The sequence below is a fragment of the Haemaphysalis longicornis genome, unplaced genomic scaffold (genome assembly GCF_048455015.1).
Source record: "Haemaphysalis longicornis isolate Haplotype H1 unplaced genomic scaffold, Haemaphysalis longicornis Haplotype H1 scaffold_12, whole genome shotgun sequence".
Classification (NCBI taxonomy): domain Eukaryota; kingdom Metazoa; phylum Arthropoda; class Arachnida; order Ixodida; family Ixodidae; genus Haemaphysalis; species Haemaphysalis longicornis.
Window position 1 is genome coordinate 73,651,105 of NW_027526225.1, and position 144,179 is coordinate 73,795,283.

The 144,179-nt window shown below is 47.9% G+C and overlaps 1 protein-coding gene and 1 long non-coding RNA gene across 2 annotated transcripts; one reads left to right on the plus strand and one right to left on the minus strand.

Annotated features, from left to right (window-relative positions):
• The first annotated feature begins 35,009 nt into the window (after positions 1-35,009).
• On the plus strand, positions 35,010-108,394 carry LOC144162025 (uncharacterized). The gene is made up of 5 exons (XR_013320578.1): positions 35,010-35,193; positions 73,927-74,132; positions 90,352-90,434; positions 106,444-106,545; positions 108,131-108,394. It is a non-coding gene; the product is annotated as an uncharacterized LOC144162025 (long non-coding RNA).
• A 23,510-nt stretch (positions 108,395-131,904) lies between these two features.
• LOC144161673 (uncharacterized) lies at positions 131,905-139,070 on the minus strand. The gene is made up of 2 exons (XM_077692298.1): positions 138,747-139,070; positions 131,905-132,194 (listed from the first exon to the last, which is right to left on the minus strand). The coding sequence occupies exons 1-2, from the start codon at positions 139,060-139,062 to the stop codon at positions 131,905-131,907; spliced, it is 606 nt and encodes a 201-aa protein (XP_077548424.1). The 5' UTR covers positions 139,063-139,070.
• Between the last annotated feature and the right edge of the window lie 5,109 nt (positions 139,071-144,179).

Genomic DNA, 144,179 nt, shown 5'->3' on the forward strand with positions numbered 1-144,179 from the left:
GTTAAGTATACCATCGGGCTACAAGACGCTTTGGTTTCTCGTTTTAACAGTGTAGACAACACAGCAGGATAAGATATGAAAACAGTGTCATGTGGATCAAACACTTGAATGACGTAGTCACAACAAGAAGAAAACGCTTTGAAAATACAAATTCGAATTGTCAGCAATAATTTTCTGGTCTGTCAAATTGAACAATCAATTTTTATCTCAGTGATAGGTTTCCTTTTTGTCGCCGAGAAACTTCCCAGATTTGTTTGGGTCAGTCTTTATCAATTCAGTAACACTCCTTTAAAATAACAGCCGTTAGACTTACGAACGGCCTGGGCTAGGCTGGCCTTGACGTCGTTTATAAGTTATAACACCACAATGCGCATGATTCTTCGGTAACCGTTTCAGTTTTCTTTTAGGCAGGATAATGTCGCGTGTCATCCAAGGTGTTTGTTTATCAATAATCTTTCGCTTCTTTGGGATGAATTTCTCAATACGGTGAAGGCAAATGGCTCTAAACTGTTTCCATAACCCGCAGATATTGTTATTTCCAAACGCAGCAAATCACGTTTCCATGTAGTCAATCATAGCTATGTCGTTGGCTCTCGAATAGATTTTGATGGTATGTAGGGATGACTTTTTCTCACTAGAAAACTTTTTCTTACTAGAAAACAGCTGTTGTGAAATATTACCTGTTTCAGAAGAAGAAGACATCGAAGCCACAGTAAGGTCAGCGAGGCTCGGGACATCATCATCATCATCATCATCTTCATCAATCGAATTATTCTAGCCACCAGAAGGTCAGCAATAAAGCGGTACTCTTCTAACCGTGTCTGCTTCCTGGTCTTCAACATTTGGCTCCGTCACAAGGATGGAAAGATTATACAGTTGAAGACCCCTACCGATGAGACAAGAATATTCAAAAGGATGCCCCTGCCTCGAACGGTGCATCGAATCAACTCCGCCAGAGGGACATCAACGTACCGGGCATCGCCATGGACCATCTGAAACGGAATTGTGGAACGCTCCGCGCATCGACGACAAAGATCATCAGAGATGAAGTCCATGATGGATGGTAACCCACTATGTATCGGTAAGCTGAATGAGCCTCCTCAATATGCTCAAACAGGAAAAGGCTGCTTTATCCGACTTGGGAAAAGAGATAGAGCAGCATGTGACAGATGAGGAACTAAATGAGGAATTTGCCACAGCAGGACACTACCACGTCTCATTCAATCACATGGTCTATCGCTAGGAGAAACAACTTGCAGCCGCGTGCCCTTCAGTGATTAGTACAAGACAGGAGGTCGCGTCATCCCGCGAAAGAGTTCAGGTTCGGTTACCGAAGCTGGAGATAGAGCCTTTCAAAGGAAAATGTATTCACTGGCGGGAATTTTGGCACCAATTGGAATCTACAATACATAAAAGCCAAAGATAGACAATGTGGACAAATTTAAGTAGCTGCGCAGTTACCTTAAGAAGGCACAATAAGCGGCTTATCAACAACCAATGAGAGCTACTCTACAGCCATCGAATCGCTGCAGCAGCGTTAGGAAGATAAAACACTGATAATAAGTGAACATATAAGCAAACTGCTGAACCTGCCTAAAGTGACCCCCTGCGACGACCTGAAAGGCCTTCAGGCACTCCACGAAGAGACACTTACCCACGTGAAATGATTTGCGAATCTCGATGTGCAAGTCGCGGCCTACGGAGTAATGTTGAAGGCTTCGCTTCAAAGGTACTGACCGAGGGGCAGATGACGATGTCTGGCTTGGGGAACTCGTCCTTTCATAGCAAGAAGTACAGAAGATTACAACTGACCCTCTACAGCCAGTATGACCATCGTAGTTTTCAAATTGAGCTTGTTGAAGCTCCCGCGATATGCAACGACCTACCTCGTTTCACGGAACCAATGACTCTACAGGAACTTATAGCCAAAGCGATGCTCTTCGCCGACGTCTCCATCTTCAATATTCACACAGAACCAGGCATCAGCCGAGCTTTCGGAACGGACTGCTATTGGTCATTGTCGACAGGGTACATTCATCGCCTTAACAAAAACCTCACTGCTATGGAAACAGTCTTCGCATGAACAGTGCAAGGCGATGCCACATCCATCTCTCCGATCATCGATTCAGGAATAGTGAAAAGCTTTAACGTGACCACGGAAGACCATGTGTTGGTAGAGAAGAATGCCTTTCTGGGAGTTGACCACCTAGGAGTTAAACACAGTCGAGAACTCTCCCAAGAAAACGTTGAAGTCTTAAAAGTGTTTGAACACGACGAAGATATTTACAACTCAGTCGGGGAAAGTGAGTCTACATCAGAAAGAGCAAACTTTTGTTGCGCAGGTGCTGAAATCGACTTTTATAGATCACACAACCATATCGCACGATTGACCGCTTGGCAGAAGACGTTCACTGATTCCTGCAAGAAAGTAGAACATAAATTCGATGGCTATCTCAAGAAAAAGCAGCGCGAATATTGGAATCGATTTGGACCGCATGGACGCAGGAAATGCAAGGTTGTTTTCTGAACAACTTCGGATACTTGAAATATATAGCTGCGGAAGCGCCCTGGTGGGGAGGCACTTGGGAAAGATTCATTCGGGAAATCGTGTAAGAAAGTGTGAATCGACACGTTCGCTCATGCGTGGTACCTTGATGTTCAGGCGGGGCTTCGGGACGGCCAATTCATTTAGCTACTTCACCACCTTGAGCTACCGACGTAACTGCACAGCGTATTCCCATTTTTTTGAGCTAAGCCATATAAAGCCAACCAGATGCATAATATTTGGCCGGCTGGAGCCTGTTGGAAAATATGATCTGGTTGAAAAGAAGAAGACATCGAAGCCACCACACAAGCAGCGAGGCTCGTGACATCATCATCTTCATGAAACGAATTGCGCTAGCAACCAGAAGGACGCCGATAACGCGGGGCTCTTATAGCCGCGTCTTCTTTCTGGGCCTCAATAACAGCTACTTCACCACCATTTGAGGTCATGTCTTTTCGAAATACAGTATATCAGGGAGGCAATACATCATCATCACTTATAACGGGACGCAGCCACGTCTCTGTAAGAAACATGATAGGGGCGGTCGTGTTGCAGCAAGGCTATTTCTAAGAGCTCAGTTTTGTACAGACATTCCGGGCATTTATATTACCAATCTTAAACCTTTATTACTTTAGCTTTGTTTGTGGTCGATAAGAAGGAGAGTACGTTTCAATCCCGCATTATCTGTGGGAGGGTAAGCTGATTTAGGAGAATTTTTCACCTTTTGTGGATGGGTCTGACTTCTTGTCATGGTAGCAGCACTGGTAGTAGAACTTTTGGTAGCAGCACTGGCTTTTCTATTCGTTTTATATATCTTGCATCGTTGTCCCGGACGCACGCTTGACCGTTAAAGTACAGCTTATCAAAAGCCATGTACACCTTATCGCCTTTATCGCGGTGAATTTTTTATCTTTGCCACAGATGTTTTCTAGCCTCACGGATCCAACGAGAAAAGTCTTCGCGTATGGATAGTACCGTGTCTTTCGGTTTGAACCTTTTTTTTTTAATATTAGTGACTTGTCCCTCAAATCAACCAGCTTAAATAATAATGGTGGAATTGCACCTGCTTTTGGTCTGCCCAATAGGTGTATACGCTCAATAGCGATGAGTTCCTTCAGTTCATGATGTTCTGGATAATTTCGTTGTTTGCGTTTTGTTCAAGCGCTTAGCTTGTCTCATTTTCAGCTTCTACAAGACCGTACACGATTAAATTGGACCGCCTGCTCTGATTTTCCAGGTGGTCAATCGTGTTTTCAAGGACGGCGATTAATGTATTCATCGCAAAGCTGGTCCTGGCATGTGGTCACTTTCGCTTCAAGAGCGGATAAAGCATCTATTTCTTATAGATGTCCGATAATGGCTTCTCCTGGATCTCTTTGATGTCTGTAGCAATAGCACAAACCTGCATGCATATTTTCTGTAAGTCAGGACCCTGATTGGTTTCGATGTCACCACGTAGTAAGAACCACTTTCTTAATATACTCTAAACGCCTGTACGAGAAACAAGAAAGGATTCGGGGTGATCCGCATGCTAGTGCTGCCGATTTGCCCAGTGGCCGAGAGGTATGTAAGGCTTCTTCTTATAGCCGCGTAGCATGGTGTGTCCACCTGCCGGTTCGGGTAGCAGCAAACAGCGCATGGGGCCACCGAGAGATCACGCAGGCTGTTCCATCGGGACGACATACGGACATCAGGCATGAAGCTGATAGGAGCATCGCAGATGTGCGCAGAATTCGTTGGAATAGAGCGGCTCGAGCATCCAGCGAGTGTGGACGACAGAAGCGTGGCGATCTGTACGAGAAACAGGAAAGGACTTTCGTTGATCCGCATGCTGCTGCTGCCAATTTGCCCAGTGGCCCAGAAGTCTGACGGGCTTCTTCTTATAGCCGCATAGCATGGTGTCTCCACGTGCCGGTCCGGCCGCGCTGGTAGCAGCAAACAGATCATGCGGTCACTGAGTGATGAGGCAGGCTGTTCCATCGAGACGACATCCGGTCATCAGGCATGAAAGTGATAGGGGCATCGCAGATGTGCGCAGCATTCGTTGGAATACCGCGGCTCGAGCGTCAGGTGAGTGTGGACGATAGAAGCGTGGTGACCGGTACGAGAAATAGGAAAGGATTCTGGGTGATCCGCAAGCTGGTGCTGCCGATTTGCCCGCATATATATTAACAACTACGCGGTGCAATGTATGAGTAGGCCTTATTGGCAATCTTTTTTTTCCTGCTCTTTGGCTTGATAAAAATTACCTTTGCCGATGGTAGTGCGTTTGCTGAGAGCTGGTCTTCGGATTTGGTGGGCATTGCAAGGAAATGCTACGGCCTCTTTGCGCTGTGCCCAAGTGGTTCTGTTCCGCCAACGTCAGGCTCTTGCACTATTAGCAGAAACATGATGTAACTTCTCATGTCAGACACCATGATTGTAAAAATGTTCAGGGTACCTCTCTTTCTCAAGAGGGGTGCCCCGGCTTCTCTAAGAAAACGCCGAGAGCAATTTTTGCCGTTGCGCAGGAGTAATGGTTAGTGAAAGCTAACGTTAGAATTTGACGCGATAGCGTTATCATGCTCATTTTGCGATTCTCCCGTTGCTCCTAGCCGTCCGCTATCTGCCATGCTCATCAGGTGTCCACGGAAATACGTCACCGCTTCCACCCATCAGCCACAATTGTGGCAGAAAGATTCGAGGGCTCCGCTGAACCTACAATGTGGCGCTACGGCGACAGAAGTTTCAAAAGGAGGACAATGATACAACGTCGGATACGAAGGAAAGGACTCGCGCTTTCATCAGGTGCTGCGCCTGCGCGGTGAAGTTTTTTATATGGCCAGTAGGTGGTAGCATGCCCAACAGATACGGTCGCCAGCCGTATCCGCAACTGACATCACACTACGCGCGTTTCCATCAGATGATCAAAAAATATAAATTTACCGAAATTCATTAGCGAAGCTAATTGTGTGCTACGAGGGATGTCGTAGTGGAATCCTCGAGAATTTTGACCCCTTTCGGATCTTTACGTGCTATGAAATATTGATACACAGGTGTTTTTGTTTTCCGCATCCATCAGAAAAAGGGCCGCAGCGAACGAGAAGTGAACCAACGTTCGTTGGCTCACCAACACAATGCCTTACCCACTGAGCCACCACTCTGTGCATTCCACCAGGAATATGCCGGCACCAACTGTGGGTGACCAAAATAAAACTGCCGACAAATGATTAACACTGCTATTTACGAAATCGGGGAAGGCAAAGATTATAAGCCGAAATGAGCTGAAATAGATCCCACTTCATAGGCATCTAATAACATATTCTCAAAATGCTTTTTAATAGGCCTACAGTTATGTCTCCGCTTCAAGCTCGGTTTGGCAAACGGCAGATGGCGCCATATGGCCAAGTTCACCCTTAGCATAGGTCATGGAGACATAGGTACGAATATCCTCGCAGAGAAGATTGATTGATTGTAGGGTTTAACGCGCCGACGCAACGCAGGCGATGAGGCACGCCGTAGTGGAGGGCTCCGGATTAATTTTGACCACCTGGGGATCTTTAACGTGCGCCGAAATATCGTACACACGGGCATTTTTGCTTTTCGCCTCCATCGGAAAAGCAACCGCCGCGGCCGGGAATCGAACCCGCGACCTCGTGCTCAGCAGCGCAACGCCTTAGCCACTGAGCCACCGCGGCGGGTATCCTCGCAGAGAACAGCCACTTAAAATGCTCGGCGGGGTTATACACGAGAGGCTAGTTCCCGACTCACCACCACCAAAAACAAACTTTTTAACCAGTTACTGCCCACAAGAAAAACGTCCAACCAAAAGAAGAGGAAGAAGAAGAGAAAAACGATAAGACTTTTGCAAGCACTCATAATGACCAGAATATTGCAGAGCCTGCCATACCAAAAATTTACCCGCACAAAGGCATTGAAAGAAACTCCATCATTAGGACACCACATAAGGCAGTTGTCAACCTCGCAATTTTCAATGTGAGGTGAACTAACAAAGGGTGGAACACCATGGTAACAGAATAAACATGCATATACGGGTCTAGAAGAAGGGGACGGCCATTTATTCGATCGAAGGCTGGACCAACCATATTCCGAGCAAAACGTAAACTCGAGAAGCGCAGTACAACGGGGGGTAAAGGTAACTAGGGTGGCCTTCAGGCTGCAGTCATCCTAAATAGAATGGTGGTGATAATAACGACGCTTAGATCCTCACCTTCTGTCTTCCGAACGCATTTCGAGACATTGAAGGTGCACTCCTAGCACCCACAAATGTATGTAAAAACAAAATCGGGAGGGGCCATCATACCTCCTTTGAAATGAAATAGGCACCTACAAACAGAAAAAAAGGGGCAGGCACCTATCCCCCCCCTGAAAGGAAACCACTGCACGCCATGATAGACATGGCACCGATCCTGCGACCCCGTATTAACGCTCTACTCTACAAAAATATGGATACAATGCTACACACGATGGTGTGGTATGGCAGGCTCAAGCTCATTCGGGGAAAGTTTCAATATCATGAGACCACAGTATGCACCGACTCCGGGATGTACGAACGCATCAGGCCCGAATTGTCGTAGTTGACCATTCTGGAAATCTGTATGACGGTATGTCTCCAACTTACAGGAACAAAGTAGTGGAAGTTAGAGCCATTCTCTTGACAATCCGAATAGCGGAAGTGTAATAGAAGAGTAACATCATTGCAGACACTCAAAGGATATTACACCGTTTTCTGGAGGCAGAATACGAATCGCCTCGGTAAGATATTCCCATATTGAAGAAAGTTAAAAAGGTCATTTGGACAGCCGGATCCATTGGTTTGGAAAGAAACGACGAACTATTCAGGAGGCACACCCACTCGCATACCGGGCTCCTTGTAACCACGACTACCAGACTGCCATACTGAAAAATTTTGAAAACTAATGCTCATCCTATGCCCAGGAACAAAATCCCCGCCCCCTTTCTACAACGAGGTCTCCATTCCGAAGGATCACAAACTCTGTAGATGAAAAACCAATACAGCTATCTAAAAATTCCTGTGCGTTAAGTGGTTAGGTGGTAGAATCCTACTAAAATAGGGGAAACATGCGCACTCTTGCGCGCAACCTAGCCATGTCCTAAGGTATGGCAAGAGAACAACTGAAACACAGCATATTCCACTTGTTCGAGGCATTGGAGGCAGATTTGACCAGCTTGTTGCCTCAACATCAGCGCGAGCAAACTGGCAGGGCAAGGGAAGGAACTGCAGCATCTGGTGTCGCAAACTCAGGTTGCACCTTTGACTTCTCTGCCATCTATTTACCCCATTTTCCTATACCACAATTATTTCTTCTCTTCCTCTCTCTCTCTCTTTCCCTCTCTCTCCCATTGAAAAAAGCAAACTTGTTCAGCCCGTCCTAGACTTCACCGAATAAACAATTTAATACACTGACATTGACTCCTCCTCGCTTAAACTGACCGACACGTTGCATTTGCAACAATTCTCGGCCACATTTTAAGACGCAGAAGCGCAGAGAGCATTCGTCTCTCTCGGACATGGCGATTAAAAGCCTAGTTGCTAGGCTTTAGCTTTTAGAAAACATTTCCTGATCTTGAAACCTAGATCGGAAATGCAGCAGCTGGGTACGAACACGCTGCATGGGAGTCGAAATATCGCTATCGTTTCTTACGTCTTCTAATAAAAACGCTGTCTCTGCAACTTTTCTTTATTAATCAAACGCCAAAATAAGGATTTCGTTATCTTTAAAAGTAAAAAATAGGTATTCTGTTGGAGCTTTTCAATTCTAAGAAATGCCTGGCCTTTTGGTAATGTCGCATACATTATGCGGTGAAAAATGGCGAGAAACATACCATAAAATGATGTCAATGACATTTCAAACAGCGCTCTCCGCTGCGCACTACTATCCAAGGAAACAAACAAGGAAATTATGATTGAATACCGCCTGCTAACCTCTACCATTATGGCCAATACGGACCCCTGCGACAATCCTCGGAGTTAGAAATACTTTTGGGAGGCCCTTGATACTTGCTGCGGCAAACAGAGATCTCGCCTATGGTGACTCGTAAGGATTTCTATTAAAGCCATCTGCATAGCATTTAAACATCAAATATGTATATTTGCACAGCCAATTCCCAACACTCGATACCTGCCGCGCTTAAGAGTTGCGTCCGCAGTGCTCCTTTTTCTCTTCTAAACATGGCATAATTTTTAAGGGGTTATTAAACTGTGTGTTAATTGCATTTGGAGCGTTTGTTGAAGAATTTATGTGCAGTTTACTACAGCAGGTAAACCTTACTATTCCTTCATAAAGATAAACGAGAGAAGCGCAAAAGCTTTCTCTCACCCAAAGTTGCTTTTAAAGTGTCTCCAACCTTCGCTGAAATGGGCCCGAAGGATCGTCAAACGTGCGAAGACCCAAATCGCACACGAGGAGCGAACACATGCGAAATTTTTTCGCAATAATTACGAGTACCTACGGGCGATATAAATGTGTTCCGACACGTGGTTTTCCAGCTGACGCTATACTATTGTACTGTGTCTTCATGACCGATATGTAGACTGTCTCCTGTAGAAATTTTCCCTTTTCGCGATTTTGACACAATGGAAGCCCGGTTTCACGCCCGCGCCTTGCGTCTAGATGTCTCACGAGAGGTTTTCGTTCGAAGAACCGGTAATGGGCAAATGTATTAGTTTTTGGATAGGATGCCAACGGTGCCAATAATGAAGCTTTCGCTTTTAAAAAATTTGTATACAATGATGATGATAGTTACGTTTTTTGGCGCAAGGCCGACTATGGGCAAAAAGCGCCAAAGTTATTTAATAGTTCATGAGACTAAATACTAAAACCTGTGAGTAGAAGTAATAGTCACGCAATGCTAAACACAATGGAGATGGCTGGTGTATAGGCCAGGATGATTACACGTGATATGACAAGAGCTGCAGAAATTTTACTTCCGCGAAAATCTTAAGACCATGGTGACTAGAAAACATTGGTTCGTCGGCTAAGAAGTATGATGGGTGCGAAGTAATGTGTCGTCTGTATTATTCAGTGAAATGTTTGTGCCGTGTTTTGTCAAGTGCCTTGCATGTGATTAGTGTGTGGACTACTGATAGGTCCCTTCTATGCCTGCTACACGAGGGTCCCGAAGTTCCAGTGAGCAGGTGGGTGTGCGTTACATGCGTGTGGCCTATCCGCAGCTTAGCCAACGCGACTTCAGTGCATCTGTAGTATGAGTAAGTTGTGTTGCGTCCCAATTGTGCTTTTATTACATGTAGGTTGTTGTCTGTTTGTTGACGTCAGTGTAGTTGCCATGTGTTACGCTGACTCTGATATGTGTCTTTAGGTCGGTGTAAGGTACTGTTGTAATGTAAACTGAAATCATGAGAGCAGCATCACCAGTCATTTGATCGGCGGCCTCATTGCCAGGGATTCCACAGTGCCCTGGTACCCAGAATATAGTTATTTGTAGATTTGAGGCATGTTCAGTTATTAGTACCTTGAAAAAAGCTTTGATCACGTTGTTTTTAGAGACCTTCCTAATGACAGTGCCTGTACAATGCTTAGAGAGTCTGATTACGCTTTGGACTTGGGAATTTTACGTTTGATGATGCGGTTTTAAACGAGTAAAATGCCATACGCTTGTGCCGTGTAAATGCTGTTAGAAAAATTTATTGTTTTGCTAACTCTAAAATTTGGTCCGTACGCTGCAGAAGAGACATTAGAACCAGTTTTCGACACGTCGCCATAGAATTCTGGCACCTGTACTTGTCCTGCAGGAACAGGAAGTGCTGCCCAATCACACTCGTGGGTACCCTATTTTTTTCTACTAGTCTCAATAATAAGTCGCAGGATATCGGATGTAGATGCCATGGTGGAAATAAATAATGAATGGGCACCTTGTGCGTGTCTGAAAGAAGGACCGCGAGTGCAGAATCCTCCTCCCTAATTCTGAGAGAGAAATGTAAGGAAATAGATGGCCGGTTTAAAAAGAGTTGCTAATTTGATGTCTTGTTTATATTGGGATTATAAGGATGGTTTGTGAGAGACACGATCTTAGATGCATACAGCAGGTCAACATACTCCCCCTGATGCCCTAGGCACCATCTGTCGCACTCGACATAAAGACTTTCGACAGGGCTAGTGCGCAAAGCGCCCGCATAAGGGGGGAAGGCCAAGATGCAGCACTGGGCCGAGGATTTTCAGTGCTGTCTTTGTTGTTTGTCGGCCCCATAGTTTATTGTTTTTAGCATTTGCATCTGAGCTGTTTGTTATGAGGAATGAATGTAAGCTTTTCATAGAGTAAAATACCTAAGAACTTGTGCTCCTTGATAACAGGAATCGGCACGTTCTCAAAAGTGATGTCTGAGTCCGGGTGGACTCCACGCTTTCTGGAGAACACAACACAAGCGCTCTTTCCGGGATTAATTTTAAAACCATTCTTGTCAGCCCAGCTGGAAAGTTTGTTGACACCAAGCTGGACTTGACGTTCGCAGATGGACATGTTACACCAGTTAAATGGTATCTGCACGTCGTCTACATACACAGAAAAAGATACTGTAGGTGAGTTTTTCACACAAAATAAGCTTCAAGGAGCCCTGCAAGCACTCACTACTGACTATTTGCAATACATTATGGAATAAAGTGTAATGTCCCAGCAATCTGCTCAGGCAAGAAGTATAAAAGCTGTTCTCTATCACCAAAGCTGCCAGCGATGACAAATTGTACGCAATAGTTCTCTCGCGAAAAAATATCGATGTTTTTCTCCGCAACGTCTAGTGGCCTACTTGCGATGTGGTGCAAAAAAACGTATTCATTGCTGTCTGCCCGCAAGTGGGCGCTAAAGCTGGTAGGACGTTTCTAAAGCAATAGACGTTGGTTGTTGAGTGGTATGGTTGAAAAAAAAATTAGGTTTCACTCAAACTCTGCGTGCACTGAAAACACAAAAGAGACGCCAAAACTTCGCACAGGTTCAAGCATAAAAACGTTTGGTGCACAGCGCCGACGACGGCAAATAGTCACAGGAAATTTGAAAAATTAACCGTAAAGTTGACGAACAAAAGCCAATACAACCACCACAGCTGTTATGGCCTAATAACAGCGGTGTCAGTGGTTCCTAACGAGGGCATTTGAAGAAAGCGCGGTTGGTTTTTCCGAGTCTTTCACAGCGATTTGAGTGCTTACCGCTTGATGTCGACGTCTAATATTGTCACCGGTGAGGCGACTGATTCCAGTGATCGAGGGGTAGCACAGTTGGCTTTATTCCCAAGAGCTCGTTAAGTGAAGATAGCAGCGTTGACGTGCTTGCTTGGTTGGTTGACACCAAAGGAATGGCTCAGGCCCACTAAAGGGGATTGGCCAGAAAATGGGTGCTAACTCAGAGAGAAATAAAGTTCTTTTCAAGATGAAAATAATCATAATGAATGCACTTCAGATACACGTTCAGTAAAAAAGAGTAAATAAACGTTATTCAAAAAGATACGTAGAGGGCCATAAATTGAGGTACGACATGTGAGAGGACCCACCAAGTATGAAATTAACATTAATGAATAAGGAAAGTATAGAAAGAAGGACAACCGGGAAAAGTCCGTAAGAAAACAAATCAACAAGACACGCCAGTCTAGGAGAGGCAGTGAGCAGGAAGAAAGTGAATACAGGTGCTGGCATATTTTGTAGAGAAGCCCGATATCTTTATGGGGCGGCTACGACGGTAGACGGCGAGATTGATAAATGAATGAGCGTACAGCGCGGCAAAGGTACCCACGACAGAAGCCGAGGACTTTCGCCCGAATAATATTAGAGGAACAAACATTGTGGTGGCCAATTTATTTAAAGTGTTTTCCACATTTCGTTTTCGTATAGAGGTGAACCGTCAGCAGAAGAGAAAAAAATTGTTCTATTGTTTCTATCTCATTACAAAATGCCCAAAGGAGTGAGTTAAATGTCGCCTTTGCATCTTCTTGGCGAACGGATGGAGACGAAATAGTGATGTTCTTTTGATGCGCGAGCCAGAGGACGATCTCGACTCGCTCCGATGACCGACGACCGATGCTTGAAGCGGGTGAGGGATGAGGACTGCCTTCCTTGCTGGATATTAGGTTAATTTACACTATTTACATTACTCCAAGTTTACATCAGGTGAGAATGAAGGATACATTGTCACTCTGCCAGCAGCAGCCTGCTCGGCCGAGATCTATACTGCTAGATCCATCTCGACCGATCCTGGACCAAACCCAACACTCTGGTTTTGATACCAAAAACCCCGCATCCAAAAAAGGGCCTTCAAGAAAGAGAAAAAAACCTTTCAAAACAATTAACACAAACCATTGATTGGCCACAGGAACCAGCCAATCCCACACATGTCCCCACCTGTGGTCCCGTGACCGAACACTTTCTCTTATGCACTCATAGTGCGTTTCCCACGCACGCTGTTGCACCCGACAAGCAAATACAGGACGTCTGCGGCCTAAAGTCATTGACCGCGCGGAGTGCACACACCATTACGTTCAGCGGGCGGCCTCAGCTCAAAGGCCACGCCGAAGGCCGCGTCTGCCTTGCCCTGTCGTCTGCGCGCGCGTCGGGACAACGCGGGAGTCACCGCTAATCCCCTCCCAGACTGAGGACGCCGCCGCCTGCCGTCTGTACCCCGGGAAGAGGCACTTTAGGCCCAAGCGATCGTCTTCGAGGCGAACGACCCGTCAACGACCAGCGCCTCCACCGACGTCGCAGATTCTCCAAACTTACACCGCGCGCCCTTTCGACACTAAGAGACACGATCATTTGGCTTCCCGTGAGCTCGTCATGACGAATCACCCAGCCACCTCTGACACGACAGAGGTACTCAGGCTAAGCGCCCCCGTATTTTGACAGACAAAAGGACGGGCACAAAACACGCTCTCCGCGGCTCCGATCTTGGCGTCCGTGCGGCTGCATGAAAGGGAGACAGGATAGCAGCTGCCAGCGGAGGCGACGCCGATACATGAGCCACCGACGGCTTTCATTAATTAAAGAGGAGCCCGAACTTAACACCTCCGCACTAGGAATGTTGTCCGTACACTAGCTGTACGTACAACATTAACTCTCACTGCACGTTCTGTCTTACTGGAGAACAAGAACTAAACAAAACCCACTCAAGCCGTTACGCGAGTACAATACAAAATACAACACAATACAACAATACAAAATTACCGCGGCACACACCAACGCAACCAACCCTAACAGCCGGCCAACTACACCAACAAGAGATACCACACGACACACTTAGTGCCTTGGCCTAGCCGTCGCTTGCGCAACATCAAACAATAAACGATTGCGCTCGACTACAGGGCACGTGAGAACAACTCGTGGCACCCTCTACCATTATAAAGGCAACCAACCTCCCGAATGGTATAAATGTTCAAACTTGACAACTGAATGAATGACACCATCCACTCTTAAACGTTACGCGCATGGAGAAGCATTGTTTCACTCTTAGGAAAGGAACAGACACCCAAACAAACCCAAACGCACAAAATGAGGCTAGTCCTGTACCAAAAAAAAACGTTTAAGGAAGTTCAGCATCTCTTCACACACTCGCGGACGCCGGTTCTTTCAGAATGCACCACAGATTGTTCATCCCGGTTGCGGTTCACTTGCTGTCCACATGCGATGTACTGAAAGTTCCCTTTTCAGTACTTCAGACACTAGTTGGCACACAAGCGCCACAAGGGGGCCCTACTTGCACATTCCATGGCCCGCCACGACCACATGCCAAAGAGCGCAAATAAAGGAAGGCACTCGCCATTGTACCCAGAGTTAAACTCCCTACCATGCTATAACAGCGGCTCTACTCCTCAAGAAGACAGCGTTAAAACCACCCAGCTGCGCTACTAGCAAATCACACGCCTTACGACAGCTAAACGCAACCAACATACGCACACACAAAAGAATAACAAGGGCAAGAACGACAGTACAGATAAAACTAACAGTAATCCTCATCTGAGCGATGCCTACACACCTAGAGAAAAAAAACGCTAACAATTAAGTGTGCGGGAAACAACACTGAACCGTTCCTGTCTAGCACTGCACACTATTCAGCGCAACCCCCCTTTCCGCGGCGGCACACACACCGGCCGTCGCACGGAAGCAGATTCCGTTTCATTCGCCTCCAGCTGATTCTACACAAACCCTAGTTTGGCTCGCGGTGTCCTGTGCCTTCGGGAGAAATGAAACACCCTATCCGGCGGTAGCGCGTACGACGATGTCGCACGTGCGCCGCCACACCTGCCCGCGCCTTCCGCGTTCTTGGACCCGTCGGAATCGACCCACGCGCAAGACGCCGCGGACCACCTGCGCATTCATGCTTCGCGCATGTAAGCTCCACAATTAGGCGCGCCGTTCCGCTGCCCTTGCATGACTCCCGTGCTTCATCTGCCTCCTCTGAGATGACCATGCCTTCTACAGATTCGCTCGATCTCTGCATTAGCTCATCCACGAGGGGCTCCTCGCGGTCATCCGCGTACTCTATGTCGGCGCATGGGGCGATGCTACTCTGAACACTTCCTTGTGCTGCCTCGGCGGCGGACAGCTGTTCATTGTCCGGCTCCCCAGAAAGAATTTCGGCAGGTAAGACACCTGTCTCGCGAGATTCCACGATCTCATCTGTAGCGGTGGGAACGATAACGGGTTGCTCAACAACTTAAGTGGCTTCGGCCACCTCAACTGCATTACCACTCTCCTTATCCTGTGGCATTCAAAACGCCCATGAGGGAAAGAACACTGTGAAAACATTGGTATCTTCTTACGAGTTTACCAATCCTGCGAAGCTTTGCTTTTTCATAAAAGATCTCCGCTCTTCCTTGGGCTAATTGTGCACTGAGCTCATCAGCCGTCCATTCGGACGGGCTACCCACGCCCTGGTTACTCGCTAGCCTGGCTTTTCGTAAAGCGTGCTGAGCCTTTTTGAGAGCTAATTCAGCTCTCAACTCCTCGATCTCGAGCACAATGGCACTAAACTTCCGGCCGGTGCCGCGACATCCCGTTAGCATAGTGGCCATGGTGAACCCGGAAAAAACAAATCAGGGCCCACCTGTTCTCGCTCCAGGTTCGGCCGGGTCGCAGTGTCGCTGGTGCAGCAGCAACTCGTGGACCCGATGCGCCGCTCTCGCCGCTGGGATGGGGCCGTGCTTCCTGAGCCAGAGCTCACGAGGCCTCCCACGGAGGTGTCGCCTCGTTTAACCGCGGCTTCCGCCGCCCTGGGCGGAAGCCCACGAGGCCTCCCGCTGAGGTGCCGCCTCGTCAAACCGCGGCTTCCGCCACTCTGAGCTTGAGCTCTCGAGGCCTCCTGCTGAGGTGCTGCCACATCAAACCGCGGCTTCCGCCGCCCTGGGCCGGAGCCCACCAGGCCTCCCGCTGAAGTGTCGCCCCGTTCCCATTGAATCGCGGCTGTTGCCGAACTGAGCCGGAGCTCACGAGGACTCCCGCTGAGGTGTCGCCCCGTCAATGCTTGGAGTCTGGCTCGTCGATAGTCGGAGCCAAACCTTGTGTTGAAGGAGTCTCTCCGCAATGCCCCACCAGCTCCAGCACATGGTCGTGGTCATTCTGTCGACCGCGCCAGTTAAATGTCGCCTCTGCATCTTCTTAGCGAGGTTATGGAGACAAAATAGTGATGTTCCTTTGATGCGCGATCCCAGAGAACGATCTCGACTCGCTCCGATGACCGATGACCGATGCTTGAAGCGGGTGAGGGATGAGGACTGCCTTCCTTGCTGGATATTTAGGTTAATTTACACTATTTACATTACTCCAAGTTTACATCAGGTAAGAATGACGGTTACATTGTCACTCTGCCAGCGGCAATCTGCTCGGCCGAGATCTATACTGCTAGATCCATCTCGACCGATCCTGGGCCAAACCCAATACTCCGGTTTTGATACCAAAAACCCCGCCTCCAAAAAGGGGGCGTTCAAGAAAGAGAGAAAAACCTTTCAAAACAACACAAACCATTGATTGGCCACAGGAACCAGCCAATCCCACACATGTCCCCACCTGCGGTCCCGTGACCCAACACTCTCTCTTATGCACTCATAATGCGTTTCCCACGCACGCTTTTGCACCGGACAAGCAAATACAGGACGTTTGCGGCCTAAAGTCATTGACCGCGCGGAGTGGACACACCATTACGTTCACGGGCGGCCTCTGCTCAAAGGCCAAGCCGAAGGCCGCGTCTGCTTTGCCCCCTCGCCTGCGCGCGCGTCGGGGCAACGCGGGAGTCACCGCTAATCCCCTCCCAGACTGAGGACGCCGCCGCCTGCCGTCTGTACCCCGGGAAGAGGCACTTTAGGCCCAAGCGATCGTCTTCGAGGCGAACGACCCGTGAACGACCAGCGCCTCCGCCGGCGTCGCAGATTCTCCAAACTTACACCGCGTGCCCTTTCGACACTAAGAGACACGATCATTTGGCTTCCCGTGAGCTCGTCTTGACGAATGACCCAGCCACCTCTGATGCGACAGAGGTACTCAGGCTAAGCGCCCCGTCTTTTGACACACAAAAGGACGGGCACAAAACACGCTCTCCGCGGCTCCGAACTTGGCGTCCGTGCGGCTGCATGAAAGGCAGACAGGATAGCAGCTACCAGCGGAGGCGACGCAGATACATGTGCCACCGGCGGCAGATTCTCCAAACGTACACCGCGCGCCCTTTCGACACTAAGAGACACGATCATTTGGCTTCCCGTGAGCTCGCATTGACGAATGACCCAGCCACCTCTGACGCGACAGAGGTACTCAGGCTAAGCGCCCAGTCTTTTGACACACAAAAGGACGGGCACAAAACACGCTCTCCGCGGCTACGAACTTGGCGTCCGTGCGGCTGCATGAAAGGCCGACAGGATAGCAGCTACCAGCGGAGGCGACGCAGATACATGTGCCACCGGCGGCAGATTCTCCAAACGTACACCGCGCGCCCTTTCGACACTAAGAGACACGATCATTTGCCTTCCCGTGAGCTCGCATTGACGAATGACCCAGCCACCTCTGACGCGACAGAGGTACTCAGGCTAAGCGCCCAGTCTTTTGACACACAAAAGGACGGGCGCAAAACACGCTCTCCGCGGCTACGAACTTGGCGTCCGTGCGGCTGCATGAAAGGGAGACAGGATAGCAGCTACCAGTGGAGGCGACGCCGATACATGTGCCACCGGCGGCAGATTCTCCAAACGTACACCACACGCCCTTTCGACACTAAGAGACACGATCATTTGGCTTCCCGTGAGCTCGTCTTGACGAATGACCCAGCCACCTCTGACGCGACAGAGGTACTCAGGCTAAGCGCCCCGTCTTTTGACACACAAAAGGACGGGCACAAAACACGCTCTGCGCCGCTCCGAACTTGGCGTCCGTGCGGCTGCATGAAAGGCAGACAGGATAGCAGCTACCAGCGGAAGCGACGCCGATACATGTGCCACCGGCGGCTTTCATTAATTAAATGAGGAGCCCGAACTTAACAGGGTGAAGGAGCCACATCAGAGTGGTGCAAATAATAATTTTACATTGGTACGCCGAAGCAAAAGTTAGTCATGATAATTTGACATTCTCGTGATTGACTTATCCTCCACTTCTATTAGTACTGGAAGTGCCCAGGCTCTGAACTTACGCACCAAGTTTCCGCCGTGCGTTGTAGGAGGCCTAATTTACGAAAACGGGGCGAGGTTAGGAAATGTATGGGCGCCAGGATTTCCACCGCTGAGCCATCCACTGCAAGACCTGCCAGAGTGTCTGCCGAAATGTTAATCCAGATGCCAGCGTGTCCTGGCACCCACACCAAATAAAGTTTTCGCAATGATGTATTCAGTAAAGAACTTAGGGCTCGACGTTGCGATGTATTCGGATACGAACGAGCAGTGCGAACCCAGAGAGTCAGTAATCACTATTACATGTTTAGCAGAATTTAACTTTTGTCGGGCTAGGATAATTGCCAAGTATTCTGCATGAAAATAACTGGTGAAATCAGGTACTCGGAGAGAAAAGGCCTTATCTAGATCTGGAGAAAAAATGCCACGCCTGCCTTCTTATTACGGACGGAGGCATCAGTTGGAATGATATCATGACAGGGAAAACCTGTAAGGTGATCCGGCAAAAGGCCGGATAACAGATTCGACAAGAGAAATTTAGCATTCCTAGGGAAAATGTCATCAAAAGCTACATCTAAGGATGGGACATAACGATTAGGTACGGTAACAGGCAATAGGAACACATGTAATGGGTCTATTATGAATTGTACAAATATCTCTTATGGGCATATGGTTCGGGGCCTTCGGCTGCTGAAAACAACGACAGCCATGTTACAAAGGCAGTCTGCGGTCTAGATATGACTGATGCCATTACTCTTAGGACTGCATCAAGAGTGAAGGCGTGCAGGCGGGGACCTAGTGGGGGAATTCGAGCTTCCATGTATAAAACGTTTATTGGCACGCATCGTTGAAGAACCAGACAGTCGTATGGCTCGCCGTCCTAGCGTTTCCAGCGCCCAAAGTTTGTAATGTGGGCTTTGTGGAAGAACCACATCCAAATTCTAGGATTGGCCGGACATACATTCGGCAAGTCATTTTTAAAGTGTAAGGGCGCATACCAAATCTTTTGTGGTTAATGCTTCTCAATACCGGAACAGACCGCGCACTCGTAGCAGCAATGTAGTCAGTGTGGGGGCGGCAATTCAAAGTGTATTCGTATATTATTTCTAGGTATTTTGGCGAATTGACCTGGGAAATGAATTTTGATGGTAAATAAGAGAAATAGAGTCTAGGCCACCCGCGGGAAAGACAAGGAGATCACATTTGTTCGCATTTAAGTTCAAACATAGAAAATCAAGCCAAGCCTCGATAGGGGCATAGATTTTTCTGACGACGTTGGTACAATGTGTGATGTATTTGGCTGGTGCGAAAACCCGATGTCGTCGGCATAAACGTACAGCGGAACGTCTGGGTGTATTGGAATGAAACTTATCAGAATGGTACAAAGCGCGGGGGACAAAACACTTTTCCGAGAAGCACCGCGAGTTTGTATGTATAATAAAGATGACAGACCCGGCTGTGAACAAAAACAATTTATATTAGACGGGAAATTGATAACCCATTAGATAATGTATTTCGGGAAAGGATAACGCTTAACCCTTTCGGCCATAATTTTTATTTCAAGCAAAACAGTTTTTTCTGTGTATTGTCCTAAATTTTAGGGTGCCATAAGCCCACAAACGAAAAACAGAGGTGGAAGTAAACGTAATAACAGATTTATTAACGAGGCAATTAATTAAGGCACCTTGCAATTAAAACTTTTGTGTAGATCAATGACATCACTTTCGCTCATTTTCCTGGGCGATATTACTACATGAACCCAGAAACAAAAATTCAGCTTCGTAGTGCACGTATTTATAGATTTACAAGCTTAGAACAAACCGAGACCGCCATTTTTTTATAACTTTAGTGTCGTAATTTTTAATTAACCGGGCATTTTTATTTTATGTCGCGAGTAACTCTACTAAATGAAGCAACAGTGATATCTATCGCTATAAGCATCATTGAAGGACAATTCTCCAAAATACTAGCAGTTTTGCTTTCGTTCTCTATGCGCTAGAGGAACTACAATGTGATGGCGTCAATTCACGCCACCAGGGCCGAAAGCTTTAGGCGTCATAAAAAGAATTTGGTACTCAACGCGTCGTAAGCCTTGGCGACATACAATGTGACTAGGACGGACATTTCTCTTCGTGAGCGGGCCAAATGAATACGGTTCCCCAAATCAATGTGGGCAGACTATATTGAACGGCCAGGCCTGATGCCTACCTGATTGGGGTTTAATATGTTGTGAGATCCAAGGATATTTTTAATTCGAGTGAGTAAGTAAAATTCTTTCTACCAATTTACTAAACTGGACATCAGGGCAATGGTTTTAAAATTATCAATTAAAATCCCAAACCTTGTTTTTTTAAGGAGGGGAACATTCTTAGCCAGCCGCCACCCAGGTGGCACCCACAAATGCCGTAAAGAGTGGTTAGCCATGTGTAGTATAGAGGCGGGGGGACTCGCTGAAGAAGAGTTTTAGCATGCTGGCTGTAATGTTATCAGGTCCTGTAGCCGAGTCAGTGGCTGGATGCAATCCCTTCTCGAGATATTCTAGGGTGGTTTGCTCAAAGTCATCTTGACCATGTCCCGTGGAAATGGATGGCACCACTGATGTAAAACGCTTATGCAATTCTTGAGCAATGCGGCTGAGAAAATCTTGTGTTTCATCGGAAGAATTGATAACCGAATCACCATTTTGGTCCGGATGAGCCCCTTTCCAAATACGTAACTATTTCAAGATGGTACGTTTTTTCCGCGGATCTGATAGAAGAGTAAACCGGTGCTTCTTATATTCCTCCATACTCTTTGAGATAGTTCGCTTAAAAATTGGGCGACTAAATTTGAAAGTATTCCACTTCTGAGGGCTTCGATTGCGAAGCAGCCTTTTCCACGCAAAATTTGTGCGTCTGTACTCTCGCGTGCACTCGTCATTCCACCAGAAACTGCAAGAACCATTCCTATCTGGCGAGGCTGTGAATTTGAATCGTACTGGTGCATAGGTAATCAAATTTAACACCTCCATTGCCAGAGGTTCTTCGTTAACGTGGGCCATTGAAAAAAGCGCAGTGCGGAATGCTTTACCGAACCGAGCCATGTTCTGTAGTGTGGAGTTCAGTCAGGCATACGACAGCGATAAAACCGGTGACGTGATCACATTTGGGTGAGTCAGGGACCGTATCCCACCCCGTTTCCAGACCATGTGTATAAAGCGTACAACCGAGCGGGACGTACCCCTAACACACGTTTTCACTCCAGACTTGTCGCAAAACAGGTTATTGCCCCAAGTCTACTCGGATAAACGTCGGCCCCAAGCATCCATGCGGAAGCCCTAGGATATGTGGTGGGAGTTAAAATCACCTGCTAAGACACTGTGGGGTTTGCGGGATGTCAGAGCAGCGTCCAATGCTCTAGTAGAGGTTACACCAGAGAGAAAGTACGCGTTAATCACCGGAAAGGGAGCAGCATTAAGAAAAAAAAGGTTGACTCCAAGGCTTTCACACTCACTGATCGACGACATGAACAAAACTCTGCCGCATGGTCTGCCGCAAAATGCGGCTGAAATTATTATGAGCAAACCTCCGAACCTGCCTGGGAATCTAACCGAAATGAGCGAAAGTTGCGTACAGCAAATGATTTTGAGCGAGATAGCCACGTTTCCTGAAACGGAAATATACCCGGGTATACATTAGAAATTTGGCAGGGAAGATCAGGAGACGCAGAGGACGCAGACCGACAATTCCACTGCAGGACTCGGATCCGCCATATGACGACTCGAGCTCTGCCGGAGCAATTGCATCTTTCAAGATGTCTTCTGACTTTTTGGCCCGAGTTATGCCTTTTTTATCTTTTGATTTAAGTCCAATGTCTGTTTTGGCATCAGCGGGGGAGAGAGTACTCTGGTTTTTGTGTGTGGATGTGGCAGGACGAAGATCCATTTCAGAAGAGGTATCGTCGCAGGAAAGTTGAATGTGAGGAGCGTACGCGGTGGCAAACGACTGGGCGGGATGATTAGTCTCGGCCACTAGAGGCAATCCAGCGTTAAAGGAAGGGCGTGCTCCTGAAGAATTCATATCCTGACGACAGTGACCTGAAGGTGTAGTGGCTATAGGGAAAAGAGTAACTGAATTTACGTCCGGAACATGGGAGTTGGGAGAAGCAGGAAGGAGAGAAGAAGCCTGTGTAAACTCCGAAAGTTTAGCGGTCACTAACTGCATTCGGGCCAAACACTGAGGCATATTTAAAACGAGCGGCTCTACATGCTTCGCTACTGCGTTCGCTGCAGCCGCGTTCATCAGGCAAGTCGGAGTTGTCTCCTTGAGAGTGTCGGTTTAGAAGTGAGAACTGCTTAGCAGACTGTGTTCTTTGAGAATAGCTACAGCTTCCCCGCGCAGCATCTGCGCGTTTCAATAGTTTCTAGGATTCTCTCCTCGTTTGCACATGCCACACAGCTTAGAGAGTCTTCCAGAGGAGCGTCCCCACAAAGACAGTATTTCAGATCTCGAGAGCAGTCTGACTCCACGTTCTCATCTCCACACCTACGGCATCGAGCTGTTGATTTGCAGCCTACCTGACTGCCCCCATGACACTAGCACTTATCGCACTGGAATGGTAGAGGTCTTAGGGGTTCAACTCGAAACAGAAACGCCCTCGCTTTGATTTCCAAAAGGCATGACCGTCCCGCTAAGGTGTCCATCGCAGATTCAGTGGAAACCCTGGTTGCGTTCACTACCCAATTCCACCATTAGACTGAAACGGCGCCAGCCACAGAAAATTGCTCGGGCACCTCCGGAAGGGTCAGGGAAATGCTGACAGCACGAGGCAAACCTTTTGTTCAAGCGAGACGTGGGGAGATGAAGGTGCTTACCGGGACCGATGCAAACATCGATGCAATCTTTATCAGAGGACTGACACAATATTCCTGCACTGCCAAACGGCCTCATTTCTGGTGATTTTCTTGAAATGCGTGGGGGCCTCCCTTAGGTCGTTTTTGATGGACTGCGGGTTGTTACGGTGAATGAAGTCACCATTGGAAGGAACCAATTGCACAGGGATGCCCGGGGAGTTGCCACTCATGAACACCTCCATGAGGAGTTCCTGCGTAGGAAGAGATGCCTTTCAAGGCAATGATCCCCGGACAGTAGACTTGAAATTCAATCCTCTGCCGGAATCACTGCCTCGCCGACGATAGACCAAAGATATAAGAAAAACAAAACCAAGCGGAGATCACCACCATCACCAGCCTGTCTACGCCCACTGCAGGGCAAAGGCCTCTCCCATTATTCTCGAACTACCCCGGTCTTGCGCTAACTGCGACCAATTTATCCCTGCAAACTTCTTGATCTCATCTACCTAACTTTCTGCCGCCCCCTGCTGCGCTGGCCTTCGCTAGGTATACACTCTGTTGCCCTTAATGACCAACGGCTATCTTACCTTCGCATTACATGCCCTGCCCACGTCCATTTCGTATTATTAATTTCTACTAATATGTCCTCGACACGCGTTTGTCCCCTCACCCACTCCGCTCTCTTTTTGTCCCTTACTGCTACTACTATCAGCTTCTGTTCCAATTCCCGCTGAGTCGATCTCAATTTAAGTTGAACCCTCTTAGTGAGCCCCCAAGTTTCTACCCCGTTGGTGAGTACCGGTAATATGCAGCTGTCATAAACTTTCTTCTTCAGGGACAATGATAGGGTGCCAGTCATTCTATGAGAATATCTCCCGCATGCACTCCACCCCGTTCTTATCCTTTAAATATCTGTGCCTCATGGTTGGGATCAGAGGTCACAATTTGACCTAAGTAGTGAAGGAACTAGCCTTCTTGTAAAGTGGGTACGCGAGCCGCGTTTCACGTGATGAGGAAACACCAAGACATGGCAGTAATAAATGAACAAGATTTATTCACAAAATTATAAACACAAAATTAGCCGGCCCTTCTCCAGGCCAGTGAACATAACAGAACGCAACCCTAGGATAACAAGCCGACAGACACCATCTCGTGATAACAGGTGGCTGGGCGGAGCAGTGGAACAGTGATCACCAGCAAAGAACGCTCTATCCTGAACTCACTTGTCGGGGAGCTTCGACAATTCAACCAGCCGTGGTCAAGCGAAGCGGACACTTACTCGTTTTCCTCGGCGACCTTGCGTCGTGCTGTTGTCCTTCCGTCCGAGTAGGTACGGGCCTCTCGTCACTCACTTCCACGGGTCAGACACCACCGCTCGACTACGCGCGACTGACCGCCCCCTCGGCTTGTCTGGCCCCCTCTTATAGGCGCGACTATCTGCCTATGCTGCGCGCGCATTCTGCGTAGAATATTGGTATCTCCTGCCGGCTGTGAACTATCAGGGCTTCGTCGTGTGTAATGCTCTGTGCACTGCGGGCATCCTGCGGGCATGCGCACCACCCCCTGCACCGAGGTGGCGCACACTCCCTCCCCCCCTCGAAGACCACACGCCGTGTGGCTTTTGGGTATGGCTTTTATTCCCGAGAACGGAAGAAGAAAAAATTACATTCGAGGATAACGAAGGAAAATAAAGAAGAAAAATGAGAAGGGGCACATGCAATTGGGAATTCTTTAGGTGGTCTACACTTCGTCCTCCATATCGATTAAGTCTTCCCCTTGCAAGGCGTTTTCCCGAGGCTGTAGCGGGATCTGTTGCCCCATTCTCGCGTCACCGGGGCCCTGTAGTGCCGCAGCGAGTTCCTGCAGGAGGCGGCGGGTGGCTTCCTGCTGTAGTCCGGGGGCCAACGCTTGTTGTAGAGTTGCCTGTAGGCGAAGCCGTTCCCGGTGCGTTTCGGAGGACTCGTGCGCGGATTCCGACACCACGCATTGTGCGCACAGAGCGCACCATTGCACGAAGGCTTCCTCTGGTATTGGTCTCAGGAGATCTATGCGGTTCAGGTCGTCCAGGCTTCTTCCCGTGAAGCGTGCAGGAGCGGGTAGGGCGCCTCTGGCGGGTCGAGGCTGCGTGTCCCAACCGGAACTGGAGGTGTATGAAGCCTCTGCACCACCGCCGATGTGGCACCAGGTCGCCACATCCCTGGTTGCCCGGGCGCCGTGTGTTGGTCTGTGGTATCTCGGCGGTGGCCTGCTCGTGCGTGCAATCTCGTGTTGGTGCCTTGGCGCGTGATACCGGCACCTCCCAGCGTGAAATCCACGCCCATGGTATCGACGTGGGGGTGGCGGAGACCGCCGAACACCGGATCCATGACGGTTGTACCACGGCATCCTGCGGGGAGAAGTGTTGGAGTGAACATGTGTGCATGCTCTGCTGTTTAAAAATACAGGGATGATTTCCGGACCAAAATCAATGATCCTAGGTATTCCAATGGATGTGCCCGAGCGCCGAACTGTATTGCGTTAGTCCTGAAAATCATGATGTGTGTGGTATGACTTGAGGTCATTAACGCTGATGGGTCCGATTTGCCGGCCGCCGGGCTTATGGATCATATATGATAAGGGGGAAATACGCTTAGTTACACTTTACGGTCCCTCCCAACGCTTGGCGAGGGAAGCCGCAAATGTCTTAGCGGTGCTGCTAAGAGGGTGTATTTTCCGCAGCACCTTGTCGCCCTCTGAAAATTGCAGTGATCGTCGTGTCTTGTCGTACTGAAGACGCTGTTCTAGCCGTGCCAGATCCAAATGTTCTCTGGCCTCACGCAATGTCTCGTACAGGAGGGTGCGTAGGTGTTGCGCGTACTTGTTGTAGTTAAGGGGTGTTGATTCGGGTACACACTGGAGTGAATTCTCGATGGGGAATTGTATGTCTCGCCCGAAAAGCAAAGTGGCTGGCGTGAAATTTGTGGACCTGTTGACGGTCGTGTGTGTAGCAAAAGCCATCTCCGCGAGACGGCTGTCCCAGTCTTTTTGCTTTTCCGTAAACGCCACCAGCATGGTCTTCAGGTTTCTGTTCACGCGCTCCGTGATGTTGGCTTGGGGGTGGTACGGGGTGGTCTTGTGTTTCACGCCTAAAGCACTGCAAGTGTCAGTGAATGTTTTGCTCGTGAAGTAGGTGGCATTATCCGTTATAAGCTGCGCTGGAAATCCGAATCGGGCAAACGTTTCGAGCAGTTTCTCCCACATGATCTGTGAATTGAGCCTACGTAGTGCGTACATTTCAACCCACTTAGAAAAGTGGTCCGTGATAACGAGTAGGTAGCAATTGCCCTTTCCTGATCTAGGATAAGGGCCCATCACATCACACGCAGCGATCTGCCACGGGTAATAGCTCTCCACCGACGGCATGAATCCCGGAGGTTTTCCTCCTCTTGGCTTTGCTGACTGGCAGATTGAGCAGGTTTGCGGGTTTGCGCATACTTCATGACGTCTCGACGCATCCGAGGCCAGGTTGCAAAGCGGGCCAGTTTTTCGTAGGTTTTCTGGCCATCGCTATGTCCTGCCAGGGCAGAGTTGTGGTAGTATTCAAGGAACGCTCTGCGCAGGTTTGCAGGCACGAAAACTCCGAAGGCTGATTCCCCGCCGTCGTTGTCGCAAGGAGGGATGTAGCGGAGAAGTAAACCCTCCTTCCTCCGTACGTAGCAGTCATGAGGCTTGTTTGCAGCTGTATCGTCTGCTGCATCGTCGTTGGCAATCGAGAGGAAAATGCGCCTGCACTCCTCGTCACTCAGCTGTTCTTGTAACAGTTGTTCATGGGTGATTACGCTTCCCCATGTTTCGCTGTGGAGTGTAATAGCGTGCACTTCTGGGGTTGCCTGCTCTCTGCCTGGCAACGGGGCGCGGGACAGGGCATCCGCCACCTGGTTGCTGGTGCCTTTCTTGTACTGCTCCGTATAGTCATACTTCTGTAAAGTTAGCGCCCATCGGGCTAAACGACCCGCGGGGTTTTGCAAGCGTGATAGCCATGCCAAAGCCCAATGGTTGGTCTGTATTGTGAATTTCGCTCCGTCTAGGTACGTACATGTCAAACTTCTTCGGGGCGAATAGGATAGCGAGGCACTGTTTTTCTGTAACGCAGTACTTCCGCTCTGCTCCCGAGAGGGTGTTACTTGCAAATGCCAGAGGGCATAGTATGCCCTGGTGCTCTTGGAGCAAAACTGCGCCCACTCCGTAATCACTTGCGTCTGTTTGAACGACGAAGGGACGGTAGAGATCCGGCAGACGTAGTGTAGCGGTGTCCGCGACCGCTTTGGAAAGTGTGCGGAACGCCTGTTCCTCTTCGTTTGTCCAGGACCAGCCGACGCCTTTTCGAAGTAGCTGGTGGAGTGGCCTGGATAGGTCGGAGCAATTAGGGATGAAGTGTCTGTAGAAGCCAACCATTCCCAAATAGCGTTGCAAGCTCTTCACGTCGATGGGGCGCGGGAATTGCAGTATGGCCTGTAGTTTGTCTTCATTGGGTTTCACCGTGCCATGCTCGACAACGAAACCCAGGAGGTCAATCTTGTCCTTGGTGAGCTGTGCTTTTCGAGGGTTCACTGTCAGTCCTGCATTCTGCATGCACTGAAGAACCGTTTGAAGGTGTCCCAGGTGATCTTCCATGTTATCTGAAAACACAACCACGTCGTCCATGTATGCCATGGAGTAGTATAACTTGGCATCGCCAAGTATGATATCCATTGCACGCTGAAATGTTGGTGGGGAATTTGACAACCCGAAAGGCAATCTGACGAATTTGAAAAGTCCTCTGCTGCAGGTAAAAGCAGTTCTCTCTATCCGCTTTCTCTAGGTGGATCTGTAGAAAGCCCCTGCTGCAATCGAGCGTCGTGAAGACTTTCACCGAGCCGAGCGAGTACATGACTGCATCGATCGAAGGGAACGGGTACGTGTCTCTCGTAGTGGTTGCGTTTAAGCGCCGATAGTCGACGCAAACGCGAGTGCTTCCATCCTTTGTCTCGGCTAGGACGACGGGAAATGCCCACGGGCTTTTTGAAGGTTGTACCGCTCCGGTGTTCAACATTTCTTGTAGGGCCCCGTCTAAGCGTCCCTGCTTGTGTACGCTCAAGGGCCTCGGATTAAACCGGATGGGGCGAGCGTTACCCGTGTCGATGCGATGCTTTAACACGTTGACGGTTCCGGGGGTCTCCGTAAACATTGGTGCAAACGGTTCGAGTACAGTCGCCAGTTTTACGTGTTGGTCTGCTGGTCCTTCGAACGTCTTCAACACCGTCTCTAAGCCCTCTGCTTGTCTGGGTGGCCCGGAAGGGGTGACTTCCGTGCCATGTTGGAGCAACGATTCCGGCGAACTTGCTCTAAATTTGATCGGTGTGTGGTTGGTCTGGTAGCGGTAGTTAGCGGCTCTGAGGTCAATTATAATCCCTGCCTTCACGATAAAATTCCGTCCTAGGATTGCTGGGCAAGAAAGACCGGGGATGTGCAAAAATCGCTGCCTGTGCTTCCGTGCATCTGCGGTTACGGTGACCCTCGCCGCCAATGGTGCCGACACGGCTTGGTTGGCGGCCATGCGCACGGGTGTGTTTACTTGGCGCAGAGTCAAGTTTTTTCCTTTGCAACCATTCTTAATGTCGTCTCCAAACACGGAAATTGTGGCCTCCGTATCGAAAAGTGCAGATACGTCCATTCCTGCCACCCGGGTGTTTATACAGGGCATCTTTTCTGGCTCGTTGCCCGGCAGTCTGAATTCCGAAGGCAGGTTGCTCATTGAATTGGTGCTCCTATGCGTCGCCTGCAGGGTTTGAAACGTTGGAAGGTCGCCCGTCGGGCTCGTTTCAGCGACCACTTTGTTCGCTAGCCATGTCTTTGTATTTGCCAGCGGCCCTCCAGTGGCGTTACTACTGAACGGCGACTGTTCCTCGAAGTCTTGTAGTTTCAGACCTTCTGTGTCTGGCTGTGTTGTCGTGGGCCAGAAAGCTGTCAGGCCCATGACCGGAATCGCCATCGGTTCGGGTGCTGCTGAGGTCTCGGGCCTTTGAAGTTGCTGATTTACGATGGACGCATGCTGACGACTGTTTCTGAGACCATTCTGATGGGTTTTCTTGGGGTGTGCAAGAGCTGAAACGGGAACGCCGCTTGACTCTGTTAGTGTTGCATACCGGGATAACCAAAAAATGCGGGTTTTCCTGGGTAACGGCCTGTTATACAATGGTTGAGCAGCCCATGTAGGTACCGTGGGTCCATTTCTGTTCCGACGGAGGTTCGTCGACGGCTGTGGTGACATAAATGCACCTGGTGGCTTAGTTGGTATCCTTCGCCTCGTACCGAGCGTATTTGTAGTCTCCTGCTGCGGCCGTTGTATGAGCGTTTGGAAGGACGTGCGGTTCCTCTATTCTCTCTTCCGCTCATGTTCCACCGTTCCTTGGGGTCCGTAAGCTCGGCCCGACGCATGCTGCGGTATCCCGTAGACTCTGGATGACGGCCGGCAACGGTTGCTCACCACTGCCGGCTTCTTTGGTTTCCCGGCCGGCGCTCCGAATCAGGTGGGCTGGGGCATTGTCTCTGAAAGGGCCTCCGCCGGAACGATTGGGCCGTACGTGCTCGGTGCGGTTTCGCGCGCTGTTCGGGTAAGGGCAGCCGTCTGGCCATATTGGTCCGCCGGCTGCGGGGCCATGCTTGTTGGTCCCATTGCCGAGCTTCTGAGAGCTCCCGCCGATGTGCCCCAAGACGCCATTTCGGCCTGAATGACCGATGCCTTTTTTGCCAGAGGGTCCATGGTGTGGAAGCTGTGGCTACCCAGAAAAGGCCGGAAGCGAGGGTGGCATTGCCGTATTGCCCTCATGACTTTTTCCGACCCCGGAACGTTTGGGTCCGCGCGTTCATGCAGCTCTTGGAAAGAGCGAATGTACTCTATGAGCGTTTCGTCCTCTCTTTGAGCCCTGTATACCAGTTCGTCCTTCATACGGATGGCATAATCTGGGGGCAGAAACTCTTCCCGGAACTGTTCCTTGAAGTTCGCCCAACTTGCAAATGTTTGATGGCGGCGCCACCGAGCCGCCGAGCCCGTCAGGGCAACGGGTAAGACGCGCTGTAGCAAGAACTCTTCAGTGAGCGCCTCGGCGCTGCGGTAGTTTTCCATCGCTTACAGGAAATCGACCGCCGATTTTGAGTCCGTGTGACCTTCGTACGCCGGGACTGCAATGTGAAGCCTGGGGTTTAGTCTGGCCAGTTCCATGGCGGCCGCAGTGGGCGTATCCACCGCCGGAGTCCCTGCATGGCCGATATGGGCGTGCATGACGTCCGACAGCCGCTGTAAAGAGGCTTCCTCGATCTTTTCCGTTTCATTCGTTTGCTCGGTCAACCGAGTTTGCAGTGAGCCGATGAAATGGGTTTGCTGTGTAAGCAGTGCGGATAATTGCCCCATCATTGCCACCAATTGGGTTTCCTCTGTGGGGTTTTCCGTTTTGGTCTCACTGCCATGGGATTGGTTGACCCCTGCGTTGGCCGTCGCCATTGGGTACTTCAAGATATCCTGTGAGGATATTGGTGAGGGGTCGTCCTTGGTAGCTTCCGTCTTTGCCGTCTCCTTAGCAGCACTCCTAGTGCCTGGCATACCTTATGATCGCTGTTAGAACGGGAACGACGAGATAAGGCCACAGTACCCCCCCCCCCACCACTGAAGCCGAGTTACCCCAGGCACTACCCGCAAGTCGAGATAACTACGAGTCCCCTAACAGACCGATGATCCTCACAAAACGAACCGAGGTTCGACACAAAAAAACCACGTTGGGCGCTAGTGAAGGAACTAGCCTTCTGGTAAAGTGAGTACGCGAGCCGCGTTTCGCGAGATGAGGAAACACCAAGACAATGCAGTAATAAATGAACAAGTTTTATTCTACGCGCCGAGAATAAAAACACAAAATTAGCCGGCCCTTCTCCAAGCCAGTGAACATAACAGAACGCAACCCTAGGATAACAAGCCGACAGACACCATCTCGTGATAGCAGGTGGCTGAGCGGAGCAGTGGAACAGTGATCACCAGCAAAGAACGCTCTATCCTGAACTCACTTGTCGGAGAGCTTCGACAAGTCAACCAGCCGTGGTCAAGCGAAGCGGACACTTACTCGTTTTCATAGGCGACCTTGCGTCGTGCTGTTGTCCTTCCGTCCGAGTAGGTACGGGCCTCTCCTCACTCACTTCCATGGGTCAGACACCACCGCTCGACTACGCGCCTGACCGCCCCCTCGGCTTGTCTGACCCCCTCTTATAGGCGCCACTATCTGCCTATGCTGCGTGCGCATTCTGTGTAGATTGGTATCTCCTGCCGGCTGTGAACTATCAGGGCTTCGTCGTGTGGAATGCTCTGTGCCCTGCCGGCGTCCTGCGCGCATGCGCACCACCCCCTGCGCCGAGGTGGCCCACAGTAGATATTTTCGCTTACCGCTTCCACGGCCTCGCTACCTATCTCAAATCACTTTGCTGTCCCGAGGTTGTTGTCACTACTTTGGTTTTCTGCATATTATTGTTCAGGCCCAAGGTTCTCATCTGTTTGTCCAGTTCGTGAAGCATGCTCTGCAATTCGTCCCCCGAGTTACTTAGCAAGGCAACTTAGTCAGCAAATCTGAGGCTACTGAGGTATTCTCCATTACCTGTTAGTCCCACCTGTTCCCAATCCAATGTTCTAAATACTTTTTGTGAACATGCTGTGAATAACAATGGAGAGATTGTGTCTCCTTGCCTCACGCTTTTTCTTATAGGTGTTTTACTGTTCTACTTATGGATCATGATGGTAGCTGTGGACCCATTGTAGATATCCTCGAGTATTATTACATGATGCTCATCTACACCCTGGTTCGGTAATGCCTCAATGACTGCTGAGGTTTCGACCGAGTCAAAAGCTTTCTCATAATCGATGAAGGCTGCATATGAGGAATCAGTATAGTAAGCGCACTTCTCTATCACGTGATTGGTTGTGTGAATATGGTACATTGTTGAATAGCCTTTACGGAACACTGCTTGTTCTTTAGGTTTACTGAAATTTAAGGTTGCAGAAATTCTGTTAGCTATTACCTTGGTAATAGCTAATAGCTAATTGGTAATAGCTAATAGCTAATAGCTAATAGCTAATTGGTAAATACGTTGTAGACAATTGACAGTAAGCTCATCCGCCTGTAATTTTTCAAGTCCTTCATTTCACCTTTCTTATGGATAATTATGTTCGCGATCTTACAAGATTTCGGCAGACTTGCGGTCATTACGCATTGCGTATGCAGGTTCGCCAGTTTTTCAAGTACAATTTCTCCGCCATCCTTCAAGAGGTCTGCTGTTATCTAATCCTTACCAGGTGCTTTGTCCTCTTTCATTTCTCTCAAAGTCTTCCTTACTTCCTCTGTCGTTACTTGTGGGATTCACCGGCCCCTAAAATCGTATAGAAATAAAGCTAGAACGGCTCCACCCTGGTAGAAAGTTGTTGAAGTCATCCAGAAGTGAAGTAATATGCCAAGATACTTATACGCTGAGCACTGTAGTTACGTTCGGAGTTTGGCAGTTTCTACCTGCATTGCTTTGACTGTAGAAGTGTTTCGTGTTAAAAATGTGCATCAAGATTTTTGTACGTAAATATTTTTCGCCACATTGACAGGAGTTGGGAAACAGTGAAAACGTTCTGTGCTATGGGAACCACCTTTAAAACTTCCCATTGAGTTAACATGCTTGAAATCATAAGCGTGTGTATTTACGACGTGCTTTTTTATTAGCGGGCCTGCCCCATCAGTGTTGCTTGTGAACAATGTACCTGCTGTACAGCACTGTCTAGTATTTAAAACAGATACTCCTAAGAAATTGCGGCGGAATGTAGGTCATTTAACACAGCAGCCTTGCAAGAACTCCCGACGGGAGAGGGGATTGTCTAGGGCAACGAAATGGCTCATTAGATAAATTAAAACGACAAGTCATAGCAGGGAACGAAAGGGATTACAATGAAATCTTTTTGATGTGTTTTTTCACGGGAACCGGCAAATAGAACGTATATACGGAAATTGTGATACCCAAATAAGTAAAAAGGAGGAAAATAGGCATGCTCCGCCAGCAACTTGCTTGGAAAACATTGACGTAGCTGGGTACTTTCTGCTTCACTTTGTTTTCATTGTCCACAAGTAAATTTCTGGAACGCAAAACAAAAGCGCGGGTTGTTTTGTCTTTGCTGGATCGTCCAAGCCAGCAACTGGACGTTAGGAGACTTCAATGTCCAAAAGAGCACGATGTTAAGTTTTCTTCGCGAAACCACCCCGCCGATCTTCTCTCCTGCTGTCCTATTTTGCTACAACCACGTAAGCAGGACGTCATTCATTTGCTATTGCTTCACCGCACGCGTTTGTTTTACACAGGGGCCGAAAACGTCAAGCTTCTTTTAAAGTTCCTCTTTGATACTGGTAAACCCAGCTCACGTACCAAGTCCACGTCCTTCTTCTTCAGGTGTTCTTCGAATTTCCGTACTATTTTCACGTTTACTTCTAAACTGTGCGCCTTGCGTTTCTCGACTTTGCTGCAAACATAGAAAAAACATCAAGCGCAGCAGCAAGGGAGCCAGAGCAAAGTAAAAAAGCTGCATTGATGAATTGTACGGTTTAACGCGCCGACATAACGCAGGCGATGAAGCGCGCCGCAGTGCAGGGCTCCGTAATAATTCTGACCACCTGGGTGTCGCCTCTATCTTAAAAACCGTCGCCGGGGCCAGGAATCGCAAAAAGCCTCGGATCCACATAAGAACCACCGTACACAGCAAAAAGTTGGATATAGAGCAAAGAACAGAGTTGGGAAGCAGAGAGAATGCTGAGAAGTCGGACAGGGAAGTCGCTGCATCGAGCGTTGCCCACTTTCCTTGATCATGATGACATGGTGCCGTGCATCGCCGCCGTCTCATCATTGGACGGAGCGACCATGTCTGTTAGACTGGCCTTTTCAACAACACAAGCCCTGCATCAGCCTCAACGACTCTGTAGACTGTGGTTTGTCGGAACGCAGTGTTGGCTACTATAGCGAAGAATAAACGTAAGATATCTAGAAATGTCGGTCAAGATCTAATTTCCTGGTTGTATCATTCGAATTTCGGCATAAAATGTCATTCTAATATAAACGCACGGAAATGTCTTATTTTTAAGGGACGCTGGTCCGGAATGAAAATAAAAACGTATTAAGGCGAAAAACGTGTTATCTCGAATCGTATGAACGAGGTTTCCCTCCAATGAGGCAACGCAAAGTCTCTGCGCAAAAGCGGAGAACTATTTGTTAAGTTGCCGAGTGTTGATTGCAGCCCGCTGACCATGATGCAGAAAACGCTTTTTATCAATTAGGTTATTAATAAGTAAACTCCACAATACGCTTTTAATATTTGGTGCCTTATTTGCATTTTATAGTCAAACTCTGTGTCGGTATCTGTGCACAATAAACAACTCATTATGTATATCAAATACAGAAGCAGCCCGAAATGACAGATGTGGCGTTCCCAATTATCTCGGAATCCAAATATGTCAAATGTCAGTTATATCCTACGTCATTCGTTGCAAAACTGCAATCACAGGTCTCTCGACTATGATTATCGAAAAACGTTATTTAATTGGTGGGAAGTTTTGTTTTCTGGATTATTTCGATTGCGCCGACAGTTGCTAGAAGAAAACATTCCTTCCGTCGTTCGGAATCGGCTTATATAAAAAATAAAGCCAGAAACTTTGCGGTAGCTTTAACTGCGAAAATTCGTGTTTCTCAGTGAAGACGTCTACACAAAGCCGACAGTATAAACATCTCGCCATTATTTGGGTGTAAATATCATAGGATGACTTAGTGTAAATGATGTGATGCCGACATCCTGCCTAATGAGGGAGGAGTGTTCAATTCTTTGAGGTCATTTGTTTGTAGCTCAGAATGCAACCTGACTAATCATGAATGTGGAAGTTGGCCAATGACCTGTCTACTTTCTTATTTAAATGCACAAGTCGAGGGGAGCATTAAAATCGTTCAAAGCTGCCTTCGCCTTCAGATATGCTGGCAGAAATTCATTCTTACTTGGTGTTACTAGTATATGTGGCATCGGTCGCAATAAGGGGACGTGCTAATTTGTATTTTACACCTAGGAGAATGACATTACCCAAGGTGGAACGAAACCCGAGTGGCAAGGAGTATGCCTTTATATCTGACTTAGATGGTTTTACGGTAAGTACTCTAATTAAGTGACTATTTTAGACAGGTTAAAAATAATGCTGAAAGCAGGACACATAGAGGAAGCGAGACTACAGTTGCTACTACCAACTATTTATCAATAGAAAAACTTGGCCGTTTAAGCAGGTTTAAGTGGGTCGTCGTTCTTACTCCCTGTTCCCTGCTTTTAGCGCAAGTTACTTCTCTGTTTAATGTGCCAATAGGCTAAACCCGCTTTATTTAGGAGAGTGTCTGAAAATGATATCTTTCAGAATAATAGCCTCTTGTCTTTCCCAGAATAGCTAACCTCTTATTTTTTTATCGTATCAAGGTGTAATTTCTTCTTAAATACATTGTTTCATTTTTTGTGTGATGCACACTTATATTACAATGAAAATGTCTTGAAGCCATTTTATTTGGAGCAAACGGCCACAGCAGCAATGAAGGGGTTTCTGAAGAACTTTAAAGAAAAATATAACGCAATATACCCAATGAAGATTTCGCAATCAGTTATGATACGAGCTTTCGGGAGCATACCTGATTGGTTCAAAAGTTTTTTTTTTGTTCGGGCTTGGTTTTTATTTTCCAGCTAATATGCCTTCCATTTTCGTCCTTTCTTGAGGTTCCTCTGTCCGGAACTTCGATTGATTCTCTCATTGAAGTGTTCGCTGTTACGGCTCGGTAGATTGCAGTATTTCTCACCGTGTTCGTATCACTCTTAAAACACATCAAGAGTGCTGACCGGCTTATTTAAAATCAACTGTTGTACTGGTTCGTTCATGTGAACATGGTGACGTGCCCAGGACACATCGCAAATTGATTGTCGGTGGTCATGGTACACACAAAGTCACGGAAACACCAATGCGGATTACAGCTGTCGTTCGGTATGTTTGCACCGTCATTATTGTTTGTATGACTTTGAGTCTTCTTTTAAGACCCTTCTTTCGAACTTACTTCACGGCTACTTCTTAAAAGTCCCGCTTCGACCACACTCTTCCCCAGGCAAATACCAAGGAGTGCTGGACTGAGAACCCCAGCGTTCTGTGCTGATTATATCAAAGTGAAAATTTAAAGCGCAACAAATTTAGACAAAATACGAATGAACACAAGGACAAGCGCTATGGAGTACCAACTAGCTCGAACCCTAATGTTGTTAGATTATATCAAAGGTTTATTCTCTCTCTCTCTTTCTTTCTCTATCTCTCTCTCTTTCTCTCTCTCTCTCTCTCTCTCTCTCTCTCTCTCTCTCTCTCTCTCTCTCTCTCTCTCTCTCTCTCTCTCTCTCTCTCTCTCTCTCTCTCTCTCTCTCTCTCTCTCTCTCTTTCTCTCGAAAATGCGTTACGGAGCAGTAATCCGGGAAGTGATTCCAGACAAGCAGCTGAAATTTTCCCAAAAGGCTAAAGGGACTACTCTTACTTCAAGTAAACGATAAATTTAAAAGCCCGAACATTATGAGGCAAAAAACCCCGCGTTGTGAGTGCGGGATGGTCGGAACATTCCACGTAAGAGCATGGAAACAAGGCTTTCTAACAAAACTGCACCAACAAAAGAAAGCAACAAAAATGAAATAAACTTCAGAGTATTCCCTACCTTTTCATAGCATTTCTATGCCTTTTGTGTAGAGTGTCAGTTCTTTACAAGAAAATGTATTGGTGTTCAAAATTATAAGGTATGATTATTTATTTATTTATTTATTTAATACATTCTGCTCACCACACTTCGGCCCAAGCAGGAGGGCATGGTACAATTTAAGGAGCAATACAATAAAAGATACAGAAAAACAATGCACAGTTAGCCATTATCGGAAGGACTTCATTGGGTTACCTGGTTCAAGTCTGAAATGGTGCGAGGGAAGAACGAAAATTCGAACGTCTGCGTTCTCACGAAGTACGGAGTTAGTCCGTTGGATTGGTGATGTCTTGTCGGTCTTGTGTTTAAGGTAGAAAGAAAAGGGGTTGGATCAAGGGCAAGCTTGCAATTATATAAGAGACAGAAGATCAAGGCGGGACTTCTTTCTACGATCCTGAAGGGAAGGAATATTATTAGTTAGCATTACGTCTGAGGGGGAGTCCAGTCCCATAAACATCAGACCCTAGCATCCCCGCGGATGCCCCAGGCTATCTGCTGGGAGTTAAAATCACCTGCAAAGATACTGGGGGGTTTCCAAGATGTCAGAGCAGCGTCAAATGCTCTAGTAGACATTACACCAGATGGAAATTATGCGTTTGTCACCGAAAAGGGAGCAGCATTCGGAAGAAAAAGGTTGACTCGAAGGATCTAGCACTCACTGGTCACCGACGTGAACAAAACAGATGCCCTGCGGCAAAGTGCGGCTGAAATTAATATGACAAAACCTCTGCTCCTGCCATGGCAATCTAAGCAAAATGAGCAAAAGTTGCGTGCAGCAAATGATTTTGAGGGAGAGAGAGACACGTTTCCTGAAACAGAATTGTATCCGGGTATAACTTAGAAATTTGGTAGGAAATATCAGGAGACTCTGAGAACGTAGAGCGACCATTCCACTTCAGGACTCGGATCTGCCATATGGCGACCGGAGCTCTGCGGAAGCAATTGCCTTTCTCCTGACTTTTGGGCCCGAGTTATGCCTTCTAAGAGAGAGAGTCCTCTTACTTTTGTTCGTGGAAGTGGCGGGACCAAGATCAATTTCAGAAGAGGTATCGCAGGAGGAAAGTGGAACATGAGGAGCGTACGCGGTGGCAGAAGACTGGGTGGGGTGACTAATGTCAGCCCCTCGAGGCAATCCAGCGTTCAAAGAAGTGCTTGCCCCTGAAGATTTCATATCCTGACGACCGTAAACTGAAGTTGTAGTGGCTGTAGGAAGAGAATTAACGGAATTTATCTCCTGAATATGGAAGTTGGGAGAATCAGGGAGGAGAGGAAAAGCCTGTATAAACTCCGAAAGTTTACAGGTGAAAAACTGCATTCAGGCCAAACACTCAGACATATTTAAAACAAGCGGCTAAACATGCTTCACTACTGCCTTGAAGCCGCCTTCATCATGCCAGTCAGAGTTGTCTCCGTGAGAGGGGTTCGTTTAGAAGTGAGTCCTGCATAGCTAGCCTTGCGTTCTTTCAGAATTGGCGGTGAGCGCGAACACGGGCGGCGCTGCGAAGCGCGCTTCCGTGACGTCGGCTTAGGGATTCTCGCATTTGTCGTCTGCTTTACTCAGGCTCGCTCTCCCTGCTGTTTCTTGGCACTCGGCCGGCGTCTGATGCTTGTCCGCACCATAATTTGCGTGTGCGTAACTTTTTGTCATAATAATAGGCCTAAAATCGCATACTAGCTGAAGGTGTGAGTTAGTATTATTAGTTTTCGATATTGTTTCGGAAGAAACGCTGCCGGCGTCGCCCCATTACTTACGAAGCCTGTCCTGTGCGGAGCGGGAAGGTTCGGAGCTAGGCGTCAGCTTTCGTATTAAGTAATCTTTCGAACAAAGGGAATTGCCAGCTGCTAGTAAGCGACAACAGCGAAAATACAAGGGCAAAACAAATTGTAGGCCTTCAGGGCTGTCGGCTTTGACAGAAGGCATTACGATTCATGGTAATCATGTGTAAGGTATAACAGTTCTTGCAACGTTGCCGAGCGCTCGAAAGTATTGTATCACATCTCTTTACGTTGTCATGGTATGACAGTATGCCGACATGCACTATGAACTGCAAAACCTGTAGGCTGAGATCCAAATAACCCAGTGTGTGTATAGGCTGGTTTTATACTAGGCTTCTAACCAGTATGGAGGTTTATTGAGCAAAACGAGTTACGTCTACGGTAAAGATAAAATAACAATATGTTTGTTTAGACCTGGAGGGATATTTCCGTACATTTCCCACAGCTATATCTTCCCAAAATTCAGATATGCGTTATAGGAAAGCTCCACTGAAGGGGAGGGGGAGTATAAGGAGGAGGAGAAACTCTACTTAACAATGAAATCGAACTGGTTAGTGGGCCGGGTCCTCAGTCGAGGGCAAGAGAGCACGAGTAATTTTCTTCAATTCATAGAAGGCCATCCTCAGTAGAACAGGATTTGTTCTTTGCGCCTCGAATGGTTGGAAACCAATAAAGAGCTGCTTGGAAATATTCATCAGTTTCGATTCTTGTAATATATGCCCGTATACTATTTAGTGCGTTAGTTAGCGAGTATATCATGCCTTCAACACAGTAATCATGTCAGCATTGTTCGGGTTGAGAGTCAGTTCGTTATGATAACGATGGTTACGATAGAAATCCGGAGCACAGAAACCTCCTTCGAGTACTCTGGACAACGTTGTCTGGGGCGCGGTCTCGGTGGCGTAGCGCAAACATTCTCATTGTATTTGCATATGAATAAACAACGCACGCTTTGGATATGCACCTTCTTGCACGCGGCCATAACAAATAAAAATTCGTGAAGAAGGAATGTGTGCCATAGAGCCTGAAGGAAATATCCACACGATTTTTGTGAGCCTCCACATAACCAAACCTCCCAATAAGTGTTTGTGACGTTGCAGAAAAATTACTGCGTTGGGCGCAAAAAAAACATTCATCTGATAGAAGTCAACAACAACTAAAGAAATAGAAGACAGCTGCTCTGTTTCCTGCTGTGCGATGCCGACTGCTTGGTGCGTAGGATTACACGGTTGAGTCTTCATAAGAGCATCTCAAAAATACGGTACTGAAGCCTACGCATTTTGAATGCTTATCAAGGAACTGTTGAGCACTGAACCGCGCAAATAAGCTAGAAAGGACGGGTTGAACACGAGCTTCTGACCGATGCTCTGAAGAAAGTTGTTCTCTATCTCCTCGTGTGTTGCAAACTTTTGGGAGATGCATCTTAAATTATTTAGATGTGTCAGAAACTGGCAAAAATAACTGAATTACTAGAACTATGATTTTAATGCACTAAGCAAAAAGCGGGCGATTTCTAGCGCAGACGCCGTTACACAATTAAGCGGAGTGTAGCAGACCACAGCGGCGCGAGTCCCTAAGCCGACGTCAGAGCCAGGGGGCGCCACTCAAACATCTCACCGCCAATAACTACTACGATGGTTTCTACGATACTCTCTTTCTGTGCACGTGCCACGCAGCTGAGAGAGGCTGCGAGGTGAGTGTTCCCGCAAAGACAATATCTAAGATCTCCAGAGCCGTCTGAATCCATGCGCTCATCCTCACACCTACGGCATCGAATCACTGATTTGCAGCCTCCCTCACTGCGCCCGTAGCGCCAGCACTTGTGGCACTGTAATGGTGAGGTCTTAGGGGTTCAACTAGAAACATAAACGGCCACGCTTTGATTTTACAAAGCCATAATCGTCCCGCAAACGACGCAATCACAGATTCAGTGGAAACCCTGGTTGCGTTCACTACCCGATTGCACTGGTGGAATAAATTGGCGGCATCCACAGAAAATTGCTCGAGCACCTCCGGAGGGGTCATGGAAGTGCTGACACCATGAATCAAACATTTAATGCAGGCAAGATGTTGCGGGATGAAGGCGCTTACCGGTACCGATGAAAAATTGATGCAATATTTATCAGAGGACCTTCGCAAGTTTCTTCCCCTCTGAACGACCTAACTTTTGTGATTTTTCTTGAAATGTCCGGTGGCCTCCCTCAGGTCGTTTTGGATGGACTGCGGGTTGTGCTGGTGATTGAAGCCATCGTTGGAAGCGACCAATGCCACAGGGATGGCCGGGGCGTTGCCACTGGTGAACTCCTCCAGCAGGAGTTCCTGCGTAGGAAGAGCTGCCGACCAAGGCGGTGAGCCCTGGCCGGGGGAGTTGAAATTCATTCCTCTGCAATATTCACTGCCTCACCTGCGTTAAACAAACGTGTTAGAAGAAAAAGAAAACGAAGCAGAGACAAAAATAACCGGAAATCGAAAGTAACAACTCTTAGTACGGCTGCCGAAAACCTGGCCAAAAACATGCTCCGCGCCATGTCAGTGTCCAAACGTCGTCTTCTTCTCGTGGTCAGATGAAGAAGATCACAGCTGTTGGTTTAATGATGATGAAGACAGATAATCTCCGCAGCAGCTCACTGATGCAGCTGGCACACAAGCGACTGGCGAAGTCGGCTTTGATGATGATGTGCTTACGGTTGTTGCAGTTACCCCCCCCCCCCCTCTTCAAAAGTGCATCGCCCTGATGCGAATGAAAACAAAACGTTCCACGAATTGCGCTGAGGTACGGACAGCGGCATGCTATCAATGCAAGGTTTTAAGCGCACAAAAAATAACTATGACTGGGAGTACAGTTTGGCGAGATGATGGGCTCTTTGGGTCCGGCGGTACCTCGTAGTTGACGTCACCAACACGGCACACTACCGTGTAGGGACTGAAGTAGCCTTTAAGAAGCTTTTAGCTGAGTCCACGGTGGCGTTGAGGTGTCTAGACCCAAAAGTTATAGCCCGGCTCAAAGAGCATGTCACGTCGGCGAAGGTTGTAACGAGCAGCGCCGACGGACTGCTGACTGCTGATATAGATTCTGGCTAATGGCCAAGCCTCCTCTGCGCTCTCGGGTACAAGTTGGGTGTTTTCGTGAGTATCTTCATTGGGCAGGAGTGGTAGCATGTCACCCAACATTGTTGTTACTTGTCGTCCATGAACCAGGTGAACGGAACAAAACCCCGTCGTTTCCTGTACGGTCGTGTTATATGCGAAGGTCACGAATGGCAAGACCTCGTTCCACGCTCGGTGTTCCATTTCAACGTACATCGCAATCATATCCGTAATCGTCCTATTCAGGCGTTCTGTAAGTCCATTTGGTTGCGGATGGTATGCTGTAGTTCTGCGATGTCTGGTTTGACTTAACGATAGGATATTGTCACGAAGCCAAAGATGACGCAGTTGGCTTGAAGAAAAAACAAGGGGAGCGAAGTTGTGCTTCCCTAACAACTTACAAATTACACAGGTGGCGAAGCACCAGTCACCAAAGTGACGTTTGCTGGCGAGTGTCGGTGAATTGAATACTTCGGCGTCCGCTCTGCGGGAATTTATTTCTCAACGAGAGTGTTTCTTGAACCGTCGAATTGCACCCAGAACACTGTATATTAAATAAGATCATTCTAGGCTGGTGACGTTAGTTCGAAACACTCTCCTTATTAAACGAGAATACACGTGTGACATAAAGAATGGAATGCGCGTTTCTCTTGGCACACGGATAATACGGAACAGAGCCCGCCGAAGCCGGTCAGCAAAAGCAAAACATAAATAAATAAACCAAATGCATGTTTCGCAGCAATATCGTGCGTTAGTTGGACTTTAAAGACGGTGCCGCGATCGGTGATTATGACTTCAGGGGCACCGTGACTTAAAACGATCTGATGGATAAAGAACGTCGCAATTTCAGACTTGGCTGCTGATGGAATGGCTTTTCTTTCAGAATACCTAGTAAGATAGTCTGTCGCAATAATTCTCCACCGGTTCTGTGCGCTTGAGTTCGGGAACTGACCTAGCAGATCCATTCTGGCTTGCTGAAACGGAGCCATCGGTGGTTTTATCGGCTGTAGAAACCCGTCAGGACGGGTTCGTGGCCTCTTCCGTCGTTGGTATTCACGGCATGTTCGGTTGTAATGATGCACTGATTTGGCAAGGCGCGGCCAATAATACTTTTCCTTCAATCGCACCAGCGTGCGGCTGTAACCTAAGTGTCCTCAAGTGTGGTCATGGTGGCAAGCTTCGATTACCTCCTGCCGTAGATTATTAGCCACAACCAGGAGCCATGACGGGGCGCGAAGCTCAAAGATCTTTTTATAAAGAATTGTGTCGCGAATGACGGGGGGCGTGTCAGACACGTTTTTAGGTTCTCAGAATACCGCTTGCGGAGCCGTCTAAGTAATCGATTACCTGGACAAGTTCGGTGTCGCGCCGCTGACGGGTCACCACGTCTCCAATGCCAACTGCCCTCAAGAACGCGTCGTCCTCGTCTTCGGTACCTGTCTCCACAGTTTCAGTTCGTGCCAAAGATAGGCAGTCGGCGTCACTGTGCTTGCGCGTACACTTGTACAAGGTACTGACGTCGAATTTCTGCAGTCTCAAACTGCGTCACGCGAGGCGGCCAGACGGGTTGTTGAGGTAGACGAGCAAGCATAAAGAGTGGTGGTCAGTGACCTGTCATGGCTCAAATGACGGCGAGCCACTCTTTTTCAATACATCAATACTGCAGTAATGGCGTTTGGTTTTGGAGAGCACGTAGCTTGCATGTGTGGTCACACGATCTGCGCCATCGTGACTTTCAATTAGTACTGATTCGAGCGCCACGTTGTTTGCGTGAGAATGAATCTCAGTCACCGCCTCTTGGTTGCAGGGTCCCAAAACAGGTGTCATCAGCCGAGCTTTCTTCAATTGTTCGAATGCCTCTTGTTGCTTACGCCTCCATTCAAATGGCGCCTCGTGTTCTGTGAGGTGGGTCAGTGCGCGGCAATAGTATACCCAGGAACATCCTGACCGCCTTCTCGTTTGATGGCGTCGGCAACGTGCTCGCTTCAGATGTTTTCCCGTGGTCGGTACGTACTTTTTCGTTGCTCACGACATGACCAACTAATTTTAACTGGTCGTAAGCAAACCGGTATTGCTCTGATTGAGCGCCAGGACTGCGTTCTTCAGAGGTTGCAGCCCGGCTCGGAGTTGACACAAGTTCTCTGAGAATGTGTAAGCAAAAATGACGACATCATCTAGATACACAAGACGTGCCTGTAATTTCAAACCTGATAGAACTGTTTCAATCACGGGTTGAAATGTTGCCGGCGATGTATGATGTGTACACCCCAAATTGCATCTTTTTGAATTCGTATAGGCCATCTGGCGTGATAATCGCCGCCTTCTTTCTCTCCCGCTGTTCGAACTCATTTTTCAAATATTCGCTTTTTCAGTCAATCGGCGAGATATAACGGGCATGGCAGACTCGACCGAGCGTGTCGTCAATGAATGGTAGAGGTTTAAAGTCACTTTAGTTAACCGTCGGTAATCGACGCACAACCGCAATGACTCAACTTTCTTTTTTTACAAGCACTACCGGCGCAGCCCAAGGACTATTAGTGGGTTGAATGACGTCGTCTTCCAGCATGTTGCGAACCTGACCTTGGGTAACCTCTCTCTTTCAGGGAAACACGGTAAGGTGGTTGATGGACGGGATAGGTGACGTCGTCAGTAATGTTTTGTGTTTGGCAACGGTCGACTAACACCGCCATGTATAGCGGAACAGTCTCGGAATCCGTCAAGCAGTTGGAATAGCTCACGGCGCTGTGCCGGCGAAAGCTTTGAGCCAGCATAAACTTCGACCGAAGTAAACACGCCAGCTTCTATCCAACAATGTGCGTTACTTCAGTTACCGCAGGCTCGGAAGTGAAGTGAGGTATTCCTGCTAGGTGACCTATAGCCATTCCTTTAGTTAAATGCTGTGGCTCGTCCCGGACGTTTTTCACGACGACTTCTGCATGACCATCAAGAAGTTCCGGGATGCCTCGAGCAAAGGCAATCTCTTTTTCTAGAAGCAGTTGAACACTTCTTTCGAGCAGAGCTTTTTCAGAGGTTGGTGCGCCTGCCCGCACAACAAAAACAAACTGGATCGCGGGGCAGCTTCCGAAGGGTTGCAGGCTGCCGAAGCGTCAGCATGCTCGCTCCAACATCGTTTATGTCAAAAAGTGAGTCCCAAGGATAACGTCCCTGGAACAGTTCTGCAGGCCGATGAATTTCTCTATCGTGTTTCACCATTGGTTTCGGCGCGAGCAGTGCATCGTCCGAATGGTGCTACAGTGTGTCCCCCAGCGGTGTGGGCCTGAGGACCATCCCACTGCGGCATTGTTTTGTGCAAGCGGCGGCAAAACTCCGCACTTAAAACAGAATATTCGGCTGGTGAGTCCAAGAGCACCGTAACACTGTGGCCGTGGATAACGACGTCGAGATTATTGGATGCAGCATGGGAATTAAGATGCTTGTCGGCACTAGAGATCGTTTTCTGCGGCGTTTGTGGAGGCTCTGCACTATCTTCGTCGTAGGCAACACCCCCTCCAGGCGTTTCGGAGCTGCGTTTTTCCGATGAGGAGGGGGAGGCGTGATCACCTGAGGGGTGAAGTGGAGCGGCGCGGAGACAGCGAGTGGGATCCGCGGTATGCGGGGGTATGCAGGGTATTGCCCACCACTATGTCCCGTAACAATATTTGTTTCCAGTATTCCTGACAGTGTATGCTAGACTTCACGCAGGTGATCTTGAAATGATGAAACCGTGTAGCAGGGTTCCTTTAAGCTCGTTTGATTCATGTTAAATTGCTGAAACGCAGATGAGCTGCATTCTCACGAAAAATCCGGAAGGCCTGCGCACGAAAATAGCCAACAGCTATTAGTGGCCCGCCATGCACCGGCCCCTAACATGTAATAGAAATAAAGCTAGATCGGCTCCACCCTGGTAGGAAGTGGGTCAAGTCATCGAGAAGTGAAGGATTATGCCGACATATTTATACCCTGAGGACTGTAGTTGCGGTCACAATTTGGCCGTTTCTACCTACAATGCCTTGCTGTAGAAGTGTCTCGCGTTAAATGTGCTTCAAGATTTTTGTACGTAAATCTTCTTCGCCACAGTGGCAGGAATTTGGAAACAATGAAAAAGTTCTGTTCTATGGGATCCACCTTTAAAACATTGACTTTACATGCTTGAAATCGTAAGCGTGTCCATTTAACGACGTGCTTTTTTATTAGCGGGTTTGCCCCATGAGTGTTGCTTGTGAAGAATGTGCACGCTATACAGCACAGTCGAGTATTTAAAACAGATACTCCGAATAAATTGTGGCGGAATGTAAGTCAGTCAAAACAGCAGCCTTGCAAGAACGGCCGACGGGAGAGGGGACTGTGTAAGGCAACGGAATGGCTCACTAGATAAATTAAAACGACAAGTCATAGCAGTGAACGAAAACGATTGGAGTGAAATCCCTTTGATACGTTTTTCACGGAAACCGGCAAATAAAACGTATATGCGGAAAAATGTATTACCCAAAGAAGTTAAAAAGGAGGAAAATAGGCATGCTCCGCCAGCAACTTACTTGTTTGGAAAGCATTGAAGTAGCTGGGCACTTTCTGCTGCACTTTCTTTTTTTTCAATGTCCAGGAGTAACGTACTTCGAAAGCAAAACAAAAGCGCTGGTTGTTTTTTCTTTGCTGGATCGGTAGAGCCAGCCATCGGATGTTACGAGACTTCAACGTCGAAAAGAGCACGATGTTATCAAATTTTCTTCGCTTAACTACTCCGCCGATGTTCACTTCTGCTGTCCTATCTTACTAGAACCATGTAAGCAGTACGTCTTCCATTTGCTAGTGCTTCGCAGCACGCGTTTGTTTTACACAGGGGACGAAAACGTCCAGCTTCTTTTAAAGTTCCTCTTTGATACTGCTAAACCGAGCTCACGTTCCAAGTCCACGTGCTTCTTCTTCAGGTGTTCTTCGAATTTCCGTACTATTTTCACTTTTACTTCTAAACTGTGCGCCTTGCGTTTCCTCAACTTTGTCGCAAACCTGGAAGCACCATCAAGCCCAGCGCCAAGGGAGCCAGAGCAGAGCAAAAAAGCCTCATTGATTGATTGTACGGATTGACGCGCCGATGTAACACAGGCGATGAGGCTCGTCGTAATGCAGGGCTCCGGATTATTTTGACCACCTGGGGATCGCCTCCATCTTAAAAGCGGCCGCCGGGGCCCGGAATTAAAAAAAAGCCTCGGACCTACATAAGAACCACCATACACAGCAAAAAATTCCCCCGAATTTCCCGAGGGGGAGAATGTGAAAGTGCGAATGCACGGTTGTCGGCCCGCTTGCGGCTCTTGCGCTCGGCCCCCGCAGCCCACCGCCTCGCCGCCTTCTCTTCCATCTCTTCCATCGGGTTTGTAGTATCACGTGTACACCACGCAGTTATCAAGCCGCTATAACGCCGCTGAGTCGCCAACGCACGCCGCTGACGACGTAGTTTGAACGCGTTAAAGATATAAGGCGCGTTACTAACACTGGTATCAGCGTTGTGCAACATGGTAGCCTACCCCGCAATTCTGTACGCAGCGCGCATTACCACCATCGATGCCGGCTCGATACAGAGGCTACACCGGTCGTGGGCAGTGTTCGTTTGGCGGTCGCAATACGAGCCCATGCGCCGCACCAATCTCTTCTGGAGCGTGGAGGGGGGTGGAATTGGACTGATAAACGCAGAACTCAAGCTCGTTGTCCACCGCTTCCTTTTCTTCCGCGACCAGGTCGACCCGTTTCTTCAGGCGGCCATCCAATGCATAGGCTCCTTTCACTTGCGGCCGTGGCTTGCCACATCAGCGCCTGTCGATCACGGCTCTCGCACCACCGGGTTCTACAGGGAGATAGCGAGCGCGGTGGCTTCACTTCAGACGCGTTTTTCTTGGGAATACCTGCTCGCTGTGAAGCCGCGAAAGTTATACTGGGACCTAGTTGCTCAGACACTGCCACCACCCCTGTACCGTCAGCCACCGGTCCCTCAGGGTGGAGGCGATGTTCTCAAGCGAGTCACGCAATCCCCCATCCCAGTCGGCACACAAGATTTTTTCTTCCGTTTCCACGCGGCAGTGTTGCCAGTCATGGCGCGTCAGCAGGAGCGGGGCTTCTTCCTCCCCTGGGGCGCCGGATGCCTCCTGTGTGGCAAACCGGAAACCGCAGAACATGCATTCCTTGACTGCAACACGGCGATGTATTTCTGGCACGAAATACAAGCGTGCTTCAGAACATCATGGAACGTCACTTGGCCGGGCCTCAAGTTCCTGTGTGTGGACACAGAGCACCCCGCTTTCCGTGATTGTGTCCTAGCCATCGGACTTCACTCCCTCTGGAAAGCAAGGGTAGATGCAGTGGAGTGCGCCCTCCACCCACAATCCGCATGGCGACTCTTTCTGCGGGAGGTCCAATGGACGGTCAGCGCATTGGGCACATCTGACTGCGACCTGGAACTGCGAAGGAAGCTCACCCGAGGCAGCCATGCGCTGAAGCGCTACAAAACAAATGAGGAAAGGCGCAGGCAGGGAAACGCCTAAGCCATTAAAAAAAAAAAGGGGGGGGGGGGGGGGGCTGGAGCGTTCAACGGGCCAGCGTATCTACGTTGCCCAAGTCCTCCTTTGAGAAACAGGAGAGATAGCGCTAGCCATAGGACACACACAATTCCTTTAGCCTTTGTTTTTGTACAGCCTGTGCTGCTGTTTCTCATTGTCCTCCTATTTTTGTTTCGTGTCTCTTTGCCCCTTTTTTTTGCTTCTCCTGGTTTCACGTTCGCTGTCATCTTACCCGCCAAACATGTAACCGACACATCCACTGTCAGAGCTGCTCCTGAACCATGTGTAACACTCGGCATGACGTGTACATTTATGTGTAAATAAAGTTATTGTTTCAAAAAAAAAATCGTGTCCGTGGCTTAGTCGGTAGAGCGTCGCGCTGCGGCCGCAAAGTCCTCGGATCGAAACCTGGCGCCGGATGCTGTTTTATTTTTTATATAGTGTAGTGGCCTGGCTGGCGCGCCGAGAGAGGGTGTTGCGAGCTGGAGAGTAGTAAAGGGGCTTTAGGTGAGTAGGCGAGGGGGGAGAGGAGGCGCTATGCGAGCGCCCTCACGCGTCGGAAATCCGGCGCCGTTGCTAGGCACGCTAGCTAGCTCCGTTGCTAGGCTGCGGACGGAGGACGGCGGTGGAAGCAGGGGAGTGAAACTTCCTATACCTTGCATGGGACGCGAAATTCGCTCGCAGCGCCGGACAAGCCCCTGGTGTTTGGGGGCGGTACTAAAAACATGGCGGCGCGTTGCAGACATGCACTGGGAGACGCCATCTTAATCAGGACTGAAAAGCCGAGCGGGGGGAGGCGGAGGCAATTTAGCGCCAAATTCAATTGGGACGCACATACAAGGTAAATTGGGCGAGTGGAAGATATTCAGATGGCCAGCGCACGACCTTGTTCCTGTTGCGCAACCCGCCACATTATCAAAAGGGCAATTGTTTTTTTTTTTCTGATAGATGAAGTTTTGCGCGTTCACTTCTTTTCGCACCACTTATAAGTACGACGTTGCTTTGATTTATTAGTACACACAATCTAGACAAAAAGAAAGAGTAAATTTATTTAAATTTTTATTGCCTAAATGTATCATCCATACAGTAAAAACACAACTTGGATATTTTACGCTTTTAGTCGCCAACAAAAGTGCACGGCACATGGCCGCATGCTAATAACTAGGTATCCAGCCAGTGCATATGTGTCCAGCGCCTTGTCGGTCCAAGGTCCGCGTAGTCTCTGCTGGTGAAATGGGCAGGACACAGCCGGTAGCTGCTGTAGATCTGTCGAGGTGGTAAATGAGCCAGGTCCTGCCTTCTCAACACTGGAGCCAAACGCGAGATCTGGAACATCAACAAGCACGTTTGTATGTTCGGGTTAGAATGAATACTAGCTTTAATGCGGCTTTCGGGCGCACATAGTTTTGGGTGAAAACTGGCATATGTATTCGAAATAAATGTTATCTGATGTATTAGGAATCTTTCTTTCTTAAATTGATTTTGGCTACGAAGACGACTTGTGACAACACCTATCGTAAAGGCAAATTTTAAATTACAATCATTCTTTATTATTAAGAGACGCGGATACGTTTTTCTGTTTGTACGATCATAATGCTCGGTGGCAATGACCCACTTTTCCTCCTAATCCAAAATACATTTGTGCAGACAAAAGCAGCCATCCAACACCAGAATCGCTAAGCAATTATTCATGCATATATACTTTCGCGCACTATGTATTCCTCAGGTATTTCTCGGGCCCTGCAATAAACCGGTTTTAAAAACCTAATTAAAAACCTCTAATAAATTACTAGCAAAGGTTAAGCATGCATTGTCTAATTATTTATCGGCTTAAAGCTGTAACTTCGTTTTTGTGAATATATCATTCTTGTATTTAAAGCTGAAACTCGAAGCACGGAACTCAAGCGTAAATTATAAATTATAAGTGGCGAAATTGTGGTTATGATGGTATTATAAACATATACAGTAATTGCTTAGTTTGTGTATTTATTGCTACAAATTCATTCTGCTATGTTTCGTTGATTCACGTGAAGAGAAAATGCAGAACACACAATTGAAACGCAATTAATTATTTATGTAGTCGCTACTTAGTTAACATAGTGCTAACAACACGATACGAACCTACGGACCCACCCTTTGAGCCATAAGTGTATGGGAGATGCCTTCCTCCAGCTGTAGACAATCCAGCTGTAGACAAATAGGCTGATAATAATAACGATAACCATAATATTGATAATAATTATAATAATCACACTAATATTATTAATATAACGACAACAGCAATGTATGCTACGAAAACAAACTAAACGCAGACAATCAAAACCTAATAAAAAAGTGCAGATAGGCTCACACTGTTCGATTAGTTTTTGTATATGTTGCCTCATATACATTTTGCTGCATACCATGCATTCACTTGCGCTAAAATGCAAAACACACGATCGAAACGCATTAAATCAATAACGTACCGTATAAACAAACGTATGTAGCTAATGTAGACATTGGATAAATTACCAAATGCTCTGCCGCGCATTTCATGCGTAATTCAAGAGTCAAAGAAGACAATCAGAATGTAATAAATAAATAGGGCATGTGTATGCTCACTTAAATGATAAAGCTACTGCTGCAACCACATCCTGCTATCTCGTGCAAGCGTAGAAAAGCAAAACGAGCAGCATGCAGATCGTACCTTTCGTCCGACGGGATCCAAACGAATTTTATGTGGCCTGGCCTGAAGAATTTCGACACCACTCAGTACAGCACGATCTGTGATGACGGCGCGAATCCATGCATGCGTGTGTTTCGATGAAACGGACTTTACGGTGAAAAAAAACGGCCCTCGGAACACCGTGAATCGTAGCATACCTGTGGGCGCGACAAGAAACGCCCCTTTTCAGCGGTGCGAAGTAGAAAGGCGCGGTTCCCGTTTTCCACTCCTGGTGGCGCTCGTATTTTCGCAATCTCGAACTGCAACTTTTCAGTTCACTTGCATATTAAAAACTCCGTAATTAATAAGTAACCTGGTAATAAATATAAAATGCAACAACAACGTTCATTTATACTCGTATGTAGTACAGCCCCCAAACGTTAGGATCGCGGCAGTCACGGGACAGAAAAACGGCGGAGTTGCATCCCCCTGGTGGAAGCAGGAGTAGGCCCGACTAAGAAGTGCTTCGCACTTAAAAGGTGGAGAGAGAGCAAAGAACAGCATCGGAAGCACGGAGTAAGGCGAGAAGTCGGGAAGGAAAGTCGCTGCATCGAGCGCTGCGCATTTTGCTTGATCATGATAAGACGGTGCCGTGCACCGCCGGCGTCTCATCAATGGACGGAGGGGCAATGTCAGAGTGGCCTTCGCCGCAACACAAGCGCTGCATCAGCCTCAACGACTCTGCGGACTGTGGTTTGTCGGAATGCACTTTGAGCTACTGTAGCGAAGAATACACGTAAGATTTCTTGAAATGTCGGTCGAGATCCAATTTTGTGGTTGTATCATTCGAATTTTGCCAAAAGTTTCATCGTAATATAAACGCACAGAAATGACTTATTTCTAAGGGACGCCGGCCCGGAATGAAAATAAAAACGTATTAAGACGAAAAACGTGTTATGCGGAATCGTATGAACGAACGAAATTTCACTCCACTTAGGCAACGCAAAGTCTCCGAGCTTAAGCGGAGAACTATTTATTAATTTGCCGAGTGTTGATTACAGCCCGGCGGCCCTGTTCCAGAAAACGTTTTTTACCAATTAGGTTAATAATAAGTAAATTCCACAATACCCTTATAATATTTGGTGTCAACTTTGTGTCTGTGTCAGCATCTGTACACAGTAAACAACTCATTATGTATTTCAAATACAGAAGCAGCCCGAAGTGATGGATATGCCGTTACCAATTATCTGGGAATCCAAATATATCAAATGTCAATTATAACATACGTCATTCGTTGCAAAACTACAATCACAGGACTATGGCCTAGGATTATCGAAAAAGGGTTTTTAATTGGTGCGAAGTTTGTTTTTCCGAATTTTTAGATTGTTCCGACAGTCGCTTAACAGGAAACATTCCTTCCGTCGGTCGGAATCGGCTTATATAAAAATAAAGCCAGAAACTTTGCTGGACGTATAAATATAATGCCGTTATAATGCCGTTACCAATTATCTGGGAATCCAAATATATCAAATGTCAGTTATAACATACGTCATTCGTTGACAAACTACAATCACTGAGCTCTCGACTATGATGATCGAAAAACGTTATTTAAATTGGTGGGCAGGCTTGTTTTTTGGGTTATTTCGATTGTTCCGACAGTTGCTAAAAGAAAACATTCCTTCCGTCGGTCAGACTTGGCTGATATAAAAAATAAAGCCAGAAACTTTGCGGGAGCTTTAAATGCAAAACTTCTTGTTTCTCGGTGAAGACGTCTACGCAAAGCCGACAGGATAAATATCTCGCCATTATTTGGGTGTAAATATCATAGGATGACTTAGTGTAAATGGCGTGATGCCGACATCCTTCCTAATGAGCGAGGAGTGTTCAATTCTTTTAGGTCATTTGTTTGTAGCTAGAAATGCAGTCTGACTAATCATAAATGTGGAAGTTGGCCAAAGACCTGTCTACTTTCTTATTTAAACACAGAAGTCGAGGGGAGCATTAGAATCGTTGAAAGCTGCCTTCAGCTTGAGATATGTTGGCAGGAATTCATTCTTACTCGATGTTACTAGTATATGTGGCATCGGTCGCAATGAGGGGACGTGCTAATTTGAATTCTACACCTGGAGATTGACATCACCCAAGATAGAACAAAACACGAGTGACAAAGGGGCGTGCCAATAAATCTTAATCAAACGGTTTTACGGTAAGTACTCAAAGTAAGTGATTTTTTAGACAGCTTGAAGAAAAAAAAACGCTGAACGCAGGCCACAAAGAGGAAGCGTGACTACAGTGGCTACTACCAACTATTCATCAATAGAAAAACGTGGCCGTTTAAGCAGGTTTAAGTGGGTCGTCGTTCTTACTCCATCTGCCCTGCTTTTAGCGCAAGTTACTGTCTCTGTAATGTGCCAATAGGCTAAACCCGCAGTGACGGCGAGTTTGAGGCGTCCCTCCAGCAAGCCATCGACGTCTTTGAAGACCAACTGCAAGGCACGGGCCTCCAGTGCTCCCCAGCCAAGTCAGAACTGCTCCTACTACTGCCACGCCGCAAGTTCAGATCCGACAGCGCACCTGACATGCGCTCCATGCGGGTGACGGTACTACCATCCCAAGAGTCAGCACCTTGCGTGTCCTGGGCCTCCACATCGAAGAGCTACGCTACAACGGCCACACCGTTAAGCTACTGGATTCCAAGGTCTCCAGAGCCATAAGCTTAATTAAGAAGATTTCAACCGAATACGCTGGCATGAGAGAGCACAACCTGCTCAAACTCGTACAGTCTTTCGCCATCAGCCACCTGGCCTATGTCGCGGCCTTTCATGACTGGACCGACCTCGAGCGTAGAAAGCTGGAGGCGCTCATACGCAAGGCACACAAAGCTGCACTTGGTCTTTACAACCACACTAATAACGAACGGCTCCTTGAGCTAGGCGTGCATAACACACTAGGCGAGATAGTCGAGGCGTAGCAAACCGCGCAGCTTACGCGTCTCGCGCAGACCCGAACGGGCAGGGCAATACTACAAAGGATAGGATATCAACCGAGGTTGCAGGAAGGTAGGGACTGGCTGCCGCTTCCGCGGGACCTTCTGAGCAAGCTGCAGGTCACCCCACTTCCCCGCCACATGAATCCTGGGGAGAACCACGAAATACGGCTCGCTCGAGCGCGGGCACTTACAACCACTCACTCCAACGACACCGGGGCATTCTACGTGGACGTGGCCAGGTACCCGGACCGAATGAACACGTACGCCGCTGCCTTCGTCGCAGCCACCACCGGTGAGCTCTACACGGCCGGCAGCATCGTGGCATCATCCACTGAACAAGCGGAAGAGCTGGCCATCGCGCTGGCTCTCTCCAACTTTAACTGCACCACCGTCCTCGTCGACTCCCGGACGGCCGTCCTGCGTTTCGCCGAGAACAAGGTGCACCCGAGTGTTGTGAGGGTGTGCGGGGCCCTACGGTCATCACAGACAACGGTGTGCATCAAGTGGTTCCCAGCCCACATGGGCACAGTTGGACCCGAAACGAACCGCAACGAGGAGGCGGACCGGATGGCGAGTGCGCTCACTAGACGCAACGCCGGCTCGGTCTCCCCTCCTCCAGCGGACGATCACGACGACGAAGGTGAAGACTTCAACCCGATTACTACGTACGGGGAGGTACTGAAGTGCTTCCGGGACTCCCGGAGACGATACCCTGGGCCTCACTCGAACCTCTCTAGGCAAGAGGCAGTACTGTTCAGACAGTTGCAAGTGCGTGCGACGTGGACCCCTGTATGGGCGAAACACGTCCACCCCGAACTACAGCCGAGTGATGTGTGTGTGCGGTGCAGTGCTAGTCGCGCTACTATGGCGCACATGCTATGGACATGTGCTGAGACTCCAGACCCAACAGACGTGCTTCTACCCCATCTTGCTCGTGCGGTGGGCAAGGAAGACTTAGACCTTCGACGGGGAGCCGTTCAGTTCGCGATGGAGGCCCTCCAACGCCAGCAGTCATAGATGCTGCCTCCCCTACAGGAGGCTGGTATCTGCGACTAATTTAGCCTCTCTCAGAATAATATCTCTCTCAGAATAATATTACCTCACCTTTTCCAGAATACCTAACCTCTTAGTTTTTTTAGCGTAAGAAGGTAATTTGTTCTTTGATAAGTAATTTCATTTTTATGTGATGCACAGTTCTATTACCATGAAAATGTCTTCAAGACATTTTTTTAGGAAACACCCACAACAGCAATGAATGAACTGCTGAAGAAGTTTAAACGAAACTATATCGCAGTATCCCCAATGAAGATTTCGCAATCAGGTGTGATACAAGATTTCGTGAGCACACCTGATTGGATGAAAAGATATTTTTGTTCGGGCTTGGATTTCGTTTTCCGCCAATATGCCTTCCCTTTTCCTTCTTTCTTGAGGTTCCTGTGGCCGTAACTTTGATTCAGTCTCACAATGAAGTGTTCGCTGTGACGGCTCGAAGATTGTAGTATTTCTCATCGCGTCCGTATCACTCTTAAAATACATCAAGAGTGCTCACCGGCTTATTTACGATGAACGGTTTTGCTGGCTAGTTGACGTGAACATCGCAACTGGTCTAGGACGCTTCGCAAATTTTTTGTCGGTGGTCAAATACACACGAATTAATGGAAACCCCAATGCGGAATACAGCTGGCGTTCGGTATGTTTGCACCGTCATTATTGTTTCTGTGCCTTTGAGTCTTCTTAGACCCTACTTGAGAACTTACTTCACGGCTACTTCTGAAAAGTCCCGCTTCGACCACACTCTTCCCCAAGCAAATCCCAAGGAGTCCTGGACTAAGAACCCAAGCCTTCTGTGCTGATTATATCAAAGGTTTACTCTCTCTCTCTCTCTCTCTCTCTCTCTCTCTCTCTCTTTGTCTCTCAGAGAGAGAGACATCTTTATTTGCCCTTCTATGAAGGATTCTGCGTTTGTCTGGGTGGGGGGAGGGGGTGGGAACTGCTGGTTTTAGTCGCCCCGAAGTACTGCTTTGTAACATGCGTTGCCAAGCTGTAACCCGGGAAGTAATTCAGGAGAAGAAGCCGAAATTTTCCTAGAATGCAAAAGGGATATTTTTTTACTTTATGTGAACGATAAATTTGAAAGGCCAGAGTATTATGAGGCAAAAACCCCACGTTGCAAGTGCCGGACGGTCGAAACAATCCACGTGAGAGCATGGAAACAAGGCTTTCTAACAAAACTGCAATAACAAAAGAAAACAACAAAAACAAAAGAAATTCTGAGAATTGTTTACCTTGTAATAGCTTTTCATGCGCATTTGAATAGAGTGTAAGTTCTTTACAGACAAATGTATCGGTTTTCCGACTATAATGTAATATTATGGGGTATTGCAAAGATTAAAGGTGTAACGTTCACGAAATCTGCAATATTGTGGAAATACCATGCGTTAGACGTTTTGTCATTTTCCCTAACTTTTTATTATTTTCCCGTTTTTTAGTTTTTTGAGAATTTCTTCCGACAATTATCTATATTTACGCTATTATGACGATAAAATTTGTTCTCAGACTTCGGCACGGGCCCCTAGGGAAGGTTCCTTTTTGCTTTCAACGCGTATTTACAAACAAAATGTGCCTAATATCTAATGACTGCGGTATTGCTTTTATGTGTAGAGACTGAACCATGTGCGGCGGAAATATTTTTGTTAGATGCACCGCGCCGCATGACGTTATCACCTTCAAGGTAGCCTGGTACTATTCGAAAATTAGCGCTGCGGAGTGACGCGCGATGTGTCTCAAGAGCTTGATTGATTTTGATTTGATTGTGGGGGTTTAACGCGCCGACGCAGCGCAGGCGATGAGGCGCGCCGTAGTGGAGGGCTCCGGATTAATTTTGACCACCTGGGGATCTTTAACGTGCGCCGAAATCTCGTACACACGGGCGTTTTTGCTTTTCGCCTCCATCAGAAAAGGTGTCTCAAGAGCGCTAACTTTTGTTCGTTTTTTACCGCTGCAGTGATCAGGATTTTGAGTGAGAACACACACAAGCAAGTTTGGATGCACATTTTAGAGGGACCGGCCAACTCTCGACTGGCTTGCGGAGTGGCACCGCTGTGAGGGCCGTTAGGTTCGTGGGCCCGTGAAATCCGTTACTTCGTGTACAGCTTTCATGTGTGTATTGAATCATGTCTCATTAAGAACGTAGGAGCATTTCACATATCTTAGTCGCCTCAAAATAATTTTTTCACACAATAACATTGCTATTGTGTTTTGCGTATACTTTTTTTGCGTTTTGGTTCGTTAATTAAGAAAATCTTAATGACTTCTCAGTTTACAAAACTGCTGTTATGTGTTTAAAAGAGAATTCTATAAGCTACATGAATAGCAATGCTGAACGTGTCCAGTAGTTTAAGAGAAAACATTGTTTTCCGGAAACGCTCAAAATCGGGCATTAAAGCCGTTTCACTGAATCTGAAAGCTTTCGGAAGTGCAGTGCATAGATTCTGCATAATGGATGGTGTCGTCGTTGACTACTCTCGGCTACCACGCATCACGCTGTTCGCCGCCCTGTCGCACTCCTCTCTTTATGAATATGCAATTCGAATTTCCAGCCTTAGCAGTGCTTGCGCCCCCGCTGCCTGAAACTGCGCGAGCGGGAGTTGTGTTTTTTTTTTGTGCTTGTTCAATTTCGTATAATGGAGCTGTTTTGCATCATTTCGAAAGCGTGATTTTTTCTTGGGCCGCTGGAGTCTTTCTGCTTCATTTCCAACGCGCCGTTTCTTTTTCTTTTGCGGCCGCTTTTTTCGCTTACAATTGTAACAGCCAACCCAACAAGCGCTCCTAGCTAAAATAACGCGGGGCTGCCGGTTATATACACAGATTTAGGCTGAAATGCACCTGCAGTTTTCTTTCACTAAACAACGGGAGATATATGACAAGCTCTAGCAGTTCACGAGGTTCGAACAGTTATGACTATTTAAACCGCGTGGTTTTCGAAGCCGCAGCGTGACTCCCTGGATAAAGTACACCAGGCTTTTCTTGGATCCGTTATCTCGCTGCGCCGCTGATTCCGCCAGTCGCTTGACATCGACCGTCAGCGAGCTACGACGAAAAGGCAAGCCCATAATGTGCCCTGCACTTAAAAATGTTTTCCGGAAGCACTGAAAATCGGCCATTTTTCTGCGGTCACCAAAGAGTAAAGGGGGTTACTTCCGCCAAATCTACGGCTATGTGGTAAGGGAGGGCGCTCGTCGGTTCACTAGCTTTCGCTATTGTTTCAATGTTTCGTATTTTCTTGGTTTCCCAAATGGCGTGCGACATAAATCTTCATTTGCGCAATCAGAAGGATTAGAGGTGTTAATAAGTCAAATCTGCAGTTCTGGGATAATGCAGGCCATTACACGGTTCGCAATTTAGACTATTTGTCTGTTTTTCTTGTTTCTCAGTTTTTGTCAAAATTCCTTATGACCGATTTCCCTAAGGATGAAACGTGTTACTGCCGCCAAGTCCCTTTTTTGTCGAATGCACAGCGTTACACGGTTCGCAATTTGGACTATTTTGTCTGTTTTTCTTGTTGCCCGGTTTTTCAAAATTCTGTGCTACCAATTATCTTGCCGTGCCTTGCTTTTAAATGAGGGCATTTCTTTAACTCACGATGTCACCCGTTCTTGGCGTCCGTAGTTGTCCGCATCGCTCGTCTCGACATGCCCGGCTAAGGCGTTTCGCTATCGGCGCGATCAACATTCGATAGCGCGGCAAGGCACGTTTCAAGGACACTCTCCCCTCTCTCGGACTCAGCGTGCGCGGAGGCTGCCAATTTTACTGCTGACGAGCGCTCTCTCGTCAGCAGTTGCCACAAGTGCAACAACATTAACGTAACGCAAACTACTTAACGTCGTGCGCCCCCGGAAATGCTCTGCATTTGATTGTGCCCCTCGCGAGGGGGATGTTTCACTGCGTCGCCATGCGAACAGTTTGCCACGCTTTAGTTTCAGTTCCGTATCTCCCCGCCGCGGCCGTGGAGAGAAGGCGGCCGGCCGCGACTCTCGCCACCGCGGCGCTGCGGTTGCGAGTTGCGCTAGGAAAGCGAGAGTCGTCTGCTAGCGGGGAGCGGAACGCGTTCCGCTCGGCATCTCCGGTCTTCGCCACTTCTGGCTGCGCACAGCAAAAGAAATAACATTTTGTTCTGTTCGTTTCTATTTTTGTTTCTTTAGGATAATGTCCCACCCCAGTGTTCAAAATCACGAATTTTTTCAATTAACACAGTGGGAAGTTAGCGCTTGTGCCTGTCGCCTGTCTGTGTCCTCTGTCGTTTTTCCTTTAGCGCTACTCGAATTCATGGAAAACATGCCACTCCCGCAGAAATGAGGTTGGATGTTTCTCACACGACTGTCCGCATAGTAATCAAGCAGCATATTTTACACACTTGAGCGTTCTTTGCAGAGATTGCGCACGAAGTTTTTTCAAGAGGGAAAATGTCTCCCCGCGGTGAATACTTCACTTACCTCTATCAGATGCAGTCGCTGTGTTGCCGCAGCTCCGTCGGTACATCTTCCATTATCGCGGACGCTTTTGCCACGTACAGAACGGAAAAAGCACTGTAAAATTCTAGCGACACTGATCAGCGAGACCATGTTGTTACGAAAGACCGCACTAACGGCCACAACACTATGAACGCCCCAGCGACGGAGTACGCAGGCGGGTAAAAAAATTCCCCTCCGCCTTCATGTTGACGACACGACGCCTGCGCGTGGTGAATGCGAAATGCCCGACGTCACACCTGCGGCGACCAATACAAGCGGCATCGTTTTTAGATGCGAAACATCTCATGGTCGGGGCTATGTCCCTCCCTCCGCCGTGCGGCGTCCACAACCCCACTGCGCATGCTCGGCTTGCTAAACTCCCGGTGGTACCTTACCCTTTATTGGCTCCTAGAGCGACAGTGGACCTGTTCAATTTACGGGCGTTCTGGCAGCCCGCGGGCTGCCAGAAGCTTGCTTTTGAGATGGAAGTTGTGTCATGATTACGTTGTTCAAGCGCGTAGGGATACACCGGAAGCCGAGACCGAGAAATCCCAGCTGCGAAGAGCGCTCCGGAGCAACTTTGTTCAGGTCGTCTGCTACAGTTTCAGCGGCAAAATGTCGGACGACGCAATAAGTGCGCTCGCTGCTCCCCCCAAAGCATGGGTTGTGGACCACCGTCATCTTGAAGATCAAAAGTACGATTGCGAATCCGACGTTTTCAATGTGTTCGTCGTCCACGCGATGGTCCAACGGGAAAAACGGCACCGCTTGCCCCTCTACATGGAGAACGTTGTGCCGACCTACCTGGGGTTCGAGTTTAGGAGACTGTTTCGCCTCTTGCGCAGTAGCGTGGCAGCCCTGGTCGCCGAATTTCAACGACGGCCTGCGAGGACGTCCCCAAATGCCTGCCCAGAAGACAGTTCTGATTGCCCCGTCGTACATCGGTACAAAGTGTGCCATGTACATGGTCGCGACTTTGACGTGAGCGAGTGATCTGTTCACGCCACAGTCGACAGATACATCTTATTTGTTTATTTCTGTCCGAGGATGGGAAATATTCTGGCCCGGCTCATCAGTGTTGGAGCTAAACAAGCCGGCGTTCCACACTGTCCTCCGTCGAGGAAGCGCGCGAGGACTGCCGGACATGATCGGTGCGATTTATGGGTACCGCATTTCTAGACCCTCGGAGTCCGAAGGGGGTTACTACAGTCGCAAGAAGTTTCACGTACTCCAGGGGATCTACACTGTGTCTCTACCTCCCAATATGCACCACCCTAGCATTGAACAAGGCATGTACTCATGCACATTGCGAGGAGCCACCGCGGGTTCGAGCTATTTGAGAACGCTCACGGAACTGAGACGACGTCGCGCCAGCTCAACACCGCCTCTGTTGAGCAGGTGGAGAAGGGGGCGACAAAGGAATATGCCCAGTGTAGTACATCAGAAGAAGGCGTTTATTCGCGCCAACCCCTTCAGTTACATTTCACTATCCCCGTGGGTGAAAAGGGGCGATGGGCGATCTGGCGCCACGCGCAAGTGTGCGCGTCATCGGCGCGTTGAACCGGTGGGCTCAGAAATGAGGGCAAAATCTGGGGTGCTGGCCGATGGGCTCGCAATAGAAAGACACTGCCCTCCCGTTCCCAGGCGCGTACCGCACGGCGCGATCGTCGAGTGTCAGGTACGGCTAATATGTGAGCGAACGGACTGAGGGTCAACCGAAGGCACGGGCCGGCAGCCGGAAGGGCTAGCTGGCTTAGAGCCGGCGCAAAAGAGCTGCGACCGGGCGGTGAGGAAAATAGTTACGCACCCTGGGCTGTCCTCTCCAGCGTCTCCCCGAACGGACCCCCGCGCAGGGCGCGCGTTCGCGTCCCGGCGAGGGTGGGGTTCGGGAATCGTTCAAACGGGCCAATGAGGTGAGGTTAGCTCCAACACCAGGGCGGAGCCCCCGCTGCGTGACAGTGTTTTATCGCCGCAACGGCCGCTGCAGCCTTCACCTCAGGCAGGAGTTTGAGATGACGGCTCGGCTCTACACAGTGGCGCCGAGACGAGCCGGCAACTCGGAGGAGAGAGGGGAAAATTCCCCCGCATTTCCCCGAGGGGGAGAATGTGAAAGTGCGAATGCACGGTTGTCGGCCAGCTTTTTGCGCTTGCGCTCGGCCCCCGCAGCCCACCGCCTCGCCGCCTTCTCTTCCATCTCTTCCATCGGGTTTGTAGTATCACGTGTACACCACGCAGTTATCAAGCCGCTATAACGCCCCTGAGTCGCCAACGCACGCCGCTGACGGCGTAGTTTGAATGCGTTAAAGATATAAGGCGCGTTACTAACACTGATATCAGCGTCGCGTCCGTGGCTTTTTTTTTGTCTTAGTCGGTAGAGCGTCGCGCTGCGGCCGCAAAGTCCTCGGATCGAAACCTGGCGCCGGATGCTGTTTTTTTTTTATGTATAGTGTAGTGGCCTGGCTGGCGCGCCGAGAGAGGGTGTTGCGAGCTGGAGAGTAGTAAAGGGGCTTTAGGAGAGTAGGCGAGGGGGGAGAGGAGGCGCTATGCGAGCGCCCTCACCCGTCGGAAATCCGGCGCCGTTGCTAGGCACGCTAGCTAGCTCCGTTGCTAGGCTGCGGACGGAGGACGGCGGTGGAAGCAGGAGTAGGCCCGACTAAGAAGTGCTTCGCACTTAAAAGCGCCGCGCAATGACAGAAAACTAGCGATCGCGCAATGGCTCGGGCGCCAGGATCCCCACAACACACAGAACACAAATATGCCGGAATGGGAGTCAATGGCTTGTTGCATAACTCAGTACCAATTGGGAAATTTCAAAACTACTTCCTATGGGAGTTCGCCTAACTCCCATTATTTCCGCAGTATATTCAGTAGCATATGGGAGTTTCATTTTACTGCCACTGCAATGTGAGTTTCCAGGGGTACAATTGGTAGTGTATTGTTTCCTCCAACTGGGAGTTTTCAGGGGGTGCGTTGGGAGCAGTGTTGACCTCCGTTCGAGTTTTTTTTTTTTTTTGTGCCCTTGATATAAGCGATGCATAGGAATTGATTACTGTAGTTCTCAATGAGCGCACAGGCCGGATTTTCGTCTTTCGTTGAGGATTACGCTTTTCGAGTATTTTTCCGCTTCAAACGTTGAATGGCGAAACGTGAAAAGTTTCTTTTATGCAGTCAATTTATTGCATTAAAATTACACAAATACAATGTATGTGTGAACACGTTAATAACACAATAAAAACACTGAATCAACAAAACACCTACCTCAAGAACACAAGGTATCTTGGTAAGAACTTTATCTACTACAACACTCCTCAACTAAAAAAATTTAAGCCATTTGCAAACAATCAGGTCAGCATGTCGTCGGTGCGCTGTTTGCGTGGCCCTGCCTCCCAAATGCTCACGTTGCCACACCTCCTGGCACGTTGCCCAGGAAGCCACAGCAGCACATGCATTAGAGGGATAGCAAAACGCTTTAAATCTGCGGCAACAAATACGAAAGCATATTGAGCATCTGACCTGAAAAAAAAAGCAACGGCACTGTATAGACGCTGAACTTGTCACTCTTGTGTCCAACTTTCCGTAATGTCTGAATGTTTACTTAAAGTTACGCAAAATTTCACTTTCATCCGAGACACCTGCGCTAACTAGTTCATCAAAACGAAGTGCTCTGCTGTTCAAAAGGGTGCGCGACCCTTGTGGCGACCAACTTCTCGAAATGCTTTCTTTCCCTCTTTTCCTTGCGTGTAATGTTCTGGGAGCGAGCTTCAGGTTTCACCACCCGCACTGCCCCTCTCTCCCCTCACCCAAAGTTAATGAAAAATTTCGGTCGGTGTGACGCCTGCCCCCCTTCCCCCCCCCCTCCGCCCCCCCGTCTCCAAAAATACAACACGAAAGTGAAATGTGCAGCGAAATCTGCAGCTGAGCATGATTTGCGGGTCGTCCGCCGTCCTGTGGGTGCAATCGGCGAGCGACGTCCTGCCGGAGGGTCGCTTTGGCAAAGGAGTGCTGGCATCATTTCCGTGACGAATATGACGTCAGGGAAGTTCTTTTGTATCCCGACATACAACACTTTCGTGTTAAAATATAAAACCCGAAAACGAACAGCCCCAAGTATAACGTACTCTTTGGTTCTAAAGGTTGATTCCGCGCAAGAAGACCCTGTGTGCAGGCGTGCACCCTTTACAGGCCGCTTGCTTCGTTGTACTGACGTCATTTCCGTGATGGATTTGACGTAAGTGCAATTTTCGTGTATCCGAGAATAAAAGTGGCGAAGACCGGAGATGCCGAGCGGAACGCGTTCCGCTCCCCGCTAGCAGACGACGCTCGCTTTCCTAGCGCAACTCGCAACCGCACCGCCGCGGTGGCGAGTGTCGCGGCCGGCCGCCTTCTCTCCACGGCCGCGGCGGGGAGATACGGAACTGAAACTAAAGCCTGGCAAACTGTTCGCATGGCGACGCAGTGAAATATCCTCCTCGCGAGGGGCACGATCAAATGCAGAGCATTTCCGGGGGCGCACGACGTTAAGTAGTTTGCGTTACGTTAATGTTGTTGCACTTGTGGCAACTGCTGACGAGAGAGCGCTCGTCAGCAGTAAAATTGGCAGCCTCCGCGCACGCTGAGTCCGAGAGAGGGGAGAGAGTGTCCTTGAAACGTGCCTGGGCGCGCTATCGAATGTTGATCGCGCCGATAGCGAAACGTCTTAGCCGGGCATGTCGAGGCGAGCGATGCGGACAACTACGGACGCCAAGAACGGTTGACATCGTGAGCACGGAGCAAGATAAACAGGAGCGCCGACTTCGCTCTCTCCGGCGGACTCTTAATGTCCATAACTCGCGGATCACAATGTAGATGGCGCAGCGAAAGGGACCTTAGCCGGCGGCGGCTAAGCGGCCGGCGTTCCCCGTGCGCCGGCGGGCGAGTTGGCGGAACGCATTCCGTCGGCTCTGTCGTCTGCTTCGGCGACCGGTAGTTTTGGGCACGGACTGCTTTGGGCCTGCTTTGGCGCCGCTTCGCGTTCATTGCGCGCCTCCTTCGCACAGTTGATTAACTTGTTCGACAGCACCTTCCGGGTAACTCGGACCCGAAGGAATTGAGTGGCCGTACGGCAAAGATACATTAAGGATTGGTTTGCATCGCGGGAAAACAAAATATAGAGACCACATACAAACATATGGCTGCTATACAAACACTGCCTTTTGCGCGGTTGCCGAAAATGTGGCTCCGTTTTGTAAATTTGGGAATACCAATTTGGCTGTGTTTTAACAGGTTTTACAAAAGGCGAAAGGAGCAACTGGTTCTGATCACTGGCGATTATAAAAGTTCCCTCAGCTTTCTCGCAGTTCTGCAACTTGCGTCCAAAACAGAGTGCGCCTAGAACACGGGCCGGCACTTACACGCTCATCAGAAAAAAACAGAAATGCGATAACATCACCCGCGACTGCCCGCCCGCGACGTAGCAATCTGCTCAAGATCAAGTCCCTGACAGTGCGGTCTTTTCACAAGCCTTCATTTCGCGATAACTCGCCGAAAGAAAAGGTTTAACAAGCCGGTTGTTTTGCTGGTCAGCCGCTTAACGAAAAAAAAAAAAAAACGCCGGGAACCCTGGTAAGCCAAAAAGTTGCAGCCAACAAATCGCAGCATTTTATTTGGAGACCGCGGTGTTATCGACGAGATAACACGACCGTAGAGCGTGAACATCGGGTGGTAAGTTGCGGCATGAGTTAAAATGAAGTATGCGTTTGATATTCTTGGGTTCCTTATCAAGCTGACAGTGTTTTGTACACTTGATACAACAGGGCAGCCGTCCAATTCAGCCATTGGCACAGAAATGTGCATCATTGCCGTTTGCCGATGGAGTCTCCGGGCGACCCTCGTAAGCGTTGTTCGTGCGCAGAAGCAGCATAAATAATTAAGCACGCGGCCGGAGAGCGGGATAACAACAGAGGGTAACCTTTGCGCTGCATCGATTCGTCGTAAGCAGAATCACGCTAGACTGTGTTGTGGCGTTCCATATTACTCTTGCTCATTCTTTGCTGCTTGTGAAGTCGTCGTCGTTCAGTTGCGTCTTACATGTGCTGGGTTAGTACAATATTTTTAGTGAATATTCATAATGTCAGACTAAACGTTCGGTAATAAGCGATCACCATGTATGCGACGGCGTGCGATTATCTGCGCCGTCTAGTGCGGCCGCGCACGGGTGTTTAAATTACGCGCGTGCACGCATGCCTCCTGCATAGTAGGACAGGCATAAGGCAGACGTCGCTGCGCAAGAAAAGATGCCTCTGGGGAGAGCGAAGAAGGGAAGAGCCATGTACAGAGGCACAGCGACGAGAGGGCGAACGACGGAGGAAGAGAGCAAAGGGGAAGCTGGGCGGCCGGCGGCGCGTGGACATTATCGGCCCGAGCAAAAGATTTTTTCTGGGCCACAGTCGGCGCTCCTCTTTATATCTTGCTCCGTGATCGTGAGTTAAAGAAATGCTCTGCATTTAAAAAATAAGCAGTCGTCCGTCGCCTCTACAGAATGCTCCCTCGAATGACGTTTGCTGGTTATAGTTACACGCGCCTAGCGTACGGAGAGCTCCCACGGGGCCCTGACCTTCTCCCTTTCCAGTGAAAGGAACTTATCGCCGGCGGCACGCGGCGGTCACCCTCCTCGTAGCAGGCGCGGCTGGCACCACACGTACTTCTCAAGACAAAAGCGGCCGCCCTGCGAAGTTTGACAGGCCAACTTCACCTTCGCCTGCCGGTAAGCCACAGACACAGCCTAACAACAACACCTAACAGCCGTTCAGAGTTCGGACAGTTTTCATTCTGCTCGCGAGTGTGAATGAGTGAGTGTTCTGCGCGAGAGCAGCGCAAATACGCATTGCTTTCACACCGTTCGGCCTCCCCAATGATATTCAGGTCATAGCGCCGTCTTTCACGCACAACGCTCACCTGCAGTGGCGGAGAATTACCCGTGCAGTGACGCGGGAAACACGCTGAGTTTATTTGACACTAGAAGGGGCACAAGACTCCCAAACTGTTGGGTACAATGAAAAACGTCAACATCTTACCTTAAACCACCTCGCAGAGGCACAACCGCGTTGTTTTTAACGAGCCACTCTCTGCGATAACTGCATTTAGGCCTCGCGTCGGCTCGATGGCGTATCCGGTCGGCTCGAAGGTCGGTGACACGGAGGTGACGTTGCACTGTGTCGCACATCAGTGTAGGCTGGTTCCACGGTGTTCGCAACGAGCATAGATTGTCGGGAAGCACTTCACATCCGTTCGTGCGGCCGCAAGTTCACATCGACAATAAATTTTCGGGGACGCTGGAGCTCACACGACACACGACACCAACTGCCAGCCATTTTGTAAGGATGCGTAGAGGAGGAAGGCGCGAAAGAGGAGGAGAAGGAGATGGTGGAGGCGTGGGACGTTTTAATACTCCATTAGGACAAGCGCGGTATTCACAGCTAGATACTGCGTTTTGTGAAGAGGTACAATCGTGGTAAATGCGCCTATTTACGACGATTTGTGGCCCCCGGTCTAAACTGGCAGTTTTTCCACCATCATACTACCACACGTGGGAGCAGGCCGCCTGCCGTGAGGAGTTTAAAAGACGTATTCCACCCAAAAAACTCCCATTCGGGCTAACTTGTGTTTTGTGTGTACAAACCGGACATGACGTTCATCGACGTGTTTGCCGGCTTTCCTTGCAGCGCCCACGACGCCAGAGTGCTGCGGGGGAGCTTTTTTTTCTTTCCGGAGGAATAAACGAAAACCTTCATTCATGACACGGCGACAACCGATGTACTGGTTTAGAACCGCTTACATAAACTAATAAACACAGAAATGCCTTCACCTAGAATTGCGACTCCGTCCTCGCCCACGAGCTGAAATAGGCCCTCCATGAGTGCCAGAAGGCGACCCTCAAATGACCATTTAGGCGCGAATCATATGTCATCTCACTTCTCGTTCAAAAAAACGGGTGTTGCAATAGGAAAAATAAACTTAAATGTGCGCAAAAGTGGTTTTTCAGATCAAATAAACAAACTCCAAACCATAAAATTCAAAAGAACGAGAAATATTCGCAATTTTATTCTGAAACTGGCTGTGCCGCTCTCATTTTGTCGTCTGCTAGCAGCGTCGTCTGCTATTTGCCAGATCGGTACCTGCTCGCCGCCAGACCACGAGCGCCCGGCGGCTCTTGCCGCTGGCGGGGAGCCAGAAGTTGTCGACCCAGAAAAATCGAAGACCTTCTGGATCCACCAGAAGTGACGTTTTCGGCTGCCCGAGAAAAACGAATGAACGGCTCTCGCCTCCGGCAGCCTGCGGGCAGCCCCGGGCAGCCAGAAGTGGAAAATCGAACAGGCCCAGTGTTGCCGGTGTCTTGCTGGGCCGGCACGAGACGAGCAGGCTTGCCCTCTAAGGGCTCGTGGAGCGACAGTGTTGCCGTTGTCTTCCTGGGCCGGCACGAGGAGAGCACGCTTCACGCGCCTCCGACTTTTCATCGTCGTCGGCGGCGGTGTGCGTCGGCGAGTCTCGGTGGGCCGTTATTACCAGTAGCACACAACCATCCGGGGAACGTGCATCGACCTCATCTTCCGCAACTTTAGGGTTCATCCACTAAAACAGCCCTTGACTTTACATTTCACAGACCAAACGGCGGTCATAATCACAGCGGAACGCCAACCACCGCTCGACGTCACCTACGTTGAACATGATGATGATAATGCCTAAATAAAGACGAACTCATACCACGTACAACGTCTCTCTCTTACTCTCTTTAATGCCTCTCCACGCTAACACCCCCCCCCCCCCCTCCAATAAAATTGCACCGTCTTCCCGTAGGGGAACCCTGAGTAGTATGCGAAGCAGCCATGGGGTCAACGCAATTTCCCATTTCGTAGTTCCGGTAAGTGAAAAGTTTGGTAGTTACCGTGGAAACCAAACGGTAAATATAACGGTAGCTACGTACGTCAACCTAACGGAAACGACCAACTGAAAACTAATGGGCACTTGAATCGACCCCATGGCTGCTTTGCATACTACTCAGGGTTCCCCTACGGGAAGATGATGTATTTTGATTTGTTTTCTACGCTCCTCGTATCAGTTCCCCTGTCCCGCAAATTTGTGCCGCGAACAGAGTCGAAAAAGAGTCGCAGGAATCACGACTCTGTTCTATGACTGTATAGACTCACCAAGGGTAAAAGGGAGTCGTGGTGGCCGGGACTTTCTTTTGGCCACCTTTTTTCTTAGAGTGTACTCCGAGTGCATAAGTACTTAGCCGCATAGAAATTACGAACATACTGAGTGGCGCAAATACACAACACACAAGAAAGAAGACACGGACAGGCGCTACACTTCCTACAGTTTAATAGCAACGACCGCAACGTACATAAATACACACATCCCGACGTGCGCAATAGAGATGCCCACAGCGTCAACGTAAGAATTTATCTAAAAACCGCCCCTCGGCTTTGAAAAATACCACCGAAGTGTCACTGACACAGCCACTTCCCTTCAATCTGATACGATGCGCCTCGAACAATTCTAGGGCCTCCTGATATCTGCACTTTCCCAGTAGCTTCGTCTCAGAAAATCGTGGCTCACACTTTGTGCAGGAATCACAATGCGCTGTTAAATGTGCGCCATTATTAGATTTTAAATTTTGCGCATGCTTTCTTAGGCGGTCGTTCAAACATCTCCCAGTTTGGCCGATGTAGGACTTTCCACAGGTGAGGGGGACTTTGTAAACCACCCCTACAGCGCAATCGACGAACGGCTTGTCATGTCGTTTTTCGCGGGTTCTCTTTTTGGTAGTAGCAGCAATGCGAGAGCAAAGTTGGCCAAGCTTACACGGAACAGAAAAAACGACAGGGACACCGTACCTCGTCGCTACCTTTTTTAGGTTATGCGACACCTTGTGTAGGCACGGGAACACTTCAGGCCGCTTGTCATTTCTTAGCTGCGCTTTCGTCCTTGGCTTACTACACTTTACTTTTTGAAGGAGGGTTTCGGGCACCGCATTCACGACCGACAGAGGGAAGCCAGCCGACAAAAGTCGCTTCACCCGATGTTCAAAACTCGACTGCATGATGTGTGCGCACGATTTCCTCAAGGCAGATTCTAGGCACAGAGTGGCAATGGCCCGCTTAACTAACGTAGAGTGTGCCGTGTCATACGGTAGCAGTTCTTTTCGAGGCTAAGGTGAAAAGGACCAACACACATGCCCCTGCAACACCTTAATAATCAGGTCTAAGAACTGGATGGCATCATCATGCGGCAAGTCGTGAGTAAAAATCAGGCCTTTTCCAAGGCGCTTAAAATCGTCTAAAACACATTTCACCAAGTCAGGTAGCGTCACAGAACCCTGTTTCGTAAAAGCAATTAAACAATCATCTACATATCTAAAAACGTTTAACAAAAGAGGACTAAAAACACGCTCCAGTGCCTGGCCTATCTGTGCTAAGAATATATTACAGAGGATAGGGGCGAGGCACGAACCAATACAAATACCCTTTTTCTGCACATACCGACGCTTGTCAAATGATATGAATGTGCTGTAAGATACGCCTCTAGCAAGGTTAAAAAGTTATCAACCGTCATGCCGATACAATTTTGAAAGGGAATTACGCCACTGGCATCAATACATGAAGTTACGGTTTCGAAAAGTTCAGCGTGGGGAATCGAATAAAAGAGATCTTCTACGTCTACCGAGAACATATATCCGATAGACCGGTTATCCCTTAAAAAATCGACCACATCATCAGAATTCTTCGTGAGAAAAGGATCAGCGACTGTCAAACAGTTCAAGGCTTCCAGCAGAAGCCTTACCTTAAAAGCATTAACCTTAAAGCCTAAAAGCCTAAAACCCTTAAAAGCCTAAAAAACGTCGCCTGTATGATGTGTGCAGCGCGTGTTCATAACATGAATTTGAAAGAGAGGGGACTAGGGTTCTTGCTGTCTTGCCGCGGGGATGTCATGCCTGATTCAGTTGCAGGTGCGGATGTAAACCTGGACCAGGTGCAAGTTTGGGAACAATCAAGGGAGGTGTAGACCGAAGGCTTTCCCGCGCTGCATTATGGGTGGCGTGATTGCCGATCCCCTGAATAGGCTAATTTTCAAGAATAATTTTGTCCAAATTTGATCCCGCCGGCTTGGATATGCAACCGCCAGTTCGGTAAGGACGGCGGCTTGACTGACATTATAGAATGCCTTTAGCATGTCCATGGCTAGGACATTGTCCGGGTCACCCGAATGTGATGTACGGTTAATGACTCTGTGGAGGAGCCAATGGGAGTCGTGGGTGCTAATATGTGTACGAAAGCCACTTTGGGAAGGATGAAACTAGGGCTATACATTCTCGAGATAGTGTTGCATTCTATTGTTGATTAGTCTTTTAGTAAGTTTACACAGAGTTGGGGTGAGGGAGATTGGGCTAGGTTAGAGAGTTGAGATGGATGCTTGTTGGGTTTGGGAATGGGGCTAAACAAGTTCAACTTGAGTGTGTGGGGAACAGTCCCTGTCGCCCAGTGGTCATTAATAATCATACCGCCCTCCTGCAGGGTGCCCTCGTCCAGGTTACGAAGGCGCTGCCATCTAAGACCATCATGGCCAGACGCAGAATGGAGTTTGCCTTGGTGAAGAGCAGCCTGAAGTTCAGGAAGAGTGAAAAGGCTGTCTAGGTCCTCATCAGGGGATGCATGTATTTTGAAAGAAAGCGGGGGCGTGGGGGAAGAATGTGGTGATCAGGTTATGTTTCACAATATCACGCGGATTTTGTAGGGTGTAGGGGTTTTGTAGAGAGACCTCGGTAAACCCTCCATAGTTTGCTGAGGCGACGTTCACGACCGAGTTCCGAAGAGAGATTATGCCAGCTTTCATTGGCGAGAGAGAGTTCATACTCGCCTATGAACTTGTAATGGCGCTGAATTTTAAGGATATCTTTGTTCCTTTTTCCATTTTGAGGTAATGAGCAGTGGGGGTATGGGTATCCTTCAAGAAGATAGCAAGGTGTGAGTCGAGGGAGGCCGTTGTTGCGCAATATTCCATAACTTCACCAGACTGAGCCTTGTGGCCTTGCAAGGTGGCCATGAACTCTTCCGTCGTCGTTGGATAGATAGAAAGTAAGTTGGGGCCGGCGACGTCCCAGCGGATAAGAACAGCTGCCTGCCCTACAGGAGTCGAGGAAGCACCACGGCTAAAATGGGTAACGGTGGGGTCACTTTAGGCGGTGTACCCCAACAGGCGAGGTATGCATCGGGTTGCCTAGATAAGGAGCGACTGGTGCTCGGCCGCCGCCGAGCTCCAGTCGCTTCTTTTGTGTTCCTTGGCGACGACCACGCAACTGGAACCCGGATCGGTGAGCGTTAGGCTTAGCGCAACGTGGCACGAAAACCAAACGTCCGTGAATGTCCTCCCAGAGGGGTAAATCAGGTATCACAAGGTACGACAAAATTCACCGGTGTTCTCAAAGAACGTGGTCACCTCAAAAATCCAATACACACGGTGGGAACGGCGAGAAACAATTTAAAAGACGGATTTTATGTTGCAGTCATCGAGACATGCCTCTACTAGCGCCATCTTTTCTTGCATGCTGTAGCCGACGGCTGAGGGTTGATAAGGGAATAAGCTCCGTGGGCCAGAGTGTGCCAGTTCCTCATTCTGTATACCTTAGTGGTCAGGCATCCATTCCAGGAAAACAAGTAGGAAGCGGTAATCTTGCATGTAGGTTGTAAGGCTCATGTGGGCCGTTGGTGGAATAGTCATTTGTGGCGGAGTTTCGTAGTTATCCCTTGTTCTCCGAGCGAGCGGTGATGCGCTGGGCGCGATGGTAATTGAATGACAGGGCTTTAGCTATGCTTGTTTTTCTGCAGCTGTAGGCGACGAGGTGTTGGCTTCATGCTATGCATGAGCTGCGCGGGGAACAACCGAAGCTTGTCGTGGTATGTTCCGCAACACAGGCGTATGTGTAGTATAGGTTTCATGGGTTGGTTTCTGTAAGTATTGTGGGTAGCTTTCCCGGGGTGGTATCTGTGGGGTACCCGACGTTGCATAGACTTTTTCTGCCTTAAATCGAATTGTCGGACGGTGGTCCTGAGCTTCATGATGTACTGAGGCTTCTTCTTCGTGCGTTGTGGAGGGCAGCCTCGTTCATTAAAGTCGTGGGGCGTAAGGAGGCACTCCCATTTTTTGTGCGGATGCATTGTAGATCTGGTGACAGTACTGTTTTGTTTCGTGGGTTGGTAAAGCGTCGACAAGTTTCTCAGTACATGAAGAGTGCGTAAACGAAGTTTCGACTACTTTTCGAATGGATGGTAGCGATTCTCGTGGCGGAGCACTTCATGAATTTTATTGATTTGTGACGGGGGTGACGATATCGGCGGCAGAGACGGAGGAAAAGTGCAAAGCAATGCGTTGGTGTTAGCTTCCTTTAAGTTTATTACCTACTAGCGCATGCGCAATGCGTGCACACGGCCATTAGACATGCCGTGGGCGGAGAGCACAGCGGCGCGAGAGGTTGCGTGAATCTATCACGTGGCATTTTGGAAGGACGCAGGGGGTAAACTCGCATATGTGCTGGTTGAGTGCAACGTCTGTTGTACCCGTCTTCGTGTGCACTCATAGCTCAATCAGTAAGACAACGGGCTCTCTCTCCGTTTCTCTGTTGGTTCCAGGTTCGATCTAAGGCTTCCAGTAGTTCGATCCATTAACTTCCATTATTTGTTCGCGGGAGTTTTCTGTTGACCCCAACGGTCGCGAGAGAACCCTTGGGGGTGTATAGAGGTACTAAGCTTCGCTTTAAAACATTTATCGAGCACTTCGGTCTGCTTACGTGGCCTGAAAGCAAAAACCAGCTGTTACAAAGGTCTTCTCCCTCTGTGTCGTCTTTGCGTATCGGTCTGTGCTATCGTTGCTTCGCCTTTTCACGAGAATAAGCCCGAGAAGGAGAGTGGAATCCATTTAGGCGGTTGCTTGTCCACAGTGAAAGCCTTCCTCCGTGGGAATTTGTTCTACGCACGGGCCGCTGCCCTTTCTTTTTATCGAGAAGTCATCGGGCTAATTGTTGTTTTATTCGACCATTTTTCCGGGTCAGCGCTCGTGTTATCACACTTGTCTGCTGCTCTGGAAGCCCGGGTTCAAATCTCACGCGAAACCGAATTGGGTTTTATTTGTTTTTTAGTGACAGCGGCGGCCCTTTTTCGTACTATTTGTGTTGACGCCGACCACGGCAATTACGGTCACTTTTTGCGTTTAAGAAAGTGCTTAAATTTTTTCCCTTTAAAATGTAGGCAATTTAACCTATAATGTTAATATAAAATTGATATTCGCACACTTTTCCGCCAATTAAAATGACCTGCCTGCTGAAAATGAGCTTAGAAGTATCCCGTAGTTCAAGCATAGAACAAAAATGAAGGCCTCCAAACAGTGCTCAAGGAAACTGAAGAAGGTATTTCTTCAAACGTCCTTGAGTAATGCTTTGTGTTGAAGGATAGGTTTACAATTTGATCAATGCAGTGAAAAGGCTGTTATCTTCGCCCTGTTTAGTGCACACAGAAAGATTTTACGCAATTTTTGCAGTTTTTCAATGAGACAATGGCGGATATTCGTATGCAAAAAAGGACCTACAATCCGCCCGGGGGGATGAACCAGTCTCTCTGCTTTACAACGTCATTCGTGAAATCTGCACCTTGGGACCATACGGTGGAAAGGCGGTTCATATATAGAAACATGAGTGATCCTGGTAACAGAAGCTCTGCATCATCCTGGGTCACCTATCCCGGAAGGTAAGATACAGAATTCTGGTATTGGGTATTGCAACGTTTTCGCCAAAATATCCACGAGGTTCTAACACACCTTTCACAGTAAAAAATAAAATATTGTTCGTGAAGTTTTCACTTAAAATCAAAATGTATTTAGAGAAGCGTAATGTCTGCTACTGAAGTCACATTCCAGCATCCTATACAAATGAAAAGCGCCAATGATTGCTTGGTCCCCCTTTAAACACTGGCCATTGGAATACTGTGACGACATCGTGTCCTTGGTGCGCAGCACTAATATCCCCTTTTTTAATTGAGTAACCCGAACAGAAACCTATTAGTAAATATTTGTGACGTTCTTTCACGTATGAGGGCACTTCGTTCTGTCGCGTCGTCTCTGTAAAATGACCCTGGGAATAATTCAAGGTGAATCTGCAATCCGTTTTATTCTTAGAGGGGGCGGTGGGAAGCTTTCAGACCATTTAAAAACCATACTACCACTGTGGTGCGTTGTTTGGCGGAATGACTAAGAAAGTATTGCACACGTGCGTGACGTGGGAAAGGGCGACCCGACGTGGTCCCGCAAATGAGGCTGCGACAATAGACATTTTAAAGAACGGTCCCGCGCGTAACACGGCGCAAGGGTACGTGACGCTGCCAATCTTTGGTGGGACGGCAGAAACAATAAATACCTAAAGAAATTGAAACAATCTAGAAAACAAGGCAAAAGTTTCATAAGAAAGGACAAAGCAAAGATATATTAACCCTCTATTTAACGATGATAGAGTAGAGCAAGCCGATGTTTCTTGGAAGCGTTTCACAATTTTTCGGCGTTAAAAAAAGGTCGTTTTATTGAATTAATCACGGTCACGAACTGAACGATGCGTTGATTGACTTTTTGGTAACAGCTATTCAAAACACTTCCTCTACAGAATGCTAAACTATGCTATACGGCCCAAAAGGCAGGCATGAGTCGTGGTGTTCCGAGCGGGATATGTTCTCTTTTTCTGGGAATTTCCGACTGTAATTAGCTGCAGCGCGGAAACTGTATTAGAATTTTGTTCATGCTGGAATTCTGATACTCTGAATGCGTCTGCACTCGTAACGCTACATAAGGTAGCCACAGGTGGCGCTCGCTCACGCCCAAACAAGAACAGTCAGCCGCGTAAGACCTATCAGCTGCCGAAAAAAAACAAAGGGAATGTTCCAGGGAATTCTTGGCAAACCTGCGGAAAAAATACAAGAAATAGGAAATTTGTGATCTCTAAAGGCGAATTTTTCTCATCAGTACGGAAAATCCCTGAGCATTAGTACATTCTTGACGTCTGTTATAATCTATGTGGTTTCCCGAGCGCTGAGGTCTATCAAAAGCTTCTAGAATAGAGGCTTTCTCGAAATCCCGGCTGTAAAATATGTTTGCGATAATTTTAGCGAATGTTGATTAGGCTATCAGCCTGATCATCTAGTTCGGTGTTTTTGTACTAGAAAGTTACATTTCTCTAAAGTCTCAGAGACATTGAGGGGGAGAAAAAATACCGTTTTTGTAATTACAGGATAATATCAACCATTAAGCAGTTTTTCTAAGTTGTGGGGACCAAACCACTGCACTCGGGGCGAGGGGAAGATAGCTAGGCTCTTCTCCTTAGTTTTTTGAGGGTGATTCGCGGGCCTCCCTCCTCTCCCTACGGTTACTCGCGACGCGCCGGAAACCGCCGTCGGAAGCATGGCGCACGGGTACGTAAATGCTTTTCGGCCACTTTTGTCCGTTCTTTCGTTGGCTTTTGTTCCCCACAAGCGTGAGTCACGGCACCTATTGTGTTCAATTGCTCATGTCTTGATTGCACCAGTGCGTTTGTCCAAGATGTCCGGTGAGTCTCCAGGCAATCCCCGTTCCAACAGCGGGGTTGCCATTGTTTGAGCTCTGGCGGCGTGCCCGTCGAGCGGACGAGGTCAGCGGGAGAGCGCCGACCAGCGGACGAGGGCCGTTGCCCCCTGGTCGAGCCCAGTGGCTTGAATTGTATAGCGGCCACAGAGAGCCCCATTCCCCTATTTCAGTGAGCGTCGCGTCCGGCCAACGCCGGCGGACGCAAACTGCCGCGCAAAGACGGGCTGGGCACACGCTGATGGGAGCATGCCCCAGCGGCTAGGTGCATAATGATGTGTAGTGCTTGTATCGTGGTAGTCCGTGCAATAAACCCCTCTACGATGAAAGTGATGACTACCCTTTTAAGTGACTGACGATGTACACACGCAGCGAGATCCATGGTTCACTCTTGAACCAGTTGTGGGCAGCGGCTGTCGGCAGTTCGGTGCTGCGCGAGAGCACTAAGAGTACTGACGTCGCATTAGTCTATTCCTCAATGTCTACAAAGTTTCATAAAAGATTTCCCTGTGATCGAATGGCTAGTGTTTTACCAGAACACGCGATATCAACCGGCCGCCAATTTGACTTTGTGAAGGGTAAATTGACTGAAACTAATCCTTTATTGAAAAAAAACAGATATTGGTGTTATTGGAAAATTATTTAGGCACACTTGGCATCACCATCGATGACTAGCACACTACGAGATCCGGGGTATCTATCTTGTATTTATTCGCTCATGTGTGAAACATGGATCCCAAAAACATTTTTTTATGGACACCTATCATACAAGAGACCATTGTTGTGACGTCCTCATGGGAGCTCACTTGGACCCTCACTCTTAATAATTTATATTTGAGTATTTGATTTTTATTACTTCGCAAAACCAAGGGGAGGCTGAGACTAAAGGCGAACGTAGCCTGACAGAGGCCTCAGCCACCCGGTTTACAGCGTACATAATAACACGTGTGTTCACAAATTTAAGAATAATAGCGCAATCGTAATTGCTAAATAGCACAAGGCAAAGTCATTACTACATTTCCTATGTATTATGCAAAGCATAGGTCTAAAATTCACACAAGGATCACAGTGTACACATAAATGCAGTAATTCGTACGCATTAACTTTCATCAGTTAAACTACTATGTCACAAATACGTATTAGTGTATTTTTCTTTGTAATTGTTTTTAATTTCTACCGTTAGGAGAACATAAAGACATATACTTCAAACCCCAAATTATGTATCAGCATTGCCAGCATTTTGCTTAAGTAACACTTCTTTGACCTGTTTTTAAACATAAGTTCAGTGGCGTCGAAGTTTATTTTTCTCCCAATTTATTTAACATTTCAGTTGACTGGTACAGGGAAGATTGGTCACCATGGTTCATTCTTACTTTTGGAGTGTGCCGTATTGTATGCCTGAGATGGTAGCCAGAAGATTCATTGTTAACTTGATTGTGGGTATTGTGCCTATAAACGGTGTGCAGAACCTTCATGGAATAGATTTGGTCAGCCCGAAGCACTGAATATTCAGTAAATAAAGGAATCGACCTCAAATCAGAGTAATAGCCATGATAATTTTAATATATGCGCTAAATTCTTTATTGCACTGCAATGAGCCTGTTATAATTAGTTTTGGTTGTGGTCCCTTACACGAAATATCCCGTAGCGTAGTTTTGAATAAATGAGAGGATTGTATAAGTTTTCTTTAAACCATAGTGGTATCAAATGGCCAAATCTGTATATGAGACCTATACTTTTAGAGAGTTAGGTGGACAGGTGAGTAATATGCGTATTCCACAAAAGTTGTTCTTGAAACCAAACACCTGAGAACTTCTGTTCTGTCACTCGCTTTACCTTGGTTCTGTTGAATATAATAGGCATTTCTTTCTCGACATTTTTATTGTATGGCCTAAACATCATGTACGTTTTCTTTGTAGCGTTCAGCTGTAATTTATTATCTATTAACCAATTTGATAATTGTTCCAAGTAAACATTTATCATTGAGTGAAGTTTAATTGTATTATCAGATGTGAAGAATACCTTAGTGTCATGCGCATATATTAGAAGTTCTTGCGGACCTTCGATATTTATGATGTCATTTACATAAACTATAAACAGTAATGGGCCTAACTGGGAGCCTTGCGGGATATCTTGTTTCAGCTCTAATATGTCTGATGCAATAGATTTTAGTTGAACAAGTTGCTTTCTTCGAGTCAAATGGCTTTTTAAAAGGTTACCTACCACGCCACGTATTCCATATCTCTCCAATTTATTTAGCAAAATATTATGACCTATCGAATCAAATGCTTTCTTAAGGTCTAAAAACAGTCCCATTGTGAAGTGGCTGTTTTCAATGTTTGCAATAATTTTATGTTTAATGTACAGTAATGCTTGCTCTGTTGATTTAGATATTTGGAATCCATATTGATACTTCAAAATTACATTGTGTTTAAGTAAGCAATTCGATAGTGTATTATAGATTACTCCCTGAAATACCTTGAAAAAAAACTGTCAGGACAGATATTGGCCTGTCATTTGGTACATTGTCGTGTGCACCCCTTTATGGATTGGCGTCAATCTAGCAACTTTAAGTTCCTCAGGAAAAACACCGGTGGAAAGACATAGATTAATAATGTAGGCTAACACGTCCCTAGCTTTTGCTGCCACGCGCTTAATCACACTCGATAAAATCCCGTGAACTCCTGCCACTGAATAATTATTTATTTTCCCGATATGGTCCCGTACTTCGGTACCCTTCATAGGTTCGAAAAAGAGAGAGCTGCACAATCGTAGAATGCCAGTCGCGCCGCGGACGGCGTAATCAGTGTGTGTTGGGTGTGCACCAGCATCAATAAAATGACTATTTGTACAGTTGGCTAGCTGAAGGTTCTCTGCCGGTTCTCCATCTAAAAGCGTGAATTGAGGCTGTGCTATTGTTTTTCTTGTTATTTTGTTAACAGTGTCCCATATATTTTTAGGCTGGCCTCGCATGCCAAAAAATAGCCGTTCGTAATGTTTTCTTTTTTCAAATAATTTTGCACACATTTACAATAGCGTCAAGCATATCGTATACGCGGATGATGGTAGTCTGTTTTTATACGCACGTACCATTCACGAAATAGCTGCCGCGATTGCTCAGTGGCTAAGGCATTCTGCCGCTGAGAACGAGGTCGCGGGTTCGATTCCTGGCCGCGGCGGCCACTATTCTGATGGAGGCGAGAAGCAAAAACGCCCGTGTGTACGAGATTTCTGCGCACTTTAATGATTCCCAGGTGGTCAAGATTAATCCGGAGCCATCCACTACGGCCCGCCTCATCGCCTGCGTTACGTCGGAGCGCTAAACCTTACATTCCTCAACAACACACGAAATGATCGATAACGCATATTTGCCACCGCGGAATTGAATTGGATGTGGCACTACTTATTCTTCCATAACTACTCTCAAGAAAACAAAGGCAACTTTTTAAACGAGAAAATAAAAGTCTGCATTTCATCTAACCTTGCTCTTGGTTGTACTACAGCGCTGAAATAGTTACGTGCATATAGAGACTCGTGTGAATCGACATAAAAACACACAGTGTGACACACATGTTAGCCATATAGGCAATTGGTTCGCTAAGATTGTTGGTGCACCGACGCGAGTTTTTTCTCAGTTGTCACAAGGTCTGGAAGAACCCATTTATGAATGTTTATTTCACTCCTGCGTTTCGTACTGCCGCCGGCTGTGCAGTGTGGCAACGTGTTACAATATTTTAAGGTTTCACAGGTTTAAAAAACTGTCCATTAGATTGCGAATACTTCATACTATAGCAACACACACCCCTTTTTACTTGGCCAAATATTGCATCTATTACAACACTGTACAAAAGCGTGCTTAACAGCCACTAAAAATGATGGAAATACACAAAATAGTTATTGATTCAGTCTCACAGCGAACTACACAATAAAACCATACTCAACAATAAGTAATAACAGTTTGAAAAAACGTTCTGTGCGGACAAATTATGGGCAGCCAATGATTCGTTTCCAACTCCAATACTTGTTAACAGGTTCTTTCATAAATTCTTAGACATGATGGCTGGTTTTTTGTATGCTTTCTTTGTGTTGGCTTCTAGTGTGTTACGTGACGAAGTGAAAAGTAAACTTGAATATTTGACTTTACTAGGGGCCAAGCTCCTTGGGGACCAGGGCTGTGGGCGTCTCCTGTCGTCGTCGTTTCATATGGTTACTGTACTAAAATACCGGAACGCTAGTTTTGCAACGCCTCGTGCTACAACGTAACACGTGATAAAGGAAAATGGTATAATTGATAGAACCGGTTCAAGATAAACTACTATGAGGTAAAGATTTGTGGAATGCTCACTGTCCGCTTCAGCAATCGTCGAGGGCAAGCAGAAGCTGTTTGTATAAGGGTTATACTTTTTGTTACACTCAAATACCCACCGGCTCTCGACGCTAAGCCTTATTAATTAGGTCGGGTGATTGGTAGAAGCAAGAAAAGGCATGCTCACCTTGTGGCGGGTCCTCGTTGTTACGTGAGGAAGAGCACGCAGGTAGAGGCGCGGGCATTGCACTGCGAACGCTTTGAGCCCTGCCAGTTTTCAATGGCCGTTGCAAACAGGCTGCATGTTCCTTGGTATGGTCTATTCCAATAGGGCGGTGCCAAACGTGCACCAAGTGACACATAGAATCTCTGCAGCGCTGATGATCAGCTTGCGTGCTTTTTGTGGTGGTGTTGGGGTGTATCTTGATCTGGCAATAAAAGCCTGGACCATCGATTTTTTCGCCCTGCACCTTCACCCTTGTATGGAGGACAGTGTCACGGCCCATTTGACTGTTCAAATCTATTACATGCGACTGCATCTCATTCACTCGCCTTGTTCCTCCATACGGCGTTGTTGTTGTCCGTTCACACCCCTCCCTCATTCTCCTCGCCGCGCGAGCTGCGCTCTGCCCCGCTCACCCCGTCTCCTCTCCGATAGCGAACCATCTCGCGAGGGGCATTGGATTGGATTCGATTGGCTTGGCTTGGATTGGATCGGATTTGGATTGGATTGGATTAAAGTGGATTGTGTTGGATTGTGTTCCGTCATAGCCGCGCCACGTTGCGTCATAGCCGCGGTCGTTCCAGAACCGGCGTTCCGATTTCGGGCGCGTGCATAGACTTGATCTTCGCTACAAATTGCACGGTGGTCCCGTTACTTCACCATCCACTACCCGTACACTTCAGCGACCACAAGGCCGTCATCGTTAACGTTACGCCGCGTGTTAAATAAAGAATACATCATACGCGTTCATCACACGTTTCACGCAATCAGAGAATCAACCCAACGTAAACACCAAGTGAATCCCCAAGATGCGTCGCATCTCCACAGGGTTCCCCTCGCTGGAAGGTGGGGTAATTTTTAAAGACGATAGTCTTTCTTGAGCTACTTAAACCCAGAAATTTTGATCTGTCTGTATGTCTGTATGTCTGTCTGTCTGTCCGTCTGTCTGTCTGTGACTCGATTCAGCCACCCGGCTAAAGCAAAACAATGCCCGCGCAATAGTCTTATATAGTCACAGCTAAATGTACCCGTCTATGTCCGGTGTAATGTTCATACTTGTCAACATAGTTGAAGAAGAACAAGACATTACGCAAATATGAGACAACAAATCAATACAGACGTGATATTTGCAGTGTTCCTTTATAAAAAAATCAAACATGCTTGACTTTTGCGGAATTAAATACTTCATCAACTGCAGAAAAAGAATTCACTCCGCCGTCGCCTGCTGTCGCCCGCACCACTATAGCTTCTGGCGCCATTTTAAGAAATCAACCGGCAACAGTTACGCAAGGTTCCACTAGATAGGTTCCACGTTCTGCTTGCAACGCACGTGGAGTAGGGAAACGCGGTTCTATAAACGTTGAAGTAGGACGCCTCGATTAAAGCGCGTCTTCGCCGCACGGCAGCGTTCGCATAGACACCAGATTTGGGGCAGTGGAACGCGGGAAATGTAAAATAATTTAAGCAAACCTTTGGCGTATTTACCTTGGGAGGAGCGCGACGCAAGAGGAACAACATGAGAGGTGAGCGGGAAAGCGAAGGGAGGCATTTACTTCGCAAAAGCCGATAAAGGCTATCGTCTTTTGACGGCATTTGCAACGAAAGGAGCAGATACGCGGCCAATTTTTTTTTTTGTTCCTGTCGATTGATTGATCATCGGGTTTAACACGTCGACGCTACACAGGTGGTGAGGAGCGCCGTAGTCTAGGGCTTCCGATTAATTTTGACCACCTGGAGATCTTTAACGTGTGCCGAAATCTCGAAAAACATGCGCTTTTGCTTTTCGCCTCCATGAAAAATGCGGTCGCCCCGGCAGGGAATCGAAACCGCGCCCTTTTGGTCACCAGCACAAAGCCTTAGTCACTGAGCCCCCACGGCAGTTATTTCGTTCCTCCCATGCATTTTAAGAAATGTCTAGTGTTTCTTAGCTTTTGGTGCTGGTTAAAAGAGCATGAAAGAGAAAATAGCGGCATGGTGGGGGTTTTATACTGCAAAAGGACACATTATGCCGAAAAGAGCCAAGCCGATGTTATGTGGTAATTGAAAGGCGCCTTTATGGATAAGGTAATAATTGCAACAGTATGACTTGTTTGAAGAGGTATAAACACTATTTTAAGCCATTGGCCCAAATGACGGATAGATGATAATGAAAGCGGTCAACATGTGAAAGCCACAAGAAGCTGACGGCAGGTACCCTCAAAACAGTGAGGGTGCCTACAATTGCACCCGGAGTAGCCCTCTTTTGCGGGCGCGCTTTGAGGTTTTATGCGCTATAATGCGAGTTTTGAAATTCCCGTACCGGTAACATAGCAATGCTATCTAGTTTCTGGTGGGGTGACGGATTAAGGGGGATGACGGTGTTTTATTCTGGAGAAAAAGCAACAGATGCCCTTGGGAAGATTCCACACCGCTTGCAGACACCTCGTGGATTATCCTGTTTCTACATACAAGCCCCCCTTAATCATCTAAACCGATGCAAGCAATGGGCCAACTTGAAGTCATTCGCATACAGCTACAGATGTCGTCGACTGAGCCGTCGCATACAGAAGTACGTCTGTCTTGGGCAAAGTAAACTGTACAACACCGGAGTAAGAAGATGGCTTTTTTTTGGGTTGTATGCAAACTTCGGCCACTCATATGCCATTGACCATTAAGAGACTTGACCAATATCCCCACTTTTTTGGTTGGCTGCTAGATCTCCAGCATTGGTGTGTATGCCACTGTGGGCGAGAATTTTCGGCTGCGGAAATTTGACATATTTATTGAGTGTAAATTCTAAAAGAGGTATTTCGGTTCTCTCGCGAGCGCCTACCCAGCTTGTGTGTGGAGATCAATTTGTGAACCGGATGCAAGTGGCAGTGATTTCAGAACTTTGAAGCATGACCAAAAACTCAAGTATTCACTAGCGTCTTGAATAGACATGCTTCGATAGTGTATGAACACTTCTCTAGCGGGCTCTTCTCCTGCTCGTACAACTCATTTTGCAAGAGAATACTACCAATGAACGGTAAAAAATTCTACACTTCGTTCACACTTCAGTGAAAGAGGACGTGTTGCGGCCTTGCCCGATCCCTCAGTGGAAACCTCAACATCGCAGGGGTATATAAAAGATACCAGCCCATACTCTCCGGCGTTGTCACGTGCTACAAGCAGTTCTGCCCTTAGTAACAGCTACTTACCACAACTTAACAGTCTTGACGGGTTGAGGCAGCCTATCATTCAAATTCTGGTGACGGGGGTGAAACAACCGCCCTTAGCACGCTACCGACATAATAACACGGAAAAATTCTCTCAACTAAGTGTTCCTTATAATTTAGACGATACAAAAGCATTTCGGGCAAAGCAAAATTGTCGACGTGATGTGCTCGTATTGTGTACGTCACCATGTTGCACTAGGGATTATGTCATGACGTCTCTTGGTCGCCTTTACATTGTACTGTTTTTGTGTCATCTGTTGTAGAAGCACCGCATGTTCGATGTTGTTTCAAATGAGCGGTTGAGGTAGGCGCCCAGCCTGCCACGGCGGCTCAGTAGCTAAGGCATTGGGCTGTTGAAAGACAGACAACTGATTTTTGTAGAGTATATTTTTTATCTCGAATGAAAGGGCATCACTTAAAAAACTTTAACCCGAAACGGTTCAGCTGATAGCACCCTAGTACTTTTTAAATCGAACATTTCATATCTACCAGCCATACGTGTCAAGTCAAAATAAATGCTGGCAACCATGACAGCGCCCCGAGCGGCAATATACTATTAAGTGCACGTGAGAATAAAAGAGGTGTTTAAAACTTGTCGATGGATAAAGCCACAATATTGTGCAATCTATACTATTCCTTCATGCTGTTCTTGAATCACGCTTCGAAATCGATGGAGTGCTTGGACACGTACGCTAGGATCACGTTAAGAATCTACAAGGCGCTACGTTTCAGACTTCAGAAATGTTAGTGTACAAGTAAAGTTATTTACACCCATTTATTTACAACTTCTTTGCGGTTACCCTAGTATGTAAAACGCTGGCTTTGCCAGGCCGACACCCCTCACGTGACCGATTTGCCAGGGTCTCGCAAGCCGGTCCGGGGGCGTGGGATGACGGAACGCGGCTTTTAGTTCAAGACGTTGGAGACTCTGGACGTGAGTACCGGTGCTCCGGTTGTGCCTTCTCTCGTCTTCCCCTTCGCCCCTTTCTCCAGATCTGAGCCAACCGGCTTGGTCAGCGAGAGCGCAGAGCCAAACTACGCTATTGGAAGACCCAAAAAATGCATGTTTGGCCATCTCGTTGTGTCTTGTGTGTTCATTGCAGTGGCACGTTGCTGTAGCAAGACACGACAGAAGCTTTGCCGGTATGCTACCTGGTCTGGCATGAAGGCAAAAGTATGTTGTTACGCACGCACATGCCACGAATGCAAAGAACCCAAACCACAAGCCCGTGAGACGCCGGGCTTGCTTCAGCCTTTCGCGAGCACAAAACCCTTGGAGATCTTGGCGTGTGATCTGATGGGCCCGCTGGCGTGCAGCAAAGTAGGGTACAAGTTTGTACTCGCGGTGACATGCCACTTCAGTGGTGAACTGTATCATAATTACAATGGTGAAGCAGAGGATCACGGAACTGTATCCGCTGCACAAAACAACATTACAGGAGGTCCTGCAAAAGCTGTGTAAGGTGTTCTGTCGCTACGGGTTTCCGGAGCGGCTGATTACGGGCAACGCCACGTATTTCACATCCAGGTTGTTTCGTGAAGCGTGTGCGGCGATGGGTGTCAGGCTGCAAACAACATCGTGCTGTCACCCCCAGTTTAACATGACGGAGCGGCGCAATGGTGACGTGAAGCCACTGCTCAGGGCATATTCTCGGCGGCAACAAGACTGTGGCGACCACTTGAGCTCCATCTCCTTCGCTCTGGCACCAGCGTGAATTGGTGCACTGTCTTACCTCTAGCGTTCCTTATGTTGGGCTGAGAGCTGAACACGCCGACCTACATGGTTCTGAACAGACGCTCGAAGTCGTTCCTTGCGAAAGCAGCAGGTCCGGCTTACGCGTGGTGCTTCCGCGAGAGCTTGGCGGACGCCATCAAGAAGGCGATCTGCAGCCGCGGTGAGGCCAGTGCCGACCAGGAGGCGGCCTTTGACGAGCTCATCAACAAGTGACGTACAGGTGGGCGACACTGTCTTGAAACGTAATCACGTGCTGAGCCACGCTTGCGCTGGGTTCGCGGCCGGTCTGGCACCAAGGTGTTTCGCACCATTCGTAGTCGCCGACAGGATCTCGCGCCTTAATTACAAGTTGAAGGACCTAAGATCGGGCTGCATCAGCGGCCCCATTCGCGTGGGTACGCTGAAGCAGTAATGTGAAAGCGAAGAGACTTCCGAAACTCCCACTTGGGGCTGGCGACATAGCGATCACGCGGGATATGCAGAATTAAGATTCCCGACACACCGCTACAACAAAGGCAATCGGCGAGTTTGCTGACCGGGTGGGCCAAGGTCTCGGAAGGGCTAAACCCCGCACGCCCAGACACCGAGTGGTGCTCCAACCACGAGGCCACCACGACAGGCGTTCTGCGAGCCAGCCGAGCCAGCCGCCACCCTGGGGGAACGAGAGCCCACGTGTTTTCGCCAAAACAGCACCCCGCCACCCGTACAGTGAGTAAGCTCAGGCCTCTCAAGCTTGGACGTTCCCGGGTTTCCCTATAGGCAGCGTAAAAATCGACGCCCCACGTGACCAACCTACAGCGCTGTTTTCGACCATCAAGCCCACCAGACGGCGCAAGCAAAAGGTTACTTTTGGTATAGAATACAAAACATTCATCCCGTGACTCAAAGAGCCCACACAGTTCGCTTACAATGTGTTATTTAAAAATACTATTAACAAGTTCCGCATAAAACATCCGTTGAGCAAAAATGTACGCAACTTTTTACGAACAGCCGACTGGTGCACCACCTCGTTTCTGAATTCGCAACCACAAAGCCGCCAATTCAAATTGAAACCGCTGCAACGGCCCACCGTTTCTATGTGCGCGGAGCACTGGTTTCGTGACTGTTATTGCTGTTATGTGCTGTTGCGTCCATCAGTTGCTGAGAGGACTGGCAAAACACGGGAATTGAGTGCTTGTGGAGTGACAAATGTGGGAAATTCCGCATCGGAAGACAGCTGTCGAGGCCAGAATATTTGATTCTTCCAAAAGAAGGTGAGTGTTATGCACTCCGCTAGAAAGACGGTGCAAAGGAAACCGTTGTCGCCGTCAATACCTCATTTGTGCCCTTCGTTCGAAATCTTAGCGCAAGTGAACGAGTTGTTATGGCAAAAAAATTGTTGTCACGAAAGCGACGTACAATTGCAGCGATCGAAATGAAATAATGTCCTGGCCTCTGTAAACTTGCGGATGTCAATAAACGATTTGTTGTCACTTGCTGCTCACTGTGGTCTGTGCCAGTCGAGGCCATCTGGTCACCTGGCGTAACATCACTTCACTAGCGCGGCGCAAGTAAACACGCGGCCAGCGTGCCAGCCAGGAACCAGCAGGAGCAGCCACGGCCGAACTCGACGCTCCTTTCGCGCGCGGGAGGAGAGTCGAGTCCGACCGTGGAGCAGCGAGCCGGCGGCCGCCGTGCGAGGGCAGCCATGTTATTAAGGAGCTCAAGCGGCCTGTGCAAAAAGCATCCGCCATGTTTACAAAGCCATGTTTACAGCGCCATCAAGCGGGCGTACTCGGTAGTTAACGACGCCGCCACTACGCTTTTTCAGGCACTACAGGCAAAGCTAGACCTTTGCTTCTCTAAAATCCTCCCTGTTCTTTGGTAAGCTGCACGGCGTGTCAGCTCCCGCGGTTAGCTGATCGCACCCCGCGCCCCACATTGGCAGAGGTCACGGAGGCGGAGGTGATGGGGAGGCGGATGTGCGCCAAGCGCTAGCCATCGTCGGCGCTTGGCTAACTAAACACCTGGGAGGCACCACCACGAACGGAGCCTCCAGCCCTTGTCCGCTCGTCGGGGGTGTTCACTGCATCAGAAACGAAGCCTAAACGTCTTGTTGTTGTTTTACAGTTTTTAGGTTTCTTTTGGTCGGTGTCTCCGCTTCTACTGCATTCATCTGCCATCTGCATTCATGCCGAGTTTACCGAAAAGCCCCAAGAAGCCGTTAGTGATGCGCTTCTCTGTGTAGCCTTCTTTCTTACCGTACAATGTATGCATTCCCAATTTCACCCAAACGAGATTTGGCATCACGTTTATTTATTTTGCCACCGGCGTATATACGATTCGCATAGGTAACTTACCCTTCTTATACATACCGTTCTGCGTATTATGTTGTAGAAGACATTCTTCTGGTACGTTTGCAAATAGTGGCCTTGTTACACGCTAAATAACGCTCTGCTGCAACAGCCGCTAACGCCTTGCCATTATTCATGCAAAAGCAGACGTTTTCTCATTGGGTCCTAAATATCGCGTTCCTGCACACATATCACATACACAATTACTGGCAGATGACACAAAAAACGACCTACTGCTCAAAGAATAAAAAAGCAGGTCAAATAATGAGCGGAATGATGCCTAATTTCTACTAAAAAGTTTTGAAATAGTTATTCAAATGAGGTTAAGCGACAATTAGTTAAACGTTACTCTATGCGCAGAGTAAAGTAGAGGTTTCCAGAATACATCACGATCCCGAAATCCTAAGACCATTATAGCTGCTCAATTCTTGGATACAAATCTGAGCCTACCAAAAAATTAAATTATTAAATTAAACATGTCTTAGATAAATGTACTGAAGCCTACAGTTCTAAAATAGCTATTGTAATGTAGAAATATCCTTTACGTGATTCGCCAATCCCATCGCACATAGCAACAAATAGAGCTGGTGCTTGTGATGAGAGTACACAGTCGTCCTACTGGACACGTGGTTCCCAAGTTGATGGAACAAGGCGATGTCACCGTACGTACTACGTGATAATCTGGCACAGAATGAACTCCCTGCCTTCAACACAACCATACGTCTTGGAATTTTATCTCCGTGGAATATACTCCGGTGGTTCAGGAATGTGCACCGACAGCTCCCATGAAAAGTCGTCAACCGCGCTAATTCCGCACCCAAAAGAAGCGTATGGGCAAAACGCATCCAGAAGAGCCAAACAAGCATACAACACAGAGTCAAATTACGTGAAACCTCACAACCCGTAGAAAACAGGCGGGATAGAGGTGAAGATGGTGGAAAGCGATGGCGAGAAGCTGAAGCTGCTGCAGTGTACTACGAGGCGTCTACCTCAACAGCTGCTGTGAAACAGCTGCGATCGTACATCGCTGGCCCCGCAGATGGCGCTAGGCGTACCACGTCATCCCCGTCTATCGTCGCCACACGACATGCGTGCGCACACAATAGAGAAATATGCATTTCACGTAATTTGTCGCTGTGTTGGCCGCCAAATCGTACAGCGCTGCCCCAGCAGATGGCGCTAAGCGTACCATGTCATCCCCGTGCGTAGTCACCACACGACACGCGGGCGCACACAATGCAGGAATATGCGTTTCACGTAATTTGGCGCTGTGTTGGCCACCAAGTCGTACAGCGGTGCCCCCGCAGATGGCGCTAAGCGTACCATGTCATCCCCATCCATCGTCACCACACGAGAGGCGGGCGCACACAATAGAGGAATATGCGTTTCAAATTTCAACGCTAATGCTTCAACGTTTGCTACATTGTAAGAACAGCGCCCATGATCTAGACATTTTTTCTCACTTGCTTGAGCCAGCTATTGTTAGTTGATACGTGACCTTGGATGTTCTGCCAGGTCTTCAAAAACAAAATATCGGGCCTCTCAGTTCTCCAAATCTTTTCAGCAATCTCTGGTTGTACTCAAGAATGGGATGCATCATGAAAGATTAGTACAGAATTTAAATACAATGCAGAGCTTACCCTTGCTTGGCAAACGCACTTTTTTCCTTGAACCATGGCTGCATCGGCTACCATGGCTGCATAGCATCGGCTGCAGCTCGGGTCCGCAATGACAGGGTCTAATTGGCAACGACGGCGACAACAGCAACATCGAGGTTTAAAGCTCATAGTCATGCTTCAGACATGACAAGTCTGGGCGCGTCGCTTGTACATGCTTTTGCAAGAAAAATTATAAGGTAGTTAAAATAAAGACAGGCTAAGGGGCAGAGTTTTGCAGTATGAGATCACAGTATCGTGGTGTAGTTTTCTAACTGTGCCGCAATGAATGACATGTGGCTCTAGTCGTATCGACATTTCTCTTCTTGTATAGCCGGTTCTGTGGCCGATTTTAACTATTTGTATGCACATTCGATTTGAATGCACATTCGGATTTTTAGCTCCTTCTATACCCATTTATATGGCTACCTTTAGCCCTTTTTATCGACCTCCCTATTCATGTGTTTAGGTAATTTCGGTTTAACTATAGCCGCCTTTACGGCTGTCTTTAGCACCTTTATTCGACATTCCTATGGTTGTTCTTAGTGCCTTCCATGATTCTATTGCTGTTTATATATAAAAATCTAACTTCTTATTTACGAGGCTGAATACATTTCTGTGGCACGTCCTAAAGGAAGACAACCATAGAACCGGCTAAAGAAGAATCTAAAGACACCCATAGGAATGTCTAGGAAGCTAAAGACAGCCACAGAAACAGCTATAGTTATTTTGGTGAAATAGTTGAAGCCAACCATAAAAAAAGATTTTCTATAGCCGACCATACGATATTTTTGTATGGGAAACGAGAAATATACACGATGACACTTAGGTGGACTGTAGTATTTTGGGGGAGCTTGGTATTTTGCTGCATCAAACGAAGCAGATGGGCACGTAAAGCAGTATTTCTACTTCTAGGGTGAGTGCCAAGGTGAATATGACATTTCTTCAAATTCCCAATACAACGAGATATGATTGGATGAATTCGACGATGAGCAGCCGTAAGTGTTTATTACTGAGAGGTCAATAGGCTCTGAAATATAGCAAAAAACATATTTGAAATGAAATAAGAGAATTATTTTTTAAAAACTCACCAAGTTAAGATAAAATGCTAACTGTCGAATAAGCGCCTCGCTCTCTCCGCTCCCCTTAGTTGTCTTCCCACTTACAACCTGTACCTATAGAATGAATTGCGCGAATGAATTGCCTGGCTGAGTCATTGACTGGTGAAAAGGACACTAAATGACGAATGAAATTGTCTTTTAACTGAAAGATCACACGTTTTGGTAGCTCCCGTTGGTGACTTATAGATTAAGGGCCCAAGCTGCTGTTCTTTCAATACACGCCTGGAAGAAGCAGGCATCCACTCCGCAATATCTCTGTGATTATCTACCGATTTTTTGGCGAGCGCATGCTCGGGAATTTACAATATTTCTTCATTCTATAAAAGGTTTGTGAGTGCGGAACAAGGCTGGGACAGGGGAGGGCGCGTGTTATTGAAGCACTGGCTCTTGTACAAAACAATCCTCACGTTCATCCAAATAACAAAAATTTAAAAAAAGGATGGCGGTTGGGGGGGGGGGGGGCGAAGAAAATTGTAAAAAAATGATGCACCCCACCAACCTTGCCAAAGCGGTTGTCCAGCAAGGCTGCGGCAAAACCAAAGCTGCCCCTGATCTAGGAATGCATTGGTTCATTGTTCAGCCAGTATCTCGTGCATCTCTTTACATGCGGTTTCTTGCAGTGTTTTAGCACGAAGATTTCAGTTCTTTATACACCATTTATGCCGTGATGCTGCAGCAGCGCCACCACACTACGCTGACACAACCTGCTCTGCAATCACCGCACTTCCCAAATATCGGTCCAAACAGATGTTGCAGCAGTGCCGACAGCTCTTAGCCTGTGACACCCACAGGAGCGTAGGTAACGTGCAGAGGCGGTGACGCCACATGCTTTCGTCCTCCCCCATCCGCTCCGCCTCCCCTGCTCCCATCTGCACCGGCCTTCGTGTCCAAGCGCCGAATCCCCGATACGGACATTACGCCTCGGGAAAGGGAGAACGCGGTGGGGTTGCGGATCTACATTTCCGCTGTAAAATCGATTCATATGTCTAGAAAGATGGCAAAGTGTGCTAACCTCACTTCTGTTTGAGCACCCTCAAGTTCATCGCTCACCAGGAGATGAAGTTTTTTTCTAGCAGGCAGTATGCGGAAAATCAGCTGCGCCAGCTGCTTGCCTTCGCCGCGCGCATAACCAAACGCCTACTCGGAAATGTTTTGCAGGGAACACATTGTCGCTCCTTAAACACCAGTGAGCTTTTATAAGAGACACTTGCTGTAGGAGCGCTAAATACGAGATCAGCTCCGCATTTTTTTCCGATCTGCAGCCCCTACAATAGAAGCATATAATAAAAAAAGTCAAATTTTTGGAATTTACCTCACCGAATCTACACATCGGCTATGCGGAGTGCCTTAGTGGATCTCTTCTGATTGATCTTGACCACCCCAGAAACGTGCGCGGAAATCTCTAGATTCGGCGTTTTCTCTTTTCACCTCCGTTAGTGGAATGGAAAAGATGTTGAAGAACCCTTGCACACATTTATTAGCGACACATATAATAGTCCAGTCATCACGAAAGGCGTTCTCGACGTTTCGCGGTTGTAACGGCTTCGGAGGTGCGGACAGCCCTATAATGTAAAAAACAATTCTAGTGCGTTTATTGCGGTTTATAAAGATTTCAGAATAATCTTTACGCCTCAGCATTGGTAACAAGGAAAAATGCTATTTTGCGTTGTATAATTAGAGTATTGACATCTCTGTTGAATAATGTTGTACAGCTTTGTTAAGGACATGGTGACTCCGCTCTTTTTTGAAAAACGCAAGCACAAACGTCACCCACGGTAGAAATTGCGAAAAAACAGATATGTGCGCACCGTTGTGTTTAGGTTAGTTATTTTCCCAATTCAATCCAATGTGACGCATGTAATCACGTTGGGAATAACTGTTTGCAAGTTCAAATATGTTTGGTAGATTTTTTTGCTATCGACTGTACGAATGAAGAACCACCAGGCCTCAAAAAAAGTATTTGAGAAGGTTTATGAGGCATCCCAAACCTGGGATTTTAGCGTTCAAAGTTAAATTTTGGTGAATAACGCATAAAGGCGTAATATAAGTAGATTTAGGCAGGGACCAGTCCGCTGAAAAATTCCGGGAGCAAATAACGAAGTTCTACGTATCAATACGACTGGCTAATACGTGGTCAATAAAACCACTTGCTTTTGGCATTGACAGCCATAAGTGGGGAGTGTGACTGCTAAAAAGACACAACCCGCATACATCATTAAGGAAGGCCGGTAACCGTCGGTTTACTGGTTCTAGAAGGTCGGCGCTGAAGTCTCCGGTGAAAAATAGCCATGACGGAACCGCTAGGAACATGTGGCCTCCAAACCTTTTCGTCTTGCTGCTACGGGCTCTTCTTAGATGCCTGGTGCCTAGTTATAGGTCCCGTGAAGACGCTCATCTTCGTAACGTTGGACTGCAGACAGCATCAACCAAAAAATCGGGTCACGCTTTGACATCGCGGGTAATGCGACACGGTCTCGCCAACTGCACAGCTTCAGTGATGTACTCTCCGACCTCGCTTTGTGCTCAGTGTCGTAATGAATAGTTCTCCCCTATAAATTGCACAAGTTTAGAATGAGCACTTGATACGGCAGCACCGCTAGAAACATGTGGTGTTCAAACCCTTTCACCTTTCTGCTACAGGTGAGCAAGCGCTATGGTAAATACTACCGTCGTAACGACCCATTCCTGTTAGTGCTGCCGCGACAAACACTTACCATGTCTTCGTTTGTGCACATGCCGTACCGTTAAAATACATTTTGTTGTTCAGTGAAGGCGATGCAAAAAATAATTCTGGTCAGAACATGAGAGAATTATTGGAAGAAATCGGCAGACTTTCTGCTGATATAAAGTGCATTAGTAGCGAAAACACATCTACGCAGGAATCTTTCCTCGCCATCCACGGCAAACTAGATAATTCCAACTAGGAGAACAAATCCTAACACTCCACGACTGAACACCGCACCTTGAAAGCAGCATAAACTATCTCTCGCGCTAAATTGATCATTTCGAAGTGTGAAGTTTCGTGTGATCTTGTGCAACAAAAATGCGGTGTTACGGTTTCCGGCATTAAAATAATACACGGTCTAGAGACTTAGAAGAATAAAAAATACGTCCAGTTGTTTTAAACTGCTTAACCTTATAGATAAAGTCAAAGTAATAAAAAATTGTCGAAAATCCAAAGGGTAGAAAACATAGGTAAGCGAAGACTTTGCTGCAGGGATTCGCATCATAAGGTAAAACCCTTTCGGACCGGTGCAAGCCTAACGGTGACTAGAAGGAGATGGAAAATTTGATTTTTGGAAAACTTAAGGCTTATGACCAACTTTTTGTTTGGAATGATACAATCTGTTACAAAGTTCTACTAAACAAACCACGAAAAAAAACGTGAAGGATGAGTCAAGTCAGTAACTCAATCCACGACTTCATTAGACCCGGTGAGAGTCAATATTAAAGCAAAAAGTTTGTTAATAAAACATGCGATCCTGAAGCTTTCGTGTTATTTGAACACGACCCTCATGTTATCACAGTCGCCAAAACACAGATTTCTTCCCATATTCCTAACTCGACCATCTTTCCAGCTGGCAACAGAATATTACGCAGACAGAGGCTCTGGAGGCGGTGGCGTAGCCATTTGTGTAAAAAACCTAATGCACACTACCCCTCTACCTTATGTAAGTGGCGCAGAAGCACTATGCTGCAAAATTGATGATGATGGTTGGGATTTTTATGGCGCAAGGCCGAGTAAGGGCAAAGAGCGCCAATGAAAAGTTATTTAATGACAACAATGTGATAGGAAACGGAAATCATTTAGCTAAAAATATATGTGAAGTGACATAAAAGACAATGTAGATGATTGGTGTAAAGAGCCAGGGTGTCAGCATGCATGGTAAGTGATGAGGTGTAAAAACTGGACATCGCTAAGAAACTAAAACTACGCGCGTGAGTAACCATGGGGTCGTTCCCTAAACCGTACGATGGGTGCAGCGGTATGTGTTGTCTATATAGTTGTGCGAAGTGTGAGTGTCGTGTTGTTTCTAGTCCGTTGCATTGTATGAGGATGTGGGTCACGGACAGGGCATCTCCACACCTTCTTCACAGAGGTCTTCAAGATCCAGTGAGAAGGTGCGAGTGCGTTGCGTGCGTGTGCCCTATCCGTAATCTAGCCAAGGCGACTTCTGTGTATCGGTTGGGTGTGTCGGTGGTGAATGGTCGTAAGTGTGGTTTTATTACGTGTAACTTGTCTGTTTGTTCACTCTAGAGTGTTTGCCATTTTGCGAAGTTGTCTGATGTGTGGGTTCACGTCGGTGTAGTGTAATGTGGTTATCTCTACTGTATTCAAGAGTGCAGCAGAAGGAGCCATTCCATCCGCGGCTCCGTTCCCGGCTATACCACACTGGCCAGGGACCCAGCAAAGGACCAATTCAAATTTGTGGGCATACACATACATAATAACCTTGATGATAACACTTACAACGAGATTTTTCGAAGAATTTGTTGATGACAATGTCCTCACAACACTGAGGGAATCTGTATAGAGAATGGGCTCTAGGATGTGGCTTTGAAATATATTATTAACAGCAAGAAGTACACCGTAAGCCTCTGCCGTAAAGATGCTAGTATTACTATTCACAGTTCTAGAGACATCAAGGCCGGGCGCATGCGCCGCGCAGGACACAGAGGTGGCAGTTTTAGAAGCGTCCGTATAAAATTCAGAACACTGATACTTCTGCTTCAAATACAAGAAGTGCTGCAGAATTGCACAGGTACGGGCTCGGTTTTTATCTACATGTGTGAAGATCTGTCGCATGATACAGGGCGGAGATGCCATGGTGGTATAAACTCTGTTAAAGAAGTTTGGATGGTGTCTAAAAAGGAGGAAGCAAGCTCTGCCGCTTCCTCTCTAACTCTCTAAGAGAAGGGCGCAGAGAACGATGGTCGATTTAGCACGAGTCTAGTCATGGATGTATCATAAAAAAACTGATTTAAAAGGATGGTGAGGCATGGACGAAATTTCAAAAGCACAAAGGAGATCTGTGTATGCTCGCTGACGTTGTAGGTTTCACTTATTAAACTCCACATAGCGGCTTTCAACCACGCTGGTGCCGAAGGCGCCACATGCCAGGCGGAGCCCCAGATGAAGCACTGGGTCCAGCATTTTGAGCGATGTTTTACGAGCTGATCTATAAACAACACTTCCATAGTCCAATCGTGAACCTATCAGGCTAGTAAAAACAAGTAAAAGAAGCTGGTTGTCAGCACCATATGAAGAGCGGGAGAGAACATTGAGTATATTCATTGCCTTTGCGCAGTTATGTTTAAGCGGTTTTATATGTGGAATGATTGTGAGCTTTTCGTCAAGGACTACGCCTAAAAACTTGTGTTCCTTTCTGACTGGAATTGAGACACCATTGAGTTTGATGTCTGGATCCGGCCAAATGCCACGCCTTTTCTAAAACGAAGCACAAGTACACTTCACTGGAATAAATGTAAAACCGTTGCTATCTGCCCAGCCAGCTAGTTGGTGAACGCCAAGCTGGACTTGGCGCTCGCACATAGACAGGTTACAAGAATGAAATGATAATTGCAGGTTGTCTACATAGATTGAGCATAAAATTGATGGTGGTAATGCCTTTCTGAGTGAATTCATTTTTATTATAAAGAGAGTTCAACTGAAAAAACCGCCTTGCGGCACGCCATTTTCCTGCACATGAACCCTTGAGAGTGCACTTCGAACTCTAGCACAAAAGGTTCTTTCAGACAAGTAGCTGGAAAGTGTGTTCAGCATGTTACCCGACTTGCCTAAGGACTTCATGTCGCTTAGGATGCCACACTGCCGCGCGGTATCGTGCGCCTTTTCAAGATCAAAGAATAGTGTCATACAGTGCTGCTTATATGGGTAGGCATGTTCAATGTAGAATTTTAGTGGTACTAGATGGTAGCGCTACTAGATGGTCTAGCGCTACTAGACCATCTAGCACTACTAGGTCTAGCGCTACTAGACCATAGAGTGCTACTAGATCTAGCGCTACTAGATCATCTAGCGCTACTAGATGGTCTCGCGCTACTAGATAGATTACCCCGCCCTGAAGCCTGCCTTGCAGCCCTCGAGAAGACCGTCGTACTCAAGAAAGTACACGAGCCTTCTGTTTACCATCTTCTCGAGGAGCTTACACAGCTTGTCAGCGCAATGGGACGATAACTGGCAGGAGAGGAAGGGTCCTTTCCTTCCTTCAGGAAAGCCACTAGTATGGCCTCCCTACAAGATTTCGGAATTTACCCCGAAAGCCACATTTTATTGTGTAAGTGTAGGAGTGTGTCAAGAGTGTTTTGGTGTAGGTGTTGTATCATGGTTTATGTAATTTTATCCGTGCCTGAAGCTGAAGGTTTACATGTCCTCAGGGCAGCCCTCAATTTATAGAGTGGAAATTCAGAATTGTAACCAGATTTTGACCTGTTATTGTCAAGTAGGGACTTCTTTTCACAAGCGCTTTATGTTTCAGGAAAGTGTTTGTGTACTGTGCAGAGCTGTAAACCTGTTGGAAGTGTTGTGCAAGTGTATTAGCCTGGTCTTCGAGTGTGTCCCCTGTTGTACTGACCAGGGGCCGGCTATGTGTATGTTTTCCTTTAAGTTTACATATTCTTGCCCATACCATGTGAGCGTCTGTGTATGAGTTAATGGATGTAAGGAAAGCGAGCCAACTCTCCCTTTTTGCCTCACGACACACATGCTTTCCAAAGGCCTTGGCCCGTTTGAACGAGATGAGGTTATCCGACGTGGGGTACCGGCGAAGGACACCCCACGCCTTGTTCTGGGCCTCTGGCGCCCGCCTACATTCTTCGTTCCACTAAGGCCAACTTTTGTTGCAGGGCGCACTGGAGCTCTGGGGAATGGAGTTTTGGCAAGCGTCGAGGATGTGCGCCGTGAAGAGTTGGGCGGCTTCCTCCCCGTGTAGGTCTTTTATGGATGTGTGTTGTAGTTTAGATGTTTATGTGAATGTGCTTCAGTTTTCTTTTGATTCATTAAACCTTTTATGGGAAGGTGGACTGCTTGGGCCTGTACGTATATAGGTTATTGAAGTGGGGAAATGGTCATTACCATATGGGTCAATGCCCACACCCCACTCAAGATATGGAAGGAGAACTGCAAAGCCAATTGCCAAGTCAAGGTGTGAGTATGTATTGTGTCCTATGTTATTGTATGTAGGCTGTTTTTTGTTGAAAAGGCATGCTCCAGAGGGTGTAAGAAACTTCTCTATCAGGCGACTTTGGGCATGCATTCTGGAGGAGCCCCAAAGAGAGTTGTGCGCAGTAAGGTCGCCTGTGAGGATGTATGGCTCGGGTAGCTGGTCAACGAGTGCCTCGAAATCGAAGCTCTGAAGTTGAAAATCAGGAGAGATGTAAATGGAGCATACCGTTGTCAACCTATTAAATATTATCGTAGGGATCGCCACAGCCTCAAGAACAGTGTTTAAGGAGAGAGGGTGGCATGCTAATGATTTCTGGGCGACAATGGCCACACCACCCGAAGAGTGGGTGCAGCCAACCCTGTACTTTCTGAATACTATGTACCTACCTAAGAAATTTGTCTGTTTGGAATTGAGGTGAGTTTTTTGGGGACACATGATACTTGGCTGACTAGCATGCAGCATCTCATAAACATCGTCAAGATTTTTAAGCACGTCTCCGCAGTCAAATTAGATGATGTTTTCTTTTCCCATTATTGACATTTATGAGTGACTGGAGTGTGTGTGGTTCATGTGTCGTCTTTCGGTCTGTTACTCTTGGATTGGGCTTTTTGGGCCTTTCTGTTCACTTGGACGTCGGAGGCAGCTCCTCGCGGTGTCTTGCAGGCAACAACGGCGCGACGTCCATCTCGTCGTCCGATGTCCTGGGGGTGCCCGTCGAAGCGGGCCCCCCGGACTTGGCCCCCCTTCGGGGACCCTTCGTTTGAGCTGCCACCGCCGCAGGCATTGGGGGCTCCAGAAGTGGCGCGGGCGGTGCGGCGGCAATGGGAGCCGATGCGGTGCCCCCGGTGTCCGTCCTCTCGGCACCCTCCAACCACTTGAGGACGAGGAGGCAGGGATGGGAGCGGCACCGGTCCCGACAGAGACGGGTGACACCACAACTGCTGTTTCCTCAGCAAGCGGCGTGGTGACGGGTCGGGCTGTCTGAAGCAACCCAGGTGGGTCGGGAAGGGACCAGGTCAGACTCGCTGAACTGGGTTCCTGTGGAAACTAGACGCCGCTCCACCCCACGGCGATCTGCGTCGGCGTACGTTCCCAGAGGGAAGGAGGCGAACTTTTTCTCGCCTCTGAGAAAGGGATGTTCTCAGTGACCTTGATGTTCATGATGTTTTTTTCTAGTAAGAATTTTGCGTACTGCGGGAGTATTTCGCAAGCGGCCCCATGCAGTTTACACAAGTGAGCGTGTCGGATGGGCAGTTTTCGCTCGGATGATCGTGCGCCGCGCATTTTGCACAGGTCGTTCGGCCGCGGCAACAGTTTGTACCATGCCCGAACCGCTGGCACTTACAACAGCGCCATGGGTTCGGGATGTATGGACGGATGGAGCATCGGATAAAGCAGGCATTTATATGTTGCGGATTGCTGAGCGTTCAAAGGACAAGATAATGTGTTTTGTGGGAATCTTCTTGTCGTCTCTGCGGATGGTGATGTGTCTTACGGCAGTGACGCCCTGATCTTTCGAGCCCGCAAGGAGATCTGCATCCGTTTCGTTCAAAAGATCTGTCTCGGATATCACACCCTGCGAGCTGTTGAGGCACCGATGGGGCGTGACCCTGATGACTAGATCAGCCAGTCTAGCGTGACCTAGAAGCTTTGTGGACTGCTGCTTGTCATTTATTTCAATGAGGCGTTCACCAGACCTTTGTTGTTTGCACTTATACGGTTTTCCTATTATGCTTCCACATATTTTGCAATCAAGGAGACTGACTGGGATGCAAAAGGGTGGGTTGGATTGAGGGATTCCATTACGAAAAATCGAGAAGAATGATCCGGTTCAGGAAAGGTTACCGATGACAATCTTGGAAAAGATACTTCGGTGCGGCCCCTTTTCAGGGACCGATTAAGTTTTAGGGGGGGTTTTGAAAACACCATATTGCATAGTATAAAAGCAGGGTACGGGGGTACTTTCTTCGTCAGCCTTACCCTGATAGCTGAAGAGGTCCCGGAGCTCCCTGCCAGGTAAACAGACAGGGAGCCCACCCGCCGGAGCTTGACCTGGGCTCCGACGGCCACCGTTTGTGGTTTCTGCCCTTCACCTCACAACTCGTAGCCACGGGAGATTACAGAAAGAGTATGAGGGCTCGGGGTCTGCGGTATCGCCAGTACCGTCACTAGATTGCTCAAGGTGCCGCGCGCGGGGTCTGCTGCAAAATTAAACTTAGTCATTCCCCCCTGCCTTTATGTGGGCACTATGTACCGACCTTCTAATTCAAGAATTGACTGTCTCAATAAAATTTCAGATTATATGGAGCAACAATTCCACCAATAAGCCAGAATTACACTTTCTAAAGATTTTACTCTGGTTGGAATAACATGGGAGGCCACAACTTGTGAATTGTGAGATAATGCCCATAGAAACAGTTTTTTAGACGAAGCGTTTAATTTCAATTTTAAACCAGTCATTCTTGAACCAACGCGGGTTACGCCCCACTCGCAGTGCTTTCTTAATTGCATGTTCGCAAGTGATAACTTACAAACAAAAAAATAAAGCGGGGAAACATGGATGCTATATCAGACCACAACGACACCAAATGTTGTTTAGTGTTGAATGAGCCATTGCGCACAGAAAAATAGATAGCAAGGGTGTATGATTCGGCGAATGGAGACGATACCACTATTATAGATGCTTTAGCCATAACTCATCCCACTTTCACCAGGTACTTTTCTGAAAGTTCTGTACCCCCTGATGACCTCGGGCAATTCTTTAAAAGTACTTTTTAAAACTGCCTATCGACGTGTGTTCTCATGAAAGGAAATGGAATCAGAAAAAATAAATGTTGAACCATACGACACATCACTCATTTAGAGCGTGAAATATGTTGACTGAGAAAGTTAAAAAATAAATGTGCTTCCCCTTTTATGTGCCAGAACTCCAGAAACTTTCCATCATCGGAAAACCTCAGATCACATAAGCGAAGCACAAACCTACTAACATAACTTTACAAAACTTTATAACGTCCGGTCCCCAGAAGTTCTGGCGTTACCTCAATGCTTATACAAATAATCAGTATAGAATATCCCGCATTGAAGCCTTAGAAAGAGCTAACATGTTTAATAACTTTTTCCAGAAAGTATTTACCAATGATGATGGAAACTCACCGGAAATAACCCGGCCTCTACAAGCTACAAACCACCAGACAGCTGAAATCTCCGGAACCAAATCCGGAATACTTTGTCACTTAACCTTCATCCTAACAAACTTATGGCCCCGACAATATACCAAATACTTTTATGTTAAGATAGGCAGAACGCAAAGCATTTATTTTTAAGTTACAAAAGACCACTAGGTTTGAAAATGATACCTAAGAATTGGAAAATAGCGAAATAGGCTACCCAGGTCTGGTAATAGCTGTAAAACGCTTATGGCACACTGCCATCAAGCACGTAATTACTTACACTGAAGCACATTGTCTAATTAACCTAAATCAGCATGGCTTTCGAAAAGGCTTTTCCATGGTAACTGAACTCACGCAAGTAAGATTGCAAGTAGGGCTGGTTGGTGCAGATTAGTATTCATTTTGAAAAAACAGCGCACGTAACACAGGGGCAGAAGAAGAGTGGAGGACGCACAGCGCTGAAATCGCAACTTGAAGTTGATTAGAAACAAAACACGTATTTATACACAAAAAACCATACTGTCGCGTGAACAGATAACACGGACAGAGCGTGTGGCCGACAACAAATTGACATCTTTAAACATTGCTGCACGCGACGAAGTTCAGCATCCAAGAAGTTACGAAATCTGCTAGCGGATAAGAAATTGAAATTCCTTGTCAAATAGTGACACAGAAGGAACACTAACGCACTTGGCCTTGTTCCTTCTTATATGAAAAGCCTCTATTATGTCTCGAACATGCTGGATTTTTTGTTTGGCGACTACTTTTGTGTCCATGAAAACAGGGAAACAACCTTTACATTTTTTGTAGTGTTGTGCGACGTGTGAATAGTCGTCACCCTTCAAAGAACGCCTATGCTCTATTGGTCGAATGTTAAGGCATCGGCCCGTTTCGTCAATATAGGCTTGACCGAAGAACAAAGAAATCACGTACACCACACCAACACTACAGGGCACAAAACTTGACACATGTTTTACTCCCCCGCTTCCGCGTGTAGCTATACCGTCCAACCTCCTATCTACCGCGCCGCATATCTTTCCTAATTTGTCGAGGAAGACGAAGATCGGAACGATGGGCATTTATAGCAATGTATTTTAAATAGAGTTATTTTTTCTTTTACGGCGGCTTTGGACTCCTTTCTTCCACACTAGCCTTAGCAGCGTGCCGGGCAGCCGCGCTTGCACGGTATTCTTAACGACGCTTGTGTCTTCCCAAGAGGATTCTCTCGCGGCCGGCTCGACGGCTTATGGGTGCCGGTGTAGGTCTCATTTCATTATTGACAAGTCATCAAATCCAAGCCAGTCTTTTAGGCCAGAGATATATTTACCGGGTGGTCCATGACTTGAAGACGTAAAAGCTACCGTTGCAACCTTGCTTCTGAACATTTCTCACGAGGTGGAGAGGAGGTTATGGGGGATGTCTTGTTCTTCACAGTGAAGTTATGCATGCATGCACGGCCTCATTCAATCAACAGCTAATACCTTTTCTACATCCTTCAGCACTTAACAGCCTAGGAAAATCCCAGGGTGTTCGAGTTCGTCAAAACCCTTTTTCCACACAAAACGGGTGTAGAGCTAAGAAAAAGGTGTTGAGATTCCAGAAAAAGGGTGTAATGGCCTCCCAACACCCCTTTTCCACTTATGCTGCACCATTTTTGGTAAACTAGTGCGTAAAAGGTTTAGTGTGGTATAATTTGTGAAGTGCTGGCCGCATCAAGACAAATAATTTGCTCCAATCCACGCTGTGAAGATTATTGGAAAGAAAAGCTGTAAACGACACTCACTGCAATGGCCCAGGCGACGTCACTTGAATTCACACACGTGGCTCTACAAAAAGTGAAACGAGAGATTCTGCCAGCCGTTAAATTTAATTTGCGGGGCGGCGTCACGAACGCAGAAGGGTCGGCCACGGCCGGGCTAGAGCGGCGGACGTGAGTCAGCCCGTGAGTCAGCCCGGAACCCGGACTTGAGTCAGCAAAAAGACAATGATGAGCGTTATTCCAAGGGTGAGATAGTGGGACCTAGCCATGCTGATGTGCTAGTTTGAGGCACACCACCGCGCGACACCAACGCAGACACCGAAACAATCCGGCGTGTGAGCTTAGTGACTCTCATTTATGCCGATTTAGACTAGTTAGTTTAGTTAGTTTGAGAATTGCTGGAAAGCTGCGGGAACTGTAAACCCATATTTAGCAGAACCAGTTTCTTCTTTCGCCTTTTGCAACACCTGCGAAAACACAACCGAATTGCTATCCCTCAATTTAGAAAACGGAGTGCAATTTCGTGGCAAGCAGTGCGCAAAAATTAGTGTTTTTTTAGTGAACAGGTGTCTGTACGTGGTCTCTAAATTTGCTTTGCTTGCCTTGCAACACCATTTTTAACGTATATTTGCCGTTTGAGTAGTTATGTCGTGTCCGGGTTACCGAGGGGGTGCTGCCGAACAATTTAATCAGGCCGTGAGAAGGAAGCGCACAATGGAAGCGAAGCTGCGCTTTAACAAGCCCGAAACAACCGTCCCTAAAAGAGACGATAAAGCCGGGTCGCACCGATTCGCCCGCCGGCGTGAGCGTAGGGAACGCTGGGTAAATTTTCCGCGGCCTCTACACGGTGCTCCGGGAGTGAAAACCGCCCTACCCTTCGCTGCCGCGTTGGGAGTTTCTTGCCCCGCACGCCACGTGAGAACCGTTGGCTGGTAGTGGTAGAAAGCCTTGCTTTGAAAATAAAAGTGAAAGGCGGAGAATATTTATTGGTTTATTTACTCATTATTCAACAAGTAGCGCATCGTTTCTCGTCGAACAAAAGCCGAGAAAGATACGAAAATTGTAATTTTGCAATTAAAACAATCTTTCATTCAGTTTTCGTGCCCTTCGCTATATCCAGGTGGTACGGAGTATTTTGAGGCGCCCCTATGGCGCGCATCACAGCCCAGATCTAGCTTGGTTCCTTAAACTGCACAATAATCATCGTGAGAAAGAAGAAAACCAAGGTGTGACTACCCCTGTGAATGTCGGCACACACGGTTGCTGTTCAACTGAACGGCACTTGTCCCACAATCCGCGAACCAACGCATTCCCCTACCATCAAACAGCCTATTTGGCGGGCCGACTACACGGCAATGGCGCCTATTTGTCTTTAGTGTTGCTTGGCGATCACCTCGCGTCTGTACGACACACAAGGCTGATAGCAGAGGCGGTTTGCCTTGCGCGCTCTGTGTTACGTGGCAATGGTACATGGTGAAGAGACCTGTGGCATACACGAACCAGACAGACATCGCTGATTTGTATCCAGAAATACACTTTACATGACACCATCGGCAAGAAAAGCAGCGAGACAGCGCGTCGCTGGCATTGTCTTGTCACATCCGATTCCACACAAGTGAAAGCGAATGTGTGGAGCGTTCTAGCACCTTCGTCGTCGCCCTTTATTTTTTCGCGTGCTTCTGCACTTCGCCGTCCTCTTTCATCGTTGGTATATTACGTGCACGATACACATTTATTTACAAAGATATGTGATCGATGTATTTACATTTTCGTTCCAAAGTGACCATCAGAGGGACCGCGCCGGCTGCACGCCAGCGACTCTTTCGACATCGTTGTCGTTATGGTGGGCCTTGGCGCCATGGGGCATTTTCTACTGTGTCCCGAGAAAATATGTAATTAATTAGGCGACCAGGCATTATAAAGATTGATCGCGTCGAATAAGAAGGCGTCAGTGTTATAAAGCTTCCAGAATTCGTGGGTAATACCATGATATATGTGTATGATATATCGCGTGCCTGTGGGTGGCAGAAAGTTAGATAGGCAAATGAGATCAAGAAGGTGCGGGGATAAATTCGTCCCAGTTAGCACAGGACTGGGATAATTGTAGTTATATTGGAGGGCCTTTTTCCTGCAGTGGCCATAGATCGGGGAATGATGTTGATGATGCTGCTCATGATGGTGCTGAAGGGGTTCATCACTTCGATCGTTTTTGATTACTATGCTCACTCTACGAAGATGTGTAGAAGTACGTGTTCGAGCGAAACACTGGCAGTCTTCATTCGGAGTTAGAATAATTCAGTTGTGCTTTGAAACCTTAATAATAGCGTCACTGCCTCGCTGCTTTTTTGCACTGCATTCCCTCTTCTTCCACCCCGTTTGGCTGTTATGAAAGGCCGAAGCACTTTCTTCTTTTATTATCCTATATGATAGCGTACATTATTCATTTTGATCGATGTTCCTGCTTGGCTCTTCATAATTAAGGAATTGTTGTGGTAAACAACTTTGTGGCGTGGCACTTGCATTTGCCGTGCACCATTGACAGTGATTCGCAGCAATGCTCAACAGTACGGCGAAGAATAGAACGTTGTAGGTAGTGCTCGCAGCACGGTCCTAGGTATGCTTCATGACGGGGCATTAAGGCAGAGGCGGCTAAACTGGCACGAGTAATTACCGTGGCACTACAGTGGAACTTCATTCCCTTGACTCCTAGTCATTCCACGTGACGGTGTCCAGTTGCATGGAGGCCATCTTTGTTATCCGATTTTGCAGTCAACACTGCAGACTCCTTAGATCAACGCTGACAGTCAACACTTTGAGCAGTGAACACTGAGGACCTCTTTGCTGCCGATTCTGAAAACGAATTGATACGACAGTTCTCTGGATGCCGGCATTGAGGCTGACTAGTGCAGATTTGTACATCATTTTCACATGTTTTTACTTAACTACTTAATTTTTCTTGCACATAATAGGTTCGTTTTAAAAATAACAGCTTTGCCATTAGCGGCAAAGTGCTTCGCATTGGCATTAGACGACTGACGTGTCCCCTCACTGTGCCCCTATGAGTATTTTACGCGTTTAGAGAGTGCCCAACTCCAAAGCATTGCTTTTATTGTATACACAGACACGCTGTCCTGCAAAGATTAAGGAAAGATCAATAGGGGCATCATAACCGGTTCCTCCACGTGCTGGACCCGCGAAATATGCTATGTGGAAGTCTAAACGCTTCGTATGATGTACGGCAAAAAACAACATAATAGACACTAAATTGATATATTGTTGGTAGCAATAACTAGCAATTAAGATCCCACCCTGCCTGTTGAAAACTTTCAAAAATCGCCTGCTTTGGCATTGAACTGCTTAGCAACTCGAATGGCAGCATAGAACGAAATGTATTGAAGGGGATATCATCCCACACTAAAAAGTATTTCCCTGTAGGGGAAAAAGTTCACATTAACAACTAAATTGATATAATGTAGGGCATGGAGTTTAAATCCAGCTATTACACTGCACGTAGTATTAAGAAGAAGATATTTTCTAACAGAAAAGTGTCACTTTAATTTATAAATATTATATAGGGGACCAAGGCAGGCTTAGATGTTCAAATGTATGTTTTATTCGTTAAGTAGTAATACCACAATAATATTATGCATGTGAGAGTCTGAGAATTGGTAAGCATGCTTTATGAATTCTTACCAAGAATATTTGACCAATGCGTGATTTATGAACAGACAACAAATATTTCTGTTTTGGACTTTTGCTTTCTTCAGATGATGCTGGATATCATTTATCGCCACCGGCGTGGGAGCACTTGTACACAGAACAAAACTGCACGGTCGTGCGACCCTTTATTCTCAGCAGTTCTGTTCCTGGTAAGTCGCCATCAAGCTTGAAAAAGTGACTTAGGTAATTGCCACAGTAATCAAACAATCCTTTGCTTTCTTTCCAATTGAGAGGCAGATATTTCTGGTTTCTGCACGCGAGCTTTCATTAGAGCCGTCTGCCCCTACAATTTTTGCCTAATTGATTTCATCAACAATGGTTTTCTAATTGGGCTTCATGCAGGCAGCTTATAAAGTAACTACAAATGGCTGGCTTTGCGCTATGTACAGACGCGAGGGCACGTTCCTAAGTACAAGGAACCGGGGGACATAACAACCAGCCTCAAAAGGCAACAGCTCATGTGGCAAAAGACGAAATAAATAGGCACCTAAGAAAAAATATAAATGACTGCAAAATATTTCACTTTATAAAAACAATGAAGAATAAATCTAAGCAACAAAATCTGATGGAAAGCCAAGAAAAATGAAAAAACTGTTAGAATAAAGAAATAAAGCAGTTAATTGACCAGGGGAGAAAGTTCTTGCGACAATGAAGACTGCTTGAATGCTTTGAAGGCGAAACTATGTGGATAGTTTAAATAACTTTCTTATATGTACGTCGCAATATCGTCTATTCATTAGCTTTTGTTTATTGTATTTTGAAGCAAAATATTTCTACCGCCTTCTTTGTTTGCTACATTGTGTTGACGTCTTTTTCGTCGCTTTCGGTTCTTTGTCTTACGGAGTGAATTACGACAGGAGGCAGACTGGCACAGGCCACAGCGTCTGTTAAATGATGGTTCTACGCGGCTACTCTGCACCGGTTCAACTACCGTGTAATCACGTTCGGGATGTTATGCGCTACTGACTACTGTATAAGGTTTAGGTTTCCAATTCATTATTAGGGGTGGAGATCAGCCCCTCAAATGCCTCTATTCCGAGTAAATTCCCCAAGTGGTTGTATGACAATAAAGAAGGAACAGCAACGGTAACATTTCTTCAACGGCTGGCAACACGCGGAACACGCTGGCAACACGCGGAACACGCGCAACACGTGGAACATGTGAACTCTATAGAGTTCGCAGCGCAGTCGCCGAACACTGTGAAGTTGCCGGCCACAAAATTGACTTCTCCGGAACGGCCATCCTCGAAAGGGAAACGAACTGGAGGAAGCGGCTTTTCCTCGAATCGTGGCATATTCAGCGCACACCTGGGAATGTAAATCGCTCGCTTGGCACTCTCCCCTCGGTGTAAACACATAGATTACGTGCCGCAGCGAGGGGCTTTGTGCGAGGCCAGCAAATGTGAGACTATAAAATGGAGCTGCAGCGTGGCCACTGTCACCCCTGAAGAAGAAGCCGAGCCGGCTTCGAAACGTCGGGTTTTTTGCCTTTTTGCATTGTATTGGTTGGAGCCTAATTAAATCTCAGTTCAGTAACTTCCCAGCCAGACAGAAGTCTGTCGAAATGTTGAATTTCGAAAGTAGCCCGGAGATTCCAAATGTTAGGTTTCACCGCTGCTTGGACATAACTTACACGTACGTCTTTTGGCAGGAAGGGGCAATCAATTGTGCTTGTCAGAATACTATGTTAAAATTGTTTACGAAAAGTTTTCACGTATACATTCTCACCTACAGGTAATGCCTCCAAGCCCCACTGTGAACTGTGGGTTGTCGAGTAGCCGGTGGGTTTCAATGAATCATATGAAGAAGAAATGAAGAAGAAAAATATGAGTCAGTGTTGTGAAGAATATTTTAAAGCTTATTGTAACACAACGAACGTATATGATGTAGATATATGGTGGTGTTACAACGTCCTGGCGACTAATTTAAAACCAGAAAACTGACAGCAGAGCTCACAGTGAACGTGCCGCCAATAAGGTCCAACTATATAAATTGGAATAAAATTTATTACTACCATTTACATGTCCGTAGTACAATCATTGCTATACGACAACGCAGCACACAAGTTGAGCCTGCAGCAAGCTGAAGAAAAGGGATTATTCTTGCAACACTATTTCTGGACAAACTCGCTGTTCTTATGATGTAAAGCGCCACTACACTGCAGCCACACAATTAATACAAAAGAAACGCTATTTTATTAAGCAACACATTTAAAAGAATATTTTAAATCTCGGTACGTACAGTTTAATGTGTATACGACCTTGACTGTACGAAGAAAGCGGATTTGTTTACCGAATTTCTACATAGATACTCAAATAAATAGTAAAAGATATACAAAGGGCGACGTCGATGAGCGTGAGCTCTGGCGACTAAGCACGCGATGATGCCATCTTTGGCATCACAACGTGGTTTTTAGCAGTGTTTACTGCGGCTCCTTCGTCTCCTCATAAACCGCTCGCCGAACCACGAACCACCAAACGACCGAACCTTAAGTCCTGGTGGATGATTTGCACGACGCCGAGGAATCTGGAAGCCAGGATACTATTCTCCAAAAAGCTAGCGCTCAAGAGCTTGGCCAAAAACACAATCTGGCATTTTTTGCAATGTAGGCTCCCGAAACTCAATAGTTCACTTTGTGGTTGAACACCTTAAAATACCCACAAAAGAGGCCCGCAAGAGTCCGTCTTCGGCCTCGGTTTATTTACAGTTGTAACTAAACTCGTCGCCTGGCCACTCGAACAAGATACATCGGTTGTATGCGCTATCTATTCCGACGACATTGCTAGGCGTCTTCGATATCTTGTCTTCGAATGGTGTTGGAAACAATTTGCTCCTGATCTATCTGAAAATGACCCCCAAAAACAAATATTTCCTTTCTATGGAGGCGACCACCCTACAAAATTTAACTTTTTTTGAACACATGACGGATGCCATCTGTACCCTGCATAGTATCCGTTTCTTTAGTACTCAGGTTTCTATTCACAATGGCAACATTATCTGGCTAAATTCTCTAAAAAGCAATGAGCAGGGGAATAAACAATATGATCATTTTGTGCAACATGGCAGGGGCACCATCCCTGTGGGGGCACCGTAGTCCGGAATGCTCTGGTCCTTGTTGGACGCCTAGGCTCTAGAGAGAATTGATTCTTAGCCGCAACGTCCGAGCTGTCAGGTGGCGAGTATTCAATTAGCAAGACGGAAGAGAAGTGAAATTTGAAACGGAGAAGTGCAAATTGTGAAGCTAAAGCGAGTACGGAGGAAACTAGAAGCAAGAAAGTAAGCGCAAACGAAAAACAAGTGTCCCGTTTGTTCTTTTAGTAGGCGTTTCTGTCCATGGAGATGAAACGTTCCGGCGCGAGTTGTTGGAAAATAAGTGTCTCGGTTAGGTTCTAGCGTTAGGTTCTAGCCCAAGGCGTTAGGAAACGACTTTTCTGGTGTTTTAGTACTATGGCCACATGAGAATACGACGATGAGCGACAACGATGCCATGACACGCCGACAGCCCCAGCCCCGGTGGTGCTCCACCTGTAAAATTTCTCGGGTAGGTTATTGATATCTTTTCCCCTCACGAGGCACCTTGAGTAATCTTGGCGACGGTACTGGCGACACCGCGGACCCCGAGCCCCCAAACATAAGCTGGAACCAACCGTGGCGATGGGTTTTAGGGCGAAGTGTAGAAACCTCAAACGGTGGCCATCGAAACCTAGGTCAAACATCGGCGGATCGGCTCCCTGTCTGTTTACCAGGCAGGGAGCTCCGGGACCTCTCTCGTTATGAGGGTAACCCGAGCGAAAAAAGTACCCCCGTCGCCTGCTTCTCTACTATGCTATATGGTATTTTCTAGGCCCCCAAAACGTGATCGCTCCCTGGAAAAGGGCCGCACCGAAGTTTATTTTCCTCCTTTGCAGTCAATCTCGCTTCCAAAGCCCGATAATTCCTCGCGCTTTCTGATCATGGAACGTCTTGATAAGACAACGCCAATCACTTCTCAGTCCGTCTTTTTAATCTCCAAGTATCTTGAAAGTCTTGTCGGCAAGTCGCACATGGCTAAGAACCTGAACACCTGCGAACTACTGATTGAGGTAGAAAACAAACACCAGTCCGCTAACCTCTTCGCACAAACGCGAATGGTCGAGGTTGACCTCAAGATCACGCCCCATCGCGCCTTATTAGCTGCCAGGGCGTGATCTCTCATCGGGATCTTAAAAGTGAAACCGAGGCCGATCTCCTCGAGGGCCTTCGGGATCAGGGCATGACGGCAGTGAGGCGAGTAACCATACGCCCGAACGACGACATAATACCAAACAAACACAGTCTTGAAGTTTGACTTCTGAACACTTCCTGAGTCCGTCAACGCAGGCTTCATAAGATGTCCGGTCCGACCCTACGTGCCGAACCCATGCTGCTGCCTCAAGTGGCAGCAGTTTGAGCACTGGACAACCTCTTGCCGTGGTAAATTGACCTGCGCAAAATGGGCAACACAAGATCATCCAACTGAAAATTGCGAATCCGGGAACTTCACCTGTGCAAACTGCCAGGTACCACACACTGCCTATTCTAGGAGCTGGGAAAAGTTTAAGCAGGAGAAATAGATCATTGCCTTTAATGGGACACTGAAGTGAATTTGTCAAGCTCCCTGTTTTGCTTGCACTGCGTAGACTGGCTCAAATTACCACACTTTTCATCGTTTATCCGATTGAGAAGTGGTTATTTATTTTATAAAGCGCGAAAGAAGAAAAACTACCATGCGCGGTCTGTTGCAGCCGCACGAACTAAAGCTGTGACGCCGCGAGGAGATGGCACAGTGATTGGACGATGTCCGAGGTTAGCATTCAAACAAGTTTCGGTTTCGGTTCTGTAAAACAACATGTTTGACAACCGACGGCATCGTTGGATGGACCTTCTCGATATCTCAGTTATCGCCGTACCGCCCTTCTGCCATATTGTCGGCTGTAAAATGGCTGCGATAAGCCTCCCAGGACGGCTTAGAATCGTAGAAATCACTAGCCGAGGCCTACGCAGTGGATGACGCCCTCCGCGTCGCCGCTGACGCTCAAATGCCATGCGCTTTTCCCTCATATTCGGAGCTTGCCTCACTCATGCCTGTATCGTAAAAATCGTGTTCGCACCAGGCCAAGGGTGTGCTGATTCAGGCCATAGCCTACTACATACTGAATTAATGTGTCGATGCGAGCTAGTTGGTACTTCATCATGGGAACAGGTTAAGCGCCAGGCACAACTGGAGGAAGTAAAACAGACAGGAAAGGGGCGCACTAACAACTAAGCTTTATTCGTTCCGAAAGCGATTATAAAGGCACGAAAAAACACCATGTGACACTAGTTGCACCACGTGTGGAAACGATTGCAGCTGCCGCACTTGCCTAACTAATCATCCAGATAATCCACCTCACTCGAAAGAAGGTCAACTGAAGGTTTGCTGACACACCGGTCCCCCATCTTTTTTATGACGTAGGCCTCGAACACTTCCCGTTCTTCTTTTTTGAGATACGAATGCAGCACTCTGGTCCTCTCAAACGCTGGTTCGCAGCCCTTTGGCTTGCAGTCAGTTTTACAGTGAAGAGCCAGATTGCTTCCTGTTCCCGTCTTCAGCGTCGCCGCATGTTCACGTAACCGGTCGTTGAGGCAGCGCCCCGTCTGTCCTACGTATACACGGCCACACTTCAAGGGGATCTGATATACTACGTTTTTTGAACACTCCGCAAACGCAGTGGCATGCTTCTTGCTGCAGACAGGAGGCCTGGGTCCGCATCGGTTAACTAAGCGGCACTCGGAAGTATGTGCCGCTTAGTTAACCGATGCGGACCCAGGCCTCCTGTCTGCAGCAAGAACCATGCCACTGCGTTTGTGGAGTGTTCAAAAAACGTAGTATATCAGATCCCCTTGAAGTGTGGCCGTGTATACGTAGGACAGACGGGGCGCTGCCTCAACGACCGGTTACGTGAACATGCGGCGACGCTGAAGACGGGAACAGGAAGCAATCTGGCTCTTCACTGTAAAACTGACTGCAAGCCAAAGGGCTGCGAACCAGCGTTTGAGAGGACCAGAGTGCTGCATTCGTATCGCAAAAAAGAAGAACGGGAAGTGTTCGAGGCCTACGTCATAAAAAAGATGGGGGACCGGTGTGTCAGCAAACCTTCAGTTGACCTTCTTTCGAGTGAGGTGGATTATCTGGATGATTAGTTAGGCAAGTGCGGCAGCTGCAATCGTTTCCACACGGGGTGCAACTAGTGTCACATGGTGTTTTTTCGTGCCTTTATAATCGCTTTCGGAACGAATAAAGCTTAGTTGTTAGTGCGCCCCTTTCCTGTCTGTTTTACTTCCTCCAGTTGTGCCTGGCGCTTAACCTGTTCCCTACTATATAACCTACTGTGCCTGCTCTATCGCCCCGAAACCCATTGGAGCAGCCCGTTCACTGTGGGGGCGCCAAGTTCCCAGGTTTTTCGATGGCCATGCCGATGCGAAATGCTGTTTCAGCGGGAGGTGAACTGAAACGCACATCGGTGGCGTCTGCTACACGAAGGCGTCTTCCAGCTACAAAAGTCCGCAAAACGGCGAGCTTGAACTTCATGAGCCAGTATTAAAGACCGAAGCTTTATGCGTGGCGTCGTAGAACTACTAAACTGTGTTCAGTGTTCTGTTTCCGCCTGCACGCTCGCCCTTATGGGTTCGCTACGGCAGCTTCCTAACAAAATGTATACATTACCTCATGGTTGTCACTGCGATAAGAGTCAGTGAACTTTTCTCCTACTGCTAACTGAAAAGTTGATAAGTTGATAAGTGAAAAATAATGATGCTTGATTCGGTGTTTAGTTATAATTGAGTAATACTAATTAAATTTTGTTTCAAGAAGTCCAAACAGTTGAGCTCCCCTTTTTTTTACTTACGGATACATTAAGTGTTGTTCTGCGGCTAATATTGTTTATGGTTCCCGAAAGGGTACGCGCCCACCGTTCTCCATCCCTTCCCTATTCCTCCGTCGCCGCTGCTCCACGAAATGTTGCCATCGTGCATGTAGTAGATATATTGACGACGCGGTAATCAGCAATGCCTGGCTGCTGCGCAAAGAATGACGACTTGAAGCTTTAGTTCAAGGCGATGCTCGGTATTTGAGAACCCCTATATTCGCTCAGGATAAACATTCAGCATGCACTTAGATTGTTTCTCTCGCTACTTCTCCCCGCTACATTCATTCTTCCCTCACCAACCACATACCCAATAACCAATCAATTCCCAGCAGGTCATAAACCGACTAGTAAACTCACCCTTAACATTTCTGGCGGAATCGAGGGAAACGCAGAAAAAAATCTTTTGCGTCAAATTATTTACGAACGAATAAGGTAGCCCGAGAAAGGCCATCCCTTTTATAATTACACTGCTAAGTTATAGCGTCACCCTAGCTAGATAGTTTTATTTCTGGCCTCGTGAATTTCTATATGTTTTTTGTGCAAACAGGAGTTTTCCGTCAGTGCTTGAGCCAGAATCGCCTTTATACAACAAGTCAGTATATTATCTCTATGATACATACATATGTTTGTTTGCGAAGGCCCTTGACAATTTTTTTAAACCACTCATTGCTGCCAGGTGAGCAGACAAATGGTGACCGTGCCCTCGCCAACACTGGAGATCCTGGGATTAGGGCGCCACCAGAGAGAACGGCGGAATTTCTGGCACTGAGCAGGCACAAGGCGTTTTAAAGGAGGCTATGTTCAGGCCTGTGCCCACTGCCCGCAAGCAGCAGCACGCTAACGAGAACTCGCTAGAGCGTCAGTGGCAGTCTGCGCGCGTTCTGCAAACTCGCTCGTGGAACAGTGAACGTTACGGCCCAAAAATGGTGAACTCAGTTTAGAAAACATCGGCCGAAAACGAAAAAAATCAACTGGCAAAAAAAAACGAGACACCCTCGGGGATTCGAACTTGCATCTTGCAAAACGATAACCTAGCGCCTTAGACCATTCGGCCACAGGGCTTTTTTTTCTTTCTTTATTGCCGGCCATTTATAAATAAACACTGACGGTACAGACAAGAAAATGTACCAACAACAAAACCTGGTACAAAACATACAATGCATAAGGCGGCCAACCGTAACTCCGGCTTGGCCTTGTCCTTGTTTTCACAACTGCGTGTACTAACAGTTGCACACAACCTTACACTCACATTTTCTTTCTGAGCCTCGTTTGGTCTCACACACCGCAAACACTCTTTAGGTTGGCCCAACAACGCTGCCGAACCTTTAGTTGGTAGCTAATATTTGTGCGCTTTAAATATGCTTAACTCACTCATAAGCGACAAAACCTCATCATTATATTCTTGTTTGGCGTACACTTCCTTCAGTTTGCTAACATTTTCTGCAAAGCAAGAATCCACTGGCCTGGCATTCGCATCACTGTTTCTGACAGCCATTCTGCTATAGCATGTAGGCAGAGGACGAAGAATACGTCGTAAGGAGCCTCATCTTTCGGTGTCAGGGGGAGGTACTTTTTTAGAGTCCTCTGGAGGACGTCCCAGAAGACGACGGCGTCCCAGCAATCGACAAAAACATGTTCCACGCTTTCTGGCGTTTTACACAGTCGACAATCTTTGCCCCAAGGCAAAAACAACCCCCTTTTGTCAAGACACGTTAGGACTGGTAAGGTCTCAGTGTGCAATTTAAAAAAGAATGTTTTTACTCCTGGGGTTATGATCATTTTCTTAACGCGTTTGAGCACGTCATGTTTATGACTTACGAGGTATTTCATTCTATGCACTGGTTCGGGGCACAGGAGTGCTACCACATCACAGGATAACCGTTTACGCGTAACGTTTGACAAGTACTCAATTGAAAATCGCTCGCTTAAAAACCTGAAGGACATTACCACCTAGCGCAAAAAACAACTCACTGCGTATGTCTTCATATCTTTGTAGTTACAATAAAATTTGGCATCGCAGAACACAATCTGATCTGCATGTACGTTCGAAGAAATGGGTTTGTCTCGTCGCGCAAATATAAACATCTCGCCACCAATTGTCTAACAAACAGGTTCTACAACCCCAGCCCGCCCCCTTCTAACCTGCGAAACAAGTTGCTGCGTTTCGTTCGCTCGAAGCATGATTGCCGCACGAACGTGGCCAGCAAGCTATGAAACTTTTGGATGTTAGCCCGTGTACAATACATCGTTGCATGACGTACCATAACTTTGCTATCAGAAACGTGTTGCGATTGTCGCTCGGGCGAAGATCGATGCATGCCGGCCGGTCCACACTTCCGCTTGCGCCTTCAGTTCACGCGCTCTCCCTTGCCAATAAAGCGTGTTCTCGCGGTACGTATCGAGCGGTACTCCCAGATACTTAGTGCGCGTGGTTGTCCACTCGACCTCTTCGAACGCGCTGGGCGTATTTTGCCATTCGCCGTGCCACGTCCCTATGCATTTATTCAAATTTACATTAATGCCTGTCGTTTCGCAAAATTCCTTCGTGACTGATAGCTCATTACACTCACTCTCCCGATCGGCACAAAATACGGCCACATCATCCGCGTACGACAAAACCTTCACCTCACATGCACCTAGTCGGAAAACACGTATTTGCTCGCTCCGAATAAGTTTTGCACACAGTGGTTCTAGGTATTACGCGAACAACAGTGGGGAAATGGGACAACCCTGTCTGACTGACGCCTTACTTGTACTCGTTCTGATAACTGTTTATTAACTATGAGATTAGTTGTGCAATGCTTATACGCTGCTCTGATTCCTTCTGTTATTAGCGAGCCCAATTTCACGTGTTCCAAAACAGTTAAAAGAATGTTGTGTATAACTTTGTCAAACGCTTTTTCCATATCGATTTGTACCATTGCCACATTCCCGTCGTCAGCATCGGAACACTCAACAAAGCTTCTGGCTGTGTGAATGTTCGTGTAAATGCTTCTTCCTTTTATGCCACACGTTTGATGTGGGCCTACCAACTTATGAACTACCGACTGCACTCGTTTTGCCAAGAATTTCATTAGCACCTTATAATCGATGTTCAATAATGTTATGGGGTGATACCCCGTCATCTTTATCAGTTGTTCTAGCTCTTTCGAGATTGGATATATAAGGTATATAATGTATAACCAGTTTACACTTTTATTTAGCCTTATCATTTGAAGTACGTTAGGTGACTATTTTTCATATAGCGCCCGTGCAGTAAGTGTCCCCCAAACTTCCACAATATCTCACGTCTAGCAATTGCATTTCTTGGACGGAAAAGCGTTCGCAGATGTGCGGTGGTGCTGCTGACCGCTGTGCTTGTTCACGCAGCCCAAAAAAGTGCTGCCTGCTGCCTAGTTTTGCGCTGTACAGTAAAAGTTTCAGTTGATTTTATTTTCTTAGTAGCAATATTGACTTCGTTGACTTTTCTCCCGCCTTCAAGTGGCCTTAGATTTTCCTACTAGCGTAAAGTCAGCGAAGAGTCGCATGTGCCCTTGTGCAGCGCTTGTGTGAGGCGACCTTGACTCGACATGGAGCTCTAGTAGATACAGTGTAGAAACTAACAAAGTAAAGAAAGGCATATTCTTTCATTCAGTAGCGTGTGCTGGCTTAGTTTCAATTGAGCGAACCAATAGCGACGACCCGTCGGCGGCCAGCGGTCTAAACGCTGTGCCGACTGACTCGATCGGAAGGTCGGCGAACCATGCAGTAGCGCATCCAATTGCCAGCTCATCTCCTCGTGACGTCACACGAAAACGCCACAAAAATGGGCGAGTGTGCAGAGAGGAGGACAGCATTTTCGAATTGCTTTTTCTACTAAATAATTTCGCGTAAACGCGCTCAGAGTGATCGAAACTTGGCCTATGAACTCCGGACTACAATTTGCGCTAGTAATACCGCGATGTTTACAAATCGCTTCAGTGTCCCTTTAAATTCAACAAGAACATCACCTTCCCTGAGGCGCGAAAGAGGTTCACCCTGTTCCCCCTGTTAAGGTATGCCGACACAGCTCGCCGAGGGGCGGAGCGGCGTCTTCTTCGGCGGTGATCCAGTAGCGAGAGTGGGACCTGGTCCCGCCTCTCCCTCCCCATCAATTTTCCTCTGGCGGCCTGGCACCACACCGCCTGCTCAGCCGGCAGTGGCTGTGGTGGCAACTACGTCCGTTGGGGATGCTGCTGCATCAAGTTTTTTCTCTCCACCGGCCCGAAGCACACGCGAGGGCACGGAAGAGATGGAGACGGAGGAAACCGCAGTAGTTCCCACCCCCGCCGTGCCGCCTGTGCCACCCGAGGCCTTCCAGACGCCCTCGGTGGTCGCGGCTGAAAAGAAGGGCACGGGAAAGGGCACCAAGTCTGGGGGATCCGGTCCGCCGGGTACCCCTTCCAAAACTGATGATCAGATGGATGTGGGACCTTTCCTGTCTTCTTCGCAGCAGAAGGAGCGGGTGCCTTCATCGAAACCTTTAGAGAAGGTAAAAAACCCTTCCCAAGAGTTCCACTCCAGTACCACTCCAGTAGCTCTAACAAATCATGATGATGATTATGTAACTTTATTAGCAAAAGGGCTCGCTCAGAGCCTTTAAGGATGGTAGGGCGGGAAGGGAGGGGGTAAAATTAAGTCCGGCTCAGAATGTCAGCCGTGCGTGCGAAGTCACAGGGGGAACGTAGGACTCGGGCTTCGTGTGGGTGCTGTGGTGGCGAGATCCAGTACGGGTACGCCGGAACTTGGCGGCGATGGCGCGCGCGAATAGTCTAAAGTCCGGGACACTCCCACACAAGATGCTGCATAGTCGCCGGACCCCCAGGTCGCATGTTCGACAAGTGAAGTCGCGATGGGAGGTTGCTGGTGTCCGCGACGAGGGATGTAGGCTCGCCATTTAGCAATAACATCATTGGTGAGTGCCGCTCCAGTTCGAGCCTTATAGATAACCTCGGCAGTACGTGGCAGTGCGCTCGGCAATGGACGGGGGTCCAGATGTACAGATGCCAGAAGCACTTGCCCTCCACGTGTCCACGTTGCTTCAGAAAGTCACGCTAGTTTTTGGGGGCCTGGCGTTGACGGACCGTAGTGAACCCGTGTTCCAGCGAATAGCGAGCGGATGCTGAGAAGCGCGCTCGCCAAAGCATGAGCGGCCTCATTTCCGACGCCGCCCGCGTGGCCGGGAACCCAGGTCACATGTACGTCCACATTGTTTTGTACGCAAAGAGCGCGGCAACTGCTCCTAATTTAATGAGTTCGGCAGCTTGCCGTGGAATCTGCTGTAATATTTCATGGTCTGAACGTAATCTGTGTAATTGGTGAGGTGCTCCCCAGAGGGAAAGGCACCTTGAGACACTGGCTGCGATAAAAAGTCCAAGGCCATGTAAATTGCGCGCAACTCCTGTTAACAAGACGTGGTGCACTTCTGATCGTTGTACTGCAGCACCAGGCCATGGCGTACGTCACGTTGGGTGTGGTTGAAAGCAATGCCTCTACGGTGGGTGGTAGAATGCCAGGAGGCGTCTGTGAAAATGACCCAAGGATCGGCATCGGCACAGGCAGCCTGAGCGCATCGCTGGAAAGCGTGGGGTGCATTAGAAATCTTTGGGGTAGTAGGATCGAGCCGGCAGACATTTTCATCCTCCCATGGTGGAATCTTTGGAGGAATGTTTGGAAGGTTCATATGGTGCACGAGGGAGTCCAGCAGTAGTAAACGTTGACCAGAAAGAGTCCATGTGCAGCGCCATGAGTGATTGCTTCTCCACTCTTCGATAGTCACAGCTATTGCAGGAAGACAAGAGAAACGATTGAGCTCTGGTACTCGCGCCTGCCGGGCAAACCCCGTAATAACACGCATCGATGCACGGTGCAACAACTCTAGTTGTTTGGTTTGAGCCTGAGTGAGGTCAAAACACGAGGCTCTGTAGCAGGCGCGAGAAAATAGAAGTGCCACTACTAACATGCTGGCGAAGTTCGTACCTGCACCCCCACTGCGATGGGAAATTGTGTTAATGAGGTGAAGAATATTTATCCTTAAGCACATCATAAAGGGAAGAGAAAATATTGATCAGTGAAACTGCAGCGGCCTTCCTAATAATCTTGACGATATATACGAGATCCTGCATGCTCATCACCGAAGTGTAATGTTTGTCCAAGAAACGCATTTAAATTCTAATCACACAAATTTCTGAAATAGTTATATGGTATCGAGAAAGGATAAGGATGACTGCGCTCTCTCTTCGGGCGGTGTGTCAATAATCGCCCGGAAATCCTCAGTACGCCACCATATCACTCTCAACATTGTCCTTGAGGCTGTAGCTACTAGAACAATATTATTTATTAAGTTGATAACGGTATGCTCTTTTACATTATTCGCAATATCGCACTTTCGAGCTCCGACTACGAGGCGCTGGTTGACCAGCTACGCGAGCCCTACATCCTCCCAGGTGACCTTATTGCGCACAATTATCTTTGGGGCTCCTCCCGAACGCATTCCCGAGGTCGCCTGATAGAGAATTTTTAGCATCCTCGGGAGCATGCCTTTTCAACAAGAAACAGCCTACATACCATAACATAGCACACAACACACACTCATTTCTTTACTTGGATATTAGTTCCGCAGTTCTCTTTCCTTGTCTCGAGTGCGGTGTGGTTACTGACCCATAAGATGATGATGTTTGGATTTTATGGCAAAAGGCCAACTGAGGGCAAAGAGCGCCAAAGAATGGTGAGTTCACTGAAGTGACATATATAAAAGTAAATCATTTCAGTAAAAGTAAATAAAGTAAAACACAAGGTAATGACGATGGCTGGTGTAAACAGCAACGTTGTCATCATGCATGGTAAGAGATGAGATGTAAAAAATTACACCATCTCCCCGAAGGGAACTATATGGTGATGCAAAGCATCTCGCAGTTCCCAACCCCATCGGCGCGCACGGCCGCTTTGGCGGCGCGGTCGCGTTGACGAGCGGCATCGGGATCCGTTTGGCGACGCTGGCGTTTCGAAGCGGCTTCTTGTTGGCTAACCGCATCCGGTTCCGCTTGGCAACATTGGTGTGCCGGAGCAGCTTCGCTATCTCGCAATGTCGGATCCGCTGCTCGACGCTGGCCGGCGTTTCGAAGCGGCTTCACTTTCGCCAGTTCGCAGACAGAATTGTTGGCGTCCATTCAGTTCGTCGGACAAGCAGCAACTAAGGGAGCGGTGCGAGGAGAGAAGCAGAGGAGTAGCAGCGCGTGCGCTATCGCACAGCTGGCTTGGAGAGCGGGAGAGGAGGAGAGTGGCGTTATCGCACAGCTGGTGGGGAGAGGGAGAGAGGTACGAACGGACGCCGACGGACATATCCCCGAGCAAGAGATGCTTTGCATCTAAAACTAGACATCAGTAGAAACTTAAAAACACGCTTGATGAAACACATAGGCTCGTCTTATAAAACGTGTGATGGGCGAAACGGGATTTTTTGTCTGTATAGTTGTGGAAAGGGCGTCGTGTTGTGTCGAGTGCCTTGCAATAAATGAGCATGTGGATTACGGATGCAGGGCTTCTCCACCCCCGCTGCACATGGGTCTTGGCGATTCAGGGATCAGGTTGGAGTGTGTTGCGTGTGTGGCCAATCCGTAACCTTGCTAAGGTCACTTCGGTGTGTCTGTTGTGTGAGTCAGTTGTGTATCGTTCCGAGTGTGGCTTTATCACATGTAGATTGTTGTCCGACTGTTCACTGCAGCGTGTTTGCCATATTTTACGAAGGTGTTGTGTGATGAGTGGCTTAAAGTCAGTGTAGGGTACTGTTGCTATTTCTAGAGTGTTTCTGAGTGCACCAGCACCTGCCCTTTCATCAGCCAACACATTGCAAGCGATCCCAGGGTGGCCTGGAATCGAGCAGACGGTTATTTCAGATTTGAGGCATACGCTGACATCAAATATTTAAAAACCAGATTGACAACGTAATTTTTGCAAAACTTCTGGGATAATAGTGTACTCACGACGCTATGTGAATCTGTGAAAATGATAGACTTAGCGATATTATGTTCGATAATGTGATTTAAAACCAGATATATACCATATGCTTCCGCCGTAAAAATGCTGTAGTTCACATTGATGCTTCTGCAAGCAGTTGGGACCACGTGGAGCATAACAACAGGAGTGCACGTTTTTGACGCATCAGTAAAAAATTTTGCCACCTCATATTTCTCCTGGAGATACATGAAATACTGCCAAATTGCAGTTGCGGGTACCTTGTTTTCTTAAATTGAGTAAAAGACAAAAAACGTAATAAAGGTCGAAGATGGCATGAGGGTACAGAATGAATGACAGATGTTGTGAGGGGGTCCAAAAATGACGCGGAAATTACGGAAGCCTCCTCTCTCGCCCGGAGCGAGGAAGGTGCAGAAATAGATGGACGATTTAACAACAGTAGGGATGTGGATGCATCGTTCAATATGCATTTAATGGGATGGTGAAACATTGATGAAATTTTAAAAGCATATATTAAATCAACATAGTTGCGCTGGTACAGTAGGCAGAATTTGCCCCACCCGACGTAGAGATTTTTTACAGGCCTAGTCCGGAAAGCATCAGACACAAGTCGAAGGCCCAAGTTCTGCACCGGGTCGAGAATTTTCAAAGCAGTTTCTTTTCCTGTACCATACGCAACACTCCCATAGTCCAACCACGAGCCTACCAGACAGGTAAACACTCGCAGCAGAAGTTGTTTGTCAGCACTGGATGAGTGATGGGACAAGACCTCGAGAATAATAATTGTTTTAAGACATTCTTGTTTTAGTTGTTTCATATGAGCAATAAAGGAAAGTTTTTCATCACGAATTATACCTAGGAACTAGGGTTCTTTTTTGACCAGAATCGAGACACCATTCAATGTGATCTCTGGATTTGGCCTCATCCCACACCTTTTAGAAAACACAACACAAGTGCTCTTAACAGGATGCACTTTAAAACCGTTCTGATCAGTCCAGGCAGCTGGCTTAACACCAAGCTAGACTTGGCGTTCGCAGATTGACATATTGTACGATTTAAAAGACATTTGCACGTCATCTTCATACATAGTACAGGAAATAGTTCGTGGCAACACTTTCGGAGTCAGTTCATCTTGAATATGAAGAATGCGCGGCTCAAACGGGGCCTTGAGGCACGCTATTTTCCAGCACGAAAACGTTTGAAATGGCAGTGTCAACTCTTACACGAAATGTTCCTTCCGCAAAGTAGCTATAAAGAGTGTTAAACATATTGCCGGAAACACCGAATGCTTTTAGGTCGCTAAGTACCCGTATCGCCAAGCAGTGTCGAAGGATTTATCAAAATCAAAAAAGACCGTAGGACAAAATTGTTTCTGGACAAACGTATCCTTGATATACGACTACAGGGCGACAAGTTGGCCGTTTGTGCATCGCACCACCCTGAAGCCGGCCTGGGAGCTATCGAGAAGACCATTGTACTCTAAAAAACACACTAGTTTTGTGTTGATCATCTTCTCGAGAAGCTTGCACACACAGCTTGTGAGGGCGATGGGTCGATAACTGGCAGGAGTGAAGGTTGCTTCCCCTCCTTCAGGAACGCCACTACAATAGCCTCCCTCCATGACCTTGGAGTGTGCCTTGAAAGCCATATGTTGTTGTATAGGTGTAGGAGTGTTTCAAGAGTATCTGGGTGTACCGTCGAGTTCACTTATAACGATACCCTTTATAACAATATATCGGATATAACGATAAACCGCTATGACACTGTCCGCTTTTGCATGCTTTCTATGGGAAAATAAACCGCCTATTACAATGTTCCAGTGCCACGATATAGGATATAACTATTGAATCGGGTTATAGCAAGCACAGAAAATGCGAGCTGCCACCGGCTCTTCACGCCAACCACGCGGACACCATGCACCGCGATCCACATCGCATCCCATCCACCCCTCACAAAACGAGTCAACTGCACCGCTTACGAGGAAGCGAGAGGAGTAGGGGAACAGTTATCCTTCCAAACACCCCTCCAGATGCCGCCGCTGAGAAATTAGAACATGTCCTCTGCTCCTGCCCTGCGTACGCTGGTGCCCGAAACAAACTGGTGTATGGGTACCGGCGGCTGGGGCTACCGTCAAGCACTGCAGAGGACATCCTGCGTCCTCGGGGACCCTTCATGCTGCACCGAGAGGGCTTCAGGCTGCTCCTTTCCTACCTCGACGAGTCACGACTCAAGACCCGCCCATAAACTGTAGAAGCCAGACCCCACCGGCTATGCGCACCCTGTTAACCCTCTTGTGTGCCTGGGTGTGTATGTGTGAGTGCGTGTGTATGTAAATAGTATGTATGTAACCTGAGTGTGTAGGTACATAGTCTGTGCATATCCTTTTATAGCCTGTTATATTTAATTTTCCATTGCCCCTTTCACTTTTTTTTCAAACCACTTTTTCCCCCGGCGCGACGTGTGCCCTCTGTCGAGAGACAAAACTTCGCCTTGTAAGATTTTCATTTTAATAAACACTTTCTCTCTCTGTCCCTGTGCCTGCTGCTTTGAATTTGACTGGGTGCCTCTTCAACTACTTCCGTTTGTCCACGGATCAAACGTCAGGGCCGATATTTTGGAAACGTCTGAGGGCCTCACTGAAGAGGCGATCGTTGCGCGGATAAGTGCTGCGGACAGCGGTTGCAGTGACAACTCTAACGACGTGGTTGCACAGCCTACTCGGGTAGCACCTTCGCAGCAGGCCCAACGCATGATAGCCTCTCAGGGAGTTCGTTTCCATTTTGGACCCATCGCTCAGCTATGTGAAGCACCTATAGAAGCTCTTGAAAAAGATGTGTGCCAGCTTCAAGTCCAGCAAACAAACCTGACCGAGTATGGCAACAGGTAGCAGTACAACGTTGCTTGCCTGCAAATAGAATGTTTTGTTCTCTGCTATGTCTTTTTATTCATCAACCCGCATATAACAATCATCGGTTATAACGATGGGATTTCCTTGGCACTTGGCTATTGTTATAAGTGGACTAGGCTGTAGTTGTATCATGGTGTATGTAATATTATCTGAGCATGTGGCTGAAGGCTTACATGTGCTCAGGGCAGCCCTCAATTCGTACAGTGTAAATTCAGAATTGTAACCAGCTTTTCAAGTGTTATTGTCAAGTAGGGAATTCTTTTCACAAGCACTTTTATGTATCTTGAAAGTGTTTGTGTAGTGTGCAGAGCTGCAAACACGGTGAAAGTGTGCAAGTATGTTAGCCTGGTCTTCGAGTGTGTCCCATGTTGTACTGACCAGGGGCAGGCTGTGTGTATGTTGTCCTTTAGGATTACGTATTCTTGTCCATACCTTGTGAGTGTATTTGTATGAGTTAATGGATGTAAAAAAAGCGCAACAACTCTCCCTTTTCGCCTCACGACGCACACGCTTTCCAAAGGCTTTTGCCCGTTTAAACAAGAAGAGGTTATCCGACGTGCCTTACCGGCAAAGGACACCCCACTCCTTGTTCTGGGCCTCTCGCGCCCTCCTACCGTCCTCATTCCAGCATGGCCTCCTCTGGTCGCGCAGGGATCCGGAGGAGTGGGGAACGGACTTTTAGGCGGCGTCAACTATGTGCACCGTGATGAGTTGGGCTGCTTCCTCCACGTGTAGGTGTTCATGGTTGTGTGGTGTAGTTTAGATGTTTCTGTGAATGTGCTACAGTTGGCTTTTAAATCATTAAACCTCTTGTGGGAAGATTGACTGCATGAGACTTTACTTATATACATTAGTGAAGTGGGGAAGTGGTCGCTACCATATAGGTCCGCGCGCACACCCCACTCAAGACATTGAATGGGAACTGCAGCACCAATAGCCAAGCCAAGGTGTGAGTTGGTTTTGTGTCCGAAGTTATGGTATGTAGGCTGTTTTTTGTTGAAAGGGCATGCTCCAGTGGGTGTTAGAAACTTCTTTATCACGCGACCTCGCGAGTCCGTTCACGTGGAGCCCCAAAGAGAGTTGTACACATTACAGTTGCCTATCAGGACGTATGGGTCGGGTAGCTGGTTAACCAGTGCCTCGAAATCAGCGCTGAGAAGTGCAAAATCAGGGATGATGTAAATGGAGCATACCATTATCAACCTATTAAATATTATCGTACAGAATGCTACAGCCTCAAGGGCAGTGTTTCAAAAGAGAGGGTGGCATGCTAATAATTTCCGGGTGAAAATGGCCACACCACCCGAAGAGTGTGTGCAGCCAACCCCGTCGTTCCTGAAAACCATATACCGATTTAGGAAATTTGTTTGTTTACAATTGAGGTGAGTTTCTTGGAGACACATGATACTTAGCTGATTGGCATGCAGCATCTCATACACACCGTTAATATTTTAAGGAGGCCTCTGCAGTTCCACTGAATGATGTTTTCTGTTCCCAATATTTATATTTTAGGATGACTGGACTGTGTGTGTCTGTGTGTGTGTGTATTCATGTTTCGTCTTTCGGGGCCGTTACTCAGGAAGGGGGTTTTAAATGCAGAGCATTTCAGTAACTCACGATGTCACCCGCGTTGACGTCCGTCGTAGTCCGCACCGTCATTGTCCGCACCCGTCCCCCTACACTATATAAAAAAAATACTATCCGGCGCCTGGTTTCGATCCCTCGACCTTGCGAGCGGAACGCAATGTACATGGTGCTCTACCTACTGCGCCACAAAGCCGACTCAGAATGGGAGGCTACGAAAGCGCCTTATATCCTTGACTCATTCAAACTACGTCAAGAAGCTGCTGATACAACGCATTCACTACCACCAACTCCCCAAACACTAAACGTTAACGCAATACACCCACCCCCTATGCGATGCATTTACTCGAGTATCCCTCGCGGGGACATGGGCCCAATTTCTTTTTTGGGCCTCTCTGTTGCCTTGGATGTCGGGGTCCGTTCTTTGCGCTGCGTTGCATGCAGGAACAGCCCGACATCCATCTCGTCGTCAGATATCAGAGCGGTGCCCGACGGATAGGGCCCCCTGGACATGGCGCCCCTTCGGGGGCCCTTCGGTTGACCCGCCAAAGTCGAGGGCGTCGGGAGCGCCGGAGATGGCTCGGACGGTGCGGTGGCGGTGGAAGCCGATGCGGGGCAATAAATCTCGTTTTGCCTCACGGCGCACATGTTTTCTTAATACCTAAAGGTATTAGGAAAACATGTGCGCCGTGAGGCAAAACGAGATGGTTGGCGCTCATTCATAACATCGATAAACTCCTACATAGACACACGAAAAGTGTAGACAAGAATGCGCAAACTCAAAGGACAGCAAACACACACCCTGCCTCTGGTGAGCCAAGGAGGGGACACACTCCAAGACCAGGCAGACCCACTCGCACAACTCTTCCAACACATGTCCAGTTCTGTACACTACACAAACACTTTCATAAAACACAAACTCTCCGATAAAAAGAACCATTTACATGACAATGACAGATCAACGACATCCTGTAACTCCGAGTTTTCGTTTCATAAGCTGAGGGGTGTTCTGAGTACGTGTAAACCCTGAGCTGCAGGCCCAGACAACATCACATATACAGTGATACCGCCCTTACACGCACGCACTCTGGTAACGCTCCTACATCTATGCTATTAAGTATGTCTTTCGGGGCAGCTTCCAAAGTGTTAGAGGGAGGCCATTGTAGGGGCTTTTCTAAAAAAAGGGAAGGACCTTTCGTCCCCCTCAAGATACCGTCCCACCGCCCTGACAAGGTGCATGTCCAAGCAATTCCAGAAGATTGTAAACAGGGGACTGATGTACTCTCTTGAGTACAATGGTTTGTCGTCGGCTGCCAGGCAGGCTTCAAGGCGGGGGGATCCACGAATGACCCACTCGTAGCACTTGAATCATATATAAAGGAAGCCTTCCTGCATAAAAAGTTCTGTCCTTACAGTGTTTTGCGACACCGAAAAGGCCTATTACACCACTTAGCGTTACGGCATAAGTTCTTAGGTGTCCCGGGTAGCATGTTAAACACCCTTGTTAGTTACTTTTCGGAGAGAACGTTTCGCGTGAGGGTCGATAGTGGACTCTCAAGGGTTCGCGTGCAAGAAAACGGCGTTCCTGAAGCTGGAGTGTTGAGCTGAACTCTCTTCATAGTAAAGATGAACTCTATTGGAAAGGCATTGCCACCTACAACCTCTTATTCCATGTGTGTAGACGACGTCTAGGTATCCTTTAAAACATGTAGTATGTCCATCAGCGAACGTCAAGTCGAGCTTGGCGTAAATAAACTTTCCAGCTAGGATGACAGGAATGGTTTTAAACTGAATCCCGGAAAAATATCTTGTGTTGTGTTATCCAGGAAGATGGGGCCTCCAAGCCCAGATATCACTCTTAAGAACGTTCCGATTCCTTTGAACAAAGAGCACAAGTTGTTGGAAATTTTATTCGATAAAAAGCTTACATATATTCCTCATATCAAACAGCTCAAATGCTAATGCGTAAACATTCTTAAGGTCTTATCACAACAATACCATGAGGCAGACAAGCAACTCCTGCAGCGCCTCTACACGGCCTTGATGGGGTGTCGGCTTGACTACGGCAGTGTCGTATATGGGTCAGCGATAGAAACAGCCCTAAAAACGCGCGACCCAGTGCTGAATCTTGGCCTTCACCTATCATTCGGCGCTTTCCGCACTAGCCCAGTCGGGAGTCTGCATGTCGAGTGTGGCAAATGGTGCCTACGGCGTCAGCGGGAGTAGTTTACTTGCTGTATGCATCTAAGATGGTATCTTTCACTAACAATGTTTTTAATCCTATCATGAACGATACATGAAATTTACAACTCTTTTTAACAGGCCATCTACCTGCTTAACTTTCTTTGTCAGAGTTAGGGAGGAGGCTTCTGCACTCAAGGTCCCTCTGTGAGACACGCGCAAGACACCCACTCGTAATTTTTTTCCACCATGACATCTGCGTCCTATATCATGCGAACTGTCATTCACACTAGTAGAAAAAATATGGACCCAAGATGGCAATTTCTGAGCACTTCGAGTTCCTGCAGGACAAGTATAGGTGCGCAGAATTCTTCTGCGACGCGTCCAAAACTGCTTCTACTGTCTTTCGTGGAGCGCACCAACCAAATTTTAGAATTAGCAAAACAATAAATTTTTATAACAGTATATAAATCAATGGGTCTTTCACACAGTGCCAAGGAAGAAAATATCAATACTAAAAATAAGACAAGCTTGTAGGGTTAACCCAGCAGCGGATAATGGCAAGGAGCAGCGAAGCACGACAGACAAACGCTTCTCGTTGAGGTTATGGTAATACACTGATTTCCATACGATTCGTGCGAGCTAATAATTGCTAATTAATCATTTGAAGCGCGTTAACAATAATACAAATATTAGTTGCAGCAGCAAGCGTTGACCTCCAAGCGTAATGAATAGGTACGTTTTCCACAGACGAGAAAAACGCACGAGTTTCTGGTGGCAACTAATAATTAAAAACACTCGCTACAGCTAAGCATCTCGATGTTATCATTTACACTCGGTACATAATTGCCTCGGGCACTAAAGCTTTGGCAATGCTGCAACTGTGTAAAACCATACCGCACTTCCGAGGCCAGATTGTTCAGCAACGCGAAACGTGAAGAATTCATGGCTAAGCAACACCAAATTTGGCCTCGTCTATGGAAGAAAATATGGTCTGTTTCCTTATCCTGATACTCAAACATTCGACCGCTTTTACATACGACACCTAGAGCGTTTAACATATGTAGGGAAGACTTAGAATATAATTAGTTGGCACTGATTTGTGAGGAAAAAAATACGTTGTCCGATCACCCAGACACCTGTCTGCACTAGGCTGCGGGTTGATTGTCTGTACGACAAAAAGCCATAATTTTAAGGTTCTGTATACACTTGAATTGAACAATAGTCCCTACCGTCAGGAAAGCGTAAATCGTCAATCGCGGTCACGTTTGCTTGAAGTGATATAAATTTGCACACGAGTTGCCATGAATCTCTAGCGTAGTGCACAGTACTGAGCGTTGTACACTTCAATACACATTTACTGCTAAAACGTCCATACGGAGGCGGGGCCTAGTGGTAGTGTTTTGGGTTCTTTGGGTTTTGTTGCGGGGGTACATGGTTCGGTCATTGCTGGTGTAGGTGTTTTTTCCTGCGACTCCCATTCAGCAGTTATTTCTTAGAGATTATCGGAATGGACCAACCGAGTGGTGGTATAACCAATCGTCCGATCACATTTCGTCGACAAAGGAGTAATGATTGCAGCAAAGGCCGTTAGTAGCCCACAAAACAAACTTATAGTCCGTTTTTCTTACGAGTGTAACAGGCAGGACACAAATTAAGCTGACAACATACTCCGCATGGCTTATACAGGAAATGAAAAGGTTACGAGCCTAGGCGTATCGAGCATCATTTAAAAAATCGGAGAGGCACTTCTCATCACATAAAAGCAATGTCCACTGAAATCCAAATCCGGCAGGGCTATCCCGCAAAGAGTGGGGTTTTATGATTAAGTAAACCCAATTACTCATAGAGGGGACCTGAGCACAGAAGTACGAACAAGACCGAAAGGGCTCACCCTTCTAAACAGGAACCCCTACCGGCAAAAAGATGGAAGAAGAGCACGAGTGGCCTTCCTACGGAAACAATTTGAAAACGAGCAAAATATAATGTATAGCAACGCTGCTTTCTACAACGGTAACATTGCCTCACTCGTCATACTGAATCACGAAGGAGCCATCAAAGGTTGCCTCATGCTACCAGACACCACTGGTGACGAGGCATAAAGTGGTGCTCTTCTCTGGAAATATGTAAATGAGCATAGTAAAAAAGACAGCCTCGAAATAGTCACTCTTTCGAAAAAGGCCACCCAGAATATCATAAATGGAAGAATTCAAGTACATTTTAAACTGTAGCCAAAAACACTGAATCAGTTCCGCCGTATTATGAGCACTTCAAAACGCCATCAGTTGGAGAGAAAGGAGAGAATAAGGCAGGCTGGGCAAGCTTGGTCAGATGTTCTTAAGATTTATTCTGCCCATTCGTTACCACCCTACCAAGTTATTACTTGCAGGCTTGGGCCTGTTGTAAATTCGACAAGGAATGTGGCGTTCTAAGGCAAATATGTCTGAGAACACACTTGGAAATAGGTGTTTGCGGAACACATATTAATGCGATAGCAACAATTAACTCGGTATGCGTGAAATATATCGTCGCGGCGGCCAAACGTTGGCACAAAAATGGTCGGGGGCTCATAACAAAACAAAACAGTTATAACAATGCGTGAAACCTTACTTTCACGTCTTCTGAATATAACAATTCATACCTTCAGAAACAATTACATTTTATTGCGTGGTTCCTACACGTAAACATTGTTAAGGGCCAACAAGCCCTACCCTAGCAGTACCAGCAAAATGTTGTTATAGAACCAAGATAACAGGGTTCTGTCAAAAGACATACACGTCCGATTGGTTTCACCGATAGCAAACGGAGAAAGAAAGCAATAAAATCGGTGTCAACGAGAGGAGAGGTCAATGAACACACGGAAGCGCAAAAAACGGATAAAGGAAAACGGTCATGGCGTACCAACCGATGTTGTGGTAGGCGAGGTTGTGCGGGAAATGGGGTTAAATACACTCTTTTACAAAATTTGATTGGACATTACCCGGCGGATCTTTACAATTCCTCAACATTTCATTCCGCCGAATAAAATATTTGAGGCTCGGCCAGCAAGTCATCTGAATGTTGCGGGATTCTGAAGCCGCAGAAAGGGTTTAATATAATACGCACCTCTTCCTGTATTTTCAGAAAGAAGTAAAGAGTGGCGCGAACTAGACGTGGACGAAAAAACAAGGTAAGACATACAGGCGCCATATATATGTATTTATCTTACATATGGCGCCTTTATATGGCGCCTGTACATTGTCACGAAGCCACTGACGACGCAGTTGTCTTCGAGGACAACACGTTTATTGGAGCGAACTTGTGCTCCCCTAACAACTCAAAGAATACAGAGGCGGCGAAGCAGCAGTCAAGAAATTGACGTAGGCATGTGAGCTACGGCCAGTCGAATACCCCGGCGTCTGCTCTGCAGGCTTTTTATCTTTCGACGCGCGTGGATCTCCAAATGTCGATTCACATCTAGAACATTGTAGATCCAGTAAGATTATTCTGGGCTGTTGACGTTAGATCGAAATGCTCCCCCTATCAGAACAGACAACACATGCGGCACAGAAAGAAAGAATGGAACAGGTGCTTCCCTTGGCACAGAGATAACACAGACTGGCGCAGCCAGGCGGTAAAAGTAAAACGCATAAACACAATGCATGGTTCGCGGCATTACCCCCCTCTAAGAGTGCATCGACCCGATGCTAACGTAAGCGACAGTCCGAACAAATAAAAATAAAAGTGCGTCATCGTCCGTAAAAAGGTTTTAAGCGAACCACGTGGACGACTTCGGGCCGGGTGTGCCACCGTGATATGCCAGAGTCACCATCGGGGATCACTTCGTTGGTAATTTGGCCAACACGTCGTAGAATCTTGTTGGGTCCGAAATACCGTCGCAGAAGTTTCTCCCTCAGTCCGCGTCGTCGGATGGGAGTCTAAACCCACACACGATCCTCTGGGTGGCACTTGGCGGCTCGTTGTCGGAGGTTGTAGCGGCCGGCATCCACCAGCTGCTGGTCTGTTATACGAGCTCGAGCGAGCTGGCGGGCCTCCTCCGCACGCTGAAGGCATCCTTGGACGTCGGCGTTCAGGTCGTCGTCTTCTACGTGCGGCAGCATGGCGTCAAGCATTGTAGTCGGCCGTTTTCCGTAGGCGAGCTCGAACGGTGTCATCTGCGTGGTTTCTTGGATAGCCGTATTGTACGCAAACGTGACATAAGGGAGCACTTTGTCCGAGGTCTTATTTTCAACGTCGACGTACATGGACAGCATATGCACAATCGTCTTGTTCAAACGTTCCGTTAGTCCGTTCGTTTGGGTGTGGTATGCCGTCGTTCTTAGGTGATCCGTGTTGCTGTAGCATAAGATTCTTTGCATGAGCTCCGCAGTAAAGGCCGTTCCGCGGTCCGTGATGAGGACTTCAGGGGCTCCATGTCGCTGCACAACTTGTCTTATGAAAAACTTGGTGACTTCTTGTGCAGTCCCCCTCGGAAGAGCGGCGGTCTCCGCGTAGCGCGTCATGTAGTCTGTTGCTACGACAATCCACTTGTTCTCGGATCGTGACGTAGGGAACGGGCCCAGAAGGTCCATTCCAATCTGTTGGAAGGGCCTTGGTGTGACGGTGATCGGCTGTAGAAGTACGGCGGGTCTCGTCGGTGGCGTTTTTCGTCAGTGGCAGTCGCGGCAGCTCCGGATATAGTGGGTGACGTCAGAGGTAGGGCAGGGCCAGCAGTACCTCAACTTGATTTTTCCAATAGTGCGGGCTGTGCCGAAATGTCCGAAAGACGGGTCATCGCGGCGCGCTTCCAAAATTTCGTCACGAAGGTCCGCGGGGATGACAAGAAGGTGATTCGTTTTCGTTCCATGGCGGAACTTTTTCGTCACGAGGATAGAGTTCGTCAGGCTGAATGCTGGTAGGTTGCGTTTGAAGGTCCTAGGAACGGGGACGTTGCATCCCTCGAGGTAGTCGATTATGACGCGTAACTCAGGGTCCGCACGCTGCTGGGCGGATCGATCACTCTCCGTTACGATTCCGAAGAACGCGCTGTCGTCATCAGTCTCTTGTGGTAGTGGGTCGACGGGGGCGCGGGACAGGCAGACGGCGTCGGACTGTTTCCTCCCGGGTTTATAGAATACTGTAATATCGAATTCTTGCAGGCGCAAGAGCCACCTACCAAGACGGCCAGAGGGGTCCTCCAAATTGGCGAGCCAACAGACCACGTGGTGGTCTGTCACAACCTTAAAGGGTCTTCCATACACGTACGGGAGGAATTTCGAAATAGCCCATTTATCGCGAGGCATTCTTTTTCAGAGGCTGAGTAGTTTTTTTTTTGTTCCTTGGATAGACCACGGCTGGCATAGGCGATTACTTTTTCGCACCCGCTTTGGTTTTGGACGAGGACGGCACCCAAGCCTATATCACTGGCATCCGTGTGAATTTCCGTTTCGGTGTTTTCGTCGAAATGAGCGAGCACGGGCTGGCTTTGGAGGCGTTGTTGGAGTTCGCAGAACGCTTCCTCTTGGGCACTTTCCCAGCTGAAACGCGTGCTATCTTTTGTCAATCGTTTGAGTGGCTCTGCAATGCGTGCGAAGTGTGTGACGAAGCTCCGGTAGTATGCACACAGTCTGAGAAATCTGCGCACGCCCTTTTTATCTTTTGGCCTTGGGAAGTTCGCTATGGCTTACGTTTTCGCCGGGTCAGGCAGAACTCCCGCGGCGTTGAAGACATGGCCCAAAAATGTGAAGTTCGTCGTACGCGAAGCGGAACTTTTCAGGCTTCAGCGCTAACCCCGACCAATTTATGGCCTCGAGTACAGACTGCAACGTTGCAAAGTGTTCGTCGAAAGCCAGGAAGAATACCACAACGTCGTCGACCTATACGAGAAAGGTGTGCCACTTCAGCCCAGCTAGCACGGTGTCCATGACTCTTTGGAACGTTGCTGGTGCCGTGCATAGCCCAAACGGCATCACCTTGAACTCGTATAGGCCGTCCGGGGTTATGAATGCAGTCTTCTCTCGATCTCTCTCGTCCACTTCAATTTGCCAGTATCCTGTCTTCAGATCCATCGATGAGAAGTACTTCGCGTGGCAGAGGTGGTCGAGGGCGTCGTCGATTCGTGGCAGGGGGTAACCCGTCATTTTTGGTGATCTTGTTCAATCGCCGGTACTCAACGCAGAACCTCAGTGTGCCGTCTTTCTTCTTCACGAGTACGACCGGCGCAGACATGGACTTTTCGACGGCTGTATAATATCGTTGAACATGTCGTCGACTTGAGTCCGGATGGCTTCGCGCTCGTGTGAAGAGACGCGGTACGGTGACTGTCGGGTAGGTCGGGCTCCACCCTCGGTCATTATTTATTTATTTATTTATTTATTCAGTTACCCTCAAAGCCCGAGGGCATTTCAGAGGGGAGTGGGTACATACATACATGTACAGCATACAAATCAAAATACAACAACAGAAAAATTGCAATAAAGTAACATCGCTTGCTACAGGGTTGAACTAAGGCTACGTACAAATAAAATTAGTGACAGCAACTTTAAATAAAGCAGCATCTTTGATACCAACGATATCATGAGGAAGATGATTCCAACATACAGAAGTTTTTGGCACAAATGACTCCTGAAAACACTTGGTGTGCGCTGACGGAACTCCTACTTGATGGCGATGATCAATGCGAGTGGAAACGTAAGTTGGTTGGGCCAATAATCTATTTCTGAGTAATAGATTGGTGAAGTAAATTTTGTGAAATTGACACAGCCGAAACACTTTCCTGCGAAGAGACAGTAGGGGTAATGATAGTGTGGTTTTCATTGATGTGACGCTCGAGGTGCGATGGTAATTAGAAAGGATGAAGCGCGCTGACCGATTCTGCACTCGTTCTAATTCGTAGATAAGCGAGTCATGACCAGGGTCCCAGACAGATGCCGCATATTCTAATTTGCTACGCACCAATACTTTATAAAGTAAGAGTTTCAAGGAAACGGGTGCCTGATTAAAATTTCTTCGAAGGTAGCCCAACGTGCTATTAGCTTTAGCTGCAATATATTCAATGTGTGTCTTCCAACATAATGCAGAAGTTATGTTTGTGCCCAGATACTTATACGAATTTACTGCTTCGAGAAGAACATTATTAATTTGATAAGCTCTGATACTAGTGCTGTGACGGTTAACGTGCATGTACTTGCATTTGTTAACGTTTAACGTCATGCCCCAAGTCTCACACCATTTCTGAACCCGATCCATATCTGCCTGCAATTCTAGAACGTCTGAATGACCCTTAATTGCCCGATAAATTACGCAGTCGTCTGCGAAAAGACTGACTGAAGAAGTAATGTTTAGAGGCAAATCGTTTATATAGACCAGAAAGAGCAATGCTCCCAATACAGAGCCCTGTGGGACCCCAGAGCCAACCGGGACCCTGGGCGAGTCAAAGTTATTAACAGTTACAAATTGGGAACGGTTACTGAGAAAAGCAATCACCCACGCGAGGACGTTATCATCTATATTGAGGCTCCGTAATTTTAAAATGAGTAAATCATGAGGTACTTTATCAAACGCTTTTGAGAAATCTAAAAAGATACAGTCAATGGGTGTGCCGTTGTCAAGAATAGAAAGCAAATCGTGAATAAAACATAATAGTTGCGTTTCACAGGAAAAGTTTTTACGAAATCCATGCTGCGAATCAGTAAAGAAAGAATTGCCCTCTAAAATTTTACAAGCTGCGAATAAATTACGTGTTCCATTATTTTGCATGGTATCGAAGTGATTGATACTGGTCTGTAATTCTCCGGACAAAGTTTATCACCTGACCTAAAGAATAGAATAATTCTTCCCACACTCCAATCATCCGGAAGACAGCCTGCTTCCAGAGATTGCTCAAATATTTTTGTTAAGATTATGGAGCTGTAGACTTTAGTGTTTATAAGAAACTTGGAAGTAATGTTGTCGATTCCGGCGGAAGACGAGACTTTAAGGTTTTCTATTATTTTTTGTACGCCTGCTGTGTCAAAACGAATGGCTTCCATCGGGAGATAACCACTAGCTTGATAAACAGGATTTGATCCTTTGTTGAGAAAACCCGACACTGCCGCCGCGAAGGTGTCACAGAGAATAACAGCGCAGTCATCTTTATGGGTTAACCCGTCCGAAGTTTTAAGTGTTATTTCGCGAGTATCTTTTTTATTCACCACCCTCCAAAATTGTCTCGGGTTATTGGCTAACATATTCGAGAGTGTTTTTAAAAAAAATTCCCCCGCATTTCCCCGAGGGGGAGAATGTGAAAGTGCGAATGCACGGTTGTCGGCCCGCTTGCGGCGCTTGCGCTCGGCCCCCGCAGCCCACCGCCTCGCCGCCTTCTCTTCCATCTCTTCCATCGGGTTTGTAGTATCACGTGTACACCACGCAGTTATCAAGCCGCTATAACGCCGCTGAGTCGCCAACGCACGCCGCTGACGACGTAGTTTGAATGCGTTAAAGATATAAGGCGCGTCACTAACACTGATATCAGCGTCGCGTCCGTGGCTTGGTCGGTAGAGCGTCGCGCTGCGGCCGCAAAGTCCTCGGATCGAAACCTGGCGCCGGATGCTGTTTCTTTTTTAAATATAGAGGAGCACTGCGGACGCCGCCGCCGCCGCCGCCGCCGCCGCCGGCGGTGGATGGTTTGGGGTCGCTTATAAAGTGCATTCGCACTTAATAGGTTTCCTTTGCTGCTTTTGTGGCCCTCCTGTATTCACCATTAGCAACGTAATAAGAATCCCATCTGGCCTGTGACTTAGAAACTTTAGCGGACCGAAACAGCCTTTTTTTCTTATTAGCCAACCTTTTCAAAGATTGGCTATACCAGGGAGCATGCTTATTGGTGGTGACTAGCCTCAGAGGAACAAACGTTTCAGTCAGGTATGTTACTTTTTCTTTGAACAAATTCCAGTTCGAATTAACGGAACGAGCCTCGAATTCATCAAGATAGCTGTCCAGAAATAAACAAAGTTCTCTATTGATGGCATCAAAATCGGCAGCAGCGTAATCTCTAATGCGCTTAGTATAATTTTCATGATGAGGGACACAAATATCCATAGTGAAATGGAGCAAACAATGATCACTTAGTTGAGGCAAACAAAGTGGAGACATGAACAGGTCAGGCACGTTGGTTAACACTAGATCTAAAATGCTCGAAGTAGTAGGTGTAATGCGGGTTGGTTGGGTAACAATTTGCGTAAAGTTGAAATCAGAACAAAAGCTCAAAAATTTATAACTGTCAGTAGAAAACGGACTTAACTGAGGTACATCGCTGGACCAAAATATATTTGGGTAGTTAAAATCTCCGGCTAAAAGGACTGGTACATTAGGAAAACGTTCCGTAACTATTTTAACAGCATCGTGAAGGCTATTTACAAAGCCCGGATCGCAGTACGGTGGACGATAGCAGATACCCAAAATAATGTTTTTATAACTTGTGCAAATTTCAACAAATATGATCTCTAAATTGGTTACAACAGGCACAAAAGACGAAGAAATATGATCCGCTACCGCAACAAGTACACCACCGCCGCATCTATCCCCTCTATCGCGACGATACACATTGAAACGCTTTGTAGAGTCAAACAATTCACTGCTGTTAATTTTTGAAGTAAGCCACGTTTCTGTTAACAACACAACGTCAGCGTCACATGTGTCGACCGCCGCATTTAGTTCATCACGTTTCGATACGACACTCCTTATGTTCGTGAAAAGAAAAGAAAGCGAATTTTTCGGGCACCGCCCCCCACCCCTCACGTGTCGCTACTGCGGTGAGTTTGCAACTGATAGCGGTGCTCTGGAAACTGAGTGTTCATCTGAAAGCTGCTGATTAACGAATTCCCCAGAGGCGCCGCCAAGTTCGTACACACTGTCGTCAGGAAAATTGTAACCGTAACGTTTATCACCTATGAGCAACTTATTATACCGAAGCTTGAAGGAAACGTCCCTTTGCTTGGCAAATTCTACAAGCTTCTCTCGCGCCTGCCGTGTTTGAAGGGAATAATCCTCACTTACAGTGATGCCACTCTCTTTGAATTTTCCGTTGAGGGATAGTAATTCCTGCTTTAACTTAAATGATGCGAACTTCGCAATAACAGGCCTATTTTGGTTGGGCCTGTACGTTCCTAGCCTGTGTACTCGCTCAAGTGCTTCGCTCGGCACTGGTGACTTAAAAACGGTAGTGATCTCTTTAACCAATTTTTCTTCAGTTTGGTTCCATTTCTCCTGGGGACAGTCTGTCAAACCGTAAAACAAGAGATTACTGCGTCTCATTCTATCCTCAAGCTGAGAATGTTCATCGTGTAACCTAGCGTTTTCTCTGCTCAGATGGTCGGTTAGCTGCCTCAGCTGCAAAAGTTCATCCCCGACCTCGGCATTGTCACAGGCTTTTGCTTCGACAGCGGCGAGCCTACGGTCGATGTCGTTAACTTTGCGCTCGATTGCTTCCTGGTTGTTTTTAATCTCATTCACGCTAGATATTAACTTCACTTGGTCCTGTTCCATTTTTCGGTTCGAGAGTTCACGCTCTGCAGAAGAGCAAACATGTCACTAAATTTTGGCTCATGAGCCCTATTGGATGCGTCCGACTCTGGAACCTTTTTATTGGGCCCTGGGTTTTCTTCAACGTCGCCAGCTAGCAAGACAAGTATAGATATAACATCGACACATTCACTTAACAGTGACAACAAGACTCCCGGGCGTGGGAACAGCATCAAGCATCCATTGTTTGAATTCTTTGCATATAAAGAAGTGTTGTTACTAACCTGTGTGAACAAGCGAGCAAAGTTACGGTGCCGCATTTCTGCGCTGTTCCCACGCCCACTGGAGAGGCCAGGTTGGTGCCATCCGTTTTTATCCTGGGCTCGCCATGACGTCACAACCGATGAAGTGGCCGCCTGGCTCGGGACGATGTTGCAGGGGTGTTGCCGGCACAATCCTGGGCTGGCCGAGAACTGGTCGCTATCAGGTAGAAGCACTGGCCGCGGCTCATGCCCAGCAGTCGGTGATAGCCACGAGCAGAAGTGAAGAAGTGAAGCAACCTGTGTGAACAAGCGAGCAAAGTTACGGTGCCGCATTTCTGCGCTGTTCCCACGCCCACTGGAGAGGAAAGGTTGGTGCCATCCGTTTTTATCCTGGGCTCGCCATGACGTCACAACCGATGAAGTGGCCGCCTGGCTCGGGAAGATGTTGCAGGGGTGTTGCCGGCACAATCCTGGGCTGGCCGAGAACTGGTCGCTATCAGGTAGAAGCACTGGCCGCGGCTCATGCCCAGCAGTCGGTGATAGCCACGAGCAGAAGTGAAGAAGTGAAGCAACCTGTGTGAACAAGCGAGCAAAGTTACGGTGCCGCATTTCTGCGCTGTTCCCACGCCCACTGGAGAGGAAAGGTTGGTGCCATCCGTTTTTATCCTGGGCTCGCCATGACGTCACAACCGATGAAGTGGCCGCCTGGCTCGGGAAGATGTTGCAGGGGTGTTGCCGGCACAATCCTGGGCTGGCCGAGAACTGGTCGCTATCAGGTAGAAGCACTGGCCGCGGCTCATGCCCAGCAGTCGGTGATAGCCACGAGCAGAAGTGAAGAAGTGAAGCAACCTGTGTGAACAAGCGAGCAAAGTTACGGTGCCGCATTTCTGCGCTGTTCCCACGCCCACTGGAGAGGAAAGGTTGGTGCCATCCGTTTTTATCCTGGGCTCGCCATGACGTCACAACCGATGAAGTGGCCGCCTGGCTCGGGAAGATGTTGCAGGGGTGTTGCCGGCACAATCCTGGGCTGGCCGAGAACTGGTCGCTATCAGGTAGAAGCACTGGCCGCGGCTCATGCCCAGCAGTCGGTGATAGCCACGAGCAGAAGTGAAGAAGTGAAGCAACCTGTGTGAACAAGCGAGCAAAGTTACGGTGCCGCATTTCTGCGCTGTTCCCACGCCCACTGGAGAGGCCAGGTTGGTGCCATCCGTTTTTATCCTGGGCTCGCCATGACGTCACAACCGATGAAGTGGCCGCCTGGCTCGGGACGATGTTGCAGGGGTGTTGCCGGCACAATCCTGGGCTGGCCGAGAACTGGTCGCTATCAGGTAGAAGCACTGGCCGCGGCTCATGCCCAGCAGTCGGTGATAGCCACGAGCAGAAGTGAAGAAGTGAAGCAACCTGTGTGAACAAGCGAGCAAAGTTACGGTGCCGCATTTCTGCGCTGTTCCCACGCCCACTGGAGAGGAAAGGTTGGTGCCATCCGTTTTTATCCTGGGCTCGCCATGACGTCACAACCGATGAAGTGGCCGCCTGGCTCGGGAAGATGTTGCAGGGGTGTTGCCGGCACAATCCTGGGCTGGCCGAGAACTGGTCGCTATCAGGTAGAAGCACTGGCCGCGGCTCATGCCCAGCAGTCGGTGATAGCCACGAGCAGAAGTGAAGAAGTGAAGCAACCTGTGTGAACAAGCGAGCAAAGTTACGGTGCCGCATTTCTGCGCTGTTCCCACGCCCACTGGAGAGGAAAGGTTGGTGCCATCCGTTTTTATCCTGGGCTCGCCATGACGTCACAACCGATGAAGTGGCCGCCTGGCTCGGGAAGATGTTGCAGGGGTGTTGCCGGCACAATCCTGGGCTGGCCGAGAACTGGTCGCTATCAGGTAGAAGCACTGGCCGCGGCTCATGCCCAGCAGTCGGTGATAGCCACGAGCAGAAGTGAAGAAGTGAAGCAACCTGTGTGAACAAGCGAGCAAAGTTACGGTGCCGCATTTCTGCGCTGTTCCCACGCCCACTGGAGAGGAAAGGTTGGTGCCATCCGTTTTTATCCTGGGCTCGCCATGACGTCACAACCGATGAAGTGGCCGCCTGGCTCGGGAAGATGTTGCAGGGGTGTTGCCGGCACAATCCTGGGCTGGCCGAGAACTGGTCGCTATCAGGTAGAAGCACTGGCCGCGGCTCATGCCCAGCAGTCGGTGATAGCCACGAGCAGAAGTGAAGAAGTGAAGCAACCTGTGTGAACAAGCGAGCAAAGTTACGGTGCCGCATTTCTGCGCTGTTCCCACGCCCACTGGAGAGGAAAGGTTGGTGCCATCCGTTTTTATCCTGGGCTCGCCATGACGTCACAACCGATGAAGTGGCCGCCTGGCTCGGGAAGATGTTGCAGGGGTGTTGCCGGCACAATCCTGGGCTGGCCGAGAACTGGTCGCTATCAGGTAGAAGCACTGGCCGCGGCTCATGCCCAGCAGTCGGTGATAGCCACGAGCAGAAGTGAAGAAGTGAAGCAACCTGTGTGAACAAGCGAGCAAAGTTACGGTGCCGCATTTCTGCGCTGTTCCCACGCCCACTGGAGAGGAAAGGTTGGTGCCATCCGTTTTTATCCTGGGCTCGCCATGACGTCACAACCGATGAAGTGGCCGCCTGGCTCGGGAAGATGTTGCAGGGGTGTTGCCGGCACAATCCTGGGCTGGCCGAGAACTGGTCGCTATCAGGTAGAAGCACTGGCCGCGGCTCATGCCCAGCAGTCGGTGATAGCCACGAGCAGAAGTGAAGAAGTGAAGCAACCTGTGTGAACAAGCGAGCAAAGTTACGGTGCCGCATTTCTGCGCTGTTCCCACGCCCACTGGAGAGGAAAGGTTGGTGCCATCCGTTTTTATCCTGGGCTCGCCATGACGTCACAACCGATGAAGTGGCCGCCTGGCTCGGGAAGATGTTGCAGGGGTGTTGCCGGCACAATCCTGGGCTGGCCGAGAACTGGTCGCTATCAGGTAGAAGCACTGGCCGCGGCTCATGCCCAGCAGTCGGTGATAGCCACGAGCAGAAGTGAAGAAGTGAAGCAACCTGTGTGAACAAGCGAGCAAAGTTACGGTGCCGCATTTCTGCGCTGTTCCCACGCCCACTGGAGAGGAAAGGTTGGTGCCATCCGTTTTTATCCTGGGCTCGCCATGACGTCACAACCGATGAAGTGGCCGCCTGGCTCGGGAAGATGTTGCAGGGGTGTTGCCGGCACAATCCTGGGCTGGCCGAGAACTGGTCGCTATCAGGTAGAAGCACTGGCCGCGGCTCATGCCCAGCAGTCGGTGATAGCCACGAGCAGAAGTGAAGAAGTGAAGCAACCTGTGTGAACAAGCGAGCAAAGTTACGGTGCCGCATTTCTGCGCTGTTCCCACGCCCACCGGTGCTTTGTCAGAGATGTCTGACGTAACTTTGAGTTCGTCAAAAAACACTCGCTGTAGCGACGGAGCAAAGCCAATAACTTGTTCTTTTCTTCTTGCGGTACCGCCGGATTAGCGTCGAAGGGATGCGGAAGCTTGAAGGTATCGTCGGGTGCGCGTTCCAAGTCGGCGACTGCGATCACGTCACTTGATTGTTGCGTTTCTTCGAGGAACGCAATTGAAGCGCCCTTTTTCAAATGCTGGTACTCCTCGGCGAAATTGGTGACCAAAACGTGGGATTTGTGCTGCTTAAACCACGCAATGCCTCTTGCGACAGACACGCCGCCGTCGAGAAGCAACCTTTGGTCACTCTCCACGATAGCGTCGACGTCGGGAGCAGCACCTTCACAGTAGGCGGTGACCATCAAGCTTGCGCGGGGTGGCAGGATGACGTGATCATCGGTGATCCTTGCAGCTACACGGTGTGCGGGGTTTGATTTCCGCGTCCTGGAGTGATTGGCGGAAAAAGTTATCGACTTCGTCAGCAGATCGATTATTGCGCCGTTGTCCGTCAAAAAGTCCATTCCGAGAATTACGTCGGAGGAGCAGTTAGGCCAACTGACGAACGCGGAAGGGTACGTCGTGCCGTCTATGGTGACGCGGGATGTGCACGTTCCACTCGGCGTCACGAGGTGGCCTTCTGCTGTGCGTATGTGCGGACCGTCCCATCTGGTCATACTTTTTTCTGCTTAGACGCAAATGGTCGGCTTATTACTGAGTAGTCGGCTCCCGTGTCTATGAGGGTGACTACATCAAAGCCGCCGATGGACAACTGGACGACGGACGCCGCCTTTCTCGAGTTCCGGGTGCGTCGGGGTGTCGCATCTCGGCTTGTGCGTGTTGATGGTCGGGCACTGTGCGTCGTTGATGTCGTCTTCTCAGCGGCAGTCTTGGTCATGTCGGGTACGCGTCGAACCGTTTAGCTGTCGTCGTGTTCGGGAGTCTCGTCAGGGTTAGGTCGGGTCATCGGGATGAGGGCATGTCGTGAATCGGTGTCTTCAGCACGTCCTTGCGTCGTTGAAGGGTTTCCAGTTTTTCGCCGTAGAGCAATTTCACCTCCAGAAGTTGCTGCTTTTAGTTTCCCCCGCGTGGGGTGGGGGACCTTCCACGGGCGAAGTCAGCATTGCTACGGCGGTTCGGCGATTGGTAGGGGTAGGGCGACAGCGATCGGTTAAAACGGGCTGGTCCACGGCTGGTGTTGGACAGGTATTCTTCAATCTCCGATGGGTGCTGGCCGGGTCGGGGGCGGGGTGCGTCGATGGAGAACCCTCGCACACCAAGTCTCTTGTAGGGGCAGCGACGGTAGATGTGGTCAGCCTCTCCGGAGTGGTAGCACAGAAGACGATTATCGGGAGTTCGCCATACGTCCGTCTTCCTCGACGTCTGGATTTCGACCAGAGGAGGTCGGGCGGGCGACAGTGGGCGGCGGTACACCGGGACCTCTTGGCGACGAGTTGGAGCAGGGCGGGGTCTGAGGAATAGCTTCGGCGTAGGCCATAGCTTGCGGCTCACAGGGTGCTTTCGATGGCGTAGAAGTCCCCAGTGCGTGTTGAACTTCTCGTATAACGTCGGTCAGGGAGGCGACTTGGGCTTCCGGCGTTGTTGGGAAAAGTTTCCTGAGTTATTAGCTATCCACGGCGCTAATTGTTTCCCGTAAGTCTTCTGTCCCAAATCCAGGGGCGTTGACGGCGTACGCCCAACACGCGTTGTGTGGTCGATCATACTGCCTCAAACCAATGCCCAGGGTACTTTCGATCATGGACGCCTCGGTCACGAACTCAGCGACGGTCCTTGGGGGGTCGCGAATAAGTCCAGCGAAGAGCTCCTGCTTTACGCCCCGCATGAGAAACCGCAGCTTCTTCTCTGCCGCCATTTCTGGGTAAGCTCCTCGGAACAGCATCTTCATTTCCTCAACGAACACAACACCTTCGTTGGGGGGTTGGATTCGCGTCTGCAACAATAGCTCAGCTCGTTCTTTACGCACCACAATGGTGAACCTTTTCAAAAATTCTGTTTTGA

Coding starts and splice junctions, on each gene's coding strand:
- LOC144161673 (XM_077692298.1), bottom strand. CDS start 139,062: ATGCGGCACCGTAACTTTGCTCGCTTGTTCACACAGGTTGCTTCACTT. Junction 132,195..138,746: donor TCGCTTGTTCACACAGGTTA/GTAACAACACTT, acceptor CCTCGGACAAAG/TGCTCCCTTATGTCACGTTT.